This window comes from Eptesicus fuscus, chromosome 14 (genome assembly GCF_027574615.1).
Source record: "Eptesicus fuscus isolate TK198812 chromosome 14, DD_ASM_mEF_20220401, whole genome shotgun sequence".
Taxonomy (NCBI): Eukaryota; Metazoa; Chordata; class Mammalia; order Chiroptera; family Vespertilionidae; genus Eptesicus; species Eptesicus fuscus.
The window spans coordinates 52,140,114-52,258,932 of NC_072486.1; the positions used below are offsets into that span (position 1 = coordinate 52,140,114).

Below are 118,819 nucleotides of genomic sequence, written 5' to 3' on the forward strand. Positions count from 1 at the left end.
AGGAGCTGTTGAGCTGTGGTGACTTGGTAGCTGCAGTTCTCAGGTGACACACCCGGAACTAGAGAGGAGGGAGCCTGATTCCAGAGTGTGTCACCCAAGAACTGCCCTCTCACAATCTGGAACCCCTTGGGGGATGTTGGAGAGTTGGTTTTGGCCTGATCCCCATAGGCCAGGCCTAGGGACTCCATCTGTGCATGAGTCTGTGCACCAGGCGTCTAATAGTAAATAATTGTGCTAGACTAGAGATTTATCACAGTTTATAGAGAACAAAGATTAATTGAGCCTATATTCTTTATTAAACAATTTGTTTTATCTGTTTGTGCAAATCTCTGCATGACACACATTATTGGCTCCAGGTTACAAATACAAATATTCAGACAAATATTTTCTGAGTCACCATCCCAAGGCAGGTCAGAATATGAACAGACAGGTCCCCAAAGCTGGATCTCTTTCCTCTTCAGCATGTCCCCTCCCAGGTGAAAGCTGTTATGCAAATCACTTGTGTTAGATCCAGCATTTCTGACAGGAACGTTTGGGTCCATATTCCTATTTTGCAGATGCCTCCCTCCACCAAATGCAGAAGGGTGGGGTGATTTAAAGTATGGGTGGAAGTCAATATAGCCCGTGTTTTAATCCCTGTTCCGATATTTGTTTAGCTGTGCCTCCTTTAGCAAAGTATCCAAACTGTCTAACAATCAGTGTTTTCACCTCTAATCTGGGTAATTTGTGCTACCTCATAGAAAATGAGTAATGAAAAAGGTGATTGAATTAAATGCACAAAATGAATAGAATTAAAGTCATCTGCCTTCGTCAATAAACTTGTATCCCAGTCTGTAAATATCTACACCATTCATTTAATAGCTGTGATGCTCAGCTGTTTTCTGCAGTTCCTGATCTGGGCAGACGCAGCGGTTTCAGATGTTCTGATAGAAAGTTTGGGCAAGCTGAGACCCTCCTTCCTCCACACCTTCAAGTGGTTTAGAAACATTGATTCCCTGCAGTAACGCCCAGAATCCTGCCTGAAATTCCTAGAGGGCTTCTGTTTTCTTGATGAATCTTCTGCTAGTCTGGAAATCCCCTAGTCCCTTAGCTCCTTTATTGGAGGGACATCATGGTCTCACTCTATGTAAACTAGGACAGGACAGACATGTTCTCTGGCTTGAAGTTCTGTATCCTAGAAGTTGACAGGCAATCAGCTGTGTAACCACACATGATGGGTGACCTCTGCATACTTGCTCTGACGCTCTTGAAATGGCAGAGACAGGGTTCTGTTATATTTTATTTTGTTTCTTTTACTTTTATAAAATTTATTTTTATTGTTGAAAGTATTATAGATGTCTTCCTTTTGCGCCCTCCCCCCCGCCACACACACACACACACACACACACACACACACACACACAGTGACCCCCTTCACCCTATTCCGGCCTCTGCCCAGACCTTTACTACACTATTGTCTATGACCATGGATTATGCATATATGCATATTAGTTCTTTGGTTAACCTCTTCCCTTTCCACCCTCCCCCCTTCCCTCTGAGGTTCGTCATTCTGTTCCATGCTTCCATGTCTGTGGATCTATTTTGTTCATTAGATTCCACATGTAAGTGAGATCATGTGATACTTGTCTTTCTCTGACTGAATTACTTAGCTTAGCATAATACTCTCCAGGTCCCTTCTTGCTGTCTCAATAGATGAGAGATACTTCTTTTGTACAGTTGCATAGTATTCCATTAACTATGGCAAAGGCAGCGCCATGGAATTCTGGGGGAATGCTGACTTCAGAGGCCTGGAGATGTATGGTTGACATATGTGAAGTATTTGGGACATCCAGGAGCTGCAACATCCTGGCTATAAAACCATCTATGGAGCATTTTATCTTCTGTAAAATGGACACACAATGTCTACCATGCATTAGCACACACGACGTGGACACCTACTCTATCACAGCAGGAGTTCCTGCCATGTGCTAGGAATTGCCAGGTGCTGGCAGAGCTGGGAGGACACTCAGGAAAGCTCTGGCTGAGCTCAACAGGACAGAGAGAGTCTTAGAAAAGAACTAGAAGCCCTGGAAACTCACTAAGGCCCCCTCCCTCTCCTGTGACATCCTCATCTGGGGCAGGGAGGTTTGCGTGCAGAAAGCCATGGACCCTGCAGGGCTGTGTCTAAGCTGCTGGCACAGAGATACACGGCCGAGTCTCCCAGCTGCAAGGCGCTCATGGACAGCTCAGAGCTGTAGTCACTGAACTGTTTTCCTAAGAACCGATCAGGGATGCTCCCCTTTTCTCTCTCCTCTTTTTCAAAATATTCAATGAGGAACTTGGGGCCCTGTCCCAGAGCCTGCTGGTACCAGTACACACTTCTGTGTCCGGAGATGGGGTGGCACTTCAGAACGGCCTTCCCCCCATGGCCTTTGATTACATGTCTTGGGGACTGGGTGACTCCAGCAGCCACGGAACCTGTGGAGGAAGGAGACAGAAGCTGGAGGCCAGCACAGAAAGGACATGGACAGGCCAGCGACAGTTAAGAACTTTGCGTTCAAGGGGTGTCCCATCTGAACTCAGGACTCACCCGCCCCCAGGAGACAGAGAGCCAAGCAGCAGAGGAGCCAAGGGCCACTGGAAGATTCAGGCAGGACAAGACTGGCCATCTCCCAGCTCTGGGCTCTGGTGTTTGGGATGAGAGAGCAGAGGCTTTGCCCCTCCCTTTGTACTGAGTAGAGGGCTTGCCTGTGATGTCATTGTTCTGACGTCACTGTCCTTGTAGGCTCCACAGGCACCTTGCACCTCCTGGACAGGCTCAGGCTGCTCCAGGCATTCCTCAGTCTGCCCATCTTCCTATGTGTAGGTGCTGCTGGCTGTGCTGAGCTGTCCAGGCAGGGTTTGGGGCCTGTGGTCATCCCCACAGCTTCTCTGTTTCCTAGAAGCAGGTGCTCCTTGCTCTACACCTGACTTGAATTATCCAGGCTGCCCCACACAAAGAAGCTCCCTCACAGTCTCCACCAAACGTAGGCTCCAAGAGAAGCCTTACCTCCAGACTAGGCCAAGCTCGTGGTTTCCTGCTGTGACCAACACACCTGCATAGCAGTTATGTGAGAAGATATGATCAGCAAACCTCTGATTCATCAGATAGTCCCCCTAAGGTAGGGACCAAGCCAAGACTCTCTCCCTTAATCCTCCGTCTCCCACAGGGCCCCATCAGCAGCTCACTCAGTGGATACACAGCGCCCCCACGCGGCCACTTGTGCAGTAGGTGTATTGACACTGCCCAGGCTGGCTGGGTTCTGTTTGAATTAGGCCTCAGGATTGGCCAGGACCCTGCACAGCTCCTGCTGATGTGATGTTTGCCTGTCTCAAGTTCACTCTTTCCAGGTGGTAACGAGGAAGGCGTGATGCATATTTCCAAAAAGGGAATAAAATTCTAAATATCATCAATGAGTGTTCTAGGAATGAGGACACCATGCATTTGCTGCCCTGGGAAGGGGTGGTAGAGGGACCTTGGGCAAAGTGCTGTCTTTAACCAAAGGTAATTCTTGGGCAGGGCAGACCATGGGGTTCTATCCGCCAAAAATGCTCCTAAACGGCTGAAAATAAACCCTCTATGAAGATGGAACTGCCTACTTATAGATCCTTTTTTTGGTGGTGGTGGGGAATCACCCTATTCAACTGATATCCTCACTGATTTTAATCTTTTTAAAATTGAATTACTCACCTTTAAAAATTATTGATTTGTAGGAATTATTTATATTTTTATACATTCCCTTCCTCAGATATATTTTTTCTTGATTTCTTTTGATGAACAGGATTTCAAAATATTTGTAAAGAAAAGTGTGCTTTTTAAAGATTAGAATATTTTTGTCCTCTCTAAGAAATCTCTGCTACTCCAAGTCATGAAAAGAATTTGCTCTGCTTTTTTTCAGGAGCTTTATATGTCATTATGAATACTGACCCATCTCATACTCAAGTTTGCAAAATCAGCAAAAGTCTTCTGTAAATATTTCCGGTTTTCTGTCCCAGCTGCTCAGTTCTGCCACAGCTGTGCCAAAGCAGCCAGAGACACTGTGTACGTGAGGGATTGAGGCTGTGCTCCAATAAACTTCCTGTATCGATACCAAAATCTGAATTTTACAGAAATTTTGTATGTCACAAATACTGGTTTTTAATCGTTTTCAACCACTTAAAAATGTAAACACCATTGGTTAGCTTCTGGGCCCTATAAGATGGAGTGAGGTAAGGATTAAAATTATTTTCCCAGATGCATCATTGATTATTTTTCCAGCACCATTGTTGAATGACTATTTCACTCCTTTTGTGCTACTTTCAGTGTTTGATCTAGGGATTACAATATGCATGTTTAACTTACCATAGTGTACCTGCAAAAATGTCTATTAACCATAAACTGTTTTATACATGCCCTTCATTAGGGAAAGGACTTCTTCCATTTACTTCCAATTTACTGAATTTTTATCAGGAATTGCTGTTGGCTTTTATCAAATGTTTTTAAGATTCTATAGAGATGATCATATGATTTTTCTTTTTTTAGTATTTGAGTACATTGGCATATTTTTGAATGTTAAACTAACTATACTTTCCTGAGATAAGCCCACTTGAACATGATGTGTTACCCTCTGTAGATGTCATTGCATTTTGATATACTGGAATTCTAAAAGGATTGTTATTCTGTGTCCATGAGGGATATTGGTCTGTAGGTTTTTGTTTAGTGTTGTTTTGGTAATTCCTTGGTCTCATTTGAGTACCATAGTAGTGCTGGCTGGCCTCAGGATGAGTAGGGAATTATTCCTGAGCTTTCAGGTTCCTCAGTAGGTACTTCTTTAGTGGCATTCTACCAATTTTAATATATTTTCATTTTCATTAAGTTAAAATACCTTTATAATTTCAATTTTTATTTGTTCTTAGCCTCATGGGTTATTTAGAAGATTGTTATTTCCTTTCCAAATTTTGTAATTTTTCCAGAACTCTTTCTGTTATTGATATCTAATTTAGTTCCTCTGTGGTGAGAGAACATGCTTTGTATGACTTGAATTCTGTTAAATGTATCAATACTTATTTTATACCCAAAGTCATAGCATCCTGGTCCATGGTCCATGTGCATTTGATAGAATGTGTATTCTGTTGCTATGGGTGAACTGTAAATATCTGTTAGGTTGAGGTGATCATTAATGTTGTTTATGTCTTCTATATCCTCACTGATTTTATTGGGAGGCGGTCATGATGTTCAATCAACTACTGACAAGTGGCCCTAGCCGGATTGGCTCAGTAGATAGAGTATTACCCTGAGAACTAAAGGGTCCTGGGTTTGATTCCAGTCAAGGGCATGTATCTCAGTTGCAGACTCGATCCCTGGCATCCAGTATGGGTGTGCATGGGAGGCAACCAAGAGATGTGTCTCTCTCACATCCATGTTTCTCTCTGTCTCTTACCACTCTTTCTCTGGAAAAAAAAATTACTGCCAGGTGTTGAAATGTCTGACTATAATTGTGAATTTGTCTTTTTCTCCTTGTTTTTACTCCTGTATTTTGAAACTTTTTAGATGCATAAATATATATGATTGCTATCTCTTCTTGCTCAATTGACCATTTTATCAATAGAATATGACCTGTCTTTGCTCTGAAATTTACTTTGTCTGATATTAATATTGCTGCTCCAGCTTTCTTGTGATTAGTGTTAGCATGGTATATCTTTTCCATTTTACCTTCTTAGTTTTGTGATTATACTGCCTTTCTGATGGGCAGCATACAGTTTTTTTTACTCAAAATCACAACCTATGGTTTTTATTTGGGGCATTGAGACTATTTTGACTTGATATGACTATTCATCTAGTTAATTAGTATCTATCACAATCTTGTTATTTGTTGTATATGCTCCATCTTTTGTTTGTTCTTTTCTTCACTTTATGTCTTCTTGTATATTAATTGAGCATTTAAATAATTCTATTTCCTCTTTTTTGTTGGTGTATTAACTATAAGTGTGCTTGTTATTTTAGTGGTGGCTTTAGGGTTTGCAATATACCTCTCTGCCTTAACACAGTCTACCTGTGGGATCCTTTGTCACGTCCCACGTGTTTCAGGGTTCCCGTTCAGGTCCGGTTTCTGGAGAAGGCCACAATCAAAATGAAGAGAAGCTAGAAAAGAATCAATTTGGGTAAATGAGGGGCCAGGCGGGAGCCCACCTCTAGTGGGAGGACTACCCCTGCTCTGGCCTTTGCTATCCCTTTTATTGGGGTTCTGAGATACACCCATTGCCCTTAGGCAGGTAATTCCAGTAACAGACAGATTATCTTTTCAATAAGGATTTATGTGATTATTTGGTGGGAAGTTGCCTCAGTTACCATTGTCTCAATTAGATAGGGAGTGGTTTGCTCTGACCTTTAGCTTCAAGGTGACCAGCCTTCCCGGGTTCCCTTTTCACATAACTACCAAGTGACAATGTTCGGTTTCCGACATCTACCTTCATGTGATATTATACCACCTGACATAAATTAGGAAAATTTCACAATGGTAAGATATTTATCCATGTAGATGCTCCCTGTCTTGCTCTTATCATCACACATTTTACTTTTACATACAGTAGTCCCCCTTATCTGCAGTTTCACTTTCTGCAGTTTCAGTCACCTGCATTCAAGTGCAGTCCAAAGTTATTAAATGGTAAATTCCAGAAATAAACCATTCCTAAGTTTTAAATTGCACACTAATCTGATAAGCCTCATGAAATCTTGTGCCATTTCCTGCTATCCATTTCCATGCAGGGGTGTATACACACCCCTTGTGTATACAACCTGCCATTAGTTACTCAGTAGCCCTCTCAAGGTTGACTGTAGCAGCATCACAGTGCTTGTGATCTAGTCAACCTTCTTTCACTTAATAGTGGCCCAAAGCACAAGAGTAGCGATGCTGGCAATTCTGACATGCCAAAGAAATGCCGTAAAGTGCTTCCTTTAAGTGAAAAAATATGCATCTATAAGGTAAACAGTATATATGGGGTTCAGTACTATCAGCAGTTTCAGGTACCCACTGGAAGTTTTGGAAAATATCCCCCCAAAATAAGAAGGGACTACTGTGATTGTTATCCAGGTCTTCTTTGAATCACTTTTCTTTAATGCCTTCTCAAGTAAGGTTTTTATTAAACCAAGCCAAATTTAAATTTCTATTAAAAATAGACTAGAGAAGAAGAATATTAAACACAGAATGACTGCAGGAACATAAAAAATACTAAAACAATATATGGGCATACTTTAACGTGCATTATTGTGGGTGACAAGTGCTCCTGGACAATTGATCTCAATCACAGTTCTTACTAAGGGTTCTAATTTATGTATTTTAAGGCTGGTGGCTGCATGGGGCTTTGACAGTGCTCTGCATTGGCTGCCCACACAAGAGCTTAATGTGGTCTGAGTCAGTGACACTCAGTACAGGGAGTTTATTGTAAATGTGTTGAAATTTTATATTTTACAGAAGATTCCACAATACTTTACACTCAGCCTGGATGTTCAATCTCAATTGTAGAATCTTGAACTGTATAAAGAAATCCCAGAGCCCTAGCCGGTTTGGCTCAGTGGATGAAGCGTCGGCCTTCGGACTCAAGGGTCCCGGGTTCGATTCCGGTCAAGGGCATGTACCTTTGTTGCGGGCACATCCCCAGTAGGGAGTGTGCAGGAGGCAACTGATCGATGTTTCTCTCTCATCGATGTTTCTAACTTTCTATCCCTCTCCCTTCCTTTCTGTAAAAAAATCAATAAAATATATTAAAAAAAAAAAAAAAGAAATCCCAGAGATCCACAGCCAGAATGTTATTACCCAAGGTGACCTGTTCTGGTATTTTGAAGGTCATTTCCTGACCTCCCAAGAAGAGAACAACAATTAAAATCCCAAAGCACTTATTCCCCTTGGTGAGGAAAGAAGAGGGGTCACTCTTTTCTTCAAGACTCTGGGAACTATGAGAGGTGAGCACATGAGGGTTTGAGAGCAGGAAGAGGGTGACTGTGCCACGCTGTGGTTAGACTGCTGGCACAGAGGTACACGGCTGAGTCTCCCTGCTCTGCACGCTGGATCTTCAGAGTGGAGTAGGAGCCATCACGCCTCTCAGCAGAGAACCGCTCTTTAGGCATCCCTGATTTGTCTGAGGCATCCTTGCCTTGGAAGTAAATCAAAAACTCCAGGCCCTTCCCCAGTGTCTGTCGATACCAGTAAAGGGTCAGGTGTCCAGAAATTGGATCACACCTGAGAGTGACATTCTGTCCCCTCTCTGTGACTATGTGCCTGGGGGACTGGGACACTCCAGCATATGTGTGACCTGTGGAGACAGATTTGGAAATAGAATGAGGACAAATAACTGTAATACACACACACACACACACACACACACACACACACACACACACACACACCATAATTAAAGTGCTTGATTTTTCTGAGGACTCACCTGCTCCCAGGAAACAGAGGCTCACCCAGCAGAGGAGCCTGGTGCCCATGGCAGGGTAAGGACAGGAATGGGAGGTTACTTAGGTTAGGGTCCTTGTGAGCATGAGCAGAGCAGGAGGGACTTCCCTTGTCTGCACAAGGCAGTTCCCATAGTGACATCACTGAGCCTTAGGATTTTTTTTTATTCCTATTAAGAAAGAAAAAATATTGTCACTCATAATCAGAAATGTTAAAAGATGAAAATTATGAAACAAAGAATGAATGAGAAATAGTAATTCAAAAGTGGATGTAAATCAACACTGATTGTTAGATTTTTTGGTTGTCATCCCTCTGAGCTCGGGTGGTCTATTCCTTGGATCCCACACTCCCTATGTGGCCAGCCTTCTCATGTCTCTTGCTCCTTCACATTGTCAGTTGGACATTTTCACTGCATTCAACAGCACTTGACAGTTGAGGACTAAAATGCTGACTTTATCACCTTCACTCTGAGCTCTCCTATTTCTAACCTTCATCCTGCATTTTGTTGGTCCTTCCCAGGATTTGGACAGCACTGGGATATGTGGGAAGGAAAAGGTGGGAAAGATGGTAGAATTGTCAGATCTTTGCTCTTTGCCCTGAAAGCAGTTTGAATTCACAGTTCAAAGCTTCTGGGGATGAAATGGTGCCTCTGGTGGGTACTGATCTAAGTTGGTTAGGTCCTTCTATTAATTTTGAAAGTCAAACAACAATACCCTCTATTATTAATTCATTTATCTACATACTGACTTTTGCCCTCAACTCCTTATCACAATACCTCCGGTGTTTACAAGTCAGTTCTAAAATAAATAAATGTCCCCAAATTACAAGAGAATGGAGGCTCTGACCCCTCATTCTAGGTCCGTGGTGGGCAAACTGCGGCTCGCAAGCCACATGCGGCTCTTTGGCCCCTTGAGTGTGGCTCTTCCACAAAATACCACAGCCTGGGCGAGTCTATTTTGAAGAAGTGGCGTTAGAAGTTTAAGTTTAAAAAATTTGGCTCTCAAAAGAAATTTCAATCATTGTACTGTTGATATTTGGCTCTGTTGACTAAAGAGTTTGCCGACCACTGTTCTAGGTCTTGCCTGTGAATAATTCCCTTTTATCTGAAAAGGAAGGTAAATGAGCGCCCTCTAGTGCCTGCATTTCCAAACTCAATAGAAACAAGTTACATTTCCATAAGCTCTAGACATGCTCAGTTTGTGTTTTTAATACAAGTGGCAGTAGAATTACAAGGTTGGTTGTGGTGTTACCCCAGGGTTGATGAACACGTCATAGCTTTCTCAAATATGGTTCCCACAAAGAAGTGGGAATAAATGCTGTAGTCTCAGGAAGATATTCTCACTCCATTACTTTTAGGGTTCTACTCTTTGAAATGAGTCTATTTTCAGTCTTTGCTGCCTAAGGAAAGGAAATTACATTAGTCTTTTTAAAATGTATATGAGGGGGAGATATAAACTTCAATTATGAGAGAGAATCATTGATTGCCTGCCTCCTGCACGCACCGTACTGGGATGGAGCCTGCAACCTGGATGTGCCCTGACCAGGAATCCTACTGTGACCTCCTGGTTCATAGGTCTATGCTCCACCACTGAGCCAGAGTAGCTGGACCATTAGTCTTTAAAGCATTGATATGAATCACTCAGGCAAATCTGGGGCTTTGGTCTATTCTTGGGTCATTCTAGACAATTCTATTGTTTCTACCCAGAGAGATACTCACAGTTCTTCAAGAACTAATACATGGCCTCTCTCTGTAAATGGAGCCTCTGCCGACAGGAACAGCTTTTCCAAGTAGCCACAAAATATAAATTTCATGTTGAATGCTACTGTTCCTCTGCTTTACTCAATTACCAGAATATTCCTAATCAAGTAAATAACATTAAGTGGTATTTGCACTGACACATAAACATGTACACTGAAAGAACTCACCTGCCACAAGGAAACAAAGCATCACACAGAAGAGGTTGGGGCTCATGGCCAGGTCAGGGCGAGATGGGGCTGTCCCAGCTAAATGCTCTGACCCAAAGATTGAGAGGGAGCTCAGAAGCCCATCTCCAGTGGACAGACAGGTCTACCTGGGATGTCACTGCCTTCCACCCCAGCAGAGGCTCCATGGCCCAGGGTTCATTTGGACTTGACTCAGGTTGAATCAGCAGCTCCTCTCATAGATATAGCTTAGCAGGGCCTGAAGGAGAGATGTGGTGTGGCTGTGATGCACTGAGTTTAGGAAACACCCCTCCCCTTGGTTTCCCACATTTCTCTGAGACAGTTGCCTCTCTGTCTGCACCTGTCCCTGTTTCTATAACCATACCTTCTTCTCAACCAGTCACACATGCTCAACCTTATCCATTTCTTAATCAAGGGTGGGCATCGGTTGTTGTCTTGGCTTTGCCCTGAAATGCACTAGTATTTAGAGATATAAAAAATAAAATGATACCCTGGGGAAATATCTGAGTTGGAAGCTCCTATTCTTTCTGCAGATCACGACCAAGTGCCCTATCTGTCTTCATTACCCTCCATGTGGTATTATGTCTCCTGAGCCCATAGCAAAGCCTTGTGTCCTTCTAGGTCACCATGCAGTAAACAGTATATTTCCTATAGCTTCTTTATGGAAGAGGACTCCACTTCATTGACTTGAAGACATTAGTGTGTAATATACAAGGGGATCTAGGTGGATCTTGTTTTCCTATGACTTTCCACCCTGGATGCATCAGATTCAGGTTGATGGGGTGAAAACCTAGAGCTGGAGAAACACCTTACCAGGTCACAGGGCAGCTACAGAGGACAGACTGACTGACAGCAACAGTGGGGAATGTGTGTCCGGCATCCTGGGTCTGGTCCAGGCCTGGCAGACACTGCCCTGCAGGTAGACCTCAGCACACACTGAAGTTCACCCTGAAGGCACAGGCCACTGGGGGTTCCATGGCTTATTAGTTTGCATATGGCTCTGTGGAGTCAGGATGCAGGGCCTCCCCCTGCCTTTTTGTGTAGAGAGGAGTCAGCCATGAACCACTGTGGATTCACTGCTGGCACAGAAGTACACAGATGTCTGGGAGAGGGTGGCTGAGTCCAGTGTGAGGGCAAAGTTCTCTGTATTTGGCCTAGTGACACTGTACCCCTCAGGGACATCTCCTTTTTCGATGCTGCCAACACCAAATGAGTACTGGATCAGCCTCAGCCCATGGCCCAGGTCTTGGCGATACCAGTACATAACGTTTTGGTTATCAGTCTGGTGACACCTGAGAGTCACCTTCTTTTCTGTCCCTGTGACCTTGTATCTTGGGCTCTGGGTGATTTGGGCATCCAGGTTTCCTGTAAAGAGAGAGCCACAGACCTGATGTTGTCATCCAACGATGAAGGCTTTGGCTGAGGTCTTGGGAATCTAGTGCAGGAAGCCCACCTGTACTCACCTGCCCACAGGAGACAAAGAGCCACACAGAAGCAGAGCCTCATGACCATTTCAGGGCAGAATCTCATGCCTTCCTGTTCTGTTTTGAGGAAATAGACTCAGTGATGTCACTGTCCTTGACAAATGCTTTTTCTGCTTAACTAATCTGCCACACCCTTCCCCGCTGGAACAAATCAATTAACCTCTAAGTCACAGGAACCACCTGATATCCAGGAAGTTTTCAAAGCTTCAAGGTCAGGGTCATTGGAATCTGAACACTTGATTTGCTTTGTGTTTGCTCCCATCACAATTCACTGACTGATGGGAGCTCTGCCTTCCATGTTCAGATCCCTGTAGTCTCACTTGGTTTCAGCTGAGGCCACAGAAAACTGTTTTACCTAAGTCCCCATGACAGTGCTTTTTGTTAAAGGGAGAGGAGGCTTGTTAGCCAGGTGAATGAGATATTCAGCCAGAGGTACACATTTCTGATGCTTTCAGAATTACAAGAAAATGTTCTGTCTGCATTCAGAAGTCTTGCACCTACCTCCCCCCCCCCACCACACACACACATAGTATGGAAGAATATTAAATCATAAATGAGCTACAGTGCCACGCTTGCAACTAGTCAATATCAGTATGAGCTGCTATTGTTTATACAGATTATATCTCAGTGTGAGGTGTCCCCATTTCTGTAACTGCATATACTGATGTCATCTCGATGGGTAACTATAATCATACAACAGTGAGAAAGGACAAGGAAGCAGAAATCAGAGGCAAGGAGGAAATTGATGGCCATCGCATAGAAAGACTGGCAGCTTGGTACCTGTCCAAACCAGGAAAGGCTTTTATATCTATCTTATCTAGGACTCATCTGGTCACCGAGGAACAAGAGCCACACAGCAAAGGAGCCTGCATACCAGGCTGGGTAAGTGCAAAATAGAGGAAGTTTTTACTAGGACTCACATTGTTTGGGTTAGAGTACATGGAATCCCAGAGATCTAAGGACTGTTCTCACAATCAGATATCATCTATCCATATTGTTAGTATTCTTAATAATACACCTAATTACTTTAGTAAGATAAGCATTTACCAGGAATAGCTCCTTTGTAATTTTCTTATAAATTAACGAATTAGAGTCATAAATTTGATGTTGAATAAAAAATATATGTCACCAGAAAGCTTTTTACTGGTCCTTGTGTTTTTGCATAGGTGTCTCCCAAGCTCCTAGATAGTGCCTGTACATGGTAAGTAGTGAAGGCTGGATGGGCTGTGCAGACAATGAAGAATAATTTCAGGCCTTCTCATTTGCACAGAAACTGTCCAAGACTTCTAGATATGTTCCTGTTTTCTTTTTAGAAAAACACCATAATTATAGGCATACATCTCCATCAAGCCCAAATGACCCTTTACCTGAATTCAATTAGTGTTTGTTGAATGAAAGGAATGAATGGTTATTGGAGTCCAGGCAGACTCCACTTCTGTAAACATAACTCAGTCTAGTCAGTCACAAATAGGTTCAGAACTTGAAAGGAGCAGATACCCATGCGAGTCTGTTGGGAATTTTAAATAAACCAAAGTGAACTGGGAAAAATCCATTTATACCTGTTATTATAAAACTTTATCTTTATAAGACTTTTTGAATGATTGGATGGCAGAATGAATGAAACAAAAATGGCAGTTTCTTCCAAAGAGAAGAGACTTCTGATGGTCATTTCCATCCATCATTGTCACTGTTTAGGCTGACCCTGAAAGCCCATCTGAAATGAGGATTTAGGTGCAAGTAGTTTATTTTGGAAATGATCTCAGAAAGCAGGAGTAAGAGAGTAGGGAGGAAGGATCATGGAAGGAGAAAACCAGGATAAGGTGCAATATTGCGGTTGTGCTGGGACATCAGGAGATGGATTTTGTTGGAACCTGCAGAGAAACACACAGACCACCTCCTGAGCTGTCCTCCTGGACGCGAAGGCTGAGCTTTCATCCCTGGCTCCTTTCCCTCCAGGAGCATTAGCACTTCTGCAGCTCTGGCTGCCCTGCTGTGCAGGCCACATGGGCTCCTATGATAGAGAGGAGGCCAGAGCAAAAAGTAGAGGGACTCCCAGCTGGCAGGTGAAGGGGTCCTGTCCGATCCAGGTAAATGCACATCAACTTGCATGTAATTGTTCACTGCAGCTGAGGCTGATACCAGAGGTGGGCCGGGAATGGATGGACGGCACTGGAGGCCTCACTACTATGGTCTCTCTTCACACAAAACGGTCTCTTCCTTCAGCTCTTCTGTGTGATCACCAATCACTCCAAAGCCACAACTTTCTGGAAGCACCACACCTTCTTGCACATCAGACTTAACATCAAACAGGAAGTGCTGTCCTGCGTCCCATTTTCATTTTCCCTTAAGAGCACCTCTCAGTACTTAATTTCACCCAATAAATGATCAGACAACAGTATTTGCATTTCAGAGGCGTTTCTTTCTGAGCCACAGATGAGTCAGGCAAAAGTAACCCCGGCCTGCTTTTGATCCCAGAGCTGCATATAGCAAATAATTTTTCTACAGTAGAGATTTGTCACAGAGTTTATAGAGAACAAAAATTACTTAAGCATATATTTTTATTAAGCAATTTGTTGTATTTGCTTGTTTTAAATCTCTACAAGACACGAATTATTGGCCCCAGTTTAAAAATGTAAAAACTCGGACAAATATTTTCTGAGTCACCATCCCAAGACAGGTCAGAATAGGAACAGACAGGTTCCCAAAGCTGGATCTCTTTCCTCTTCAGCATGTCCCCTCCCAGGGGAAGCTGTTATGCAAATGATTTGTGTCAGAGCCAGAGTTTCTGAAAGGAATCTTTGAATTCATGTTCTCATTTTGAAGATGCCTCCCTCTACCAAGAGCAGAAGGGTGTGGTGATTTAAAGCATGGGTGGAAGTCAGTATGGCCCATGTTTGGGTCCCAGTTCCGGTATTTGTTAGCCGTTTCCCTACAGCAAAGTATCCAAACTCTCTAGCGATCAGTGTTTTCACCTGTAACCTGGGTAATTTGTGCTACCTCACAGAAAATGAGCAACGAATAAGATGACTAATGCACAAAATAAGTAGCATTGAACTCGTCTGCATTCATCAATAAACTTGTACCCCAGTCTGTAAAAGTCTACACCATTCACTTAATAGCGGTGATGTTCAGCTGTTTTCTGTAGTTCCTGTTCTGGGCAGATGCAGCGATTTCAGATTATCTGCTTGAAAGTGCTGAGTGTGAGGGCAAGCTGAGACCTTCCTTCATACACCTTCCAGTGGTTGAGAAACACTGATTCCTTGTAGTAACTCCCAGAATTCTGCTTGAAATTCCTGGACAGATTCTGTTTTCTTGGTTAATCTTCTGGTAGTCTGAAATCACCCTAGTCACTTAGCTCCTCTTTAGAGGGACATCATGGCCTCCCTCTATGTGAACTAGGAGAGGACAGATGCAAGTTTTCTGGCTTGAAGTACTATCCTATATCAGTGGTCGGCAAGCTCATTAGTCAACAGAGCCAAATATCAACAGTACAACGACTGAAATTTCTTTTGAGAGCCAATTTTTTTAAACTTAAACTTCTTCTAATGCCACTTCTTCAAAATAGACTCGCCCAGGCCGTGGTATTTTGTGGAAGAGCCACACTCAAGGGGCCAAAGAGCCGCATGTGGCTCGCGAGCCACAGTTTGCCGACCACGGTCCTATATAATAAAAGCCTAATATGCAAGTCGACTGAACTGCAGAACAACTGGTGAAACAACTGGTCACTATGACACGCACTGACCACCAGGGGGGCAGACGTTCAATGCAGGAGCTGTCCCCAGTCCACAGGCCCCAGGCCAGCCAAGGCAGGTGCCAGTCCCCCTCCCCCACCACTGACTGCCCCACAAGTCACCTCTAGCTCGGCCCTGATCGCTGGCCAGGCCAAATTTTGTGCATCAGGTCTCTAGTGTCTTATAAATTGCTAGGCAATCAGCTATGCAACCACACATGAGGTGTGACCTCTCCATCCCACCTCCGATGCTCTTGAGGGGAGACACAGGGCTCAGCTATATTCTATGGACCAGGACCAGGCAGCACCATGGAATTCTGGGGAATGTTGACTTCTGAGGCCTGGAGATGTAGGGTTGCCATTTAAGATATATTTGGGATGTCCTGGATCTGCAGCTTCTTGTCTATAAAATGGTATACTAAGTGTTTCCTCCTCTGTAAAGTGGACACACGTTGCTGACAATGCATTAGCACATACAACTTGGACCCCACTCTATCACAGCAGGAGTTCCTGCCATGTGCTAGGAATTGCCAGGTGCTGGCAGAGCTGGGAGGACGCTCAGGAAAGCTCTGGCTGAGCTCAACAGGGCAGAGAGAGTCTTAGAAAAGAACTAGAAGCCCTGGAAACTCACTAAGGCCCCTCCCTCTCCTGTGACATCCTCATCTGGGGCAGGGAGGTTTGAGTGCAGAGAGCCATGGACCCTGCAGGGCTGTGTCTAAGCTGCTGGCACAGAGATACACGGCCGAGTCTCCCAGCTGCAAGGCGCTCATGGCCAACTCAGAGCTGTAGTTATCGAACTGTTTTCCTAAGAACCGATCAGGGATGTTTCCTTTCTGTCCCTCCTCCTTTTCAAAAAAACTAATGAGGAACTCGGGGCCCTGTCCCGGAGCCTGTTGGTACCAGTACACAGTATTGTGTCCAGAGATAGGATGGCACTTCAGAACAGCCTTCCCCTCAGGACTTTTGATTAGGTGTCTTGGGGACTGGGTGACTCCAGCAGCCATGGAACCTGTGGAAGAAGGAGACAGAAGCTGGAGACCAGCACAGGAAGGAGATGGACAGGCCAGCAACAGTCAAGAACTTTGGGTTCAAGGGATGTCCCACCTGAACTCAGGACTCACCCGACCCCAGAAGACAGAGGGCCATGTAGTAGAGGAGCCAGGGGCCACTGGAAGACTTGGGCAGGAAAAGACTGGCCATCTCCCAGCTCTGGCTCTGGTGTTTGGGGTGAGAGAGCAGAGGCTTTTGCACCTCCCTTTGCTCTGTTTGGAGGGTTTTCTTGTGATGTCACTATTCTGATGTCACAGTCCTTGTAGGCTCCCACGGGCAACCTGCACTTCCTGGACAGGCTCAACTGGTCCAGGCATTCCCCTTTCTGTCCATCTTCCTATGAGCAAGTGCTGCTGGCTGTGCTGAGCTGGATGAGGCAGGCTTTATGGCAGGTGACCATTGTTTCTCTGTTTTCCTTAGAGCAGGTGTTCCTTGCTCTACATCTGACGTGAATTATCCAGGCTGCCCCACTGAAAGAAGCTCCATCACACTCTCCACCAAAGATAGGCTTCAAGAGAGAGCTTAACTCCAGGCAAGGCCAACCTCATGGCTCCCTGATGTGACAACACACCTGCATAGCAGTTCATATGGGAAGATATGATCAGCAAACCTCTGATTCATCAGATAGTCTCCCTGATGTAGAGACTAAACCAAGAGTCTGTCCCTTAACTCTCCCTGTTCCACAGGGCCCCATCAGCAGCCAACTCTGTGGATCCACAGTGCCCCCAAGCGGCCACTTGTGCAATAACAGTGTTGACACTACCCAGGCTGGCTGAGTTCTGTCTGAATTAGGAGTCAGGACCAGCCAGGACAATGCAAGCTCCTGCTGATGTGATGTTTACCTATCTCAGCTCACCCTTTGCAAGGTGGCACTGAGGGAAGTATAGTGCATTTTTCTAAAAAGGAAACACAAATTCTAAATCATCAATGAGTGTTCTGGGGAAGAGGACACCATGCATGCAGCTGCCCTTGGAAGCAGTAGAGGAAACTTGGGGAAAACATTCTCTCTCTCTCTCTCTCTCTCTCTCTCTCTCTCTCTCTCTCTCTCTCCCAAAAAAAAAATAAAAATATATTTTTATTGATTTCTGAAAGAGCAAGGGAGAGGGAGAGATAGAAACATCAATGATGAGAGAGAATCATTGACTGGCTGGCTCCTGCACGCCCCCTACTGGAGGTTGAGCCCACAACCTTGGTATGTGCCCTTGACCCAATTGAACCTGGGACCCTTCAGTCCGCAGGCAGATGCTCTATCCCCTGAACCAAACCAGCTAGGGTGAAACGTTATCTTTAACCAAAGGTAATTCCTGGAAAGACTTTACAGTGTGGTTCTACCAGCCAAAAAAAAAATCTAAGCAGCTGGAAATTAACCCTCTTTGAAGAGGGAGCTGCCTACTTACAGATCTTTTTTTTTTTTTTTTACCACCCTGTTGTTTCACTTGCTTTTTTAAAAACAATTGAATTGTGTATCTTTTTAAATTATTGATTTGTAGGAATTATTTGTATTTTGAATACATGACTTTTCATAGATACATGTATATTTTCTAAATATATTTTGTTGATGAGGATTTTAAAACCTTTGATAAACAAAAATATGCTTTTAAAGATATTTTTTGTCCTCTCAAAGACATCTTTGCCTACTCCAAGGACATGAAGAGAATTTGCTCTGCTTTCTTTTAAAACCCTTATAGATCATTGAGAATGATGACCCATCTCATATTTATTCATTTTTGTTTATGGCAAGATTAGCAAACTTTTTCTGTAAAGGCTCAGATGGTAAAGATTTTGGTTTTCTGTCCCAGCTCCTCACCTCTGCCCCTGCAGTGTCAGAGAGCCAGAGACATTGCTCATAAGTGAGCATGGCTGTGCTCCAATAAACTTGGTGTATGCATACTGAAATCTGAATTTCATATAATTTTCCTATGTCACAAATATTATTTATTTGTATTTTTTCAACCACATACGTAAACATCATTGGTTAGCTTCTGTGCCATATAAGAACAAGCAGAGGCAGATGTTGCTCACTCCTAGTTTTTGGAGTGGGATAAGAATTGAGTTCATTATTTTTTATATGGATATGGTTTTTATAGCACCATTGTTGAAATTACTATTTCTCCACTTTTGTTGCTACTTTACATATTTGATCTAGGAATCAGAACCTGAATCTTTAATTTATCAAAGCCTACTTGAAAAAAATGTCTATTAACCAAAAATTTTTTCATAAATGCCCTTGATTAGGGAAAGGGCATTTCTAATTATTGCTGATTTACTAAGAGTTTTTATCAGTTACAGATGTTGGGTTGTGTACAGTATTTTTTAACATCTATAGAGATAGTCATATGATTTTTCTTTTTTTTATATTTGAGAGTTAAACTACATTTCATATTTTTAAATTTTAAACTGGCAGTACATTACTGAGATAAATATCCTCTTTAGATGTCATTGCATTTGATATAATGGAATTTTGAAGAGATTATTAATCTGTGTTCTTGAGAAATAATTGTCTATTGTTTTTTGGTGTGGTTGTTTTGTGTGTGTGTGTGTGTGTGTGTGTGTGTGTGTATGTGTATGTATGTGTGTGTGTTGATTTGCTTTTTTGGTGTGTGTTTTTTTTGTTTGTTTGTTTTTGTAATATCTTGGTCTCATTTGAGTATCATAGTAGTGCTGGCCTCAGAATTATTCCCTACTTTCCAGCTTTCCCACTAAGCACTCCTACCAATTTTAATATGATATATTTTAATTTAATTTAAATCTCTTCATAATTTCCCTTTTAATTTGTTCTTTGCCCCATGGGTTATTTAGAAGATTGTTATTTCATTTACAAATATTTGGGAATTTTTTAGAACTCTTTCTCTTTTTTATTTATTTCTAACTTGGTTCATCTGTGGTCAGAAAACATGCTTTATAAGACTTGAATTGTTTTAAATGTATTGATACTTATTTTATGCCCAAAGTTTATAGCATCCTGGTCCATGGTCCATGTGCAATTGATAAGAATGTGTATTCTGCTGCTGTTGGGTGATCTGTTCTATAAATGTGAGTTAGGCCAAGGTGATCAATAATGTTGCTTATGTCTTCTGTAACCTCACTGATTTTGTTGGGGTGTGGGTGTCAAGTTGTTCAATCAGTTACTGACAGGTGTTGAAATGTTTTACTATAATTGTGAATTTGTCTATTTCTCCTTGCTGTTTTTGTTCAATGTTTTGAAGCTCTGTTTTAGATTAATAAATGTTAATGATTGCTATGTCTTCTTCTTAAATTGGCCCTTGTATCATTAGAACATGAGCTTGTTATTCCAGATGATATTCTTTGCTTTGAAATTGACTTTGTCTGATGTTATTATTGCTGCTCCAGCTTTCCTGTGCTTAGTGTTAGCATGGTATATCTTTTTCACTCATTTACTTTTACCTTCTGGGTCTTTATGTTCATAGTACATTTCTGGTGAGCAGCATACAGTTGTTGATTTTTCATTTTTACTCAAAATAAAAACCTGTGCTTTTTAATTGGGCATTGAGACTACTTTGATTTGATATGACTATTGATCTAGTTTTTAGTATGTATCATGATCTTGCTATTTGCTGTATTAGCCCCATCTTTTGATTTTTTCCTCTTTACTTCTCTTTATATATTCTTGTGTATTAACTGAACATTTAAATAATTCCATTTTTTCTTTTTTTGCTGACTTATTAGTTATAACTCTGTGTTTGTTATTTTAGACTCTACGGTTTGCAATTCACATCTCTGCCAAAACACAGTCTACCTTCAAGTGATATTAAACCACCGGACATAGATTAGGAAAACCTCACAATGGTAAGATATTTATCTATTTATCTATTCTCTGTCTTGCTATTGTTTTTACATACAGTAGTCCTGCCTTATATGCAGTTTCACTTTCCCCAGTTTTGGTTACCAGCAGTCAAGCGCTGTTCAGAATTATTAGTGGTCAATTCCAGAAATAAACAATTCTCAAGTTTTTACTTGAGCACCATACTGAGTAGCCTGCTGGAATCTTGTGCTGGCTTGTTCCACCCCAGATGGGACATGAGCCATCCTTTCTCTAGCGTATCAAGGCTGTGTGCACAGCCCGGTGTTAGACACTTTATAGCTGTCTCTGTTACCACACTGAGTGCAGTAACATCACAGTGCTTGTGTTCTAGTCACCCTTATTTCACTTAATAGTGACCCAAAGCACAAGAGTAGTGATGCTGGCAATTCGGACATGCCAAAGAGATGTCATAAAGTGCTTCTTTTAAGTAAAAAGATGTGCATATATAAGGTAAAACATATATATATATGGTTCAGTACTATTAGTGGTTTCAGACATCCATTGCGGGTTATTTCTGTATAAAGGGGGACCGCTGTAACTGTTATTCAGGTCTTCTTTAAACCAATTTTCTTTAACACCTTCTCAAGTAGGGCTTTTATTAAACCAAGCTAAATTTAAAATTCTAGTAAAAATACATTAGACCCTGCCTGGTGTGTCGCAGTGGTTGTGCCTCGATCCATGAACCTCGAAGTGCCCAGTTCACTTCCATTGGCACATGCTTGGGTTACAGGCTAGATCCATAGTGTGACAGTTTGATGGAGGCAGCCAATTGATGTTTCTCTCCAATCGATGTTTCTATCTCTCTCTCCCTCTCCCTTCCTGTCTCTATAAAATCAATAAAATTATATTTTTAAAAAATAGATTGGAGAAGAAGACTGCAGAATTGCAGAGAAAAATACTAACACAATATATGGGCTTACATTAGCATGCATTAATGTGGGTGACAGTTAATTGATCTCAATCACAGTTCTTACTAAGGGTTCTAATTTATGTAGTTTAAGGCTGGTGGCTGCATGGGGCTTTGACAGTGCTCTGCATTGGCTGCCCACACAAGAGCTTAATGAGGTCTGAGTCAGTGACACTCAGTACAGGGAGTTTATTGTAAATGTGTTGAAATTTTATATTTTACAGAAGATTCTACAATACCTTACACTCAGCCTGGGTGCTCAATCTTGAACTGTATAAAGGAATCCCAGAAATCCACAGCTAGAATGCTATTACCCAAGGTGATCTTACTGGTATTTCAAAGGTCCTTTTCTGACCTCCCACTATCAGAAAAATAATTAAAGTCCCAATGCACTTAATCCACTCCTTTGTTCAGGACTTTGGGAACTTTGAGGAGAGGTGAGCACATGAGGGTTTGAGAGCAGGAAGAGGGTGACTGTGCCACGCTGTGGTTAGACTGCTGGCACAGAGGTACATGGCTGAGTCTCCCTGCTCTGCAGGCTGGATCTTCAGAGTGGAGTAGGAGCCATCACGCCTCTCAGCAGAGAACCGCTCTTTAGGCATCCCTGATTTGTCTGGGGCATCCTTGCCTTGGAAGTAAAGCAAAAACTCCAGGCCCTGCCCCAGTGTCTGTCGGTACCAGTAAAGTCTGGTGTGTCCAGAAATTGGATCACACCTGAGAGTGACATTCTGTCCCCTCTCTGTGACTATGTGCCTGGGGGACTGGGACACTCCAGCATATGTGTGACCTGTGGAGACAGATTTGGAAATAGAATGAGGACAAATAATTGTAATACACACACACACACACACACACACACACACACACGAGCGTGCACGCGTGCAACACCACAATTAAAGTGTTTGGTTTTCTGAGGACTCACCTGCCCCTAGGAGACAGAGGCTCACCCAGCAGAGGAGCCTGGTGTCCATGGCAGGGTGAGGGCAGGAATGGGCGGTTCACCAGATCAGGGTCCTTGTGAGCATGAGCAGAGGAGGAGGGACTTCCCTCTCTCCACAGGCAGTTCCCATAGTGACATCACTGAGCCTCAGGATTGCCTGATACTAATTAATTAATTATATCTTCTAACTTGCCAGCAGTTTTTAGATGCACCATTCATTTAACTACAGTAAGAAAGAAAAAAATATTGTCACTCATAATCAGAAGCTCCTATTGTTTCTGCAGGTCACGACCAAGTGCCTTCACTTTTCATTAACCTCCATTTATTTTTATTTCTCTACAGCTCATAGCAATGTCTTATGTCCTTCTTGGTCACCATGCAGTAAACAATAGGTTTTTATAGCTTCTTTCCGGAAGAGGACTCCACTTTATTGACCTTTAAGACACTAGTGTGATGAGGTGAAAACCTAAAGCAGGGGAAGCACCTTCCCATGAAATAGGCCACCTGCAGAGGATAGACTGACAGACTACAACAGTGGGGAGTGTGTGTCTGAGGCCCTGGGTCTGATGCAGATCTGGCAGATACTACCCTGGAGGTGGATCTCACCACACACAGAGGTTCAACCTACTGTCTCAGGCCACTGGGGGCTCCAGGGTGTGAAGTTTGCTTAGGGCTCCCCTAAGTCCAGGGTGCAGGGCTTTCCTCTGTCTTTTTGTGCAGAGAGGAGGTGGCCCTGCAATGCTGTGGATTCACGGCTGGCACAGAAGTACACAGATGTCTGGGAGAGTGTCGTCGACTCCAATGTGAGGGCAAAGTTCTCTGTATTTGATCTAGAGACACTGTACCCATCAGCACCATCTCCTTTGGCGGTGATCCCAGCACCAATTGAGTAATAGATCAGCCTCAGCTCATGGCTCAGGTCTTGGCGATACCAATACATAATGTCGCGGTTATTAGTCTGGTGACAACTCAGTGTCACATTCTTTTCTGTCCCCACAACCTTGTAACTTGGGCTCTGGGTGATTTGGGCATCCAGGATTCCTGTAAAGAAAGCCACAGACCTGATGTTGTCATCCTAAGACAAAGGCTTGGGCTGAGGTCTTGGGAATCCAGGGCAGGAAGCCCACCTGTACTCACCTGCCCACAGGAGACAAAGAGCCACACAGAAGAAGAGCCTGGTGACCATTTTAGGTCCAGGGCAGAATCTCCTGTCTTCCTGTTCTGTTTTGAGGAAATTGACTCAGTGCTGTCACTGTCCTTGACAAATGCTTGAGCTGTAGAGCTAACCTGCCACACCCCTTCCCCACAGGAACAAATCAATGATCCTCTCAGTTACAGGAACCACCTGATGTCCAAAAAGTTTTCAAAGCCCCAAGGTCAGGGTCATTGGAATCTGAAGACGTGTTTTATATTGTTTCACAATTCACTGACTGATGGGAGCCCTGCCATTCATGCTCAGGTCTCTTCAGGTTCATGGGTAAGAATTCTCCCTTGGTTTCAGCTGAGGCCATGGAAGACTGTTTCACCTGCGACCCTGTGACTGTGCTTTTTGTGAAAAAGAGGAGACTGGTTATTAATGTGGATGAGCTATTCAGCCTGAGCTACACACTTCTTACATCTCCGGGAAGGTCTTGTACCCACCAAACGGGAGAATATTGATTGAATCATAAATGTGCTACAGTGCCAAGCTTGCAGCTAGTCAATATTAGGAGGAGCTTCTCTTTCTTATATGGGTTATATCTCAGTGTGAGGTCACCTATTTCTGTGAATGCATATATTGATGTCATCTCAATGGGCAATTAATAATCACACAACAGTGAGAAAGAACATCGAATTAGAAATCAGAGGCGAGGAGGAGGTTGATGCATCATCTCATGAAAAGGCTTGCAGCTTGGGGCCTGGCAAACTCAGGAAGGGCTGCTGCATCTTATCCAGGACTTAACTGGTCCCAGGGGAATAAGAGACACACAACAAAGGAGCCTATTTCTAGGCGTGGCCAATGCGAAAAAGAAGAGTTCTCAGCTAGGACTCACATTGTTTGGGTTAGAACACATGGAATCCCAAAGATCACAAGAAGGTATCATCTACCCATATTATTAGTATATTCTCAATGATACCTTAATTTCTTTAGGGAGATAAACATTTACCAGGAATAGTTCCTTTCCAGTTCTCTTCTAATTAATGAATGAGAGTCACAAATTTGATGTTGAATAAAAATGTACTGCATTAGAAAGCTTTTTTTGTTCTCCTTGTGCTTTTGCACGTTTTCCCCAAGATCCTGAATAACACATGTACATGGTAAGTAGTGAAGACTGGATAGGCCATGGAGACAATGAAGAATAATTTCAGGCCTTCTCATTTGCACAGAAACTGTTCACGACTTCTAAATATTTTCCTATTTTATTTTTAGAAAAGCACCATAAATTTTTATAAGCATACATCCCCACCAAGTCCAAGCTACTCTGTATGTGTATTCAATGAGTGTTTCTTGAATGAAAGGAATGAATGGTTATCGGAGTCCAGACAGACTCCACTTCTGTAAACATAACCCAGTCTAGCCAGTTACAAATAGTTCAGAGCTTGAAGAGAGCAGAGACACATGTGAGTCTGCTGGAAATTCAAAATAAGACAAAGTGAACTGGGAATTTTTCATTTATACTTGCTATTATAAGACTTTTTGAATGATTGGATGGCAGAATGAATGAAATGAAAAATGGCAGTCTCTTGTAAAGGGATGGGTCCTTTGATGGTCACTTCCTTCCATCACTGTCACCATTTAGGCTGCCCCTGGAGGCACAGTCTGAGATGAGGATTTAGGTGCAAGTAGTTTATTTAGAAAATGATCTCAGGAAGCAGGAGTAAGAGAGCAGGGAGGAAAGGTCATGCAAGGAGAAAATCAGAATAAGGTGCAATATTGCGGTTGTGCTGGGACATCAGGAGATGGATTTTGTTGGAACCTGCAGAGAAGCACACAGACCACCTCCTGAGCTGTCCTCCTGGATACAGAGGTTGAGCTCTCATCCCTGGCTCCTTTCCCTCCAGGAGAGTTAGCACTTCTGCAGCTCTGACTGCACTGGTGTGCAAGCCACATGGGCTCCCATGATAAAAAGGAGGCCAGAGCCGAAAGCTGAGGGACTCCCAGCCTGCAGGTGAGGGGGTGCTGTCAGAACCAGGTAAATGCACACAAACTTGCCTGTAATTGTTCACTGCGGCTGAGGCTGATACCAAGGTGGAATGGGATGGATGGCACTAGAAGCTCCACTATGATGGTCTCTCTTCACACAAAACCGTCCCTTCTATCATCTCCTCCGTGTGATCACCAATCACTGAAGCCACAACTTTCTGGAAGCACCACACCTTTTTGTACATCAGACTTAACATCAAACAAGAAGTGCTGTCCTGGATCCTATTTAATTTTCTCTTAAAAATCACCTTGATTTCACCCAATAAATGATCAGATGACAGTATTTGCATTTCAGAGGAGTGTCTAGCTGAAGCATAGATGAGTCAGTTAAAGTAACCCATGGCTGCCTTTGATCCCAGAACTTCACAAAGTAAATAATTGTGCTAGACTAGAGATCGGTCACAGTGTTTATAGAGTACAAAGAGGACTTGGGCCTATATTTTTATTAAGCAATTTGTTGTATTTGCTTGTGCATTATTTGCCCCAGTTTACAAATATAAAAACTCAGACAAACAGTTTCTGAGTCACCATCCCAAGGCAGGTCAGAATATGAACAGACAGGTCCGGGAAGGTGGATCTCTTTCCTATTCAGAAGGTCCCCTCCCAGGTGAAAGCTGTTATGCAAACGATTTGTGTTAGAGCCTGCATTTCTGAAAGAGACCTTTGGGTCCATGTTCCCATTTTGAAGATGCCTCTCTCTACCAAATGCAGAAGGGTGGGGTGATTGAAAGCATGGGTGGAAGTCAGTATCATCCACGTTTAAGTCCCAATTCTGATATTTGTTAGCTGCACCACCTTAAGCCAAGTATCCAAACTCTCTAACAATCAGTGTTTTCACTTGTAATGTGGGTAATATATGCTGTCTCACAGAAAATGTGCAATAAATAAGGTGATTGAATTAAATGAACAAAATGTGTGGAATTAAAGTCATCTGCATTGACCAATAAAATTGTACACCAGTCTATAAATGTCTACACCATTCATTTAATAGCTGTGATGCTCAGCTGTTTTCTGAAGTTTCTGTCCTGGGCAGAAGTAGGGATTTAAGATGTTCTGATGAAAAATGCGGGCAAGCTGAGACCCTCCTACCTTCACACCTTTCAGTAGTTTAGAAACACTGATCCCCTGCAGTAACTCCCAGAATCCTGCCTGAAATTCCTAGTGGGCTTCTGTTTTCTTGGTGAATCTTCTGCTAGTCTGGAAATCGCACTAGTTACTTAGATCATTTATTAGGGGGACATAATATCATCCCTCCATGTGAACTAGGACAGGACAAATGCACATTCTCTATGGTGAAGTTTTGTGTCCTAAAGATGGACAGTAATCAGCTGTGTATCCCCATATGATGGATGACCTCCCCCATCCCAGCTCAGAGGCTCTTGAAATAGGAGAGCCAGGGCTCTGTTATATCCTACTAGAGGCCCGGTGCATGAAATTCATGCATGGGTAGTGATCATGGCCTGGCCGTTGATCAGGGCTTAGCTGTGGGGCGACCGGCGGGGCTCTGCCTTGGCTGGCCTGGTGCCACCCGCTCGCTGGCCCTGGCTCCCACCACTGCCTCAGGTCACCTCCCTCTGCAGGGTGACCAATAGGGTGATCAGGGGAACCCCCCACTGGCACCCTCTTTGGCTAGCCTAGGGCCTGCAGGCTGGGAGCAGCTCCTGCATTGAGCATTTGCCCCTTGGTGGTCAATGCATGTCATAGTTACCAGTCGTTCTGCCATGCATTCCCCCATTCAGTTGATTTGCATAGTAAGCTTTTATTATATAGGACTAGAGGCCCGTTGCAGGAACATTCCTGCAATAGGGCTTCCTTCAGCGGTCTGCTTTCCTCCCTTCTCCCCCACCCCACCTGCTTCCCTCCCTTCTCCCCTGCCCCACTTGCTTCCCCACAGCTTCGCTTGGCTTCCTTCTACACTGTCTTCAGTCTTCGCTCTGCTCCTGGTTATGCAAATTAACCACCATCTTGGTTGGGTTAATTTGCATACTCGCTCCGGATTGGTTGGTGAGCATGGCTTGTGGGCATAGCAGAGGTACGATCAATTTGCATGTTTCTCTTTTATTAGATAGGATGGGCCAAGCCCAGGAAGCATCATGGAATTCTAGGGGTAATGTTGATTTTGGAGGCCTGGAGATTTAGAGTTAACATATGTGAAATATTCAGAATTTCCAGGATCTGCAGCTTCCTGACTATAAAATGGTATATTGAGAGCAACCTCCTCTGTAAAGTGGACACACATTGCTGGCAATGCATTAGCACACACAACATGGACCCCACTCTATCACAGCAGGAGTTCCTGCCATGTGCTAAGAAATGCAAGGTGCTGGCAGAGCTGGGAGGACACTCAGGAAAGCTCTAGCTGAGCTCAGCAAGCCAGGGAGGATGTTACAAAAGTAGCAAGTCCTATAACTTGCTAAGGCTCCTCCCTCTCCTGTGACATCCTCATCTGGGCAGGGAGGTTTGAGTACAGAAAGCCATTGACCCTGCAGGGCTGTGTCTAAGCTGCTGGCACAGAGATACACGGCCGAGTCTCCCAGCTGCAAGGCGCTTATGGCCAGCTCAGAGCTGTAGTTATCGAACTGTTTTCCTAAGAACCGATCAGGGATGTTTCCTTTCTGTCCCTCCTCCTTTTCATAAAAACTAATGAGGAACTCAGGGCCCTGTCCCGGAGCCTGCTGGTACCAGTACACACTGCTGTGTCCAGAGATGGGTTGGCACTTCAGAACAGCCTCCGCCCCACGACTTTTGATTAGGTGTCTTGGGGACTGGGTGACTCCAGTAGCCACAGAACCTGTGGAGGAAGGAGACAGAAGCTGGAGACCAGCACAGGAAGGACATGGACAGGCCACCAACAGTCAAGAACTTTGGGTTCAAGGGGTGTCCCATCTGAACTCAGGACTCACCTGCCCCCAGAAGACAGAGGGCCACGCAGCAGAGGAGCCAAGGGCCCCTGGAAGATTCAGGCAGGACAAGACTGGCCATCTCCCAGCTCCGGGCTCTGGTGTTTGGGGTGAGAGAGCAGAGGGTTTGCCCCTCCCTTTGCTCTGTTTGGAGGGCTTGCCTGTGATGTCACTGTTCTGATGTCACAGTCCTTGTAGGCTCCACAGGCAACCTGCACTTCCTGGACAGGCTCAGTTGGCCTAGGCATTCCCCATTCTGTCCATCTTCCTATCAGTAGGTGCTCTGGCTGTGCTGAGCTGGGCCAGGCAGGGTTTGTGGCAGTTAACCATCCCCCAGCTTCTCTGTTTCCTAGGAGCAGGTGCTTCTCGCTCTATACCTGGCTTGAAATATCCTGGCTGCCTGACTGAAGGAAGTCCCATCATACTCTCCACCAAACATATGCTCCAAAAGAGAGCTTAACTCCAGGCAAGGCCAAACTCATGGCTCTCTTACATGACAACACACCTGCAAGGCAGTTAATGTGAGAAAATATGATCAGCAAACCTCTGATTCATTAGACAATCCCCCTGATGTAGGGACCAAGATTCTCTCCCTTAACCCTCCCTCTTCCACAGGGCCCCATCAGCAGCTCTCTCCATGGATCCACAGTGCCCTCAAGCGGCCACTTGTGCAGTAGCGGTGTTGACACTACCCAGGCTGGCTGGCTTGTGAATTAGAGTCAGAACTGGATAGGACATTGAAAGCTCCTGCTGATGTGATGTTCACCTGTCTCAGCCCACCCTTTGCAGGTGGCACTGAGGGAGGCATGGTGAATTTTTCTAAGAAGGAAATACAAATTCTAAATCACATCAGTGAGTGTTCTGGGAAAGAGGACACCATGCATGCAGCTGCCCTGGGAAGGGGAGGAGGGACCTTGGGCAAAGTGCTCTCTTTAATCAAAGGTAATTCCTGGGGAGAACTGACCTTGGCCTTCTATCATTCAAAAAATCTAAGCAGCTGGAAATAGACCATTTGTGAAAAGGGAGCTGCCTAATTATAGAGGTTTTTTTCAACAGCCTTTTTGAGTCTTTTGCTTTTTTTAAATAATTGAATTTTTTACTTTTAAATTATTGATTTGTAGGACATATTTATATTTTGAATACATCACCTTTCATAGATATATATTTTTCTTAATGTATTTTGTTGAACAGGATTTTAAAACTTTTAATAAGGAAAAATATGCTTTTTAAAGATCAGAATATTTTTTGTCCTCTCAAAGACATTTTTACCTACTCCAAGGTCATGAAAAGAATTTGTTCAGCTTTATTGAGAATGTTGACCCATCTCATATTCATTTTTGTTTATGGAACTATCAGCAAACTTTTTCTGGAAAGGGTCAGATGGTAAAGATTTCAGTTTTCTGTTCCAGCTCCCCACCTCTGCCCTTGCAGTGCCAAAAAACCAGAGACACTGCGCTCGCGAGTGAGCGTGGCTGTGCTCCAATAAACTTGGTGTATGGATACCAAAATCTGAATTCCATATTATTTTCCTATGTCACAAATATTATGTTTTCAATAATGTATGTAAATATCATTTGTTAGCTTCTGGGCCATTTAAGAACAAGTAGAGGCCAGATTTTGCCCACTCCTGGTTTGTGGAATGAGATAGGATTGAGATTTATTATTTTTTTTATATGCAAACAGTTTTTCCAGCATCATTGTTGAAATGACTATTTCCCCCCTTTTTGTGGTAGTTTTAGTGTTTGATCTAGAGATAACAACATGCATCTTTACCTTACCCACAAAAATGTCTATTAACCATAGATTTTTCATAAATGCCCTTGATTAGGGGAGGATGTTTCCAATTATTTCTGATTTACTGAGTTTTTACCTGAAACATATGTTGAATTGTATCAAGTGGAGTTTTTTTTTGAGCATCAATAGAGATGATCATATGATCTTCCCCTTTTTTTTTTTTTTTTTTTTTTTTTTTTAGTATTTGAGAGTTTAAACTACATTTCTTATGTTTGAATGTTAAACTGGCTGTACATTGCTTAAGTAAACCCCACACTAGGTGAGGAAGCATTATGCACTGTAGATATTGTTCTACTTGATATATTGGAATTCTAAAAAGATTATTAATCTGTGTTCTAGAGGTATATTGGGCTATAGGTTTTTGGTGGTTTATTTATTTATTTTTTTGGTAATACCTTGGTCTCATTTTAAGTATCATAGTATGCTGGCCTCAGGGTAAGTAGGGAATTATTCATGATTTTTCAGGTTTCTCAATAGGCACTTCTATAGTGGCATCCTACCAATTTTGATATTATAAATTTTAATTTTCATTCCATTAAAATCCCTTTATAGTTTTCCTTTTGACTTGTTCTTTGCCATTTCATTTACAAATATTTGGGATTGTCCCGGAATGTTTTCTGTTATTGATTTCTAATTTAGTTCCTCTGTGATGAGAGAATATGGTTTGAATTCTGTTAAAAGTATTGATCCTTAATTTATACCCAAAGTCTATTATATCCTGGCCATAGTCAGTGTACACTCGATAAGAATGTGTATTCTGCTGCTGTTGGGTGAGCTGTTCTATAAATGTCAGTTAGGCCAAGGTGATCAATAATGTTGCTGATGTCTTCTTTATCCTCACTGATTTTATACAGTTCAAAGATTCTACAATAGAGCTTGAGCACTCAGGCTGAGCGTCAGGTATGGTGAAATCTTGTCCTGTAAAATATAAAGTTTCAACATATATACAGTAAACTCCCTGTACTGAGTGTCACTGACTCAGACCACACTAAGCAGGGCACTGTCAAGGCCACATGCAGTCAGCAGCCTTAAAAACGTACATTAGAATCCTCAGTAAGAACTGTCATTGAGCCCAGCCAGTGTGTCTCAGTGTTTGAGCATTGACCCAGGAACTGATAGGTCACTGGTTCGATTCATAGTCAGGGGTGGGGGGGTATCAAGTTGTCCAACCAATTACTGACCGGTGTTGAAATGTTTGAATATAACTGTGCATTTGTTATTTCTCCTTGTTGTTTTTATTCAGGGTTTTGAAAATCTCTTTTTAGATGCATAAATATTTATGATTAATACGTTTTCTTGGTCAAATTTGTCCTTTTATAATTAGAATATGAGCTTTGGTATTCCAGACAATATTCTTTGCTCTGAAATTTACTTTGTCTGATGTTATTAATTGCTGCTCCAGCTTTCCTGTGCTTAGTGTTAGCATGTTATATCTTGTCCATTCTTTTACTTTTACCTTCTGAGTCTTTATGTTCATAGTACATTTCTGGTGGGCAGCATATAATTGTTGATTTTTCATTTTTACTCAAAATCACAATCCATGGTTTTATTTGGGCATTGAGACTACTTTGATTTGATATGACTATTGATCTAGTTTTTAGTATTATCATAATCTTGATATTTGTTGAATTAGCCCCATCTTTTGATTTTTCCCTCTTTACTTCTCTTTATGTATTCTTGTGTATTAATTGAACATTTAAATAATTCCTTTTTTTTTTGCTGACTTATTAGTCATAACTCTGTGTTTGCTTTTTCAGTGGTGGCTCTAGGGTTTGCAATTCACATTTCTGCCAAAACACAGTCTACCTTCAAGTGATATTATATCACCAGATCTAGACTAGGAAAACCTCACAATGGTAAGATATTTATCCATTTAGCTGCTCCCTGACTTGCTATTGCTGTCATACATTTTACATTTATGTGAGAAGTAACAGAAGTCCCCCCTTATCTGCAATTTCGCTTTCCACTGTTTCAGTTACCAGCTGTCAAGCACCATTTAGAATTATTAAATAGTCATTTTCAGAAATAAGCAATTCCCAAGTTTTTACTTGAGCACCATTCTGAATAGCCTGGTGAAATCTTGTGCCATCTGGTTCTGCCAGACGAACCATCCCTTTGTCCAGCATATCAAGGCAGTGTTAAATAACCCACCATTAGGCACTTAGTAGCCATCTAGATTGGTTTTATCACATTGACTGTAGCAGCATCACAGCGCTTGTGTTCTAGTCAACCTTCTTTCACTTAATAGTGGCCCCAAAGCACAAGAGTAGTGATGCTGGCCAATTCTGACATGCCAAAGGATGTTATAAAGTGCTCCCTTTAAGTGAAAAGGTATGCATGTGTAGGGTAAACAGCATATATAGGGTTTGGTACAATCCGTGATTTCAAGCATCCACTAGGATTATTGGAAAGTATACTCCAATGATAAGGGGGAGAACCACTGTAACTGTTATTCAGATCTTCTTTGAATCAATTTTAACACTGTCTCATGTAAGGTTTTTATTAAATCAAGCTAAATTTAAATTTCTATTAAAAATAGATTTGAAAAGAGGAATACATGTTTGCCTGAAAAAATACTAAAACAATATATGGATGTACATTAACCTGCATTATTGTGGCTAACAAGTGCTCCTGGGTAATTATTTCAATGGCAATTCATATATATTATTGATTTCAGAGAAAGGGAGAGAGAGGAAGAAGAGATAGGAACATTGATGAAAGAAAACCATTGATTGGCTGCCTCTTGCACATATCTCACTTGGGATTTAGCCCATAACATGGCTATCTGCCCTGACTATGAATCGAACCAGTGACCTATCAGTTCCTGGGTCGATGCTCAAACACTGAGACACACTGGCTGGGCTCAATGACAGTTCTTATTGAGGATTCTAATGTACGTTTTAAAGGCTGCTGACTGCATGTGGCCTTGACAGTGCTCTGCTTAGTGTGGTCTGAGTCAGTGACACTCAGTACAGGGAGTTTACTGTATATGTGTTGAAACTTTATATTTTACAGGACAAGATTTCACCATACCTGACACTCAGCCTGAGTGCTCAAGCTCTATTATAGAATCTTTGAACTGTATAACGGAATCCCAGAGCTCCACAGCCATAATAATATTCAGGCATTTTGAAGGTCATTTCCTTACCTCCCACTATCAGAAAAACAATTAAAGTCCCAAATGCACTTATCCCCCTTGATGAGGGAAGAAGAGAGCCACTCGTTTGTTCTGGGAGCTATGAGGAGAGGTGAGCACATGAGGGTTTGAGAGCAGGAAGAGGGTGACTGTGCCACGCTGTGGTTAGACTGCTGGCACAGAGGTACACAGCCGAGTCCCCCTGCTCTGCACGCTGGATCTTCAGAGTGGAGTAGGAGCCATCACGCCTCTCAGCAGAGAACCGCTCTTTAGGCATCCCTGATTTGTCTGGGGCATCCTTGCCTTGGAAATAAATAAAAAACTCCAGGCCCTGCCCCAGTGTCTGTCGGTACCAGTAAAGGGCCGTGTGTCCAGAAATTGGATCACACCTGAGAGTGACATTCTGTCCCTTTTCTCTGACTATGTGCCTGGGGGACTGAGACACTCCAGCTTTGGTGTGACCTGTAGAGACAGAAGTTGGGAATAGAGTGAGGAAAAACAATAGTAAACATCTCTCTCTCTCTCTCTCTCTCTCTCTCTCTCTCTCTCTCTCTCTCACACACACACACACACACACACACACACACACACACACACACAGAAACTCTTGTCCACAGTTAAAGTGATTATTTTTAAGGACTCACCTGCCCCTAGGAGACAGAGGCTCACCCAGCAGAGGAGCCTGGTGCCCATGGCAGAGTCAGGACAGGAATGGCAGGTTCACTAGGTCAGGATCGTGTGAGCATAGGCAGAGGAGGAGGGACATCCCTTGTCCCCACAAGACAATTTTCACAGTGACATCATTTTCTCTTTCAATCTCTTCACCCTCGGGGACATGTGATGTATATTAAAGCACCCTTGGGTGACTAATTTGAATATTTATAAGCTCCTTTTGCAATAAATTCAATGTTTGGCTGTCACTCTGGACTCCTGTGCTCTCTACATGCAGAGGTCTCACTGCATTTCTAAGCTTTTCTTCTCATTCACCAGCCAGTCCAGTCCCCTGGGCATTTTCAGTAAAACAGGGCAATAGCATCATCAATACCAGATACCAAAGGGGTGAATTCAACTGTCTTATCTGCAAGTCACGATCTCCTGTGAGCATCCCTGTTTCTGTCACCATACCTTCCTCTCTACCAGTCACACATGCTCAACCTTATCCATTTCTTAGACCAGGGTGGGCATTGGACACTGGGCATTGACTTGGCTTTGCCCTGAAATGCACTGACATTCAGAGATATGAGAAGAAATGATTCCCTGGGAAAGTGTCTGAGTTGAAAACTCTTTTTCTTTCTGCACGTCATGACCAAATGCCCTTTCTATGTTCATTACCCTCCATGTCATTTTATGGCTCTATAGCCCATAGCAAAGCCTCCTGTCCTTCTAGGTCACCATGCAGTAAGCTATAGTTTTCTATAGCTTCTTTGTGGAAGAAGACTCCACTTCATTGACCTTTAAGGCACTAGTGTGAAATATACAAGGGGGTTGGGATGGATGTCATTTATAGTTGACTTTCCACTCTGGAGGCATCAGTCTCAAGCTGATGAGGTGAAAACCTAGAGCTGGGGAAGCACCTTCCCAGCTAATGGGGTAGCTGCAGAGGACAGATTGACAGACAGCAAGAGTGGGGAGTGTGTGTCCCAGGCCCCGGGTCTGGTCAACACCTGTCAAAAACTGCCCTGAAGGTGGTCTTCAGCATACACAGAGGTTCAATCTGCTGACAAGGGCCACTGGGGGGCTACCCAGTGCAGGGATTTGTGAGTCCAGGGTTCAGGGCCTCTTCCTGCCTTTTTGTACTGAGAGGAGACAGCCCTGCAGCTCTGTGGCCCCTTCACTGCTGCCACAGAAGTACACAGATGTCTGTGAGGGGGTTGCCGATTCCAATGTGAGGACAAAGTTCTCTTTATTTTGCCTAAGGACACTGTACCCATTAGCAACATCTCCTTTAGCGGTGATGCCAACACTGACTGAGTAATAAATCAGCCTCAGCCCATGGCTCAGGTCTTGGCGATACCAATACATAACGTTGTGGTTATTAGTCTGGTGACAAGTCAGTGTTGCCTTCTTTTCTGCCCCTGTGACCTTGTATCTTGGGCTCTGGGTGATTCGGGCATCCAGGTATCCTATAAAGAGAGAGCCACAGACCTGATGTTGTCATCCTAAGACAAAGGCTTGGGCTGAGGTCTTGGGTATCTAGGGCAGGAAGCCCACCTGTACTCACCTGCCCACAGGAGACAAAGAGCCACACAGAAGAAGAGCCTGGTGACCATTTTGGGTCCAGGGCAGAATCTCCTGTCTTCCTGTTCTGTCTTGAGGAAATTGACTCAGTGCTGTCACTGTCCTTGACAAATGCTTGAGCTGTAGAGCTAACCTGCCACACCCCTTCCCCACAGGAACAAATCAATGATCCTCTCAGTTACAGGAACCACCTGATGTCCAGGAAGTTTTCAAAGCACCAAGGTCAGGGTCATTGGAATCTGAAGACATGTTTTACGTTGTCTCACAATTCACTGACTGATGGGAGCCCTGCCATCTGTGCTCAGGTCTCTGCATGCTCATGGGTAAGAGTTCTCCCTTGGTTTCAGCCGAGGCCACGGAAGACTGTTTCACCTGCGACCCTGTGACTGTGCTTTTTGTGAAAAAGAGGAGACTGGTTATTAATGTGGATGAGCTATTCAGCCTGAGCTACATACTTCCTACATCTCCAGGAAGGTCTTGCACCCACCAAACGGGAGAATATTGATTGAATCATAAATGTGCTACAGTGCCAAGCTTGCAGCTAGTCAATCAGTACATGCTGCTATTTCTTAAATAAGTTATATCTCAGTCTGCGGTGACCCCATTTCTGTAACTACATATCTTGATGTCATCTCAATGGGCAACTATAATCACACAACAGTGACCAAGGACATGAAGTCAGAAATCAGAGGCAAGGAGGAGGTAAATGGTCATCACACGGAAAGGCTTGCAGCTCGACGCCTGGTAAACCCAGGAAGCTTATCCAGGACTTAACTGTTCCCAGGGCACCAAGAGCCACACAGCAAAGGAGCCTACTTTCTAGGCGGGGCCAATGCGAAAAAGAGGAATTTTTCAGCTAGGACTCACATTGTTTGGGTTAGAGTACATGGAATCCCAGAGATCTGTGGACTGTTCTCACAAGAACGTATCATCTCCCCATATTGTTAGTATTCTCAATGATACCCTAATTCCTTTAGGGAGATATACATTTACCAGGAATAGTTCCTTTGCAATTCTCTTTTAAATTAGTGAACTAGAGTCACAAATTTTATGTTGATTACAAAAAATGTATGTCATCAGAAAGTTTTTTTCTTGTCCTTGTGTTTTTGCACTGGTTTTTCCCACGCTCCTGGATAGTGCCTGTACATGGTAAGGAGTGAAGGCTGGATGGGCCATGCAGGCAATGAAGAATAATTTCAAGGCTTCTCATTCTCACAGGACCTTTCCAAGACTTCTGAATCTTTTCTTCTTTCCTTTTTAGTAGAGCACCCTAAAATTATATAAGCATATATCTACTCTTTAGCTGATTCAATTAGTGTTCATTGAGTGAAAGGAATGAAAGGTTATCAGAGTCCAGGCAGACTCCACTTCTATAAAGATAACCAAGTCTAGTCAGTCACAAAGAGGTTCAGAGCTTGAAGGGAGCAGAGACCCTTGTGAATCTGTTGAGAATTAAAAATAAGCTAAAGTAAAGTGGAGAAAATCATTTATATCTGCTATTATAAGACTTTTTGAATGATAGGATGGCAGAATGAATTAAACAAAAATAGCTGTGTCTTCCAAAGGGATGGGTCCTTTGATGGTCACTTCCTTCCATCACTGTCACCATATAGGCTGCCCCTGGAGGCACAGTGTGAGACACAGACATAGATGCAAGTAGTTTATTTGGGAAATCATCTCAGGAAGCAGGAAAAAGAGAGCAAGGAGGGAGGAACCAGGAAGGAGAAAACCTAGATAAGGTGCAATATCACAGTTGTGCAGGGATATTGGGAGATGGATTTATGGATTTTGTTGGAACCTGCAGAGAAGCACACACCAGCTCCTGAACTGTCCTCCTGGATTCAGAGGCTGAGCTTTCATCCCTGGCTCCTTTCCCTCCAGGAGCATTAGCACTTCTGCAGCTCTGGCTGCCCTGCTGTGCAGGCCACATGGGCTCCTGTGATAGAGAGGAAGCCAGAGCAGAAAGTAGAGGGACTCTCAGCCTGCAGGTGAGGGGGTGCTGTCAGAACCAGGTAAATGCACACAAACTTGCATGTAATTCTCCACTGCAGCTGAGGCTGATACCAGAGGTGGGCCGGGAATGGATGGACGGACGGCACTGGAGGCCTCACTACGATGGTCTCTCTTCACACAAAACCGTCTCTTCCTTCAGCTCTTCTGTGTGATCACCAATCACTCCAAAGCCACAACTTTCTGGAAGCACCACACCTTCTTGAACATCAGACTTAACATCAACAGGAAGTGCTATCCTGGGTCCCCTTTTACACTTTTCCCTTGAGAAGCAGTTTCTATAGTTAATTTCACCCAATAAATTATCAGATAATAATATTTGCATTTCAAAGAAGTTTCTGTCTGAGCCATAGATGAGTCAGGCAAAGGTAACCATGTCTGCCTTTCATCCCAGCACTGCACATAGTAAATAATTGTGCTACACTAGATATTTGTCACAGAGTTTATAGACAGCAAAGAGGACTTGAGCCTATATTTTTTATTAAGCAATTTTTTTTTTGGTATTTGCTTTTGTTAAGTCACTATAAAACACCCATTTTTGACCCCAGTTTACAAACGCAAAACTCGGACAAATATTTTCTGAGTCACCATCCCAAGGCAGGTCAGAATATGAACAGACAGGTCTGAGAAGCTGGATCTCTTTCCTCTTCAGCATGTCCCCTCCCAGGTGAAAGCTGTTATGCAAATGATTTGTGTGAGAGCCTGCATTTCTGAAAGAGACCTTTGGGTCCATGTTCCTGTTTTGAAGATGCCTCTCTCTACCAAATGCAGATGGGTGGGGTGTCTTAAAGCATGGGTGACTTAAGTCAGTATGGCCTATGTCTGTGTCTCAATTCCTATATTTGTTAGCTATACCTCCTTTAGCCAAGTATCCAAACTCTCCAAAAATCAGTGTTTTCACTTGTAATGTGGTAATTTGTGCTAACTCACAGAAATGTGCAATAAATAAGGTGATTGGATTAAATAAACAAAATGCGTAGAATTAAAGTCATCTGCAATCACCAATCAACTCGGACCCTAATCTGTAAATGTCTATATTATTCATTTAATAGCTGTGATGCTCAGGTGTTTTCTGCAGTTTCTGACCTGGGCAGAAGAAGCAATTTCAGATATTCTGATGGAAAGTGGGGGCAAGCTGACACCCTCCCTCCTCCATACCTTCCAGGTTTAGAAACACTGATTCCCTGTAGTAACACCTAGAATCTGGCATGAAATTCCTAGAGGGCTTCTGTTTTCTTGGTGAATCTTCTGTTAGTCTGGAAATCACCCTACTCACTTAGCTCTTCTATTAGGGGACATCATGGCCTCCTTCTATATAAACTAGGACAGGATAGAGGCACATTCTGTGACATGAAGCTCTGTGTCTTAGAAGTTGGCAGGCAATCAGCTGTGTAACCCCAAATGATGTGTGACTCCCCCCCCCCACCACCACCATCACCATCCCCGCTCAGATGCCCTTGAAATGGGAGAGCCAGGGCTCTGTTATATCTTATGGACCAGACCCAGGCAGCACCATGGAATTCTGAGCAATGTTGACTCTGGAGGCTTGGAGATGTAGGGTTGAAATATGTGAAATATTTGAGATGTCCAAGGGCTGAAACTTCCTGCCTATAAAATGGTAAACTGAGTGCTTCCTCCTCTGTAAAGTGGACACACAATGTCTACCATGCATTAGCACACTCAACATGGACCCCACTCTATCACAACAGGAGTTCCTGCCATGTGCTAGGAATTGCAAGGTGCTGGCAGAGCTAGGCGGACACTCATGAAGCTCTAGCTGAGCTCAGCAAGACAGGGAGGATGTTACAAAAGAAGCAAGTCCTATAACTTGCTAAGGCCCCTCCCTCTCCTGTGACATCCTCATCTGGGCAGGAAGGTTTGAGTGCAGAAAGCCATTGACCCTACAGGGCTGTGTCTAAGCTGCTGGCACAGAGATACATGGCCGAGTCTCCCAGCTGCAAGGCGCTCATGGCCAGCTCAGAGCTGTAGTTATCGAACTGTTTTCTTGAGAACCGATCAGGGATGTTTCCTTTCTGTCCCTCCTCCTTTTCATAAAAACTAATGAGGAACTCGGGGCCCTGTCCCGGAGCCTGCTGGTACCAGTACACATATTTGTGTCCGGAGATGGGGTGGCACTTCAGAATGGCCTTCCCCTCAGGACTTTTGATTAGGTGTCTTGGGGACTGGGTGACTCCAGCAGCCACGGAACCTGTGGAGGAAGGAGACAGAAGCTGGAGACCAGCACAGGAAGGACATGGACAGGCTACCAACAGTCAAGAACTTTGGGTTCAAGGGGTGTCCCATCTGAACTCAGGACTCACCTGCCCCCAGAAGACAGAGGGCCACGCAGCAGAGGAGCCAAGGGTCACTGGGAGATTCAGGCAGGACAAGACTGGCCATCTCCCAGCTCTGGGCTCCGGTGTTTGGAGTGAGAGAGCAGAGGCTTTGAGTATCACTTTGCTCTGAGTGGAAGACTTGTCTGTGATGTCACTGTTCTGATGTCACTATCCTTGTAAGGCTCCCACTCAACCTGTACTTCCTGGACAGGCACAGTTGGTCTAGGCCAGTGGTCAGCAAACTGCGGCTCGCAAGCCACATGCAGCTCTTTGGCCCCTTCAGTGTGGCTCTTCCATAAAATACCATGTGCGGGTGCGCACGTACAGTGCGATTGAAACTTCCTGGCCCATGCGCAGAAGTTGGCTTTCGGCTCTCAAAAGAAATTTCCATCATTGTACTGTTGATATTTGGCTCTGTTGACTAATGAGTTTGCCGACCACTGGTCTAGACTTTCTGTCATTCTTCCTATGAGCAAGTGCTGTTGGCTGTGCTGAGCTGGGCCAGGCAGGGTTTTTGGCAGTTGTCCATCCTCACAGCTTCTCTGTTTCCTAGAAGCAGGTACTCCTGGCTTGAAGTATCCAAGCTTCAGGCTGAAGGAAGTCACATCTCACTCTCCACCAAACATATGCTCCAAAAGAGAGCTTAACTCCAGGCAAGGCCAAACTCATGGCTCCCTGCTGTGACAACACACCTGCACAGCAGTTAATGTGAGAAGATATGATCAGCAAACCTCTGATTTATCAGATAGTTTCCCTGATGTAGGGACCAAGCCAAGACTCTCACCCTTAACCCTCTGTCTTCCACAGGGCCCCATCAGCAGCTCACTCCGTGGATCCACAGCGCCCTCAAGTGGCCGCTTGTGTAGTAGCGGTGTTGACATTGCCCAGGCTGCCTGGGTTCTGTCTGAATTAGGAGTCAGGACCTGCCAGGACACTGCAAGTTCCTGCTGATGTGATGTTTACCTGCCTTAGCAGATGGTAGTGAGGGAGGCATGGTGCATTTTTCTAAGAAGAAAATTCAAAGTCTATATCTCATCAATGATTGTTCTGGGAAAGAGGACACCATGCACGCAGCTGCCTTGGGAAGAGGCGGAGGGACCTTGGTTGAAGCGTTCTCATTAACCAAAGATAATTCCTGGGAAGGGTTGACCTTACTAGCCAAAAAAAAAATCTAAGCAGCTGGAAATACACCCTCTATGAAGAGGGAACTGCCTACTTATAGATCTTGGGTGGTTGTTTTGTTTTGTTTTTGATCACTCTGTTTAACTCTTCTGTTCTTTTTTCAAAATTGAATTGCTTACCTTTTAAGTTATTGATTTGTAGGAATTATTTATATTTTGGATACTTGCCCTTTCTTAATATCTTTTGATGAACAGGATTTTAAAATTTTGACAAAGAAAAATGTGCTTTTTAAAAATTAGAATATTTTTTGTCCTATCAAAGACATCTTTGCCTACTCCAAGGTCATGAAGAGAATTTGTTCTGCTTTCTCTCAGAAGCTTTATAGGTAATTGAGAAAGTTGACCCATCTTACATTCATTTTTGTTTATGGAACTATCAGCAAACTTTTTCTGGAAAGAGTCAGATGGTAAATATTTCAGTTTTCTATCCCAAATCCCCCCTCTGCCCCTGCAGTGTCAAAGAGCCAGAGACATCATACAAGTGAGAGAGAGCATGGCTGTGCTCCAATAAACTTGTTGTGTGGATACTGAAATCTGAATTTCATATAATTTTCCTATGTCACAAACATTGTTGATTAGCTTCTGGGCCTTATAAGAACAAGCAGAGGCCAGATTTTGCCCACTCCTGGCTTATGGAATGAGATCAGGATTGAGATTATTTTTCATTATGCACACAGTTTTTCTAGCATTATTGTTGAAATGATTATTTTCCCCCTTTTTGTGGTACTTTTAGTGTTTGATCTAGAGATCACAACATGCATCTTTACCTTACCTGCAAAAATGTCCATTAACCATAGATTTTTCATAAATGCCCTTGATTAGGGGAAGGATGTTTCCAATTACTTTCGATTTACTAAGAGTTTGTAACTGGAACAAATGTTGGATTGTATAAAGTATTTTTTTGAGCATCTATAGAGATGATCTTATGATTTTTCTTTTTTTAGTATTTGAGAGGTTAAAATGCATTTCATATTTTTGAATGTTAAACTGTACATTTCTGAGATAAACCCTTCTTGGTGATGCTGTTTTATCCTCTATAGATGTTGTTCTATTTGATGTGGAATTTTATAATGTTTATTAATCTGTGTTCTTGAGGGATATTGGTCTATCGGGTTTTTGGTGATTTTTTTGTGTGGTAATATCGTGATCTCATTTGAGTAGCATAATAGTGCTGGCCTCAGTGTGAGTAGGGAATTATTCCCTATTTTCCAGATTTCCTACTAAGTAATCCTTTAGTGTCATCCTGTCAATTTTAATATGATATACTTTTATTTTAATTTAATTAAAATCCCTTTATAATTTCCCTTTTGATTTCTTCTTTGCCCCATGGGTTATTTAGAATATTATTATTTCACTTACAAATATTTGGAAGTTTTCCTGTACTCTTTCTGTTGATATCTAATTTAGTTCCTCTATGGTGAAAGAACATGCTTTTGAATTATTTTATTTTTTTAAAATATATTTTATTGATTTTTTACAGAGAGGAAGAGAGAGTTAGAAACATCGATGAGAGAGAAACATCGATCAGCTGCCTCTTGCACACCCCCTGGGGATGTGCCTGCAACCAAGGTACATGCCCTTGACCGGAATCGAACCTGGGACCCTTGAGTCCGCAGGCCGACGCTCTATCCACTGAGCCAAACCGGTTTCGGCACTTTTGAATTATTTTAAATGTGTTTATACTTACTTTATACCCAAAGTCTACAGTATCCTGGCCATGGTCCATGTGCACTCAATAAGAATGTATATTCTGCTGCTATTGGGTGATCTGTTCTATAAATGTTAGTTGGGCCAAGGTGATTCAATAATGTTATTAATGTTTTCTGTTTCTTCACTAATTTTATTGTGGGGGAGGGTGTCAAGTTATTCAACCAATTACTGACAGGTGTTGAAATGTCTGACTATAATTGTGAATTTGTCTGTTTCTCCTTGCTGTTTTTGTTCAGGGTTTTAAACTCTCTTTTTAGATCATAAATATTTATGACTGCTATGTTTTCTTGATCAATTTGTCCTTTTATCATTAGAATATGAGATTTTTAAATCCCAGACTATATATATATATTCTTTGCTCTGAAATTGACTTTGTCTGATGTTTTTATTGTTGCTCCAGCTTTCCTGTGATTAGTGTTAGCATGGTATATCTTGTTCATTCTTCTGAGTCTTTATGTTCATAGTACATTTCTGTTAGGCAGCATACAGTTATTGATTTTTTATTTTTACACAAAATCACAATCTATGCTCTTTATTTGGTCATTGAGACTACTTTGATTTGGTATGACTATTGATCTAGTTTGTTAATATCTATCATAAACTTGCTATTTGTTGTATTAGCCCCATCTTTTGCTTGTCCCTCTTTACTTCTTTTTATGTCCTCTTGGGTATTATTTTAATGATTCCATTATCTCTATTTTTGTTGACTTAGTAGTTATAATTCTGTGTTTAATATTTTAGTGGTGGCTCTAGGATTTTCAATTTACATATTTGCCTTAACACAGCCTACCTTGAAGTAGTATTATACCACCAGACATAGACTAGGTAAACCTCACAATGGTAAGATAATTTATCTGCTCTCCGTCTTTCTCTTGTTGTCATACATTTTACTTTTATGTACTATAATCCCCCCTTATCTGCATTTTCGCTTTCCACAGTTTCAGTTACCAGCAGTCAAGCACCATTCAGAATTATTAAATGGTCAATTCCAGAAATAAACAATTCCAAAGTTTTTACTTGAGCACCATTTTGAATAGCCTGATGAAATTTTGTACCATCTGGTTCTGTCCCATGTAGGACATGAACCATCCCTTTGTCCAGCATATAAATTCTGTGTACACAACCCACCATTAGTCACTTAGTAGCTGTCTCAGTTGGTTATCACATTGACTGCAGCAACATCACAGTGCTTGTGTTCTAGTCACCCTTATTTCACCTAATAGTGGCCCCAAAGCACAAGGGTAAACAGTATATATAGGGTTCAGTACTATCAGCGGTTTCTTAGAAAGTACCTATACTATCACTGGGGTTCTAGAAAGTATCCCCCAAAGATAAAGGGGGGGGGGGAGACACTGTAACTGTTTTTCAGGTCTTCTTTGAATCACTTTTCTTTAACGTTGTCTCAAGTAGGGTGTTTAATAAATCAAGCTAAATTTAAATTTCTATTCAAAATAGATTTGAGAAGAAGACAGATGATCATCAAGAAAAATAATCAAACAATATATAGCCATACATTATCATGCATTATTGTGGCTGACAGGTACTCTTGGATAATTATTTCAATTATTTCAGAGAGATGAAGGGAGAGGGAGAGATCAAAACATCAATGAGAGAAAAACATCGATTGGCTGCCTCCTTCACACTCCCACTGGGATTCTAGCCTGCAACCACATGTGCTCTGACTGGGGATCGAACCAGCAACCACTCTGTTCATGGGTCAATGCTTAACCATTGAGCACTCAATGACAGTTCTTACTGAGGATTGTAATGTGTATACTTTAAGACTGGTGGCTGCATGAGGCCTGGACAGTGCTCTGCATTGGCGGCCCACACTAAAGCTTAGTGTCATCTGAGTCGGTGATGCCCAGTGCCTGTAGTTTATTGTAATTGTGTTTAAACTATATTTTATAGGAGACCATACCTGACACTAAGCTCTAGTACTCAATCTTAATTATAGAATCTTGATCTGTATAAAGGAATCCTAGAAAACCAGACAGACTGTCACTACCCAAGGTGACCTGTTCTGGTATTTTGAAGGTCATTTCCTGACCTCCCACTATCAGAAAAACAATTAAAGTCCCAAAGTACTAATTCCCCTTTGTTCAGGACTCTAAGAACTATGAGGAGAGGTGAGCACATGAAGGTTTAAGAGCAGGAAGAGGGTGACTGTGCCACACTGTGGTTAGACTGCTGGCACAGAGGTACACGGCTGAGTCTCCCTGCTCTGCAGGCTGGATATTCAGAGTGGAGTAGGAGCCATCACGCCTCTCAGCAGAGAACCGCTCTTTAGGCATCCCTGATTTGTCTGGGGCATTCTTGCCTTGGAAATAAAGCAAAAACTCCGGGCCCTGCCCCAGTGTCTGTCGGTACCAGTAAAGGACCTGGTGTCCAGAAATTGGGTCACACCTGAGAGTGACATTCTGTCCCCTCTTTGTGACTAAGTGCCTGGGGGACTGGGACACTCCAGCATTGGTATGACCTGTGGAGACAGAAGTTGGGAATAGAATGAGGACAAATAATTGTAATCATCAAACACACAAACAAAACACAATGAAAGGGCTTGGTTTTCTGAGGACTCACCTGCCCCCAGGAGACAGAGGGTCACCCAGCAGAGGAGCCTGGTGCCCATGGCAAGGTCAGGACAGGAATGGGAGGTTCACCAGGTCAGGGTCCTTGTGAGCATGAGCAGAGGAGGAGGGACTTCCCTTATCCCCACAAGTCAGTTCCCATAGTAATATCACTGAGCCTCAGGATTTTCTGATATTAACTAATTACACAATGAATTAATTAATTATATCTAAGATGCTAGTAACTCTGAGATGCACCATTCTGTTAACTACTCATAAAAAAGAAAAAAAATATTGTCACTCATAATGAGAAATGTTGAAAGATGAAAATTGTGAAAGAGAATGAATGAGAAATAGTAATTCAAACGTGGATATAAATACACACCGACTCTGTTTCCGTTTTTGGTTGTCATCCCTCTGAGCTCCCGTGTCCTATCGCCCGGATCCCACACTCCCTATCTAGCCAGTCTTCTCTAGTGTCTCGTTCTCTTCACGTTCTTAGTTATATATTTCTGCCTGAATGCAACAGCACTTCACAGTTGAGGTCTTCACCTTCCCTTTGAGGTCTCCTAATTCTAATCTTCATCCTGCTCAAACTCAATTATAGAATCTTGTCCTTTTTATGATTTGGGCAGCAGTGGGATATGTGTGTATTGGAGGGTGGGGGTATGGATGGGAGATTGTCCCATTTCCCCCTGAGAGCAGTTTGAACTCACAATTCAAAGCTTCTGGGGATGAAATGGTGCTTCTGGTGAGTACTGATCTAAGTTGGTTAGGTCCTTCTATTAAATTTGGAGGTAAAACAACAATCTAATCTAATAATAGACAAATATGCAAATTGACCATACCTCCGACACACCCACAAGCCACGCCCACAAGCCACGCCCACCATCCAATCAGAGCGAGTATGCAAATTAACCCAAACCAAGATGGCTACAGCCACAGAGAGCAAGGTTCCCTAGGTAACAGAGGAAGCCAAGCTTTCTGCCAGCCATTGCAGGCCTAAGCCTCCACTCAAGATACAAAGTTTCAATTATAGAAGGTAAACAAATTCAAACAAATGGCGGCAGAATGGAGCTTGAGAGAGCAGGCCAGGGTTGCCGCCAGCAACAGGGGTAGCAAAGCTTTCCGAACACCCTGGCCGGGCCCACCCGCTTAAGGCAACAAAGTTTCAATTATAACCCCAACACAAATGGATTCGGGCCTCGGAGGGAGCCCCAGGCTTGGCTCTGCTCCAGGCTACAAAGTTTCAGTTGTAGAAGGAAAATAAATTCCAGATACCAGGGACTCCACTTGCATCCCAGGGGGCGTGGCCCACCTGCAAACCACCACAGGCCCCTCGCTCAGGCTGCCCCACGCCCCAAGGGAACCCCACCCTGATCAGGGACACCCTTCAGGGGAAACCAGCTGGCCCCCACCCCTGTACCAGGCCTCTATCCTATCTAATAACAGAGAACTATGCAGATTGATCATCACTGCAACACACAATATAGCTGCCCCCATGTGGACACAAGATGGCCACCACAAGATGGCCAGCAGGAGAGGGCAGTTGGGAGGCACCCGGCCTGCAAGGGAGGGCAGTTGGGAGGCACCCTGCCTGCAAGGGAGGGCAGTTGAGAGGGACCAGGCTTGCAAGGGAGGGCAGTTGAGAGGGATCAGGCCTGCAAGGAAGGGCAGTTGGAGGTGATCAACCCTGCAGGAGAGGGCAGTTAGGGGTGACCAGGCCGGCAGAGGAGGGAAGTTGGGGGCAAACAGGCTGGCATGGGAGTGATTAGGGGTTGATCAGGCTGGCAGGCAGAAGCAGTTAGGGGCAATCAGGAAGGCAGGCAGGCAAGCAGTTGGGAGCCAGCAGTCCTGGATTGTGAGAGGGATGTCCGACTGCCCGTTTAGGCCCGATCCCAGGGATCGGGCCTAAACGGGCAGTCGAACATCCTTTGAGGGGTCCGAGATTGGAGAGGGTACAGGCTGGGCTGAGGGACACCCCCCCTCCGTGCACGAATTTCGTGCACCGGGCCTCTAGTCTATATTATAAAAACCCAGTGGCCCTAACGCCATAAGGACCAAAGACCAGCAAGGGTGGACAGGGCTGTGGGCATGGGTGGGCGAGGCAGCGCAGATGGGCGGGGCCACGTGATTTCGCATGCTGGGCTTCTAGTATCCTCTATAAATTCATTTATCTTCATAATGACTTTTGTCCTCACTTCCTTATCAAGATGCCTCCTCTGTTTCTAAGGTAGTTCTAAAATAAGTAAATGTCCCCAAATTACAAGAGAGTGGAGGCCCTGACCTCTCAGTCTAGCTCCAGCTGTGAATAACCATTCTAGGTAAATGAGCGCCCTCTAGTGCCTGCATTTCCAAACTCAATAAAAACAAGTTACATTTCCACAGGCTCTAGACATGCTCAGTTTGTTTCTAATTCAAATGGCAGTAGAATTGCAATGTTGGTTGTGGTGTTACCCCAGGGCTGATGAAAACGCCATAGCTTTCTCAAATAAGGTTTCCACAAAAAGTGGGAAGAAACCCTGTAGTCTCAGGAAGATATTCTCACTCCAATACTTTTAGGGTTCTACTCTTTGAAATAAGAGTCTATTTTCAGTCTTTGCTGCCTAAGGAAAGGAAACTACACTAGTCTTGTTTTAAATATATTTATTGATTGATTTTAGAGAGGCAGGGAGAGAAAGAAAGAGACATTATGAGAGAGAATCATTGATTGGCTGCCTCCTGCACACACAGCCTACTGGGAATGGAGCCCACAACCCAAAATGTGCTGTTCCCTGACCAGGAATCTACCCTTGACCTCCTGTTTTATAGGCTGACACTCTACTATGAACTTCACTGGCTGGGCTATTAGTCTTTAAAGCATTGATCTGAATCACTCAGTCAAATCTTGAACTTTGGTCTATTCTTAGACCATCCTAGACAATGCTATTGTTTCTACCCAGAAAGATGCTCACAATTCCTTAAGGACTAGCACATGGCCTCTCTCCATAAATGGAGCCTCTGCCGACAGGAACAGCTTTTCCAAGTAGCCATCAAATATAAACTTCATGTTGAATGCTACTGTTCCTCTGCTTATTCAATTACCAGAATATTCCCAATAAAGTGCTATTTGCACTTACACACCAACACGTACACAGGCATACCCCAAGATGATGGACCTCAGTTCACACAGAAGGTCATGCTGCTGAGGTTCTCACTGGAACCCCTCAGACTGACATTCCATTGCAGAGGAGTCGGGTGAGAGCATCAGGAGGGGCAAGATTTTCTCCTGGTGAGACAGGGGCCTCAGGAAGGAGTGCCCCCCCGCCAACTCTATGGCTGCCCTATTTGTGCAGAGGGCAACTGGCTGTCCATCGCTATGTACCGACTGCTGGCACAGAGGTACAAAGAGGTCTGGTTGGTGCTGGCCAACTTCAGGGTCACGAGAAAATGCTCATTTTTGTTACAGGAGACATGGTACCCTTCTGTGGCATCCCCTTTGGAAGTGCTGCCGAAACTGCGTGAGTAATGGATCAGCCTCAGCCCCTGTCCTGGGTCTTGTCGATACCAGTACATTACAAAGTGGTACACATCCTGGGAACATGCCAGGTCACCTTCTTTCCTGATTGTATAATATAGTATCTTGGGGTCTGGGTGATTGCAGCATCCATGGGCCCTGTTGGAGAAGCAGATGTAGCTAAAGACAAGGCTTGAGGAATAAGCTGGATACTTTTTCAGGGATATTGGAGCTGGGACTTTGCAAACCCCTGGCAGAGGTTTCCAGCTGAAAGCAGAGCTCACCTACCACAAGGAGACAAAGCATCACACAGAAGAGGCTGGGACTCACGGCCAGGTCAGGGAGAGATGGGGCTGTCCCAGCTAAATGCTCTGACCACAGACTGAGAGGGAGCTCAGGGGCCCTTCTCCAGTGGGCAGACAGGTTTGCTGGGATGTAACAGCCCCCCACCCAGCAGAGGCTCCATGGCCCAGGGCTCCTATAGACTTGGCTCAGGTTGAATCAGCAACTCCTCTCATAGATGTACTAGCTCAGTAGGGCCTGCAGGGGAGATGGGGTATGGCTTGGATGCAGTGCGTGTAGGCAGCACCCCTCCCCTTGGTGTCCCACATTTCTCTGAGACAATTGCCTCTGTCTGCACCTGTCCCTGCCATCAAGGCTGCCTTGTCCAAATCCTTCCACTATTGATCTCATTAATGTTTAGAGGGACCTCCTACCTCTTTCATAGCTATAAGTAGCCTAGCAATAACTGAAAACTTCTTCAACATCTGCCCAATGTTGGATCCATGCCCAAGTTTTCTTAACTCTTTTCTGTTCTCCCAGAATGTCCCCAGAGCTCTTTAGATACCAATGGCATCACAGTGCCATCTGGTGGCCAAGAATTCAAGTTTCTTCATTGTTCCTTCTGCATGGTCCCAAGGATGCTGGGAAAAGTTTGCAAGATCAGCAGGGAGAATATTCCAGAAGCAGTATCCTTTAGCTTGTATGCTCAATGTCTGAAAGCTCTAATGTCAATATTAATTCAAACCCAACTCTATTCCTTTGACTTACCACACTTAATATCTCACCCGCATTCTACTTAACTATTATCACATTATCGGGCAGCTATAGTCTAAAATATGTTTCCTTAAAACTATTTTGCGAAAAGGAGAAATGGAAGGAAATAATATTTAGTTTAAAATAGGAAGAAAGACACACAAGTTGAAGTGTGAGGAGGTTCTTTTAACTTCATTACTAAAAATATACAAAATGCAAAAAAGAAAAAAGACAATCATTTTTATATCCAAAATACAAATCAGCAGTTCACAGTTCTATCAATCCCCTCAACCTCAGGGACATGTGATGTATATTACAGTACTCTTGGATGACTTATTTAAATTTTTGTAACTCCTTTTTCAAAAAATTCAATGTGTGGCTGTCATTGTGGACTTCTGTGCTGTCTGGATGCGGAGACCTCACCACATCTCTAAGCTTTTCTTCTCATTTAGCAGTCATTCCTGTCCCCTGGGCATTTTCACTAAGACAAGTCAGCAGCAGCATAAATACTATATACCAAAGGTGAATGCATTGTCTTATCTGCAAGTCAGGATCTCCTGTGAGCATCCCTCTTTCTGTCACCATGCCCTCCTCTCTACCAGTCACACATGCTCAACCTCACCCATTTCTTAGGCAAGGGTTGGCATCAGGGTCTGACTTGGCTTTGCCCTGGGATGCACTGGCATATTCAGAGATACAAGAAATGGAATGATTCTTGGAAAAGTGCCTGAGCTGAAGCTTCTATTTTTCTGCAGGTCATGACTAAGTGCCCTCTCTGTGTATTAACTTCCATGTTGTATTATTTTTCCTGGGCCCATAGCAAAGTCTCATGTCCTTCTAGTTCACCATGCAGTTAGCAATAGGTTTCCTATAGCTTCTTTATGGAAGAGGACTCCACTACATTGATTTTTAGGACACTAGTGTTTAATATACAAGAGGGTCTAGATGAATCTGAGTTACTGATGACCTTCCACCCTAGAGGCATCAGACTCAGGCTGATGATGAGAAAAGGTAGAGCTGAGGAAGCAGCTTCCCAGCTAGTAGGGCAGCTGTAGAGGATGGACAGACAGACAGCAATAGTGGGGGAAGGGTGTCCAAGGCTCTGGTTCTGGTCTAGGTCTGGCAGACACTTCCCTGGAGGTGGACCTCACCACACACAGTTCAACCTGATGGCTCAGGCCACTGTGGGCTCCACAGTGTGAAGTTTGCATAGGGCTCCCCTAAGTTCAGGGTGCAAGGTCTCTTCCTGCCTTTTTGTGCAGAGAGGAGGCAGCTGTGCAGCACTGTGGATATACTGCTGGCACAGAAGTACACAGATGTCTGGGAGGGAGTCGCTGACTCCAGGGTGAGGAGGAAGTCCTCTGTGTTTGATCTAGTGACACTATACCCTTCAGGGACATCTCCTTTTTCAGTGACCCCAGCACCGACTGAGTAATGGATCAGTCTCATCCCACGGCCCAGGTCTTGTCGATACCAGCACATGCAGGTGTGGCTCATATCTTGGGCACATCTCAATGTCACTTTCTGTCCTGTTTTCCAGATCTGAAATTTTGGGGTCTGAGTGATGGCAGCGTTCACCAGACCTGTGGAGAAGAAAATAAAATTGATGCTGCAGTCCCCACGGAAAGGCTTAGTGGTGGAATCTTCAAATTTTCATCCACGGGAAAGACCCAGCCAGGACTCACCTGCCTGCAGGAGACAAAAGGCCACACAGCTCAGGTGGCAGATAGCCATGGCAGGGGCAGGGCAGATGGAGTTTTCTTCTGGGTCTGTGTGCTGATGAAAGGGAACAGGGCTCTCCAGGGAGTCATTCTGAGATGTCATGCTCACTGCCTGGAGCCCAGAGCCAACTTGTCACTGGAGCCACGCCCCTTCCCCCAGAACATCAAATCAAAAATTAGCCCAGCTAGTGTAGCTCACTGGTTGAGTGTAGAACTATGAACCCAGAGGTATCAGTTTGATTCCCTGTCAGGGGACATACCCACATTGGAGGCTCAATCCCAGTAGGGAGCATGTGAAAGGCAGCTAACCAATGATTCTCTCTTATCATTGATGCTTCTATCCCACTCCCTTCCTCTCTCTGAAATCAATAAAAATACATTTAAAAAAAGAAATGTACAAGTGAACAGCTTAGAACAGTGATGGGCAACCTTTAGAGCTTGGTGTGTCAAACTTCGCCAAAAAACTGAGCATAACTTGGGTAGTGTGTCACTTTGAGGAAAAAACATTATTTCATGATATTTATAGTTTAAATAACATAAATGTATAATTGTTATATATAATTGTATTTAATAAACCAAAAACTAAATATTTAACTTACCTGCTTAGTGACTTCTTTGTTCATCCGTCAGTCGGTTTCTTTTGTTGGTCTTGATATTATTTAGCTTGTGTGAGGTGCCGTGAACTAAGATAAGTGAGGGGGAGGGGGAATTCTTTAACTAACCTGCCTATTAGTGACTTTTTTGTTGCTGAATTTCATTGGCTAAATCTTCAATTGAAGGTTGGTATTTTGTACACTTCAGGCCCAAGCAAGCACTACTAACTTCATCTGTCAATCTGTTTCTTTTGTTGGTTTTGATATTATTTAATGCTGAGAATAAGGCCTCACAAAAGTATGTAGAGGGAAAAACTGTGAGTAAAAAAACACATATATAGCACCTATATTTTTCAGGGTGCTAAAAGTGTCTGGTAGTCGGTTCCAGGCACTCCAAATTTCCTGTTCATAGTGGCATTCCTCTTGATTCTCCAAGCGGCACCTTTCCAGATTCTCAAGCTTTGACCTCAAGTCGACAAACACCTGAGCCCAGATACTGTCTTGAAATTCTGCAAGTTGCATCTCCAAATCATCAATTTGCATCCATTGGAAACCATTTAATTCCAAACTACTGTAGACTACTACATCAGGATACTTAATTATTTTCATGGTCTGTTCTAGACTTCTAAATTGACTAAATCTATCACTAAACTGGTCAAGTAATGAGTCTAAAATATGCTGGTACTTCATATGCAAGAGTTCCATTTCATTTTGTACAGCTGCACTGGCCTTCTCAGAATACTTTGTTACTCGAGGAAAATACTTATAAGTTTTAGATTCTACATCTCACTTGAAAATTTTAACTTTACTTTCAAAAGCTTTTATGTATCCAAACATAACGTCAATACTTTTGCCAAAACCTTGTAACTTTAAGTTCAGTTCATTAATATGAACAGAGAGATCTGTAAAAAACATCAGGGTGTTGACCCACTTATCATCATTAAGCTGAGGAAAGTTTCCCAGATCCTTATCGTCAAGAAATACCTTAATTTCTTCAAAGCACTCCACAAAGCTCTCAAGAACTTTGCCTTGGCTCAGCCATCTTACATTATTGTACATCAGCAGTCCACTGTAGATGGAATCAACCTCCAGTAAAAGTGCCAAAAATTCTCGCTTGTGAAGGAGGCGAGCAGCTATTAAATTAACTATTTTTGTAACAACTGACATTAAGTCGTTTAAGTCTGTGAATCCTGCCTTGGCACATAAAGCATCCTGATGGATAATACAATGAAAAGGCACAATCGGATGTCCAATAGCTTCTGTAAACAATTTGACAAATACGACTTTTTCCATCACCATATTTGGTGCCCCATCTGTCGTCACTGACACAACTTTAGAGATATCAATGCTTAGGACACGAAATGTTTGTATAACAACCTTACATATTTTGCTTCCTGATTTACCTGTTGACACTGATACTAACTTTATCAACTCTTCTCTCATTGTGAGACCATCAGAATATCGACCAATAATGGCCAACTGAGCATGTGATGTGACATCAGTAGTTTCATCAAGAGAGATCGAAAAATATTTACACTTCCTTATGTCTCTCTTTAATTGATGTTGTACGTTTGTGTTCAGTCTCATTATTCGGTCTTTTATGATATTTCTACTGAGTGGTAACTCAGATATTCTCTTAATAATTGCATCTTTATTCTGCATATCATGAAATAGAACTGGTGCACATCTTAGGAGAGTTTCTTTAATAAATTCTCCCTCACTGAGTGCTTTTCCATGCTGAGCTATAGAGTGAGCAATGCTCAAACTTGCAGATGTTAAATTTGTAGAGCCTTTCATAAATTTAAGGATGGAATTAGATTGGCTCTTATAAAGGTGTAGCTGCCTGGAAATGTATTCCTTCCTTTCATGCTCACTTTTTTCCAAGAGCTGGGAATGATTAGTTTCAAAATGTCTATTTATATTCCACGTTCTGCTTACTACCGTTTCAGTACAAAATGATCTGCCATTTTTTTCTATAAAGCCATACATCTCGGTCCATGTCTCTTGAAAGGGTCGGCCACTGCTACTCCCACTTCCTTTACTTAACCTTAGTTTTTTATTTTTTGGGTTCTCCATCACGGGGGCAGTGACAGAAGATAGAATTATAGATAGCTTGTTAGGCCTGCAGGCAATTAGGGGTTAACTAGCCTAACTAACCACAAAATGGTGCATATAACTGTCTTTTAGGAAAGGGCAGGTTTAATAAGCAGAAATAGGGGTTAATAAGGATGCACAACAGTAATAGTGGTGAAATGGAGTCTGCACTATGGAGCAAGATGGTGTTCCTTATGTGAATTAAAATGGCTGCCGCTATTTCTAATGGCAGGAAACGGCACCCATAGCACACCACAAACCCTCGCCTCTCCCAGCCTCCCCCTCACTTATCTCAGTAATGATGGATTAGAAATCCATGACACCCCAGAACAGTAGATAATGGTTGCTGTGGTTAACTGTTATTTGGTTACTAGTGATGGCAGGGCCCCCAGAGATGCATCCCCCACTGCGTTCCGCTGCTCCCTGTTCTGCCGGTGGAAGTGAGGGCAAAGATCCTGGCTTAACCGGAAGTCCCAGAACTAGACGCTCTGTGCCGAACTTCTGTTGTTTTGGCCTACAGACCTCTGGCACAGAGTGTCTAATAGGGGAGGATGAAACATTTGCGACTCAGGAGCAGCAAATGTTTCATCCTCGGCATGCGGCCACCTCAGTGGCCGCGTGTCATCAGAAATGGCTACGCATGTCAGTGCTGACATGCATGTCATAGGTTCGCCATCACTGGCTTAGAATGAGAAGATTGCTTTGGGCTGAATTAACACAAGTCTTACAAGTCATTCTTAATCTTTTGACAACAGTTGCTGTGATATAAATCTTCATTCATACTTTGGTTTTGTGTATCTACATATTTCTGTACTTTTGAATCTTCTGGAAAATCCTCATGGCTTTGTGATGTCTTTTCTAATACATGGGTCCCAAATAGTCCTTCAAGCATCCTTTTCTACTTTGCTTAATTGACCACCATCCCATCAATATCCTTCTACCCACAAAGATCTTCCTGCTCTCTGGTTGCGAAGCCTCAGACGCAGGCTTGTCCATATTGGAGGAATCCTTTCCCTCTGCTTCCTATCAATTCCCTGTCAGATGGGACACCTGCCAAATGCAGCCAGAACACTTTCATATTCCCCAGAGCATGTTTGGGGTGAGACAATGGCAAGCGGATCCAGCTCATACCTGTGACCAACCTTTCTTTGTGGCTGCTCAGCTCTGCAGGTGACCTACTGGCACCATGTATTATAGATGTGTGAGGGCCGTGGGGAGACGTGGCCAACTCCAGGATGAGTGAGTGAAAAAAATGTTATTTTATAGTTTGAGATATCCATTCCACAGGGACTATCTCCTTGCGAAGTATCACTGACATTAATTAAACAATAAATATAATGGCTCTTAAAAACCCTGTAGCTAATCTACACACAGCCCCATGCTTAGAAGGACCCCACACTTGCTTCAATGCCCTGCTGTCATTATCTTCAAAGTATTACTATTTGGACCACAGATTCTGCCAGTTGTGTAGCTAGTCTCAACTGCATAGATTTTAGTTTCAAATCTGTGGTCACCTCCCAGGGTGCTGATTTCCCTTTAACACAACCACATCCAGGACTAAGAGAGGAAGACACAGAATCTAAACTCAGAACTGGAGGAAGAGCCTGATGTTGGAAGCACAGTGACAAGCCCTGAATTGGGGCCTGGCCAGCCCACAAATGGGATCCATCTTTGTCCCCAGGACTTCTCTGGTCCTGGACACAGAAGGACACACAGCACAGAATAATGGCACCCATGCAAGCTCAGAACACAAAGGGGGATTTTCCAGCTCAAGATTCCTGTTTTGTGGGTGAGACCCTGAGGTCAAGGTGAAGGGAACCCTCTTCCCAATGCAAAATGATCTCTCCATAAAGTCACTTTCCCTGTGGACCTCAGCCCCAGCTCACAATATGTGAACATGACCCAGGCTACCTGTGTATCTGATGGGAACTCAAAAGCATTTCCTTAGATATGATGACTTTTTGTCAAAATATCATTACAACGTAATTGGAATGAATGGGCGCAAGAAATGAGTGAAAAATCGGTAAACACATTTTATAAAAATATCTTTACCAGCTGGAAAGACCTTTTGAGGGTTATTCTATCAAACCATCTAGTCCCAGGTAGAATTGTTGTTGACATGGATCAGGTGTCTTTATCCATAATGCTCTCCAGGAGTACCTCATGCTCTTAAATACTTAGCTATTCACTAATGAGGATTTGTTTTAATAGGTAGAGATGATAAACGTATATTAAAAATATGCCTAAGCAAAATATCTCTAGAGATAGAAATCATGTCATTGGTGATCAGTGATGTATTGAGGCATTGTAAAGGGGCATGAGAGAACTCTCTGGGTGATGAAAATGTTCTCTAGTTTTATGAGGAAGTGTTAAAAGCATTTATATCTATACTAGAGGCGCGATGCACAAAATTTGTGCAAGAGCAGGCCTTCCTTCCCCTGGCTGCTGGCACCGGGACCTAGGCTTCCCAGGTCCGGTCTAATAAGCATATTATGCTTTTATTATTACAGGGTGTCCCCAAAAATGTATACACACTTCAACAGCGGATAGCTCAATTGATGTTTCTTTCTTTTCAGATTTAACCCAATGGAATTAATAATTATTCAAGTGTGTGTACATTTTTAGGACACCCTGTATATTACTCAAAAGTCATTGCTCTCTTCACTTAAAGTCTGTAATATTCATTTTATATAATTCACATCAATAATAGTTATTTTAAATGCCTAAGGACAGATGTTATGTTACATGCTCTAGTGAATATCATCTAATGGATCATCAAGCATAAATATTTGCATTTATGTGACTTCTAAAATCCTGAACTATATAGAGTTTCTAGACAAAATGTGTCTATATCTACTTTGCACATAGGATATGGTGGGAAAAGCTGTCAGAGATTAAAAAGGGACTCAAGATCCAGATTCCAATTATGTCCTATTTTAACCTTATTGTGTCTATACAACCCTGGGAGATGGTCTGATGGTTAATTAAATGTGTCAGCGGGACTGGACGATGAGGTGTGCAGATATTTGGTTAAACATTGATCTGGGTGTTTCTGTGAGGGTGTTTTTGGATGAGATTCATGTTTAAATCAGTAGACTTCACAACTTAGACCTTAAAACTCTCAAAGGCAAAAAAACCAAACATTTTTATTTTCTGTTTTATGTGATACAATTCCTAGTACAAAATGTAGGAGCAGAAATTATTGAACAAAAAGAACAAAGGAAGGAGTAACAGTTATTCTTCTTCCTTCCCTTTGTGGCCATTGTGTCCCATGCAGGAAGACTGTTCTTCTCACGGCAAATATCTCATTCCTTTTGTGCTGCAGCTGGGGAAGCACATCTGGAAAGCTTTCTGCTCACACAGCCCCCATGAAAGATGTCAAACAGCCTAGGTCGGGGTGGGGGAAGGCCTACAGTGTAGAAAATAGTGCCTTTCTTTGTTGTGACAATGAAAGGTCAATGGATATGCATTGCCTTCAGATGTTCCTGAAGCCATCAGGGTAGAGGTTACAACAAGCACAGATGATGCGAGATCTTCCCAGGCCTATAATCTGGACCTGGAAAAGGGAACTCAGATGTGGGACAGTGTTGGGGGCTCGGGGACAACCACAGGAATTGAGAAACAGACTTGAGTTTGATTTCTTGCTCTGCCAGTTATGAAATACTAGAGGCCCGATTCATGAAATTCATGCAAGAGTAGGCCTTCCTTTCCCCGGCTGCCGGCACCAGCCTCCGGCACCCGGGACATGGGCTTCCCTCCATCGTCTGGAATGACATCTGGTCTAATTAGCATATTACCCTTTTATTATTATAGATGAGACCTGGGAATGTTATTTACCATCAGATAGAGAAACGGGTAAAAGAAGTACTTCCGTGGTATGATTTCTGTGAGCATAAATACACATCACATCTATAAGCTGCAGAAGGACGCTTGGGAGAAGCAGTCTGCTCTGCTCGGGCCTGCCCCTGTGTGGCTGGCAGCTGCCACCCTCGCAGTCACTTCCTGAGCTGGGGAGGAAGCTTTTTGTACAGCAGGCTGCTGAGCATGCAGGGCTGTGTCAGCACTGCTGGCGCAGAGATACAGGGCCGAGTCCGTCAGCTCCAGCGAGCTCATGGTCAGCTCAGAGCGATAGTCACTGAACTGTTGCACTGAGAATCGGTCAGGGATGCTTCCTTTTGTTCTCTCCTCCTTGTTGTAATACTCAGTGAGGAACTGGGGGCCCTGGTTCTGGGCTTGTTGGTACCAGTACACGGAGAGGTGCCCAGAGATATAGGAACATCTCAGTGTCACTTGCTGTTTTCTTGCTTTGATCAGGTGTTTTGGGGTCTGCGTGACTCCAGAATCCACTGGGCCTGTTGGGAAGGAGGCAGAGAGAGCTCAGGGCAGGGCACAGGGAAGCCTCCTGCTGCCGCCATCACCAGCAGGCTGGTATTTCAGGGATGGCAAACCCATATCAGAGGCTCACACGCAGTGCCCAGAGCTCACCTGCTCCCAGGAGACAAAGGGCCACACAGCAGAGAAGCCTGGGGACCATGGCAGCATCCCAAGACATCTTCTAGCTCAGGGAGGAGTCTCCTGGGGTGAGCAGTCTAAAGTTCTGCACCTCCCAGTCCCTGATAGGAGCATTTGCCTATGACATCACTGCTCTGATGTCTTCCCTGCTCTGTGTGACTCTCATGTGGGCTACTCTATTCACCATTCCCTGTCCTGCACAGCCCCTCTGCAAAGGGTGGCTGCAGGTAGTGCTGTCGCCACATGCCTACAACTTACCTTATTCCCCTTTACCTGCCCCTGCCTCACCTTAATTTCCCACCCCTTGTGACCCCAACCCCTACGGTACCCCCTTCCCCTGGGCGGGGAAGGCTGCCTCAGGGAGACCGCCTCCTTGGTTCATACTGAGGCTCAAGCACATCTGCACTTCCTGGGCAGTGAGGAGTCTGTGTGAAGTCCACAGGCCCCAGGGCCCACAGGCATTTGCCTGTTTGATTAAAGCAAACTGCTTCCCCAATGCAGGCATGTAGCCCCAAAGTTCCCTTAAACTGTCTTCTCCTGGGCCACTCCTTCAACCCCTCCCAGGGCAGCTTGCAGTACTGTGGGTCCACAGTGCCTCCCAGTGGCTGACTATCCACAGTCGCATGCATTCACATCTGTCCCTATTAAAAGCAGAAATTCCCTCACCCTTCACCCCTAGAATCCCCTCCCCTCCCACTCCCTGATTCCACTGTTTTCCCAGCCTGGCTGATTTAGGGTTGATCTTCAAATTCACCCTTTGTTTTGGAGGCAAAAGTTTGTATGAACCAACATTTCAATTAAGAAGGAAATATTTGCTGCAATCAGTATGCAAAAATGGGAGAGACAGCCAGAATAATACAGGTCATACAGCTAAACAGTGGATCCAGCCTAGAAACACTCTGTTTTATAGCTCCTCCTATTAATCAGGTCCCTATATTTCTAAATTTGTATTTAAAGTAATTATTACCACACTTTAGACAGCACATTTGTATAAAGAAGGTTTATATAGTTTACCTATTTAAAACATCTTGAAACAAACAGCCCTACTGTGAGTCCACAGCGCCTCCCAGTGAGCTCTAGTTAAGGTAGACCCAGTAGACCTACCTGGGCTGACATGTGCTGTCATTACCTAGAATCGCCTACAAGCCCTACTTAGGACAAGGCACCTCTAATAAATACCCACTGGAGAGAAACTTTTTCCATTTGTTGTGTCTACACACACACACACACACACACACACACACACACACACACACATCCTTTAAGTGACAAGTATACCAAGGTCCTATTACCGAGCACAGCAATTTTTAAATCAGTTTTTCAGGCTCATTTATGAGAAATATCTTTGATGATGGCAAGGGATGTCTCTAAAGGTATGGTGGACTGTAAGTGCAAAAACATTTTTTAAGTTAACTTTTCAAATTTACTCAGTCATTAAGTTTGAAACTCAGTCATAGAGAATTATTTGTGAGGCTGATTCTCAGCTATGAGTATATTCAGTGGTGCAAAACTAATGGGAAGAGCTACTCATTTCTGTCTTAAACTTCTCACTTGACTGACCTCCACCCCACAGCCCATGGTACCCCAGCTGCCACCTCCCAGGACACCTTTCACCTTCCAGTGTCAAATGTGGGCCACCTCTTGGCCTCACCAGAAAATATTTGCCTGTTCGATTAGCTCTTTAGGGCTTGCGGACTCTCTGAAGCGGAACTCAGGCCCACATTTATGTCCTCATGGAGCCAGGTCTACGAAGGGAAATTTTTTTTACAGGATCATGAAACTGGACAAATACACTGTAACATACTTTTCTCTGTACCTGACAAAGCAGTGGCATCTTCAGCTTTAGATTCACTCAGGGCACTTTAAATGGCTCGTCATCAGTCCCGGCTATGAGAACACGTTGCTGAGATCACACACAGGGAGGGGTGTAGAAAGCCATGCTGGCCCAGAATGACCAGCTTTACATCTCAGTGGGCATTGATTTCTTTCATTTATTATTCATTTCACAAGTATCAAAGAGCATTAATTATAATTTAGTTTTTCCTATGAAAGTAAAGAGAATGTAGTTGTTATGAATGGAATTTTGCCCCCCCAATCCATATGTTAAAGTCCACCCCCTACCCCCCAATGCCAGTATACCTGGAAAAAGAGCCTCCAGGGAGGTAGTTAAGGGAAATGAGGTAAGAAGGTTGGGACCCTAATCTGTTAGGACTAGTAGCCTTATCAAAGAGGAAGAGACCCAGAGAGCTCTTTCTACATATCTGTGCAAACACAGAGGAAAGACCATGTAAGCACACCAGAACCTTTCCAGAAACCTACCCTAGCCCCTTCATCTTGGATTCCCAGCCTCCAGAACTGTGGGAAAATGAATGTCTGTTGTCGAAGCCACCCTGTCTATGGCATTTTATGAGAGCAGCCAGAGCAGACTGATCAATAGGACAGTATTGTGAAAAGTCAGGGCAAGAGCCAAGAGGAAGGCATGGCTGAGTCCATGCTCGAAAGAGGAGTAGTATCTGTGGAGAAGGGAAGGGCCTGCTATGCTTTGGGAATAGCAAGAGCAAATGCAGAGGATTTAAAGGCCACCCAGCCATCCGAGTTTTAGGAAATGTTGCAAAGACCTGATTAGTCACAAAGTAGGACTCATCCTGACACTGCCAAGAAGGGATGCTCTGAAGGTCTGAATTAGGATGGTGATGTCTTGGAAAGCTATTCCAGGAAAACAGAATTTATTTGTGGGGGAATTGGAGCGCTTTTGCCTGTTTATAGTCAGGAGACATGACCTCATTTGTGTTTTAAGAGGTACTTGACTGTACCCCAAGAAGGCAAGATTGGGATAAGAAATCAAGAAGAAAGAAGACAGAATCAACTGCAGGGTTCTCAAATTATCATCTTGTGTGCTGATGGCTTCAACTGGGGCTTACCACTGGGATGCCAGTCGCCATAAGGCCTTGCTTTATATTTCCTGGGCATTGAAAATTTGGGGAGGGAAGAGAAAAATGATCATGTTACAAATAACAGTTTTTTAAAAATAATCTTTTAGCCTTCTATTTTCAACCATCTTTAGCCATATTTTCTCTCTTACTAGTAGACTTTCTCCAAATTTCCATTTCTTTTTCATAAATTATGTAAAACAAATTCCTGTGGTTTTTATCTTCTAAACTGCACATTTAACCAACAATTTTGATTCTCAAATGAACTCTTCCCCCTCCAAAAAGGGTGAGAGCTATTACATTACAGACCCTTCTTCTACTTTTATCACACAGAGTGCCAGGCAAGGAAGGTAATTTGGGAGTGAACATGTTGATGTAGCATCTGACCAGATCTTTTTGTCTTCTCAGGGACATCTCAGTGTCAATATCTGTCCTCTGGCCTTTGTCTCAGAAGAGCCTGAGGCTACACTTTCCAGGACCCCAAGTCACTCTGCATTACCTCTGTATCCCTAGGTTCCCACAGCAACTGTCAGCACTGCGGTTGCTCCATGGTGAGCCAGGGAGGTTTATGCACAGAACATAGGTGACTCTGCAGGGCTGTGCTAAGCTGCTGGCACAGAGATACAGGGCAGAGTCCTTCGGCTCCAGCGAACTCATGGTCAGCTTGGAGCTGTAGTCATCGAATTGTTGCCCTGAGAATCGATCAGGGATGTTTCCCTTTGCTCTCTCCTCCCTGTTGTAGTATTCAATGAGGAACTGGAGGCCCTGGCCCTGGGCCTGTTGATACCATGATACAGCCAAGTGCCCAGAGATAGGGGAACATCCCAGTGTCACTGTCTGTCCTCTGGCTTTTGTCAGGTGCCTTGGAGTCTGCGTGACTTCCGAATCCACTGGGCCTGTGAGGGAAGGAGACAGAAGCTGGAAAAAGAACAGGGGAGGGACCCTGATGCTGCCTTGGATTCAGGTGCTTTCAGGGTTAGAACAGATGTCCCACCTGTGCCAAGGACATACCTGCTCCCAGGAGACAAAGGGCCACACAGCAGAAGAGCCTGGAGCCCATAGCAGGGAGGGCAGAACTGGGCAGGAGTCTCCTTGCTCAGAGTTCTGGTCCTCTAAGAACTAACGTTCTGGGCACCTTCTGATTGGAAGTTAGGCAGTGATGTCACTGCTCTGATGTCATTTTCTCTGCTGGTTCCCATGAGCCTGGCCTCCTTTGCCAGGTCCCTGGTTCAGCTGATCTAGGCACCCTGCTTTGTCCTGCAAAGCCTCTTTTTTTTTTTTTTTTAATATACTTTACTTATTTTTTTACAGAGAGGAAGGGAGAGGGATAGAGAGTCAGAAACATTAATGAGAGAGAAACATCAACCAGCTGCCTCCTGCACACCCCCTACTGGGGATGTGCCCGCAACCAAGGTACATGCCCTTGACAGGAATCGAACCTGGGATCCTTGAGTCTGCAGGCCGATGTTCTATCCACTGGGCCAAACCAGTTAGGCCCTGCAAAGCCTCTTGCAAGACATGTGTGGCTGTTGGGGCTGGTGGAGGTGGGCTGGGTTTAGGTAGCATGCTGGTCCCCACATCCCCTTTGCTTTTCCATGAGGCAATTGTTCCTCTACCTGTCCCTGCACCCAGGGCATGCAGGCTGCCTCCTACCAGCTCTGCATTCTTCACTTTCCCTTGCAAGCTCAGAGAGCCCTCCTAATCTCTGCACAGTTGAAATTCATGACACCCGGCTGGGACAGCACCTGCAAATTGGGGTTTATGGGGTTTATGGTTAAGTCTTATAGCAGATAAAAACACCAAACAAGGCTGTTGCTTAACCCTCTTGGCCCCAGGCAGCGAGCTCAGATCCCTAGCTCTGCCCCAGAAACTTTTGGAGCTCAGCAGTTCCACAGTGCCCCCATGTGTTGTGTTTTGGCAGTAACCAAGATTTAGAGTTTGCCACAATACAAGAGGGCAAGAGTCCTGAGATGTGTTTAAATTAGGAATGATTTTACCATTTGCTTATTGAACTGTCTTTTTCTTTTTTAATTTAAAGGTACAAAAATCCAGTTCTATCTGATTTGGAATTTTTTATTGTAAGAGAAAAAAAGGTAGTCATGGAGATGGACTGCAGATAGACTCCCAAGGATTTGTTGTTATTGTTGTTAATCCTCACTTGAGGATATTTTTCCATTGATTTTTTAGAGAGAGCAGAAGGGGGGGGGGAGACAGAGAACAACATCAATGTGAGAGAGACACATCAATTGGTTGCCTCCCACATGTACCCCTTCTAGGACTAGGGATCAAGCTTGCAACTGAGGTACGTGTCCTTGACCAGAATCCTACCTGGGACCCCTCAGTCCAGTTGCTCTATCCACTGAGTTGAACTGGCTAGGGCATCCCAAGGATTTTTTTTATGATTAATAATTAGCAGAAGTTGTTTTTTAAAAAATATTTTTTATTGATTTCAGAGAGTAAAGGAGAGGGAGAGAGGGATAGAAACATCAATGATGAGAGAAAATCATTGATTGGCTGCCTCCTGCATGCCCCCCACTGGGGACTGAGCCTGCAACCTAGGCATGTGCCCTGATCCAGAATCGAACTGTGACCTCCTGGTTCATAGTTCAACGCTCAACCACTGAGCCATGCCAGGCAGGTAGCAGAAGTTGTTTTATCTTTGATGACCCCAACAGCTAGTTTAAGGCAGATAATTTAGACAGGCCTCTTTGCAAGGTGCCCACTAATCAGCTTAACACCTGTTGGAAGCTGTCCATTGCCTTCACTAGCAGAAAGAGGTGAACAAGGAACCCGGAAGGCTGGTCAACCTTGAGGCTCTGGCAAGGGTCAGAGCCATATACCCACTGTCTGGTGGAGACAAAGGGAGCTGAAGCAACTTCCACCTTTTAGTCTTATGTAAATCCTTGCTGATGGGCTATTATTGAGCTATTACTGGAAATTGCCTGCCTAAGGGCTATAGGTGGATCCCAAACCTGAATAAAAAGGATCCAAAGGCCCGAGTCCTCTCTTGGGCTTCTGCCTGGCCCCCAATTCCCAAATTAATATTTTCTTGTCTTGTCTCTTTCATTTGTGTGCAGCCTCCTCCAGAGCCCGAACCCTGAACCATGCGGAATGTGGGGGGGCACACTTGCAACTGGCAGCCCAATGTGGGGCACTCGCAAACAACCCCCCCAATTTAAAAAATAATATTAGTTGTTGTTCCCACACTGCTGGAGAATTTCTTTTCTACTCTCTCTTTTCAGAGATCCTCTCTTGCTTCTGTTCATTGATAATAATATAATGCCCATTTCCCCAGATGTGAGAACACATGTGTATGTAATTAATTTTCTCTAAGTTTTTCTCTGATGCCCAAGTAGGAAATAAAATATTCTAGCCCTCTCTACTTAGTCTGCTAAGAGGTAGTGGCCAGTCTGAATAAATAAAAAAATAAACAAAGGGACTTGGGAAAACAGAATCTGATAAGGATTCGACTGCAGAACCAGGATGCACAGAAAGACTCTTCAGGAGCTGGAGTCGGTGATGGAGAGAGTGCATGGACAGGGAGTGACTATAGCAGTGCACCCCTGTTACTGAAAGTAGAGGACAAATACCCAATCCAGGGCAAAGGGTCAAGTCTAGCTTGCTTAGACTCTACTAGAGGGAATTTTTAATGGTAACTTTGTTTTTTTGAGACAGGTACCCTTAAGCACAACTCCTTTGCCTATAAATTCAGCACTGGCCAATGGATCAGTCTTAGGCCTAGTCCTGGGTTTTGTTGACACCAGTCCAGTACATTGGCAAGTGGTTCACTTTCTAAGAACATTCAGAGACCAGCTTCTTTTTTATCTCTACAATAGGGATCTTGGCATCTGCTTGACTTGCACATTCATGGCTTCTGTTCATTGTCCAGGTGAAGGAAATACTGGGGATCTGGAATTGCAAAGCCCACATCAAAAGTCTCCTTCTGTTTCTTGGACTCAACGGCTCCCAAGGCCACAACATAGAGCAGCCTGGTACACATGGCAGGTTAGGGAGTGGGGGTGTTCCCCAGCTCAATGTTTTGGAGTTCTTAGGTAAGGGCTGGCACCCTGAGCCTTAGTGCCTGTGCAGACACGTGATGCCCCTGGCTCAGCCCCATGTGTCCTGAAGCATGCTGGCCCACAGGCCCTAAGTGAAATACTGTCCCATTTTCTCCTTCAGGGATGTAAGCACACGTGACCAAGGGTGCCTTAGCCAGTCTCTAAACAGACACTGACACGTACAACCCAAGGTACTTACTTAATATTAACCGAACATAAATTACACAAGAAACAAACATGCAATGCACAAATCACACAAGGTTTATTTACAGAGTCCTGGTAATTTCCAGACCTCGGCAGGCCACCCGGGGATCCGCGCCGACAGACACACACACTGGACGTTAAACATCGCAGCTGCAGCTCGGCATCTTGCTTGAGGCCTCAATTTCCGGCTCACTGTTTAGACTCACAGTCCACGGCAAAAATTAAACAAATGCAAGAAAAGAGGTAGAAAGTAACCGTCTGTGGAAGAGCAGAGCAGGCCTCTCTGATCTTCCTCCGGTACCTCCTCTTTTTATTTGCCTACATGGGCGTCTTCAATGTGTCTTATCAGCAAATCCCAAAAACCTTGTATATCTGGTTTTACCTATAAGAAACAAATCACTTCATCTATTTTCTACATACATGCCACTCAAAAGTATTTATCAACCTGTTTACATTACATTCAATACTTTTAATATCACACTTTAATATCACACTATAATTCCACACTTTGATACTTATTCTATATTATTCTTATTACTATTACTATAACAAATACTGTAGCTGCAGAAGGGTCCTTGGAGAATGTGGCCTTTAGGACAGCTAGGCTGGGTGTGAAGACCTGAACACACAAGCAGGATCCACTGTCTTCTCCAAAGGCCAAGTCAGAGCCACGATCTAGATGCATGGACTCTGTGACTCACAGTTCTGATCAAGAGACTAAAGGGAAAAACAACCAAACTGGACGAGGAAACTATTATCCTCAGTTGTGGGAAGGAGGTGTTTTGGACAAGGTCTGAGCACATTGGGAGCTGGGATCAGGGCTGTGGTCCAGGCCTAACTTGGTTAGAAAGAGCAGTTAGGGAAAGGTATCTATTAGAAGCAGGCTTGGTAGGCCTGCTGTTACCAGGGCGTGAGGTGCCTCATGAAAGATTTCCCAGGGCACAAGCTGATAGGAAGAAAATGAGGAACTTGAACATTTCTGTCCAGGCATAGTCATGTTCAAGACAAGGCCAGCCACAGGCTGTTGGTGTCTGTATGGGATTTAACATTGCCATAGCCAGTGAAGTGACAGGCAGCATTGTGCTCTGAGATTTCTGTCTGGGCTCTCACAGGAAATGCTGAGCTCAGCCTTGGTTGCCCACAGTTTCCTGACTGGACCCAGGAGGTTTCTGCACAGGCAGAAGGTGACTCTGCAAGGCTGTGTCTTTGCTGCTGGCACAGAGGTACACGGCAGAGTCTTCTGGCTCCAGGGCATCCACGTGAAGGTATAACTGAGAGCTGTCTGAGCATTCGGGTGAGAAGTGTTTCGGGACAGTGTTATTTTCAACGAGTTCCTTATAGTTGTAGATAAACATGAGCTCCGGTGGCTTCTGAGCACTCTGTTTATACCAATACATAGAATTATGTCCCAGATGTTGTTTGCATTCCAAAGACTTCTTATTTCTCATTCCCATGACCAGGTGTCTTGGCGTCTGAGTAATTCCAGAGTCCATGAGGACTGTTGGGGGGAAAGAGACAAAATTCAGATAAAGCCCAGAAAGAAGGGTATTGCTGCAGCCATAAGAAGGGTATGGCTTGGAATCCAAGAACAGTCATTTGAGCCCAAGACTCACCTGTTCTCAGGAGACAGAGGGCCACACAGCAGAGCAGCTTGCAGCCCATGGTGGAATCAGGATGAGTGGCATCTTCTAACTGGGATATTCTGGCAGGGGGGCTGGGCTCTGGTTTCTTTGGCCTTGGTTGGTGGTTCTGCCTATGATGTCATTGTCCCTGACAGTTTCCCTTGCCGCAGGGGACAGTCTTTCCTCCCTCTTTCATGCCTTATATAGATTCTGATAAAGGATGGATTTCAATGGACCGGAATGGGTTATTTCTCTGGCAGCTGCTCTTTTGCTATTAGCTGCCTTCCTCATTACACAGTTTCTCTCTCTATCCTCCTCCCTCCCAGGACCCCTCTCAGCCACAGACCATTTCTTTCTTTCTTTCTTTCTTTTTTTTAAATTTCTTTATTGATTAAGGTGTCACATATTTGTCCTCATCCCCCCATTCCCATCCCACCCCCCTCCCCACGCATGCCCCAACCCCCTGTTGAACTTAACCGTTGGATAGGCTCATATGCATGCACACAAGTCCTTTGGTTGAACTCTCCCCCTCCCCCCACCCTCCCCTATCCTCCCTCTGAGGCCCGATAGTCCGATTGATGCCTCCTTGTTTCTGGTTCTGTTCTTGTTCCTCAGTCTATGTTGTTCATCATTTCCCCTAGATGAGCGAGATCATATGTCACTAGATATATACTTATAAGAACTGAATGTGAGACGAGCAATAATAGTTATGCTGACAGGCAAATGAATCAGTCTGTAGTGAGTTTCTTTCTGGACCAACAGTTCTTTTGAGACCCAATTTCAATGTCCACCAGTTCCTTATGTGTACATGTCAGCACTGACCCCTCAGCTCTGGATGGTGGACAAATGGTGATAACGGAGGTCCGACTCCCTCTGGTTTGGTCTCGGTCGGACCCAGGGGCACGGCTTCACCTGGACTAAGGGGCACGTGGCCTCACCCATACCCAAGGGGCGCGTGACCTCACCCGGGCCCGGGACCCAGCCTCACCCGGATGGATCCAGGGGCACACGGCCTCACCTGGACCCAGGATCCGGCTTCACCCGTAGCCAGGGGCGCAAGGCCTCACCCGGACCCAGGGGCACATGGCCTCACCCAGGCTCAGGGACCCAGCCTCATCCGGGTCCAGTGGCGCGTGGTCTCACCCGGACCCAGGGACCCAGCCACACCCGGGTCCAGGGGCGCGTGGCCTCTCCCAGACCCAGGAGCACGTGGCCTCACCCGGATCCAGGGACGCGTGGCCTCACCCGGACCCAGGGGCGCGAGCCACAGACCATTTCCTCCTTCCTTCCCTGCTCAGTCAGGCAGGACATCACTCAAAATTCCATTTCCCCTCAGTGTCTAGGCTCATTGGAGGCCTTTGCCCAACTGCATGGAGGGAGGTAGATTGGACAGAATAGTGCCCATCATTTAAGGTGCATTATTGTGATGCAGGCCCAGAGCCAGACACTGGGAAGGGTGCTGAGGGAACCATACAAGAGACAACCAGCATCTGCCTCTGTATTGAGGGTACAAGGCTTGGCTGGGCTTAGAGCAAACAGGTTGCTAAAAGAGAACACAAACATTGGTGCAAGACAAAGGGAAATCAATTTGAAAAAGATTCTAGTTTAATATTGTTGGGATGTCTGTAACTGATGCCCCCAAAGGACATAAAGATGGAGTCTCAAAGCCTTAGCTTCCCTCCTCATCCCACCCCTCCACTGACTCCTAGTCTCTTCCCTTCGCCCCAGCTCAGAGAGAGCCACAGCTCCTCCTTGTGGCCAAAGCGGCACATTCCCCAGATCACAGGCCTCTGGCCAGCCCAGTGTCAGCAATTCAGACCAATTCCTCATTCCATAGGCTGGGAGCAGCTGTGATGGATATGAAAACTTAGGGAAGTCTGACGAGGAAAGAAACATTCAAAATAACAAAAATAGTTGGCAATAGTACCACTCATCTACATACCTAGGACAGTCAATGTTTGCTCAACAGAGATCGGCTATGTCTGGGTTCTTAGTAATAAACAAAACACAGCTCTGCAGAAACTATCCCAGCCTATATGGAGCTTATAGGCCAGCTTGACTGGTTCAACAAATGCTCACTGAGAAACTGCTATGAGCAAGCATAAAATGTTATGTTCACTCACAGAACTCTATTGTAGTGAGGTCATCAAACATACTCACAGATAATGACCAGGGAATAAAACATATCATATGATGTTAAAATGTATTCTGTATTCAAGTGATTAAATCACTTTATATGTGTGACATTCTATTCAACTATTACATTAGAGGGACTACAAGGATATGACCCCCAAAGACCTGTCCATTGCTAAATGTTAGAAATCAAACCAGGCCCATCATTTCTATAGATAGCTTTCCAATTTGGGGCTAGCTCGGATGACGTACTGTGAGCCATTTCTACTTCACTATATACACTACCTGTTTGTGCTTCTTATATGCTTAGTTATTGGAATATCACCTATTTTTTAAACGTACCATTTTGCCAACATTGAATTTTTATTTTAGAAAATGTAAATTTATGAATAAACATGAAAATGAAATTATCTATAACTGTTAAATAATTTTTACCATTTATTATTGTGTTAAGTATTTATTACCAAACTGGAGTAAAAAGAATTTATATCTATCTATGTTGGGAGTAAGTAGGGTAGTTATACATGCTTTAAGTCAAGAGTTGATAATTAAACTAGTAGCCCGTTTGCAAGAAGATTCGTGCAATAGACCTTCATTCACCTGGCTGCCTGCACCAGTTTTCTGCCGGCACTGGGGACCCAGGCCTTGGCTGTGGCCACCGCCTTCTGCCTTCTTTCAGGGTCTGGGCTTGGCCCCAGGTGGTGGCCTTGGGCTCGGCCGCACAAAGGTCCCTGAGACCGATCGCAGGAGCCGACCCCCAGTGGTCTCCTGCGATCGGCGCAGGCACCCCGCTGGCGCCCAAGCCTCGGGCGGCTTTCCTGGCCTTGGGCTCCGCCACACCCCAACGTTCCTGCAACGGTTTCCTGGTGGGCGTGTTTGGTGGGCGTGGCTTGGTTAGTGGGCGTGGCTTGGGCGTAGTGAAGGTGCAGTCAATTTGCATATTTGTCTATTATAAGGTAAGATTTCTTTTAGCCCAGGGATGGTCTGGGTCAAAAGGAAAATATTAGCATTTTTATAATGTGACAAATTTTATGAGATTTTTAATGTGGTCCATAATAAATGCAAAGGGAAGTGGGTTAGAATTTAAGCAAAGGGGGTTGGACATTCTCCCCCTGAGAATGTTGTGTATACTAGTATGATGGGCCTCCAATCCACTACAGTTGGAGATATTCCATTCTCATATAAGAACCTAAAATTAGCCCTCATTAAAATGCTAACATTATTATTATTACAATTATAATGATGGATATCCACTGTAACAAGAAGACATTCCAATTGGCCCCTCTACATGAAGCAGCAAAAGTGTGAATAAATAGAATTTCATTGCATTGTTTGGCTCCCAATAAATAAGAAAAATTCCAAGGATGACAAAAAACAGAATTTCAATTGAAACCTCAAACAATGAAAGTGAAAAGCTCTGTTGCCCTGAAACATTAGCTAAAATAAATATTTCCCAAAGCAAGTGGTAGGTCAGAGGTAAGTTTAAGTTATTTGAATTAGGGAATGTGCCTGAAGAAGGAAAATAATCTAAGGGTGGTCTGAATTGCATGAAGGAATAGTGAAAAAGTGAATGGTTAACATATAAATATATTCAAGCAAACATTGTCTATTTAAAATAGTCATGACATATGTTGCTTGGAGGTAAATAGGAAAGACATAACTGATTCCAAGACAGCTCAGATTTTGGGTATAGAGTACTGAAAAGGTGCCCCAAGAATACATGTAAGGAAATCCCTTTTCCTGGGCCAGTTTCTAATGTATATGTACATGATGGACTCTAGAAGGCTCAGGAGAAAACAGTTGGTGAAAGGCTAGAGAGCTGAGATTTCAGAAGACAGTCACATTGGCGAATATGCTGTGATTCCCACTGAGACCCCAGAAAGGCCATGCACTAGTAATAAGGACAGATGCTCGGGCTCCCCCGTGCCCCCCCCCCCCAAAAAAAAAGAAGGGACAAACTAAAATAAATCCTAGTAAATCCTGCATTCAAACCTGCCAGGTAAAATCCTAACACTCTTTATAAGAACACTAGAGGCCCAGTGCATGAAATTCATGCACAGTTAGGGTCCCTAGGCCTGGCTGGTGATCAGGGACGATCTGTGGGGTGACTGGCGGGGCAATTGGTGGGTCTCCACTGGCATCCACGTTGGCTGGCCTGGTGCCGCTCGCTCACCAGTCTCAACTCCCACTGCCACTGCTGGTTGCTTCCCTCTGCAGGGCAACCAGCAGGGCAATCGGAGGGCTCCTCACTGGCACCCACCTTGGCTGGCCTAGGGCCTGCAGGCTGGGGGCAGAAACTGCATTGAGCATCTGCCCCCTGGAAGTCAGTGTGCATCACAACAACTGGTCGTTCCGCTGTTAGGTCTATTTGCATATTAGGCTTTTATTATATAGAATAACATAATCCAGATTTTCTATTCTATATCACCCACAATGTCCCACATAAATCCCTTTATAATCTTTCATGTAGAATATTTTAGTAGTCTCTTTAGTAGTTCATTCCACCCAAAATCTATTCCCCTTTTGACCCATAGTGCTACCATTATTATTGTACCAAAATAAAAATTTTATCATGTCATCTCACTTAAGGTAAAAATCAAAGACTAGCTTGGCTACTGCCTAGAGATTTGTGCCCATTTTTTTTTTTTTACATGTCTCATAATATTCTCCATCATCTGGCTACTGTCTTCTCTGGAGGACACTTCTGAGATGACAATCAGAATTAGGAACAATCATACTGGTCATCCTTCTGAAAGAGAGAGAGTCTGCAATGCACAAGTGTACCTCTATTGGCTCTTCTCCCTCAGCCTTTCTTTCTAGTTGATCTATGGCCATGGATTTCATGCTTCTCCAAATAGTTTTTATATTAACCAGGGAACTCACTGATAATCTAAATTTCCTTTTGGTCTTAGAAGCTTCACCTCTCCTTTTAGTTTTCACTCATCAAACATTTTTCACCAGGTGTTTTTTTAATAGTATTGTTATGTATAATATGTATATTATGTATAAGATGTATAAGAGAAAAGAAAGGAATAGCTTCTTCCATCCATTAAGATCTTCAGTGACTGGGACAGGGCCATTACTTGTTTGTAGAGTCCTGAGTACTTCTGTAAATTTATTAGAAATCCCTGCTCAAGCTGATGAGTAGAATTGGGAAGACATTTGAGCATACAAACTGTAGAACTACCCTATTGGGTACTGTGAGCTATACTACACGTGAAACTCTAGCCAGGGGTCTCACAGCAGGATGTATTGGGTGAACATGTTCCCACAGCTTCCTGGCCGGGCCAGCAGGTTTGTGCACAGGGAGGCAATGACTTTGCAGGGCTGTGTCTTGGCTGCTAGCACAGAGATACACGGCAGAGTCACCTGGCTCCAAGGAGCTGACATGAAGTTTCAAATGAGCTTTGTCTGGAGATTTAGGTAAGAAACGACTTGGAACTGTCTCATTTAGAATGAGCTCCTTATTATTGTAGGAAAACATAATCTTCAGCAATTGCTTGGAGTCCTGCTTATACCAGTACATAGCATTATGGTTCAGCTTTTGTTCACAACTTAGAGTCTTCTTATTCCCCACCCGTGTGATGAGGTATTTTGGAGTCTGGAAAACTGCTGTGTCCAGGGAACCTGAGAAGAAAAGAGGCAGAATTCAGACAAGTCCTAGGAGGCAGCCCGTTGCTGGAGGTGTGAAAGGGCGTAGAGACTCAGAGTGGATTGTGCCACCTGGGCCCCTCACTCACCTGCTCCCAGGAAGCAGAGGGCCACACAGCACAGGAGCCTGGAGTCCATGGTGGTTTCGGGGCAAACAGGCAAGGCCCTAGCCCAGGATTTGCTCTCCGGTGGTAAGAAGACCAGGCTACAGTGCTCCAAGCCCTGACAGGTGCGTTGCTGTAACGTCACAACCTAGAATGATTTCCCAATTCTCAGGCTCTCCTCACATGAGCTCTCTTCCTTTTTCACCTCCTACACTTGCTCCTTACAAAAAAGTTTTAACTTCTACTCCTTTCAAAGGAATTTGGGATTTCTAGGGACAGTTTGAGTGGGTGGGCATGTTGTCTCAAGGATGTTTCTCTGCAGTCATCCTTGTGCCAACAGCTGCCTCCCTCTCCTGTCCCTGCCTTAGAATCTGGCCACTTCCTCTCTTCCTCTCTCTCTCACACCCCCTCTCAGAGTCTGCCTGGTCTCCTTCACACTAATGCAGGATGATACCACCCACATCTTGGCTCCTTTGCATATCTGACTTACACTCAGACATTGTTTCAGTTGTGGGACACTGACTATGAGGTGCCCCCCGAGAACCAGCTACAGGCCATTTCCCATTGCCTGGATTGATGCTAGTTAGGAGCAAATCCAGTTAATGAGTCCTTGAGTTTATTGAGGGGGATAAACTACAGCCCTGCTCCCTGTGATATTCTTATCTGTCCAGGGGCCAGAGCCATGTGGGGAATAAGGGGCTGCTAGGGAGTTAGAAGTCAGATGTGATATGAGTAAGGAAGTGAGAGAGGTGAATAACAGCATGGAGTTGGGGAAATGTAAGTGGAATGATTTGACTGTCCTTGAATTGTCTACAGGTCACCTTCTCTTTTGGTAACAGTTTACAACTCAGTGTCTAGCCTAGGGTTTCTCAGCCTCAGCACTACTGACATATTGCACAGGATCATCCTTTGTTGTGGGGGCTGTCCTGTGAAGACAGGATGTTTAGCAGCACCCCTGGTCTCTATGTACTACATGCTAGTAGCACTGCCCACCCCCCAGTTATGACAAGCAAAGATATCTCCAGATATTGCCAAATTATCCTTCTTGAGACCCAGCTTCTCCTTTATTCTTTCTGTCCTTGACCAACCTCAGGGGTTTTGGTGGGGCCACAGCACCTCCTAGTGGTCAACAAGGCACAGTTCTCAGCCCTTAATAAACCCAAGTCAGCAAGGACTGGGGTAAAGCCAGGGAACCAGGACTGCCACAGAGCCACAGAGCTCTCTCTCTCTCTCTCTCTCTCTCTCTCTCTCTCTCTCTCTCTCTCACACACACACACACACACACACACACACACACACACTGTTTGGAAACACTAACTGTCAATTCCTTGTAAAACCCCTTCAAAAACAGCTCCCCCGTGGTTCTTTTTTTTTTTTTTTTTTTAAACTGAACACAAAACAAACACTAGAAATACAGTAGTGAACAAATCAGAAACCACCACCATCCTTGCTGGAACGTCTAGCATGCTTGATTTGTTGGTGGTCATTGAATGAGCTTCTTAGTGCAAAGCATGTGTAAGACAATACGCGCACTCTCATGATGCTTATATTCTGATAAAAACTCAGATATTCCCCTAGACTAGAAATATAAAACAGGTGCCATATGGAGGTTAGGAGTATAATCAGTATTAACAGAGTTAAATAATGTCCTTCGCATGGTGTCTCATTTCCTCATCTATAAAACAATGGGCTGACACCCATAATTTCCCAGTCTCTGTCCAGTTTTAAAGTTGTATGACCCTAACCAGAGATACCCCTAGATGTTGTCAGGGATATAAAACTGGGCATCCAGTGTCCCAAGTACCTACTTCATTGTACCACATAGCTTATATGTGAAGCTTTCCAACGAAAGGGAGAGGGGGGAGGTAGAGAGAGGGAGAGAGGGAGGGAGGAAACCAATAGTAAAAAAAATGGATAAGAGGCTACATATAATATTAATTCTGAACATAAGAAGGCGTGACTATGGTTAATGAATAGATTTCAGATGAATTATTTACTTCAGTGTTTTTTGCAAATGCTCTTGAAAAATCAGGTGCACATCAGCCAACAAGATGCAGATGAAACTGCTGTAAAGAAACATGTGCCACATGGCATAGGGTTAGTCATGGTGATTGTCTTATATTTTCAACAGGAGAGGTAGAAAACAAGAAGTTTTTTGTTGCCTGTTAAGAATTGTCCCAAGGATAGGATGATATAAAGAAATCTCTGCCCCTTTTTGCAGGGGAAGCCTCCACAGAAAGAACTGTCGCTGGGTGCTTGGGAAATGTCAGGGTTTGATTGCAGCACAAAAGTAAAAGAGGAAAGAAATATGCAATAAATTTAGCATGAAGAGGTGGGAAGTCCTACGACCTGTGGGGATGAGGTTCAAGAAGAACTGGAACAAAGGGGGAGTCGGCTGGATGATAGCAGGATGCATATTGTGGACACCGGTCATAGTTGGGGTTGTCCAATATTTAAACACCTGCTTATATTTGAACAATTCCCAACAGTTTGGGTATTCATGAGAAAAGGTGTGTGTGTTGGGATGTTTAAAAGTTGAATCTCCTTTCCATTCTAGAAACAAGACCTCCATCATTGCCTCAGCTTTTTGTGACTTTAACAAGGACACAACTCCACCTGGCAGAGCTTTCTCCATCCACCATTCCCCGAGAGCTCAGTGGGAAGACCACGCTCTGTGGTCTGGTATAAGGGCAGGGAAGGAAAATCTCTTGTGTCTAGTTCTGTCAAATTTAGTTACCTGGACACAGAGCCCCATGAAGATTAAAGTTACATCAAACTTAGTCTCTCTTTTCACTGGTGCTCAGAACTGGTTTCTAGGGTCTGCTAGGGGACAAGGGCCATGACTCCCCTTCCATTCTGTTCAACTGGCTCTTAGTTACTTTTGACTCTGACCTTGAAAAAGTCCCTTTTCATTCTAATAAAAATACAAAGTCAACATATGTATTGACTCTTTTTTAAAAATATATATTTTATTGAATTTTTTTAGAGAGAGATGAAGGGAGAGAGAGAGAGAGAGATGGAAACATCAATGAGAAGCATCATCGATCAGCTGCCTCCTGCACACCCCTCATAGGGGATTGAGCCCGCAACTCAGGCATGTGCCCTGACTGAGAATCGAACCAGTGACCTCTTGGTTCCTGGCTCAATGCTCTGCCACTGAGCTGCACCAGCTGGGCACACACTGACTCTTGAGGTCATATGCCTGCAGGTGGACCAATGGCCATCGGTTTTCCAAATGAAAATCCAGATCAAAACCAGATGGGACCATCTGCTCCCACAGGTCATTCACCTTCATAAATCATCAGTTCATGCTATTGGCCTGGTTAGCTATTGAAATTTCATTTAGCCACTCAAAATATTTATGCTTACCATTTCTATTATGTATGGACTAGCTTTCCCGTTGCAGAAAAAATCCTGCAATAGGATTTCCTGCTGCACTCTACCCCACCTCCGTTCCTCCCTTGTCCCCCACTTCACCTTCTCCTCCAGCCCGCCCGTGTTTCCCTTAGCCCTCGGCCCCGCCTCTGCTCCGCCATTGTTGCCCGCCCCGCCTTCTCCTCCAGCCTGCCTGCGTTTCCCTTTGCTCCACCATTGTCGCCCGCCCCGCCTTCTCCTCCAGCCTGCCCGCGTTTCCATTCGCCCCTGGCCCCGCCTCCGCCCCGCCCTTGTTGCCCGCCCCGCCTTCTCCTCCAGCCCGCCTGCTTTTCCGTTCGCCCCCAGCCCTGACTTTGCTCCTCCCTTCTCCTCCCCTACCCCCTTTCGATGCTGTCTTGATATGCAAATTAGCCACCACCTTTGTTGGGATAATTTGCATACTCGTCCTGATTGGTTGGTGGGCGTGGCTTAGGTGTAGCGAAGGTGCGGTAAATTTGCATATTTGTCTATTATTAGATTAGATTATAAATTTTTAATCTTCAATTCATTTGAAAGTAATATGAGCAATAAGTAACAAAAATTAAATGCAACACTATTGTGTGTGGGCATTATTTATTAACTTTCAAATGTGATTATGTGTCACCTTATTTTATTATTTGGAAGAAGCTGTAGATGTTTTGTGGAGTGAGGGAGGTCCAGGGGGATTCTGAATTCTCAAGCCTTAAGTTAAAGTTAGTCATATAGAATATTCAATATTGACTTTAGAAGTGTGAAGTGTGTTTTCCTGCAGTTTCTAATGTTTATAACTTTCAACAGATGTTGACAGTTGCTCATAATACAGAAAGTTAAATAATTTCTACCCAAGCATAGGCAAATGAGTTGGTTGTCTTTAGCAGATTCATGTGTTCCATTCTAAGACGAATTACAAAATTAACTTTCACACAAGGACTAATCATTTTTCTGTTAAACTGCTTGTGAGCTAGACTTTCACTTTCAGGCAGTTGGGTAGAATATTAGATAGATATTCTGAAACTTCCTTCTTCTACATATTGCGAGAGTTGACATAAAATATAATTTTGTGGACTGCCAAGATTTTTAAGAAATAAGGAAAATTCCAAAAGTTAAAACACACACACACACACACACACACACACACACACACACACACAAAAAAAAAAAAATCAGGAGCCTTGAGTAAAAGCAAAATGAGAAGCTCCTTTCAGATCTGGGATGTGAATGTCTGTCTTTTCTATCTCTAGGTGTTGTGGTATCAAGTGTTCTTGGGTCTGGACAATTCTAGCTGCCATGGGTCACTGGATTGGAGATAGGGTCCAGAAGGAAATCTGTTGATGGTATTTTGATAGAACCGTTTCATCAGACCCAGAAGGGCTTCCTATCATTTCCTGCTCCAGAACTCAGAAGACCACCCGGCAGAGGGACAAGAATATAACTGTTCCTATACTCTGGAGTGAGGGACGTGTGGCTCTAGGGCTCCTCTGGCCTAGTAAATAGATATCCCTACATTATTGTGATCTCTGCAAGATCCCAAGAAACCTCTGGCCTCTCAGTTCTTGAGTCCAGGAGCTCCCATCCCAGCAGGCTGCACCGAGCTGAGAGGAGGCAGACAGCATTTACGTATAATTTTATGCATTGGTATGAACAGAATGCTGAGCCCCAACCCCAGTCCCAGCCTTCTTGTTGTCTCAGGAATGTCCTCCACCTGCATCTGCCTGTGGGCTCCACTGTCCCAACCTCAAACCCCTCTTCCTTCTAACCCCATGCAGGCTCCTGTGCAACTGGTCTGGAGGTGCAGGCTGGGACAGAAACACCTGCAGATCAACACAGAGCAGAACACTCTGTATTTAACCCCTCACATAGCAGCACTGACTCCCAGCCTCTGTCAACCCCATTCTTCTGTGTTGTACACAAAACCAGACTTGTCCTTAACCCTCTCCCATCCATGGAGTTTCCCCAACCCTCCCTCAGAGCTCCCTGCATCTCAGTAGAGTCATAGCTCCTCCTTGTGGCCAAAGAGAAGCCCTGTGCCAGGACCCAATTCTCCCACAGAGACAGTAAGGCAGTACAGGTCTGAGAGAGAAGGACATGCAGTCAGAGGGCTGTAATTAGGCCCCAGCCCACCCAACTCAGAGTGAAGTCTAACCAGGACAAAGCTTATTGTTGTAGCAAAACATGAGCTCTAGAGATTTCTCAGGATTCTGTACATAACAATGCATAAAATTATGCCTAAATGTTGTCTGCACATCAATTTTATGACTTCTCATACTTGGTTACAATTTTCTGCCTGTCACTCTCTCCTTTTCCTTGTACTGTCCTCTGTGACTCCAGTATTCCAGCCCTAAACCCCTTGCCCCCCTCTCTTCTTCCTTTTACCGTAAAACATGATTTGAAGTAAAGGCAATTGTGAGATACTTATTTTAAGATTACTAATTTTACCTCAAGACAGGTCTGATTATTGAAACGGACCCACCATTCAATTTCAAGTCCATATACCAGGCATGTAAATGGTTTCACCTCTATCTTTGAGAGCAGGATTGACAAACGGTGGCTCAGAGACAAGTCTGGCCTACAGCCTGCTTCAGTGAATGAAGTGTCACAGAACCAGGCTGCACTCATTCATTTGCATAGTGTCCTCAGCTGTTTTCATGCCACAACTGCAGAGTAGCTGTAACAGGGACCAGGCTGCCTGCAAAGCCAAAGCCAAAATGATTCACTCTCTGGCCTTCTACAGAAAAAGTTTGCTGACCCCTGCTAACAATTTTATGGAGAGGATCACCTGTAGCTAGAGTAGAAATGACCCCCAAACGAATACCATTCCCGAGCAGGATTCTCAGGGAAACCCAAGTCTGGTTCCGGGATTCACTTTACCCAGAAAGAACATTCTAGTCACTGATTTCCTATATATGACGAAGATTACAAATACAGCTTAGACGCTCAGGTTAGCATCAACATTATTACACAAGCATATACTTTGTACCTTGGTTTTTGTTGTTGTAATTTTGCTGCCCTGTTTACCTCAGATTTTTAAAATATATTTTATTGTTTTTTTACAGAGAGGAAGGGAGAGGGATAGTTAGAAAGATCAATGAGAGAGAAACATCAATTAGCTGCCTCCTACACACCTCCTACTGGGGATGTGACCGCAACCAAGGTGCATGCCCTTGACTGGAATCGAACCTGGGACCTTTCAGTCTTCAGACTGATGCTCTATCCACTGAGCCAAACCAGTTAGGGCTTACCTCAGATTTTTAGTAAGTTTCTTAGTACATCATTTTTCCAGGAGTGGAATTCTTATTTTAAAAATTTCCCTGTACGTTGCAGTCATAAAAAGCCAACATGGCCTCCATGACTAGAGCTTCATTAACCAGGAAAGTGGCTGGAGAAGCTATGGAAAGAGAAAAACAGACTCCCTCAAGGAAAAGAGCATAAAATTGCCATTTGAGGCTGGTGACTCCTGCTCCTGCCAATGCAAAAGTCAATAGATTTGCTGGAGCCCAATCAGATTGCAGTTCAGGCACACGTTTACATAGTCCTCCAAGGCCACTAAGCAATATGCATGGGAAAGAGAGGTGACAAATACAGATTAATTAAATACAGACACGTGCCCCTCGGCTACCCTGTACTTGAAGTTAGGAAAAGAAGTATAGTTACCAACATACTCTGCATATGTGGATATGGGCACCCCCTCCTCAACCCCACAGCTGGTGGCTCTGTTTAGAGTGGGCTGATGAAGGAGACCCACATGCAATGTGGCATGTTTGGCACTGATTGTATATGAAAATTTATTGATGTTATCGAGAACAGAAGTTTGGCACACATCAAGTACAGACAAGAATATTTTGGAATTCTGCAGGGTCAAGTTTCACAGAATGATTTACAGTATTTCAGAAGGAAAAAGCACCTTGTATGTCTAAACTCCTTTACAATAATGCAAGGATATTGCCTTAGATTTGTTCACCCTGTTTATATCAATGACAAACTGCTTATATATACACAGAGACTCGTGCTGATTCAGTATTTGCCTGGTCCTTCAGAAGGGAGCTTTGTCCTAGTCACTTTCACTTAGAATATTAATCACTGTCACCTAATATTCAGATCTACTCTGCTCCATCCCACTTCCACCACAGCTACCACCACAGTGATCTTTGATTTTTCCCACTCTTTTTTTGTTTAACCATCTACCTAATGTTTGGTGTGCACACCACTAGTAGTTTTCAACATGATTTTAGATAGTGCACAAATGACCAGATAAAAATTCACCAGCACACAAAATATCAATGTCTTTGCTCAAGAAGAGACAAAGGGGAAAAAAGTCAATTTAAATATCAAAATGTCACTTACATTCCAGGCACTGTGCTAAGTGGCTTCCTTGTTCCATGTGTGAGAGTTGTATGGGAAGATCCAAAGTCTGGAACCCATCACTTGGCATCTCCCCCCACATCCCCACTACTGCTTTAGATGACTGAATCATCCCACTGCAGCCGGACAGGCCCACATTCCTTTATCTCCAGGTATTTACTTGGGAATTTGAAATCAATCTTAGCTAACTCCTCTTATCTGGCTATGTCCACTCTTCCTGGAAGAAGAGGTCCAAGTAGTAAAGCCCAGGAGACATAGGAGAGAACTTTCTAGGCCATAGCAGCACACACTCCAACTATTGTGAAAGCTCTGCTCTAAGATGTTGTGTTTCTCATATGGTCCAAGAAGTCTTGTGAGGTTCAGGAGAAGTTTCAGGGTGATGTAGAATCATACAACTCCCCACCCTTCACTATGGTGGTGTCATCAGTGGGGGGTGATTGAACAGGATGAGAAGACTCCCCTTTCTGGGCCTGACCCTTCTCTTACTCCTTAGTATTTCCTGATTGTTAGGGGCCAATGAAAAGCAACTTGCTGCCTTATGAACCATTAATTCAGTAGTTACCCACTACCTATATTGTCCTGAAACTAAAAGCACTTTCCCATATGACCTGAGAAGCTACCTTGCCCACCCTTTCTCCTTAGATCAGTCATTCTCAGCTGGAGATGATTTTGATCCCTAGGGGGAAATTTAGCAGTTGTCATAACTGGGAGGAGGGGTTAGTGCCACTTGTAACCAGAGGCCAGGGATGCTGATAAATATGCTACAGTATACAGGGCATTCCCCACAAAAAAGAATTATCTGGCCCAAAACTTCTAGTAAATGGTCTTTGTATCAGCAAAATTTCAAATGTAAAAGAAACAGAAACTTCTTCCCCAGGGATGATTTATTAAAGCAGAAATAGCACGCTGGTAGGCCACTCAGGTGTATTGCGTGGATGTAGAAACTGGCTATGTGTGGGTGTAGAAGCTGGAGGTTTGTTCTCACTGTGAGTCACATATTCTGGATACTTCTTCTGTGCCCCATTATGATGATGAATCCTGTTCTGGACCCCATTTCTTGGATTTTTCAGCATCCTATATGCTCCCCAGAGTCATCCCTTAATTTGATAGAGCTCAGATTGTTCTCTTTGCTCATGTTCATGGTATCACAGTGGAAGACATGAACCCTAAATTGAGGCTGCTTGAGTTTGAACCCTATGCTGAGCACTTAATAGCTATAAAACTTTCAGCAAAACAAAAACTTCTCTAAGCCTCACCCTCATCTACAGAATGGTAAAATTTATAGCAATAAGTCCTAAAGTTGTTGGTGAGGATTGACTGGGTGAGTTGATGTATGTAGATTCTCTCCACAGTGCTGGACACATAGTAAGAACAACCCAAATTTCAATTGTCTTATCATTGGCAAAGAATTCTGTATTATCTTGGTCTTAAGATTTTGATGAACTTATTAGGGAAGTATTGCATAGACTCTGAAGTTCCTAGGTTGGAATCCTGACCCTAGCATGTATTTGTTGCATGATTGTGGTCAAGTGTCACATACTTTTATGAATCTCCATTTACCCATCTGTAAAGGGGAGATAATAATAGGTATCTTATAGGGTTCTTATGAGAATTACTAAATTAATATAGGCAAAGTACTTAGAAAAGTCCTAATATATAGTAAGTTCTGGATAAATGTAAGTTCTAATTTTCACTCTACTGTTTTAAATCAGAATCTCTCTCTTCTCAGGGGAACAGGTTATTTCTATTCATAATGAAAGTTAACATGTATACACAAGACCAGAGTTACCACAGAAAAATTATATAATTGTGAAAGAGCCAGTGTTAGTTAAACATCAAGGGTATGGAGTTCAAGGTAGTCTTCAGGATAAAAGTTTACAGTTGGAACAACCAAGTACCTAAGATTTTTGTTTGGGAATCAGGACACCTGTAGCTCTGTTCTGTGACCTTACTCCAACTTAACTTTTCTATTATGGGGAACAGTTCCCACCAGGTGGGGTCATTACTCTCATTCCCATGACCTTCAGGAAAAGTGGTTAATGTTTAAATTTGATGCTGAATTATCTTCAATTTGGCACAAAAATGAATTCTAAATTTGGATTTGTGTGTTTCCAGTGAAGTCACTTTTTCTGGCACCTGTAACTATAGGTGTCAATGGCAAACCTGGAGGTATAAATAGCAGTGGGTGGAAACCCTTCATCACACTGCCCACCAGATCCAGTGAGCAACCATGAAGGCCTTCCTCTTCCTTGCTCTCCTGGGAGCTGCTGGTGAGTCTCTCTTACTAAATGAGTCAGTAGGTGTCTAGCATGTATTTAAGTTTGCATTTTGTACTTTGGGAGAGAACAGTGAATGTTGAATATATCTCCATACTCAAGAAGCTTAAAACGTTGAGGCAACAGTGCATAGTACCTGTGTCTATAGATAAATAAATCTCATTTATTGGGGAAAGATCACTAAACAGGAATGATCAGTATAGATTAGGTATAAAGAGACAGAATCTGCCCTCAAATTCAAGGTAAAATCTATGAAGAAGGGAGAAAAGGAAAGGACAGTCAACAGTAAAGAAATGTTGCTTTGACCTTTCTAAGGATTTGGAGTTAATACCTAGGACAAACGACTAATCTTTTGCTCCTTGCAGAGGCTATGAGGGTCAGAGCCTGAGTCTCCTCTAGACTGAAGGGCATCTTAGCAGGGATCATAACAGGCAAATATATATTTTTTCTCATGAATAAAAGCTATGAGCTGGGTTTTACAACCTCTTAGCTAATGAAATCTCACCATTGTAAATCATCAAAAGAGATAGAGAAATTAGTACTTTTACACTACAAAAACTTACTACTACATTTTCCAAAATTGGGCAAGTTTAAATTCAATACAGCTATTTGTATACCTGGAAATGTCTTTCCCAAAATTACTTTAAAATACTTGAACAATAGAACACATATAATGTAATGAAAGACTTTGAAGCCGTAAGAAATCTTGGTATATCTGAATAAATTGAAAAAGGTTGGAAAGATAATTGGGATAAGGGGAAAGGTTGGAGTCAGAAACCTTATAATGTTCTATGAAATTATTTTGTGAAGATTATAGATAAAGGCCAAGAAGAGAAATTTCAGGGTGTGGGTAGTACAGCATTTCCATTTTCTTCCAGGCCAGAACATTCTCAGGTGGCTTCTAAAAGCTTCCTTTAGGTTAACCACCTGGGGTTATCTATCCTTTACCAACCACCTCAAATAAATATAACCATGGGTATCACAAAGCTTTACTGAAAACCTATTTGCATGGCTTCTCAGCACAGTTTTATGTAAAAAGTATTCTTCATATTCTTAGCTAATGGTTGGTGTTCAGGACATTTATTATGTAATCTTTTATCAGTGTGTATGGGGGGTAGCATCACATATATAAAAATCTGTATATTTATCAAATTTAAAGCATAAATTAAATATTAGATAATTATCATGGTATAAGCAGGGTATCTGTTAGAGGTATAGAAAAACTAGGTTTTTAAAATTTTACATTAGCCCTAACTGGTTTGGCTCAGTGGATAGAGCATGGCCTGTGGACTGAAAGGTCCCAGGTTCAATTCCAGTCACGGGCATGTACCTTGGTTGCAAGTACACTCCCAGTAGGAGGTGTGCAGGAGGCAGCTGATCGACATTTCTCTCTCATCGATGTTTCTGACTCTCTGTCCCTCTCCCTTCCTCTCTGTAAAAGAAAATCAATAAAGTATATATTTAAAAAAATTAAAAATAAAATTTTACATTAAATAGCACCATTTTCTGATTATGTGTGACAGGAAAACATTATCTGAGCTTTTCTGGTTAATCTACAAAAACTTGGTGGTGAGTCAACATTCCAAGATGGATCTGTTTAACAGATAGTTTCCAACTTTTCTCTGTCAGTTGCTTTCCCCGAAGATGATGATGACAAAATCGTCGGGGGCTACACCTGCCGAAAGAATTCCATCCCCTACCAGGTGTCCCTGAATGCTGGCTACCACTTTTGTGGTGGTGCCCTCATCAATGACCAGTGGGTGGTGTCTGCTGCTCACTGCTACAAGTCGTAAGTAACCAGTACTCACATCCCTGATCAACTAATTCCCCAGTCCTGTCAAAGCACAAGCAGGGTAAATAACGGAGTTATGATTGAAGGGTGAGCATTCAGGTTCTAAGAGCCACATTATTCTACCAGGCATTGAATGATTCATTGATGAACTTTCACATGGTGTCCTAAGAGTTCCCTGATGTCCTTCCAAATAATGACATGGAAGGGGAAATAGTGAGTGATGAAGTATATACTTAGAACTAGCTTCAAAACATTAATTATTAAATAGCTCAACCAGAAAAGAATGCCATATGGAGGTAATAAAATAGATGAAATTTCCAGTACATTGAAAATAAGCACAACTCATTCTGCGCCTTAATATCTTGACATGTCTCTGATTGCTGCTGCATCTCTCTAAAATAATTGGTAATCCCAATCAGAGGAGAAAAGCAGATGCTGATTAATTGCCACTAATTCCCTTTTTACCCTCATTGTTTTATTGGTGTCATTTGGTTCCCATCCCCATGTCTTACTACTTCAACATGAAGGTGGGCTGTCAGTCTGTGCCTGTAGTGACACCTACCTAAGGACTCCTCTAACTGTACCTTATATGGTGGGACACCTTAAGTGTACAATTGCCTGTGTGTGTGAATGCTTGAAGGGGATGATGTCTGTGCTTATGCTCATGACTGGGTGTACCTTTAAGGGGGAAAGTTCAAGTTAAATAGAGAATTTTTAATCCTTTAATCCAGTCGAATCCAGGTGCGTCTGGGAGAGCACAACATTGAAGTCATTGAGGGCAGTGAGCAATTCATTAATTCAGCCAAGATCATCCGCCACCCCAAATACAATCCCAGCACCATCGATAATGACATCATGCTGATTAAGCTGAGCTCACCTGCCACCATCAGCTCTCGAGTCTCCACTGTCTCTCTGCCAAGAACTTGTGCAGATGTTGGTACCCAGTGTCTCATCTCTGGCTGGGGCAACACCCAGAGCATTGGCAGTAAGTGTCACCTGAAACACAGGCACCAAGTCTGAGAATCCTAGAGGCACAAGGCATTTGGAGGGCCAATTAATCCAAACTGTCACTCAAGACAAAGTTCACAGAGGTAGTCTGTGGATATATGGAGTCTTAGATTATGTGAATGGAAATGAGGAAGATTCATTTGTTGGAAAATAGAGCACTATAATGAATCATGATAAAGATGCCAGGTATTCAACAGAAGTGATTAGTGATTTGCAGAGAACTAGGAACTGAGAGGTAAACAGAACCTACATTAAGAAATTAGGGACTTCCTAAAGTATAAACCAACCTGAGAAATAAAGTCTCTAAATTTGAAATCTGTGGTCACTAATGCTAGTTTCAGAGAACAGCTTGTTGATTCAAACTCTTTGGAAGGCCTTCCAAATAAAAGTTGTTCTTCAAAAGTAGAAGTTACTAATAATCTGAATGAAAGAGTGGGGATATTGGGAAAGGCAGGAAGAAATCCTGTGATTTCTTCCATCATTAAAAATATATATACTTTTTACTGTTGATATTATTACAGATATTTCCCCTCCCTCCTTTATTCCCAACCTCCCAGCCCTTACCTCCCCATGTCTTCACTACCCTATTGATAAGCATATAAGTTCTTTGGCTTATTTATTCTCATCCCTTCAACCCCACATTGAGGTATGTCAGTCAGTTCCATGCCTCCATGCTTCTGGTCTTACTTTGTTGGTCAATTCATTCTGCTCATTAGATTCCACAAATAACCTTCTTCCATTTTTTACTCCTGCACCCAACAGGTAACTACCCTGAGCTCCTGCAGTGCTTGGATGCTCCCGTCCTCTCTGACAGTGTTTGCCGCAATGCCTACCCAGGCCAGATCACCAACAACATGATGTGTCTGGGCTTCCTGGAGGGTGGAAAGGACTCTTGCCAGGTTAGGTTCTTTGCACCCCTTTTCTTTCAAGCTCCATCTCATGCATCTCTACCAAATTTCCCCTTTTCTTAAATACAGAAGATTTAAAGGCTTTTTCTGGAACTGATCATGAGGAGTGAGGGATAGATTTGGGATAAATGATCATTTTTCTTTTTGCCATATGAGTGGTTAGAATTAAGGGTAAAAAGATACATAGAAGATGGTGTGCTAATAGCACAGCTAAGATACCCTTTTGATGAGGTCTATTGTAGAGGGCTAGCTGGGAAGCCTTACACTCTGTCATGACCACCTCTTCTTGGCCCTATGTGCCTGTAACTAAGGAAAGAGGAGGACCTAGAAGGAGGGGGAAGGAAGAATGGGGATGTAGTGTGGAGACTGAGGGTTGAAGGGGCTTCATGGAGGATTAGCAGCAGCCTGGGAAGATGGCCTCAGTATAATGGAGGAACATTTTTGAGCCCTTATCCTATCTGGGTGTGGTTGAGAGTTCTAAATGGCTTTTCCCTCTTGTTTAGGGTGACTCTGGTGGCCCTGTGGTCTGCAATGGACAGCTCCAGGGCATTGTCTCCTGGGGCTATGGCTGTGCCATGAAGGGCAAACCTGGTGTCTACACCAAGGTCTGCAACTACGTGAGATGGATTCAGGACACCATGGCTTCCAACTAAGCACATTTATCTTCTCCTGACCCATCCCTGTTAGACAACTTCACCTTCTTCCTATGCCTAAGAACTGTACCTAAATAAAAATATTTTGTCCTGCATTAAATATGTCCAAGAACTCTCCTTATTTGGTATTCATAAACTTTCTCTGGAAACAGGCTACTGAGTAAGAAGGTGGATATTGACTTGAACTCTCATATCAGGGTAGAATTTGAAAGGTTATTTGGTTATTTATTCACCTAATCAAAATAAATTCACTGATCACCTACTATGTGCCAGACTGTGTAGGACAGTGAGGATATAAAGATGAATAAGGTTAGGGGTAACTGTTACCATCACATTTTAAAACGATAGTGACACTAATTTACAGAAAGTTAAAAACAATTTCCCAAAGTTATTCAACTAGCTCATAGGAAAGCTGGGAGATGCCCTGGCTGTCCTTATTCCCAAAGCACCACTATTGCTTGACAATGTGCTCTCCCTTTTGTCTCTAATCTCTCTGAAACTCTGTGAAGCTAGAAAAATGAAAATATCTAGAAGGAGGAAGTTTTAAAAATCACAGATGTCCTGCATTATTCAAGGTTCCACCTACCCATATGCCAGTTGTTCAAGATCTTTCTTATTTTCCAACTGGGATTTTATTGCTATTGTAGCCATTATGCCAAGATAATCTGTGGCTCTATCCCACCACCAGGCACTCCAAAACCCCAGCCGAAATTATGTACTATTTTGAATTGTAGGCAAAAAAAAGTGCAAATGCAGATAAGTTTATAGAACATTGATCTATTACTTTGAGGTCACAAAAGTCTTGGCTATAGAGGAGTTATTTGTTCTCTTCAGCCCTGTCTAGAAAGGCAGCATGGCCACCCTGGGTTAGCTCTTCAACACCCTCCCCCAGCCCTAGTATCTTCCATGATCATCCAGAGGATGGATTGGAGTACAATTCCAAACACATGATTTCTGCACATATCTGGTATGGTTAAAGGAAAAAGACCCAAGTAGGTCTGAGCATGGAAATATTGGAGATGGAGGAGGTTTGAAAGAGGAAAATGTTTGTGGTCCCAGTGAACAGTTGAAGGAGAGATATGTCTTAATTGGTTTGGGCTGCTATAACCAAAGATCTATAGACTTTGTGGCTTGAACAACAATTTCTCACAGTTCTAGAGGCTGGGAAGTCCAAGATAAAGTGCCAGCAGGAAATGGTCAGAGCCTACTTCCTTATAGACAGCTACCATCTCACTTATCCTCACATGGCTGAGAGAGCTTGTTGCAATGTCTTCTTCGTACAGGGACACTAATCCCATCATGGGGATTCCACACTCATGACCTCATCTAGACCTAATTACCTCCCAAAGGACCAAACTCTTACTACCATCCCTTTTGGGGTTAGGGCTTGAATATATGCATGGGGGGAGGGAACACAAACATGCAGTCCATAACAGGTATCTTGGTGGAAGAGAGCATAGAAAGATATATGCCCCAATTATGAATTTTCTATCCCTTTATAACTCTGGATGGTATACTTGCAGAGTCCTTAATATCACCTATTGCTGCCAGGAGGATAAAAGTACCAATTCCTGAGCTTAGCATTCAAGGCTCTTAACTAGTTGGTCATAATTAACATGCCCTGTCTTATTTCCTTAGTTCTCGTTGAATTGTGTTTATGTTTGTATATAGCCTAAATTCATTTCATATAACTTTTTTTTTATTAAATAAGTAGCCTTAGATCTACTTAATGAAGCATATCAGGCTTCTCTCCAGGAACAAATAAGTTGAAAGATTCCCCTGTTCCCTCTGAAATGTTTTTCTACCCCACCTCATCACCACCATCAATATACACCTACTCACCTAACCACCTCAGGTAGAGGGAAGATTTAGAGACCTGACAAAATAAGTGAGATATATAAGAGATGAAAGATCAGGGTGGGCAAAGAGAAAGTATGAAAAGACAAACAAATAATTTTTCTTCATGCCATCCCAAAGTTCCTTTTCAGCACATCTTGTCACTTTATATCTCTTACTAGAGGCCCAGTGCACAAATTTGTGCATGGGTGGGGTCCAGCTGGCCCACCCAATCAGGGGCAATAGGGCCAGGCTGGCCGAGGGGAGGGGTTGCAGGCAGTTGGCCAGCCGGCCCTGCCCCCTGGTCGAACTCCCAGTCGAGGGGACAATTTGCATATTAGCCTTTTATTATATATGATTATATTTAAAAACTGATACCAAGGCCAAAGAACACTATAAGTAAAGAAAACTATATACAATAGAACCCACTATTTATTACATATTTCTGGGGGCAATTAGAAGGTTTTTATGTAAGGCTAACTTATAAAAAGGAATATGGTGCATAGGAAAGAGTAGTGTCAAAAACACCTGAACAGGTAAGGAGATTGATTTTATTCAGACTATTGCAATAAGAAGACATCCCAGACTCGAAAATCAGTGTCTCAGCAGGATTGTTTTGCCTTAGACTGTTACCAGTAGGAATAGACAAGTTACAGGTGGGGAGATTTACAGTGAGGCTATTTTGCTGTTGGGGGACTTCTTGGTCAGCTGTTTCAGTTTAGCTAGTTTCAAGGGGGAAACACTTTTTAAGCTCAGAATGGGGAGTTGGAGGGTCAGTGTCTGGTTCAGGCAAAAGGGGAAAGGTCTGCACTTGACCTTGTCACAGGTAACCAGGGAGTCATCCAAAGTCTTATGGGTGCCACAAGAAAGTCTCTTTTAACTCACATGGGGAAGGGTAGCATTTCCCAAAATACAAGATTCCCACTGCTGTATTCTGAGAGCACAGGGCTCAGATAAAGTTCAATCTGTCAGAGGAAATCTGTAGACTCAGTTCCAAGTCCTGACTTTGCCACTAAATTCCATGAAGATCACAGCTCCCTCATCTCTAAAATGAGGGTGGGGGGATGATTTCTTAACCGTGTTTCCTACCCCAGTGTTTGATGAATCTATAAGAATGGCTCTATGAGGGACTCTGGAAAAGAGGAGATGACAAGTGAGGGCAAGGAGAGAGGTTGGAGATCACAAAGAGAGGAGGGGCCAACATAGAAGGGCCGTGTCATAGAGAGGGGTGGGGAAATGTCAGTAGACACCTCAGGACTCCTGAGATTTTTAAGGTCAGAGAAGAGGCACCAGGGTTTTGACTGGGTTGGCTTCTTCCTCTCTGTTACTCTCAGCAGAGACAGCTCTCAGCTTTGATAAAGACTAGTTTGAACACTACTATAAGATCCTTGCTTCTCCCCCCTAACCCCAAATTAATGTCCATCCCTTCCCAAGTTGTTCTTGACAGGGACACTTAGACTGAAGGTTGGGATCATTTCCAGTTTGATCCAACTTGTCTGCTCCTGGTGAGATCGTGGCCCACCATGAAGTGCTGTCTCATCTTCACTCTCCTGAGTGTAGCTGGTGAGAGTCTGGGCCCTTGTTGCAACCTTGGGAGAGATGGGGTGGTGTAGGGAAGTGTCAGAAAGGGAAGTAGCTAGCCACACTGAAGAGATAGGAAGCTGAGGGCATTTCTTTCAATGAACTGTTAAAGGAACAAAAGGAACCAACTCTCATGCACAGCTCATCCCGTCAATGCTCTCCCCAAGCCCTTTGAGGCCTAGAAGCATGTTAGGGCATGTAACTAATAAGTGCCCTAGTCTTGAGCCTGATTTTCTAGATTGCCACGTTTCCTGGACAGCCACAGGAAAAGTATGTCTTCCCTTTATGTGGGCAGATGGACTTTAGAAGAGTGAGCACAGGAAAGGAAGGTTGATGGGTCAGAGGCTCTGGAAGGCTCCTGACCCTACTCCAAGCTTTTCCATTCCTTTCACCTGCAAAGTCAGGGAGTATTTCATTTTTTACTTCCATGCCTGGCAAAGACAAGTGTCAGTTTCTTTAATGAGCATAACTTGAGTGACATGGTTGATTCCCCCTGATTTAAAATATATATATTTAATATAATTTGAAGACCTTGATTTTATCTTTGAAAAATCTTAGGCTAGGAAACATTACCCTAGCCCAGTGGTCGACAAACCGCAGCTCGCGAGCCACATGCGACTCTTTGGTCCCTTGAGTGTGGCTCTTCCACAAAATACCATGTGTGGGTGCGCACATACAGTGTGATTCAAACTTTGTGGCCCATGCGCAGAAGTCGGTTTTCAGCCTGGGCGAGTCTATTTTGAAGAAGTGGCATTAGAACACTCAAGGGGCCAAAGAGCCGCATGTGGCTCACGAGCCGCGGTTTGCCGACCACTGCCCTAGCCAATCCTCACTTCTCAACCTCTTTGTCTTTCTTTCTCCATTAATTATTTAGGAATTATTCTGACCAAATATTCTAAAACTGAAATGTCAAACTTACCAGAAGATTTTACTATCCCTTACATGGCCTATCTGAAGTCCAGCTTAGAGCCCTGTGTGGGGTCTCTCATTCACCCGGAGTGGGTCCTGACCGCTGCTCATTGCCCCTTACCGTAAGTATTCTTTAGCTCCTGGAAGCCATGAGGGATATATTTAAACAAAAGTAGGTCTGATAAGGCATTCCAGCCAGTTTTAATGGAATCCTGGAGAATTTAGAGGAACCCAGGAAGAGGAAAGATCTTCCCAATGGGGAAAATCATAAGAGGAGGTCAATAGGAAGGTGTCAAAAGACTCTTTCCCATGGAGAAAAAATAATATGCTTTCATTCAATGTATTTATTGAATAATTACCATATGCCTGGTACTGCTTAATGCACTGAGAAAACTGGAAGAAAATAAGATGGAAATAAATTTTCCCTCATAGATCTTACATTCTGGTAGAGGAAGTAAGCCAAAATAAATAGATGGCCAAAAAGAAAATATAAAAAGAATGGCAAGCTGTAAAAAGCAAGAATGCTTTAGTTAGGTGGTCATGTGAGGCCTCTTTCAAGAGATGAGACCCACAGGATGAAGAGGAGGCAGCCAAGTAAATAAAGCCTGGGGAGTAGAGTGTCTGATGTAGCAGAGGTATTTGAGAGACCAGTGTTGCTGAGTGTAATGAGGACAGGGGTTGTTCAAAGAATGAGGGTAACGTGCTCGGCAGGCCGTGTGATACAGGAGAAGGGCAAGAGTGCACTGCACAAAATAATGCTATTCCTTGAAATTCTCAGAGTCTCTGTTGTAATTGGGTCAGAATGAGTTGTGTGATTGGGACCTATTCAGAGTTTCATGGATATACAAGGGTCATTTCAAACTCAGAATTCTTAGCCACCTGGTTATTAAGACAATTCACTAGAACATAGATTGAACCCTTGGTCTGAACTTTATAAGAAATACAAAAGAAACAAAGACAGTTCATCTCCTTTAAGAACTGAAGTTGGAAATTCTGATTTTTTTTTCTCAGCCACATCTAATGCATGAAGTGTCCTTAGTAGGGAATGGCTCTTGTATCTGGTGCATGACTAGATTTCTGGCAATGCAAGAGAGTAGGTTTGAGTTAGTCCAGGGAGTATAATGGAAAATGATAAATGGGAGTCCTAATAGACTACAAAGAGTCTTGTGACTCTATGATCAATGTAGGTGGCACATGGTAAATATAATGAAATGTGTGAGAAGAGCTGGGGAGGAGCCTAAGAATATCTAGAAACAAAGGGTGCAATATGCTTGCTTAAGAGTTGCTTGGGACAGATGGACTGTGTTGCCAACTCTATTACCTGATCATTCAGATGATCCAAATCATCATCATCATCATCATCATCATCATCATCATCATTATCATCACAACAACTAGGCTGTACAGGCATGGTCTAGGTGGCAGATACCATGCCAGATACCATGCATTTATTATATGCTTTGACTCTAAAATGACAATCCTGTAAACTATTGTTATCACTATTTTACAGCCCCACTTCAGTTCTCAGGTCTAAGAGGTAAAATTAAGATGATTGTAGAAAGTCACATCTGACATTTCTTGCAGTTCTGACATTTTGTGACCCTGTTCTTTTCCATCTCTCTGCCCTCTTTCTTCCAAAGAGCTAAAATTCGACTGGGAGTTCATCAACCCAGCATCAAACACAAGAAAGAGCAGATACGGAATAACACACTGACCATGCCCTACCCTGAATTCAATGCACAAACTTTGGAAAATGACCTGATGATGATAAAACTGTCCAAGGCTGCTGTGCTCAACACCTATGTGGGAACCATAGCCATAGCTTTGGAATCTTTATCATCTAATGATTCCTGCTTTATCCCAACCTGGAGTTGGAATAACTATAAAAACTGTAAGTGTTTGACTGTGTTGTTTGAGCTGGGGAAAACATAGAGGAATATATTCAAAGGAAATAGGGGCTATGAGGTAATGTTCTTAATCTTAGAGAGATTGCTTTCAGGATCTAATAATACCAGGATTAGAGGCCAAAAGATAAAAATCAAAGAGACTGATATAGGGCAGCCAATGAGACATTAACAAATGAAGCAGGCATTTATTACTACATTTGTAGAACCAAGATCCCAGGAACTGAATTTAAACAAAGATGGGTTGGTATATTACTCTAAAGACAATATCAAGGCACGTTGTAGGAGGGTGGCTTGCTGTCTCATGGACAGCTACTAAAAGTCTACCAAGCAATTAATCAATTAATGAGACAGCAGCGGGAAAATCATAACAAAACATGTGCTATAAGAAGGCAACCGAAGATGTTTCCCACCCCCAACCATGGACACCAACCTATCTTAATGGTGATTCACTCAAGTGGACCCAAAGAGATAAGTAGTGGTTGAGAGAACTCTCTCCTGTCACTGTAGCTGTTTCCATGAAGACAGTGCTACTCTTAGACCTACTGCTCCATCTAATAGTTCCCATTTAGGGGTGGAGACTAGGAGGGTGCATTAGAGTTATAATGAAATGCTCTGGGTGTGTGTCTGAGTGTCTCCCTGGCCTGGCATGCATTGGAAAAATTGCCAAAACCCATGTTGCAGGCACACATTCCTCTCCCCTCTGAGCTCCGCAGGTTCACATCTTATCAAGGGCATTTTATGAAGTTGCTTTCTTACACTTTTATTGGTCTTTGGTGGTCTTTATTTCATATGGCTAACAACCATTCTGTTCTCTTTTAAGTATTGTCAATGGATAATGGAATCAATATTCAATATCTAAAATGAAATGATAAAGCTAAATTTATGGCTTATTATAGTAAGGAAGAACAATGCTGAGCAGGCAATCTTGCTGAGCAGAACAGAGTACTGGGCTTTTGGGGGGTTGTTGGAAGCTTTCTGGACAGGGATTGGAAGATTTTCAGAGGCTAAAGAGAGTTGACATCATCTGTAGAGGCATGCTTACTTGGGTGAGGTTGTTGATTGGTTGGCACTCTGAGGCATGTCTTTTGGAGGGGGCTCTGATTTGGCTGATTTTAAAAGTGACACTGATTGATTAGTCTGCCAAAGCTGGTTCCACTGAGGCAAATTGTCATGGATATTAATCAGGTTTAAACCCCACTGGTGGCTACAGAACAATCCATCTGTTCTGTAAAAACAAAAAGTGAGAACTTTAAAAATCATTCTGTTTTGTAAAAACAAATACAAGTAGGAACTTTTATATTCATCTTATTTGACATCTTCATTTTCAATTTAGAAGCAACATTCCTGGGAATCTAAGTAAATATATTTTCTGAACAAATAAAAAATTATGATTTTTATCTTTGACTTTATAAGTCTTATTCAAAGTAATTACATCACTTTTACAAAAGCAATTTATTACATACCATTTGAAAACAAAATAAAGCTATGCAAAGGTTTTATCACACAGGCTCTGCAGGTCAGGATCACGATGACAAACAAATTCTATAAGCTCTCTGGTGCAACGCTCCCAATAGCTATTCATTGTTTCAAGTAACAAGATTACTCTCTTCTCGTTTGTTCTACATAATGCAATTCAATTCCCATTAAAATTTAAAACTGAACATAACTCCTCTCTCTTCTGACCTAACACTTTCTGGTCTAATACTTTAGGACATTATACTCCATGAGAAAAATCCTGCTGTATAAATAACATTAGGCTTTGCTTGAACAATGTTTGGTCAATTTTTGTTTTCCCCTTGCTATTATTCACTACCAAAGATATAATATCTTGGTTAGAATCCTTGCATCCCGAGTTTGGCAAGATAGTAACAATTGCTAGAGATGAATAATATAACTACTTAGGGGAAAATATGTGTGTATATTTTACACATATACACACATACACATAAATAATCCATTATAAACATTTTTTAAAAAGGTTTTAAACATACTAAAAATAATTTTCTCCCTTTATGACTAAATTTAAAGAAGATGAAGTAGGTGCCAAAAAGCAAGTTTTCTTGGACACAGTTTTTGTGTCCGTCTCTTCTCATGGTCACATAATTTTCTCATGAGTTTTCAAAGGTTTCTAATGTATGCATAGTAGGGAGAGAACCACAGACCTGATTTGTGATTTAACTAGGATTTAATGCTCTGAATCCACTGGTCTAACACAGAGACACTGAACAAGGAATGTTGTGAAGGATGGAATGTTCATTACTGGCAATGAATATTCTCAGGGGATGATCACAAGAGTATATGTGATAAGGGCATATACTCAAAATTGGGGATGATCACAAGAGTATATGTGATAAGGACAGTAACACTGGACTTGATTTCTCTTCTCTTTCCCACAGCGAGTGACCCTGACATCCTGATTTGGACAAATCAACATTCTCTTCCCTCCCATAAGTGTAACTTGGTGCTTGGTGACAGAATGACTGTCAACATCATGTGTGTGGGACAACCTCTGAAAATCATGTCTGAAATTAAGGTATCTTTCCTTTCTCCAGGCAGGAAGATAGCAAGGGGTCTGTGATGAGGAGAGGTGATTGTGAGAAAGCAAATGGTACTCGTCCAAAAGGCCTGAAGTCCCTCCCCACCCCCTGACACACACTCAGTTTCTGGGTTTGTCATGAGTCCCCTTCCCGTCTTTTTAGAGTAGAAGAAGTTCTGGGAAGAACCATTTGTCCTTTTTCACCTGCTTGCTCTCAGGTTGGGCCAAACTTGACCCAAGAGAGGTGAGACCTAAGTGGATATTAAGAGAGAGTTGCCACTTCTCAAGAAAACTGAGTCCATTCCCTCAAAAGTCCCTGCTACTATAATGTGCAACTTCTTGGGTTTTTTCTTGTCCCATGAGGACTAAGCAACATTGACCTCCTATTCCCTCTTCCTGGCAGGAAGTGTCAGCTGCTCCAGCCATCTGCGGTGGGAGATTGCATGGAATCTTGTCCTGGGCAAAAGGAAGTGTCACTATGGGAAGTGAAGGATTCTTCACAGAAATTCATCCCTATGCAAAATGGATCCTAAAAATCATAAACAGCTACTAAGGCTCCTCTGTTCCTCCATCCCCTCAGTGCAATATCTTCATGACTTCTACACTGGATCCCAAACTCCTTTGAGCTTTCTTATTCTTGAACAGAATCCAAATAAAAAGCATCCAATTAAAAAATGACATTAAGAACTCATGCTGTGATCCCCGACCTCTATACAATATATCTGTGGATGTATTGACTGTGAGTAGAAAAAAGAAGGAAGTGTCTGGGTTAACACCCAAATTTCTGACTTGGGCAACTGGGTAGGTGGTGGTTCTCAAAGATAATATAAACAGAACCAATGCTTTCATGTATTAAGGATCAGGAGCATGGACGTGAATTAGGAGAGATGAGGCATGTTATTTTGGCATCCTTGAAGGACATATAGACCACCATTTCTAACAGACAGCTGGAGACAAAGCTCTGGATCTCAAATGGCATGTAGACAATGAAAGCTAGGGAGGCCTATATTTATGGGTAACAGTTGCATACTTTGGTAGGATTTTGTGCTATTATGAAGAGTTCTGATGGGTGCTTAGTCCTCTCATAGTGGGGAGATGTACAGCATCCCAGACCCATTGACAAAGATACCTAAAAATACAGAATTGAGAGGATTCCAAGTAACACAAAAGTTGGGGTTCAGAGTGCTTTTTGAGAGGCCATGGAGTCACATGTGGGGGGGGGGCAATGTGACATGGGTAAAGAGAGAGAGGTTCAGTGAGATGGGGGTAGAGAGAATCATGCCATTGGAAAAAGATACTCTGTAAAGAATGAAGAGGTTTAGAGAGCCATCTTATGAGGGAGACAGTGAGTCTGTGTGTCAGTACGGATTGCAGTGATAGGTTAGTTCTTGGACATTGATATACTCTGAGCCTGGATGCTTTTTATCCCCTACCAAAGTGCTCCCCAAAATAGATCTGGGTTCTGACTAAAACCCACAGCTTTATCCTCTCACATACACAAAAATTATTTCAAATTTGGACACTAGACCATTTCATTCAACTTTATTTTATAATCCTTCTCTATCAGCCTCATTTCTAGTTGCTCCATGCTTTCTGCCTCTGATTCACTGCCCAACACTTCCTTCTCTGAGCACTTTTTACAACTCTGAAATTGTGTCTTTAATGCTTATTGGCAATCCTGTATTTCCCAAGTCATTGTCTGTGTAATTCTCCATAATGGTCATCCTTCTCTCTCCTCTAGCCTCAGTGCTCACCTTCAGCAGATGATCTCTTTGAGTAGAGACCTGGGGAAACCATCAAAAAATACCTCATGCAACTTCCCACCACTCAACCTGCAAATAGTTTTTTTTTTTCTTTCTTACTCACCCCCCACCCCCCGCCCCCAATCCTTCCTGGAAGTGAGGCCCACTATTTTTAGCTTCAATCTCCACCTTTGAATCTGATTTCCTCATGGACTTGCTTTATTGATTATCTCTCCTTTGCCTCATTTTTCAACTCCCTCAATCTATTGACTTCTTTGGTTGCCATTTAAGCAAGATAAAGCCTCACCCATCTAAATTACAGAGCCCAAGGACATTCTCCCTTGATCTACTCTATCATTGCCTCCTCTGTCTTCTTCATAGTAAGTTCTTGACAATTACTAAAAGTTATGTTTTATAAAATTCTTCTCTTTCTCTATTCATATTCATATATATATATATATATATATATATATATATATATATATATATGCTTTTCTCTCTTTTGAGCCCTGGTTCATCTTCCCAGTATGTCTTCCTTTGGTTAACTTCTACTCATCCTTCAAGCCTAAAGCATCACTTCCTCAAGGAGGTCTTCTTAACCTTACATGGGAAAACTTCTATGTGTTTCTCTCTTTCTCTTTACTTTCCTCATTGTCACATTCACAGTGGCAAGTCTTATCACACCTGTTTTCCCTATTAGTCTTTATGGTCTATGAGGATACAATTCTCATCTCTCTCACCATTAAATCATCAATATCTAATAAAATACCAGCACACAATATCCATATGTGTTAGTTTTCTATTGCTGCATAAAAGCCTTACTACAAATTGAACAGCTCAAAACATTATCTCACAGTTTCTGTAAGTCAAGAGTCCAGGTATATCTTAGCTGGGTCTTTTCTTTAGGTCTAGGAAGGTTCCAGGGAAGAATTTGTTTCTAAGCTTATTCAGGTAGTTGGCAGAATCCATTCCTTGTGGTCCTCTGACACAGAACCTTCGCTTTTTACTGGCTATCAGCTGAATGCTGCCCTCAAGTCCTTAACATTGTCCTTAGTACAAAGAGGCCACCCACACACAATTCTTTGCCAAGTGGGCTTTCTCAGCATGGCTGCTTGTTTCAAGTGGGAAGAATCTCTCTCATGCATACTATCAAGCTGGAGGCTTATATATAAGCATAATTATGGGGATGACATCACCTAATTTTTGTCATATTCTGTTTGTTAGAAGCAAGTAACAGGTACCACCCACACTCAAGGGGAGGCAATTGAGGATTATGCAGGGTATAAACATGGGCCTTCGGGTCTGTCTTCCACAACATTCAATAGAATTTTGTTAAATAATGAATGTATTGGCTCCTTATCTCCTACAAAGTAAAGACTTCTGACATCTTAAATATGCAAGGCTTATTTAAGAAGGCTTGTCAGGATTGAATCCTTGCTTGTCTCTCCATCCAACTCTTCACACTCCCCCTATAACACTCATAGTTCCACAAATACTCCATGTTATTTCACATGTTCATGCCTTTACAGAAGCCTTTCTTCTTTTTGAATTATTTTTCTTTTCTTTTGATGCCAGACAAGTTCCTTCCCTTTCTCCAAGCCCAAAGTGTAACTCTCGGTTGTTTTCTTACACACATTGTAGGTTAAAGAGGTGTCCTTAGCACTGTGCTCCAAGGCATTTACTTCCATTTTAAAAAATTTCTCCCAAATGTTACTATGAAAAATGTTAAATATACAACAAAGCTGAAAGAATTTTACAGTTTTTACCAATATAAACACCACCTGAATTCTACCATTGAGAAACCTTATTGTTATTAACATCTTACTTTGGTTCAAAACAACTGATAAACCAGTATTTGCGGGGGCCTGATGCAGCAGGGGCCAAACATGGCGGGGATCACGAACCGGTTCTAAGTGGAGGTGGTCAGGGATTGAGAAATATTAGAAATAAAGAGAGGAGAGATAGATTTGAAAACTGGGGCTGGGTGGATCTTTCTGTGCCTGGCTGAGGCCACAGAACAGATCCAGACTGCAAAGCTGAGGCTTTATTTATTTATTTATTTATTTATTTATATATATATTTTAATATATTTTATTGATTTTTTTACAGAGAGGAAGAGAGAGGGATAGAGAGTTAGAAACATCGATGAGAGAGAATCATCGATCAGCTGCCTCTTGCACACCCCCTACTGGGGAATGTGCCCGCAATCAAGGTACATGCCCTGACCGGAATCGAACCTGGGACCTTTCAGTCCGCAGGCCGACGCTCTATCCACTGAGCCAAACCGGTTTTGGCATGAGGCTTTATTTATAATCAGGGACAAACAAGGCAATTAACAATGTTCTTATAAGTTTCACTTGTTTTGGCAGCACTTGCTGCCCCTCCCACAGCCCACTAGCTACCCAGGAAAGATCTAGGGATCAGTTACAGGATCAGGCTTAATTATGCTGGGAGGGGTCTGCCCTCCAAACGAACTTGTTTGTGATCCTGCCACAGGTAAGTCCGAGGCTTAATCCTATAACCGCTTCCTACAGTGGCGTTAGAAGAAGTTTAAGTTTAAAAAATTTGGCTCTCAAAAGAAATTTCAATCTTTGTACTGTTGATATTTGGCTCTGTTGACTAATGAGTTTGCCGACCACAGCACTAGGCTATAAGCTCTTTGAAGGCAGAAAGTATCTTCATATTTAGGCAAATTCAATAGTAAGCACAGAGCCTAGCACGAGTCAGATGCACAATATAAATTATGGGCTGGCTGGTTGACTCAATAAATGGGAGAGTAGTGACATGAAGGAAAGGGCTGATACATCTGAGGAGGTAGGTATTTAACATCAGGCAGAGGGGTTGAGGTCAGCACAAATGCTTGGTTATAGCCACTGGAGATAATGTCAAAGGCATACAAACAGGAGGTAGCATCACATAGATGGGTGGGGCCAGTATCCTGCATGCAGTTCACAGAGGGATGTGATTTCAGAGTTTCACAAAGGAGGGACCAGAGAGAAGAAGGCTATGGACAAACTGTAAGCTTCAACATCTCTCAGATTAGGTACTTTATAATATGATAGCAAAACACTGATCTATTCTCTACTATGTCAAGGACCAAGTCACCTGATCTCTGTTCTTCTTCTTCTGACACTTGATACCATCACCTACTCTGACTGACAAGCACTTCTTCTGGAACTGAATCCTGCTATTGAAAGAATTAAGATGATAATTTTTCCCAGCCCTTTCTTGCCTTATCTTAATTAAACCTTTACTCTCTCTCTTTCTCTTCTCTTCATCCTTTCCAGAGATTCTGAGTTGAACTTCATCCTTTGAAAAGGTTTCTGACATCATTATGAAGTTTATCCTCTTCTGGGTGATCTTGAATCTGCCTCGTGAGTGTTGGCACATTTTTCTTTACTTGCCCAAGATAAATCCCAGAGGAAGCATGAAAGGTGGATAAAGATAGGAACAACATTTCAGACTACAAGTGCAGGCTTGATTCCCTCTCCCTCACTGCTGCCACCATCCCCACCAGGTTTCCTCCTGTGACACTGCCTGTCTGCCTCACCTCAGGCTGACTGTTGTATGTTTTTGGAGGTAGCATGGACAGTGGAACCCCAATACCAGACCTGCTCCTAAGGAAGAGTGAGAGCTGACCCTGAGCCTGTCTAGGATAGGATTGATTTTGGTATGAGATCTTGTCTGGGCATGGTTCCAATATTCAGGCAAACCCCTGGAGGTAATCATAAGTCCCCTTTCTCTCACATGCCACATTCAATCTGTTTGGAAAATTTAGTAGAATACATATCCTACCTTATAATAGAGAAACATGCAAATTGACCGCACCTTCGCTATGCCCACGATTGGGCCAGCAGGAGGCTGGGGGACGGGACTCTGGGTGGCCTATCCAGTCGTTGAGAAGATCAAGATGGCGGTGCCCAGTCCTCTTAGTTCAGGGGTCCCTGGGGTGATCGGCACCCTGGGGGTTGTGGCCGGGCCCATGCAGCTGCTCCCGGGGGTTCCTGGGGCGATCGGTACCCAGAGGGGGGCGTGGCCGGGCCCATCCAGCTGCTCCCTTGGGTCCCTGGGGCGATACGCACCCCAGGGGGGCATGGCCAGGCCCATGCAGCCGCTCCTGGGGGTCCCTGGGGCGATCGGCACCCTGGGGGGGCGTGGCCGGGCCCATCCAGCCACTCCCTGGGGCGATCGGCACCCGGGGGGGCATGGCTGGGCCCATCCAGCCGTTCCCGGGGGTCCCTGGGGCGATCAGCACCCCGGGGAGGGCGTGGCCAGGCCCATGCAGCCTCTTGGGGGGGGGTCCCTGGGGAGATCAGCAACCTAGGGGGGCGTGGCCAGGAGATCAGCAACCCCGGGGGCCTAGCCGGCCCATCCAGCCGCTCGCGGGTGTCTCCGGGGATATAGGCAACCTGCGGGGGCGTGGTCGGGCCCATCCAGCCTCTCCCAGGGGTCCCTGGGGAGATCAGCACCCTGGGGAGGTGAGGCGGGACTCGCCCAGCTGCTCCCAGGGTCCCTGGGAACATTGCAGGCACGTGGTTGCTGAGACCCAGACCAGGCCTCTGGCCACAGATTCATAGCTTTGCAGAGACCTAGGGCAGGGATCTGCCTCATCTGCAGAGAGACAGAGGTTCTGCAGTGCCCCCAAGACGTGGGTGGGCCCAGCCAGGGATCAAGGGGCATGGAAGGACTCCTGGCAGAGGGGCAAGGACCCTCACCCCTGAGGCGGGAGTTGAGGGGTGGTGCCACCTCAGTGGAGGGGTGCTGCACTGCAGGGTACTGGACTGACTGATGTGATTCAGAGAAGCTTCCAGTGCTAATGGGCCTCACTCAGGCAGCCTTCACACTTCAGAGGCAGTGACTCCTGCTCCTGCCTTGACCCAAAAGCAAGCTCGCTACACCCTGCTCCATAGCAGAGCATACCTAGGCAGTGAGTGGGAAGCCTTCCACCTGCTTCGGAGAAAGGGGGGCAGTAAAGAATGGGGGGCAGGGGACGGGGAGAGGAAAGAATGTGGAGCATCCGCAATTAAGAGGTGCTCGAGAAAGAGGCTGGGAAGCCTGACTGGAAGGTTTGTTCTGTTTGCTGGGCCGCTGCCCCTTAGGAAGCGCAAAGAGCATGGCTCTGAGGGCTTCCTGTGTGCTGAGTCAAGTTCCACAGCCAACTGGAATTGGCCTCAGTTTCCTGGTCTGTAAAATGGATGAAGAGTGTCCCAGTGCCTTCACTGAGCTTTGATGGCCAATTGAGATACTATAAAAAGAAAATGAGGGAAGAAGTGAGAAAGAAAAGGAAGGACAAGCAACACAAAAGAAAGACTGAAAGGAACCTGTAAACCCATTGTCACTTAAATAGGGAATATAGTCAATAGTGTTGTAATGATGGTATGATGCCAGGTGGGTACTAGAAATATCGGGGAACACTTTGTAAAGTATATGATTGTCTAACACTATTCTGTAACTAATATAAAACCTGAAACCAATACAAAATAATGTTGAATGTAAAGAAATGAAAATTGGAGTGAAATTTTTATAAATTTCAAAGTTTAAATAAAAGCTGTAAAGGAAGGAAGGGGAGAATAAAATGTGTTTTTCATTTTGCCACTTCATTAAGAAGACAGTTGTCTTTATATGTTGCTTTTATACTTTTCTAAGTCATTATCTCATTTTAATTTCCGGACAATTTAAAGACAAGATAAGTATTCCCTCCACTATTCAAAGAAAGGAAATCTTGGTGTCTGGTCCTAATGATTCAATCGTCAAGCCCTTATTGTAAAGCAGGGTTAGTAAAATTTTCTGTGCAGGGTCATATCTATACTAATAAAAGCCTGGGGGTGATCAGGCCTGCAGGGGAGGGTATTTGGGGGCAATCAGGCCTGCAGAGGAGCAGTTAGGGGGCAATCAGGCCAGCAAGAGAGCAGTTAGGGGGCAATCAGGCAGGTAGGTGAGCGGTTAGGAGCCAGCGGTCCCGGATTGTGAGAGGGATGTCCAACTGCAGGTTTAGGCCCGATTCCACAGGGATCTGGCCTAAACCTGCAGTTGGACATCCCCCAAGGGGTCCCATATTAGAGAGGGTGCAAGCTGGGCTGAGGGCCACCCTCCCCAGTGCACGAATTTCGTGCACCGGGCCTCTAGTTCTAAATAAATCTGAATCCAATAATATCTTATCACCTCTACTGCTCACCATGGGCCAAGCCACCATCTCTTGCTTGGATTATCAAATGATTCTAACAGGCCTCTCTGCTTTATACTCTTACACTCAACTTTATACTCAACACTTCTCCATAAGGAAATTATCATCACTCATTCACCAAACATCACACATCCCATTTCACTCAGAGACAAGTCCACGTCCTATAAAGCTCTGCATCACTTCTTTGGCCTCTCTCCTTTCCTGCTCTTCTCCCCGTCACTCACCATGCCAGCCACATTGGCCTCTGTTGCTGTTCCTTTAACAGGCATTAGGACTCTTCTCCAGCTGTTTACTCTGCCTAAATCCTGTTACCCAGATATCTGATTATCTCCCTTCCCCAGCTTCTTTCTACTGTTCATCTCTCATGTCCACGAGATTTACCCTGACTATGGATATAATACTGCACAGTGCCCCAACACACACACACACACACACACACACACACACACACACAGACACACACACACACCTGCTACTTTCTTCCCCTCTTTCCTTGTTCTACTTTTGTTTCAAAACACTAATCATCATCTAACATACTGTCTCATTTACTTGTGTATTATGTTTGTTATTACTGAATGTCTCCACTCATTAGAATGTATGAGAGCAGAGATATGTGTCTGTATTTTTCACTATATAGCCCAAGCACCTTGAACAGCCTGGTACCACTAGATACTCAATGTTTTCTTTTTGAATGAATGGGTGATTTCCCTCCTTAGACTCTGTTAGTATTTCGTCTGTTCTTTAAATGGCACATTTGTTCTCCCTTACATTGCTGTTGGGAGGACAGGATGAGATTGGTCAAAGCATTCTAAAACTGATAAAAATAGTTAAGTTCTTCAAGCGTTAATTTAACATATGTCCACTAAATTGTGGAAGGTATTTGAGAAAGCTTGTGTTTTCATTGGAATAATACGTATTGATGACTGAAAGGGAAAAACCCTTTTATCTTTTGAAATAAATATGTTTCTATCACCTATAATAATATGCAAATTGACCAAACAATAGAACAGCAGAACGACCATCCAGATGACCTCCCAGACGACCTATGACATGCACTGGCACCAGGCCAGCCAAGGCGGGTGCAATGTGATTGGTCAAGGGGGCCCTGCAATTGCCTCACAATTGCCCCACAGAGGGAGGCCCAGGCCACCCTCTGCAGAGTGATCGATTGAGGGGGTGGGGAGGCTCCGCAATCAATTGCCCCAAAGAGGGAGGCCCAGGCCACCCTCTGCCAGGCCACCCTCTGCATGGCAATCTATCCTGGAGCCCCGGCCAGGTGGGCAGGGCCTCCCTCTACAAAGCCATCAATCACAGAGCTATGTGATCAATTGCCATGCAGAGGGAGGCCCAGGCTACCCAGCTGGCAGTGCTGCAGTGTGTGGGGCCTCCCTTTGCGGGGGGATCTATCTGGAGGCTCCCGCGATCAATCACCCCACAGAGGGAGGCCTAGACCACTGCCCAGCAACGCTGTGGAAGGTGTGCAGGGCCAGCCAAGCAATCGCACCCCATGCCTGTTGCCCACAGTGGGAGGTGACTGGTGGCAGGGGGCGGGGGTGGGGGGGGGCAGTGCTGCACAGATGGCAAGCAATGGCAGTGGCAGGGGAGGGGCCAGCTGTGGGCAGCCAGGGGAAGGAAAGCCCTGATAGGCCCTGATCACTAGTCAGGCCTAGGGACCCTACCCAAGGGGTCCCAGATTACAAGAGGGTGCAGGCTGGGCTGAGGGACAAACCCTCCCCACCCCCCGTGCATGAATTTCATGCACTGGGCCTCTAGTTTTCTTAATATTTTTCAACAAAGTAAGCCAGATTACAAATTCAGCTTACAGTTGAAGATATTGGAGAGAAGGATAGGGAAATTTGGGTCTATTAAGTAATTTTCCTTGTTTTTTCAAGTGATCTCTGGAAAAAACCTCAGAATTTCCTGTCTATGCTTCTCTTTCCAGGTGCTTTGGCCTATGACCCAGATTACATACATGACATCACTCCCCCCTATTTGGTCTATTTGAAATCTGATTACTTGCCCTGTACTGGAGTCCTGATCCACCCCCTGTGGGTGATTACAGCTTCAAGCTGCAACTTACTGTGAGTAATAAGGCCCCAATGCCCCTCTATTCTTGGGGTGTTCAGGTTGGGAACAGACCTTTGCCTGGGACTGATTAATTAAATGGGATTTAGGGAGGCCTTCTGGGGATGTTCAGTAATAGAGAAATAAGTCTGTGGGGAGGAGCTAATAAAGGGCCAGACGGATGGATAAGCCATCTCTGTTAAGTCCTCTCAAGAACACCCATATTGTTCCAGGAATCTTAAGGTGGTATTGGGGGTTACAAACCCATCAAGCCTCACTGAAAAAGATGTACAAGTGGTTGGCTATTCGAAGATGATTAATCATCCGTACTTCTCAATCACTTCTATTGAGAATAACCTAATGTTGATCAAGTTGGAAAGATACATTGAAGTCAATGACTACGTGAAACTGGTCAGCCTGCCCAAAGAACCTCCCAGAGAAAACACCATGTGCATGGTCTCCACCTGGGCTTACAACATATGTGACATCTGTGAGTGACCCCAAGATCATCTCTCGGAATCAGACATGCTTCTATCTCTTCTCTACTCTTGGCTTCTACGATTTTCCCAGTTCTTTCTTTTAACCTCTTTATCCATCTGTTTTATCTCCTTTACCCTCTGCCTAAACCTCACTCAGGGAGTCCTTCAAGCCTTTTCCTCCACTGTATCTTTCTATCATCTTTGCTTTCATATAAAATAGAAGTAGTGTTGGTAGAAAGAAGACATTTGTATTCTGGTCCTATTTTGCTGTGTGATAATGGGCCACTTCACCATGGACCCTCTTAACTCTAAAATGTGGCTTAACCTATATTAGATGTTTTCAAACTATTCTAGACAATCAAGAAAATTGCCTTTAAATATCATGAAATAATACTTATGTATTAAACATAAGGTGCATACATGATATTGTGCTTAATCAGGCAGATCTTCCTGGTGCAAGATTGTGTTAGACATAAATAATGAAAAGTTTAAGAAAAATATTTCTGAAACATTTTGAACTGGTGATATTCTGAACATTCTCTCATGTATTCAGCAAATCAAAAAGTGACTCTCATGATTTTATCAGTATACGTCTCTATGTGTAATTTGAAACCACCAAACTACATGTTCTAACTCAACTTTCGTCTATGTCACACTTTTCAGATTCCATTAACACACACACACACACACACACACACACACACACACACCTTTGGGTACGCTAATACAGCTTTCTCTTGGCTAAGTTTTGTGCCTGTCTACTGCTTATCCCATTCCAAAATGTTCATTCAAATTCTATCAACTGTTTGTAGCTGTGAACCAAGATAGTGAATACTGGGGAAGGGGAAAAACTGATCAAGTATAAGAAAAACAGAACTATGATATTGTCCCTTAGGAAAAACTATTGATTGAATTTTACTCATGAGTAACTTATTTGAGTATATTTAATATACACCAGACACTAGAAACCATAGTATGGGAGGAGAGTCATTTTCAACAAGCCTGTCAGGTTACTTTCATCCTCCTACTGCTACTTTTTTTTCTAGAAGCAAGAGGTGGCTATACACTTACCCTAGTAATCCTGCCATCACTGCAGCCTTTTTTAACTGCTCTTCAGTCAATACCTTCACACCTTGGGCTACATTTTTTTAAACATATTTAAAAGTAGAAATTCTTATTTCCCTGGCTTTATTGAGTTATAATTGACAGATAAACATCTCATATATTGAAGGTGTATAATACTATATATATATATATATATATATATATATATATATATATATATATATAGTGATGCCCCAATCAAGATAACTATGTTTTACCTTACATATTTACTGTGTGTGTGTGTGTGTGTGTGTGTGTGTGTGTGTGTGTGTGTTGAGAGCATTTACTATCTATGCTCTTAGACAATTTCAAATACACAAAAATATAATATTATATACTACAGTCACCATGCTGTGCATTAAATTCCCAGAACTTCTTCATCTTATAACTGAAAGTTTATACCCTTAGGTCAACATACCTCCATATGCCCCACCTCGAGCCTCAGCAACTGCCATTCTAGTCTGTTTCCATGAGTTCAGCTTGTTTAGATTCCACACTTAGGGAAGATCATACAGTATTTGAATTTCTGTGTCTAGCTTATTTCACTTATTATAATGTCCTCTAGACAAATAAAAATTCTTTGTCCTTTGAGAGTCAATTTGAGTTTTGAAAATAGGCAAACGTTCATTGGGTGAGCAGTATGTCTGATTCATTTTGGTTGCCAAAGACCAGTGACTTACACAAAAAAGTGCAGTTTATTTTTATCTGGCTCATGAAGTAGTGAAGTAAGCATTTCTTAAAAATTCTTTCCCATTTATGCAATATGCTGTACACCTTGAAACTAATACAAAATAATATTTATTGTAAACTGCAATTAAAAATATTCTTTACATTTTTAAAAAATGCATTCCCAGAAGAAATGCTGAGCCATACCATTATTGCTGGACTGGAAAATAAAACAAAGAACATCAAACATTTTCTTTTCAAGAATGAATATACCATTTCCAGATAAAGAAATTCAAATAAACACAATCCCATTAGAAAAACAAAATAAACTACTTTTCCCAATGAAAACTCCTTGGCAAGAATACCTAACATAAATATTAATATTACTTTGTTCTTGTTTATCTCATTCTGTTGCACTGAAAAAAAAAAAACACCCACAAAAACTTCGTCATGAGTCTGCACAGTCCACAGTATTTGCAAACCATTGATATAAAGGAAATAACTTGAATTAGAAATCAAGAGACCCACTTTTAAGTTCTTTCGAGAACTTTTTAATTCTCATATTGTGGATTTAAGAAAATCACTTTTTGAGTTAATTTTTTGAGCATATACTGGATTTTTTTATCTGACAAATGAAAAACTAAGCATAGAGCTCTCTAAATTCCTTTAAGCTCAAAATAGACATATAGTTTTAGGGTACAAACTTACAATTAGTAGATAAACAAGTACTGGAAATCTAATGCACAATATGGTGACTATAAACAACAATATTGTATTATAATCCAACTTGCTAAGAGACTAGATCTTAATTATTCCCACCACAAAAAGTAAATTATAATTATGTGACATGATATTGATTCTAACTATTGCTACAATGGCAATCATATTACACTACATAAACATATCAAATCAGCATGTATACCTTAAATGTACACAACATTGCAAGTCAAATATATTTCAATAAATTAAAAAGGAGTCAGTGGTCCTAACCAGTTTGGCTCAGTGAATAGAGCATTGGCCTGCGGACTGAAGGGTCCCAGGTTCGATTCCGGTCAAGGGCCATGTACCTTGGTTGCAGGCACATCCCCAGTAGGGGGTGTGCAGGAGGCAGCTGATTGATCTTTCTCTTTCATTGATGTTTCTAACTCTCTATCCCTCTCCCTTCCTCTCTGTAAAAAAATCAATAAAATATATATTTTTTAAAAGGAGTCAGTGATAAATTTAAAATATGGGACAAATAAAAAATATGAAAGCTAAATAAATAAATTAATCTTCATTTCACAGGACATTCTTTAAATGTTTAATTTTCCAGAAAATTTTTAAAGTAATTTGTTTCATTTCATTGCAGAGATCAACTTCCAAGAGTTTAATCTATTTTGTAAGGAGATAGACATTTGTGTCATGAGAAATTGTTAATCTGATACTTAGCTGCCACAGTTCTGATTTCTCTCAGTATTTGGCCTCTTTTCCTTTCTGCTGGGAGAAGAGGAAATATGTTGAAGAAGAGGGAAAGGAGAAGAGAAGATTTGGTATCTGAGGACGTTTTACTTCTCTCTTTCCTCTAGCAAAGGACCCTGACTCACTGCAGAATGTGAACATCTCTGTTATCTCCAAGACTAATTGCCGCAATGCCTATAAAAGTTATGACATCACACAAAGTATGTTGTGTTTGGGCATTGTGCCAGGAAGAAGGCAGTCCTGCAAGGTAAGCTACTCTCAATACCTTCCTGTTCCCATTTTGTTCCAGTGCCTTTTGCCAGAAAGATAACCCAGTTTCCTTTTTCCTGGCAGGAAGTCACAGCTGCCCCAGCAGTCTGCAATGGGATACTTCAAGGAATCCTCACTTTTACGGATGGATGTGTTTTGAGAGCTGATGTTGGCATCTATACCAGAATCTTTAACTATGTACCCTGGATTGAAAATACAATCCGAAACAACTGAGCTCCCTCAGCAGGAATTCTGGACCATTTGACTCAGCCTGTACCCATGTCTAGCCTTACAAGCAAATCTAAATAGACTCCTTGGGTTCCATCCTGCATACCTGTCTCATTTCTGCCCAACAGAGAAGGTGACTTGTACATACCTGTACTGTGACTATATGAGACAACCCTCCTACTTCCCCTGTCAATGAAGATGGCAAACTCAGTACCCCTTAGACAGTTAAAGTTTATGAAATGGGGATGGTGTTCTCTCTAACAGATTGACTTATTGTGGGGGGGTGGGGAAAGCCACTCGAAAGCCATTTGGGGTGACAAAATGCCTACTACTTGCATTGAATTAAACATGTGCAACTTACATATGCCATTGGGGAAAGGAAGTCTGATAAGAAATGGATAAATAGAAGTAGAGGTCAGAGAAAAGGGTGTAAGAAGGGAGGCTCTGGGAGGTACTGCACTTTGTTTCTCCTTGTCCATCCAACTCTCAACACCAGGCATAGATTCTGGTCATTCATTCTGCAGGATTCTGCGTATGGACTTGAGCCATGAGAGGTTAACACAAAGGCTGACTGGGGGCTTATGACATAAGAAGTTACATCAGTAAATCTTGTCCTCTCTAAGTTTCTAAAACCTCTGAAGCAGTGAGGCCTAGCTTGTTAAAAAGCAACACTTTGTATATGGATTATTAAGTGCAATTGTGAGAGCTTTGCCTTTGTATAAGTTATTAACTGAAATTTTAGCTTTGGTAGAAATAGATGGTTTTTGCAGGCAAATTGAGATTTCTTCCAGCTTGAAATGGTGCTAAGATTTCAATAGGTCATACTGATGTCTTATAAGTTCAGATGATTCTAGATGATGAAGCATATGTTAAGGGCACTGAATTCCATGGGCATCAGCTTGATGTATAATCACTGTCATTGTAAGGTGACTTCCTCAGTTGAAAAATACATTCCTTTTGTTGTGTGGAATATATGTATTCAAGGATGATGGGGCTGAGAGTGATGACGACAAGGGAAAGAAAATCCAAATCTAGAATATGTCATTTTCAGTGTGGACAAAGAGCATAATGCAAGGGGCCCACCTATTACCACGTGGCTGGAGTACAGTAATAGATCAGGGCTGAGGCTGGTCACTGACATGGCCAATGCAGTCTTCAGCAGTGGTGGGAAGCAGGTGAGCCAGGCAAGAAGTCCCTGCCTATGTCCCTTGTGGTCCCAGTGTTTCCTTTGTTTATAAAGCCATTTAGAAAAACACTTGGAAGAATGAGAATTTCAGAGCAGACCAGCTTGTCCATCTGATTATGAAAGTCTTTGCAAGTGAGAGTATTCTGGTGAGAATTCCCATTGGACAAAATTATCCTCCTGCTCAAGCTGACCCTGAAAATCCATACTACATAATTATTTCCCAAGCATTTCCTCCATCATGCTCCTTCTGAGCACCTGCCACTCCCAAGAAATGCATATACATTTGACCTCAAGAAAGAGAACAACTAGATATGTTGATTAAATTTCTGTCTCCTGAGATTTCTTTTCTCTTATTTTCTTCAGGGCATCCCTCTGAGAGGTCTTAATATCACAGAAGTACACATGCAGTTGGTAGCAATATATTAAACAGAACCATGCATAAGCGAGGTGAAGTCTTTTCAGTTCACCGAGGGAATAACATAATCCACTCAATCACAAAGCAAGTATTGTTTGTTAAGTATAATATAAAATGTCAATTCCAATTGAAAAAAAAAACATAAAAAAAATTTTAAAAACAAAACATTCTCAGATTGGATCACAAAGCAAAAACAAGTGATAAACAATGGATTAAAAGGTATGTCAGTAAAACAACAAAAAGTATTGTTTGAACCCCTAGTATCCATCAGTGTAGGAGGGCTAGTTTAAGTACCTAGGGCCTCAGCAATGGTATTAATCTCAGTTTATGGTACAGGTGAGCAGAAGTGCATCTGGGAAATCTCCAGGTAGGTCTCAGGGACTGAGGTAAAAGGGAACCCATCAGATCATCACTCCAGCAGAGGGCCTCAACTTACCTTTAAAAGCTGGTTGCCCAGGGCCTGCCATCTGCTCTGTATTTAATAGCGTCTTGGTGGACAAGGACCTTCCAGTGACCGTGTTCTCAAACAGGGGTACCCTTCCTGGAGGGCTGAGGGGACACAGGTATCACAATGTGTCCAGGACTCTGGGCCGGGCTCTGCGCTGGACTCTAGACTGCCTCCCGTTACTGTCTTCCTCTAGAGCCGAGCAGGTTTTCACCACAACACCTGAGGGGAGGCTGAGAGAGGACCAACACCTGTGACTGATCACAGCCGCCCCCCCACCCCCATCCCCTACCTCCCCCCTGTCTGTGCGGAGCTCGGAGAACTGTGGGCCGATGGCGCCCCCTGATGGAAAAAACTCGCCTTTCTATACAAGTGCTGAGGAAAGGGTGCCTGGCAGCCCCTGGGCACCACAACCACCCACCCCTCCTTTAGCGACTGAGTACCTTTGAAATGCCTTCTCTTCACTCACTCCCACCTGCACCACAGTTACCTGCTCACTGGGGATGCAGCAGCTCTGAACTAGAAGCAGCGTGGCTCGGCTACTACAGCCCAGCCTGCCTCCCATCTTTGCAGAGGCCTCAGGACCTGGCCTCTCCCACAATGCACCTCCCAGCGGTGGTTCCCGGATGTTTGCTGAGGTCCGGCCTCCTAGCCATGGCCTGCTCTGACTCCAGGTGCAGACCCGGCCCTGAGCCATGGCTTTTTGAAAGGTGAGTATTGGGTAAGCCCTCCACGGTGGATTCTAGATCCCGGTCCTCTATCCTCACTTTTAAAACGATGAACCTGAGACTCAGGTGTGAGGAGCTGAGGTGGTGGTGTGCACTGAGAATGGGGATCTAATTGGAAAAGTGGGTGTTTACTTGTTCCACGGATGTGAGTGGCAGGTCCACAGATTGATACATTCATTCTCCCCTTTTCTGAGCTCCCAGAATCCTCTCTTTTGAGCATCCTTGTGAGCGTTGAGACTGGTAATGAAATGCCATATGCTGGAGCTAATGCTAATTAAGAGCTTCCAGTGTACCTGTACCTTATGCTTAATCTTCGCAGGGGCCCTCTGAGATGAGTAGAATTGCTGTCTGTACTTTACAGACACCGAAACTGCTGTTCAGGGAGATGCAGTCTTCCCTGCAGCTCACAGGTGGCAGAGCCAAGGTCTGCAGGTGGTCGATCGCTGTGCTATGCAGGCCGCTTTCACCTGCGGTAAAGAGGCCAGAAGGGAGGATCTGGGGCGGGGACAAGCAGGCTTGAGGTGCTGTGGGGCAGAGGAGGAGGAGCTTGGGTCCGTGGGTTGGAACTGAGCGTGGTTTTTATTCATCTGTCCAAGGAGGGTTTCTCACTGTGTCTTTGCTGCAGGTGCAGTACAGGGTTCTGCCCTGGGTCACATTGGCCACCTGCAGCCTCAGCTCCGTGTCATCGACCCGGGTGGCCTGGTAATCCGCTCCAGGAAGGGATATGACCTCCTTGTCCCCAGAAAACCGCAGAATGGCCAGCACCTGGAGTTGCCCCTGGAGATCCTGTTGGTACCAGCTCATATAGGGGTACTGGGCATCCCTCAGGAAGCAGCTCAGGGTTTCAGCCTGTCCCCGACGTACCAGGGCCCACCTGGGCCTTTGCTCCACCAAGCTCGCACTGGCACCTGAAATACACAGACAGGCCAGGCTGGAGGTCCTGGGGGTGAAGGTCACCCCAGAAATAACTAGGACAGGCAAATCCTGAAGAGTCCCATGAGCGGTATTGATAGGAGACACCTGGGGACAGAAAGTATTCTTTCTCAGGGCTAGAGCCTATGCCTGGGAGTATCTGGGCCAGGCTGGGATCCAGGAGCAAACTTTCTGTGCCTCCTGGTGCCCCAGTGACCCAGCTCTCTTTCCCTCCATCCACCCACTGAGTGGCTCTCTCCTCCTGGCATCTGACCTGTGCTCAGGGCAGCCATGAGCACCCAGCCCCACAGAAGGGAAAGTGATGCCATTTCCTGGCCCCTGGGGTCCTCTCCGATGGCAGTGGGCCAGGGGGCAGTGGGACAGGGCCAGCCAGGCAGGAGCACAAGACCCTGGCAATTAGTGGCTGACACTCTCTGAGCCTGAAACTCAAAAGGGAGTGGCTTTTCCAGGAAACACGTCTTTCTCATCTTCTCACTGAAGCTCAAACCTCAAACTGGAGAGTGTTTCCTTCGTCTGGCGCCAACCCCCACTCCACACATGCAGGCACACATCCCCATGGTCCCCGGAGGTCTTCACTCACTGGCCCTGCACCCTCTCCTGTGTCCCAGAGTGTCCTAGAATGGTGCTTCTGAACTGTGCCTCAAACCTTTGCAAGGAATTAAAATACCTCCGTGCAACCAAAAGACCTTGGAGATTAAACAAGGACTTCCCTCCTCCCCCATATGCTTCGTATGTGGGCAGAGGCTGCTGCAAGGCCACACTGGGCCTTAGACAATAGATGCTCATCTCCCGTTACCTGTGTTTCCCTCTGTAAGGGGGAATACAAACTCAACAGCAGAGCTTAATTCTCCCAGTTAAAAGTAACAAAAGACACTTCCCTCTCCATTTTCTGAGAGCATTTACTTTAGAAAACTTGTAAGTTCTTTCTCTGTCTCTTTGAAATGTACCAGTATATAAATCTTTTTAAAAGCTAAACAATTCTTGCCAGGGTCAAGACCCAGAGATGTCTTTCTCAAAGCCCTGCAAGCAACTCTTTGAAATATAACCATCGAGGAGAATGAGCCTAAACTCAATTTAGAGCAGACGTCACACTGGAAGCTGTAAAGAACTGTCGTCAAGTTATGCCAAGTTTATTTTTTCTTTAGATAAAAGCGTTTAGCAAACATAGAGGGACATCCTGGTTACCAAGGGACTCTAGGAAGAACTGTGGATTAGCAAAGGGTCCTGTCAAGTCCTCTCATTTGAGGTCCAGTCATTGCTTCTCTTGAGAGCATGTGTGTAATGGGTTCTGCTGGCCTATATAAAAGGCTAAGATTTCTTTGTCTTGGCGATCTCTGAAAGAAATGCCTGAGATGTGTCACCTTCTGATTTAATGCTTATTCAATAATAAATGTTTTTTCTCTCTCTTCTGCCTTTGTGACAAGATTCTGAATTAGGAGGAGATTTTTGTCTTTAATTATATTTTCCCAATGATTCATAGTGCTGCCATTACCTAGTGGTGTGACTTTGGACCTCAGTTTCTACATCTATAAAATGGAGATAATAATGAAAGTTATTTCATAGGGATAAATGGATTAATATATGGAAAGTTCTTAGAGCAAAGCTTGACACAGAGTAAGCCCTTTGTAAAGTGGACTTTTATGCAATGGCAAATTTCAAATTCAACTAAAATATGATAGTTTTTATCTTTCTCTAAACATCTATCACTTAACCAATAGAGATTAAAATCACAAGTTCTCCTAACTTTTTGCATTAAGAGGACTCATTCTTCAGAAAGTTTAGAAACCAATGATCTGGCAAATTAGATTTAAAATAAGGCCCCATATCTACCATCTCTCCAACCTCAGCATTTTACAGATAACAGTATGGAGAAGCAGCGGGGGTTAGCAGTTGAACCTCACTATTTCAAGACTTGAAACTGTACAATATTCAAGTCAATGTTCCAAGTGGGTGTCTGCCCATCACAGTCACTTGATAAATGATGGAGGGAACTAGAGCAGGGCAAATCTGCAGACCCATGTCCCTGGAAAGTCCCCACATCAGGGCCCAGCAGCAGCTGGCACCTGGGGGTTTACACCTCCCAGATTCACTAATTTATTTTTTTTTAAATCTTCAGAAGTTGTAATACATGCAATAGGGTTCCCATGGTTTTGACAAAGGATCCATTTGGTGGCAGCATAATACAATTTATAATTCACTTGTCTTGCTAACTTTGAAACTGTGTTTCTCTTGATTTAAGAAAAATAGATTTTCATTATACAATTTTGTGCATAAAGTGACTTCATTGGTTTTTTTTTTTTTGCATCACCCTATTTCAAATCTAATTGTGCACAAAATGTCAATTGCACTATTTTCTAAATACTCATGTGTTGATTCACTTTTGCCTTTTGTGCCATTACCGGTTCCCACCTCGTTACCCCAGAGATGGAGAGGGATGAAGCTCCAGGAAGCAGTGCCCAAATCACTTATCCTGAATACCAGAAAAATGCACGGGCCAAGAGAGGTGTCCTCACCCAGCAAGCCACGGGCATTTAATTCTGAGCTCTCTGTGGAGAAAGTCTCTCTGGGGGTTAGATGGTAAAAGGAAAGGGGGCTGGGAGGAAAGTGTAACTGGGGAACAAAGAAGGAAAGGGAAAGAAAGCCCCCTGGGAAGCCAGAAGGTGCCCAGACACAGATTCCCTGGCTAGCAATGGCTGACTCCAGCTCTTTCCCGTGACTCTACCTCCTCCTAAGGCCAGCACTGAGGCTGAGCTGGACAGATTGCAGGATAAAGGATCCTGGGCACATCTCAGTTTACCAGGCTGGCTGTCCTGTCTCCCTGCCGTCGCCTCCCTTTGCCTTAATCCCCAAATGTGATTGGGATCAGAGTGTCTCGGATACTCCTGTTATCTCCTACCTGAATTCCTGCTCCTCAAGGTCATTGCCTCCCCAAGCTCCTCCTCTGATTTTGGCCTGGCTCCCAACCTAGGCCAAGGTAAGCCTCTTTCTTCCAGATGACTGCCTAGCTACCTACCTTCTCCCATGCTCCGAGTTTGGCATTATGGTTGCCCTCCTAAGATGGAGAAGAAGAATATGCATGCTCTGAATGAAGGCATAAACAGGTGTTTTCAGCTCCTGTCCACCTTCATTTGAACTGCATTCCTGTGGGGAGGAGCCTGTCCATTGTCTAATGGAGGAAGGACACTGGAGGTGAAGAGGTCAATGAGGTGGTTTCCTGCTCCAGATCACCTGTGTCCAACCCTGGAAAGAAAGAACTTTGATATAAGGGTGAGAATTTGGACCACTCCCAAAGAAGCAGTCAGTGATGACACCAACTCCATCCAGGACGAGCCGTGGTGGAAATGTACAGTGGGGGCCAGTGCCCTGTTGGTATCTGTGACTTAAGGGACTGCTAGAGAGAGCACTGGCCTGGAGGCAGGGCCCTGTGTCCTGATAGCTCTGCCTGGACAGTGACCAGGCACATGCACTATTCATGTTACCCTTGGTGTTTCTGTTTCCTCATCTAAACATTAAGTGGATTGGAAAATTTAGTGGATCTAATATCACTTTTTAATCTCGTGTTCTAATATTCTAACTTTTTTTTTTTTCTGGCCGTGTATTATTTGCACAATACCAGTGGGGATGCTGGACCAAGCCTCCAGTGGAAGTCCCTGTAGGTTTCCTAGGAGGAAAGATAAAGCACAAAGCCTCTCAGAGGCAAGTTCCTGTTTATCCCCATTCTCTCCCTCTGCTTCCCCTCACCTCCTCCTCCTCCTTCTCCTCCCCAGGAATGTGCAAAAACTCAAAGCTGCCCAGACTCGCCCACCTGAAAGCTGATTATGGCTCCTTCACCTCTACATGTCCTTCCAGGGATTAGCAGCAAAAGACTCCCACAGGAGATGGAAATCATAGCCTTCCCCTAACAACTTCTCTCCTTCCTGCTGGACTGGGAGGCAGGTTCAAAGGCACTCCCACCACACCTCTGCTTGTGCCTGTTTTTATATATAGAAAATGCCCATGAAAACTGGGGTTGGGGACATATGCCAGAGGACAGAGTGCTCAGTAAGGACATCCAAGGATCCAGGGATGTGGAGAGGGGGAGAGAAAAGGGGAGGGAGGAGAGGAGAGGAGAAAAGAACAGATGAGAGGAACTAACCCTCCCTTGTTTCTGTAAGGTCCCCATTGGCAGGACACTAGCATGAGGTTGGGTGGAAGAGTCTAAAAGATTTACTCCTGAGAATTTCATAATAAGTCCCCAGTC

General features: G+C 43.5%; 3 protein-coding genes, 1 long non-coding RNA gene and 12 gene segments (V, D, J or C); 4 read left to right on the forward strand and 12 right to left on the reverse strand.

The window, feature by feature from the left end:
• Positions 1 to 2,107: 2,107 nt before the first annotated feature.
• LOC103297314 (T cell receptor beta variable 5-5-like) lies at positions 2,108 to 2,648 on the reverse strand. The segment is given in 2 exon segments: positions 2,108 to 2,457; positions 2,570 to 2,648. Coding segments are annotated over 2 exon segments (429 nt in total).
• Positions 2,649 to 7,621: 4,973 nt separating this feature from the next.
• On the reverse strand, positions 7,622 to 8,605 carry LOC103294138 (T cell receptor beta variable 7-2-like). The segment is given in 2 exon segments: positions 7,622 to 8,307; positions 8,437 to 8,605. Coding segments are annotated over 2 exon segments (408 nt in total).
• Positions 8,606 to 11,448: 2,843 nt separating this feature from the next.
• Positions 11,449 to 11,903, reverse strand: LOC129151517 (T cell receptor beta variable 10-1-like). The segment is given in 2 exon segments: positions 11,449 to 11,762; positions 11,861 to 11,903. Coding segments are annotated over 2 exon segments (357 nt in total).
• Positions 11,904 to 16,140: 4,237 nt separating this feature from the next.
• Positions 16,141 to 16,839, reverse strand: LOC129151509 (T cell receptor beta variable 5-6-like). The segment is given in 2 exon segments: positions 16,141 to 16,620; positions 16,733 to 16,839. Coding segments are annotated over 2 exon segments (429 nt in total).
• A 118-nt stretch (positions 16,840 to 16,957) lies between these two features.
• On the forward strand, positions 16,958 to 21,699 carry LOC114234768 (uncharacterized). Its single transcript, XR_003620951.2, has 3 exons — positions 16,958 to 17,053; positions 20,375 to 20,468; positions 21,616 to 21,699. It is a non-coding gene; the product is annotated as an uncharacterized LOC114234768 (long non-coding RNA).
• Positions 21,700 to 21,801: 102 nt separating this feature from the next.
• LOC129151511 (T cell receptor beta variable 7-2-like) lies at positions 21,802 to 22,374 on the reverse strand. The segment is given in 2 exon segments: positions 21,802 to 22,178; positions 22,314 to 22,374. Coding segments are annotated over 2 exon segments (426 nt in total).
• A 624-nt stretch (positions 22,375 to 22,998) lies between these two features.
• On the reverse strand, positions 22,999 to 23,538 carry LOC129151518 (T cell receptor beta variable 10-2-like). The segment is given in 2 exon segments: positions 22,999 to 23,372; positions 23,469 to 23,538. Coding segments are annotated over 2 exon segments (423 nt in total).
• A 3,849-nt stretch (positions 23,539 to 27,387) lies between these two features.
• LOC103297315 (T cell receptor beta variable 5-5-like) lies at positions 27,388 to 28,517 on the reverse strand. The segment is given in 2 exon segments: positions 27,388 to 28,306; positions 28,419 to 28,517. Coding segments are annotated over 2 exon segments (564 nt in total).
• Positions 28,518 to 33,445: 4,928 nt separating this feature from the next.
• On the reverse strand, positions 33,446 to 34,050 carry LOC114227223 (T cell receptor beta variable 7-2-like). The segment is given in 2 exon segments: positions 33,446 to 33,807; positions 33,990 to 34,050. Coding segments are annotated over 2 exon segments (411 nt in total).
• Positions 34,051 to 39,494: 5,444 nt separating this feature from the next.
• LOC129151510 (T cell receptor beta variable 5-5-like) lies at positions 39,495 to 39,993 on the reverse strand. The segment is given in 2 exon segments: positions 39,495 to 39,802; positions 39,915 to 39,993. Coding segments are annotated over 2 exon segments (387 nt in total).
• An 11,086-nt stretch (positions 39,994 to 51,079) lies between these two features.
• On the reverse strand, positions 51,080 to 51,870 carry LOC114227203 (T cell receptor beta variable 6-9-like). The segment is given in 2 exon segments: positions 51,080 to 51,501; positions 51,604 to 51,870. Coding segments are annotated over 2 exon segments (561 nt in total).
• A 6,365-nt stretch (positions 51,871 to 58,235) lies between these two features.
• On the reverse strand, positions 58,236 to 58,860 carry LOC103294140 (T cell receptor beta variable 9-like). The segment is given in 2 exon segments: positions 58,236 to 58,678; positions 58,812 to 58,860. Coding segments are annotated over 2 exon segments (492 nt in total).
• A 3,403-nt stretch (positions 58,861 to 62,263) lies between these two features.
• LOC129151519 (T cell receptor beta variable 9-like) lies at positions 62,264 to 63,432 on the reverse strand. The segment is given in 3 exon segments: positions 62,264 to 62,664; positions 62,780 to 62,817; positions 63,422 to 63,432. Coding segments are annotated over 3 exon segments (450 nt in total).
• A 20,090-nt stretch (positions 63,433 to 83,522) lies between these two features.
• On the forward strand, positions 83,523 to 87,929 carry LOC103294073 (cationic trypsin-3-like). Its single transcript, XM_008150456.3, has 5 exons — positions 83,523 to 83,562; positions 85,198 to 85,357; positions 86,092 to 86,345; positions 87,131 to 87,267; positions 87,780 to 87,929. Exons 1-5 carry the CDS (start codon positions 83,523 to 83,525, stop codon positions 87,927 to 87,929), a joined length of 741 nt encoding a protein of 246 aa, XP_008148678.1.
• A 3,101-nt stretch (positions 87,930 to 91,030) lies between these two features.
• Positions 91,031 to 97,376, forward strand: LOC114234797 (serine protease 58-like). Its single transcript, XM_028159102.2, has 5 exons — positions 91,031 to 91,328; positions 92,221 to 92,377; positions 93,896 to 94,146; positions 96,559 to 96,695; positions 97,102 to 97,376. Exons 1-5 carry the CDS (start codon positions 91,289 to 91,291, stop codon positions 97,249 to 97,251), a joined length of 735 nt encoding a protein of 244 aa, XP_028014903.2. The 5' UTR covers positions 91,031 to 91,288; the 3' UTR covers positions 97,252 to 97,376.
• Positions 97,377 to 101,430: 4,054 nt separating this feature from the next.
• PRSS58 (serine protease 58) lies at positions 101,431 to 110,967 on the forward strand. 2 transcript variants are annotated; one of them, XM_054726616.1, is made up of 6 exons: positions 101,431 to 101,483; positions 101,728 to 101,814; positions 106,567 to 106,705; positions 106,922 to 107,178; positions 110,503 to 110,642; positions 110,729 to 110,967. In XM_054726616.1, the coding sequence occupies exons 2-6, from the start codon at positions 101,775 to 101,777 to the stop codon at positions 110,876 to 110,878; spliced, it is 726 nt and encodes a 241-aa protein (XP_054582591.1). In that variant the 5' UTR covers positions 101,431 to 101,483; positions 101,728 to 101,774; the 3' UTR covers positions 110,879 to 110,967. The 2 variants fall into 2 exon arrangements, with proteins under 2 accessions (XP_054582591.1, XP_054582592.1); XM_054726617.1 differs by having other exon boundaries at positions 101,434 to 101,457.
• The last annotated feature ends 7,852 nt before the right edge of the window (positions 110,968 to 118,819 follow it).

Coding starts and splice junctions, on each gene's coding strand:
- LOC103294073 (XM_008150456.3), top strand. CDS start 83,523: ATGAAGGCCTTCCTCTTCCTTGCTCTCCTGGGAGCTGCTG. Junction 83,563..85,197: donor TGCTCTCCTGGGAGCTGCTG/GTGAGTCTCTCT, acceptor TTTCTCTGTCAG/TTGCTTTCCCCGAAGATGAT. Junction 85,358..86,091: donor GCTGCTCACTGCTACAAGTC/GTAAGTAACCAG, acceptor CCTTTAATCCAG/TCGAATCCAGGTGCGTCTGG.
- LOC114234797 (XM_028159102.2), top strand. CDS start 91,289: ATGAAGTGCTGTCTCATCTTCACTCTCCTGAGTGTAGCTG. Junction 92,378..93,895: donor GCTGCTCATTGCCCCTTACC/GTAAGTATTCTT, acceptor TTTCTTCCAAAG/AGCTAAAATTCGACTGGGAG. Junction 94,147..96,558: donor TTGGAATAACTATAAAAACT/GTAAGTGTTTGA, acceptor TCTTTCCCACAG/CGAGTGACCCTGACATCCTG.
- PRSS58 (XM_054726616.1), top strand. CDS start 101,775: ATGAAGTTTATCCTCTTCTGGGTGATCTTGAATCTGCCTC. Junction 101,815..106,566: donor GGTGATCTTGAATCTGCCTC/GTGAGTGTTGGC, acceptor TTCTCTTTCCAG/GTGCTTTGGCCTATGACCCA. Junction 107,179..110,502: donor TTACAACATATGTGACATCT/GTGAGTGACCCC, acceptor TCTTTCCTCTAG/CAAAGGACCCTGACTCACTG.